The sequence below is a fragment of the Dasypus novemcinctus genome, chromosome 1 (assembly GCF_030445035.2).
Source record: "Dasypus novemcinctus isolate mDasNov1 chromosome 1, mDasNov1.1.hap2, whole genome shotgun sequence".
Lineage (NCBI taxonomy): Eukaryota > Metazoa > Chordata > Mammalia > Cingulata > Dasypodidae > Dasypus > Dasypus novemcinctus.
In genome coordinates, this window is record NC_080673.1 from 155,610,852 (window position 1) to 155,755,030 (window position 144,179).

The following is a 144,179-nucleotide window of genomic DNA, read 5'->3' on the forward strand; positions in this document are numbered from 1 at the left end:
CCAAACTGCTTTTCCTGGCAACGTGAGGTAAGTGCAACGAAATCAAACCCAGCTCCATTCTCTCCTTTGGTACTGCCTGATGTCAGCTTTGACTGTGCTAAGAGAGAGGCTTGTTTCAGCTCAGCTCTGTCACATTGGCAGGAGAAATAGGATCCTTTACAAACACAGACTAGGCCTTTCTGCTCCCAGTTGATGATTTTAAAAGTGTATATTTTCTATCCACAGAATTTATTCAAGGTCAAAGCTACAGGTTTTTCATAAAACACAAACAAGGACTCACTTCTTAATAAGAAGAGAAGCCCTTCGCCTTCTCTCTGAAGTCACTCACCTTTATACCCTGGTCCTCAGTAAAAATTAAACCCACAGCTCCCTGAGGACTTCATTCTTCCTGTAAATATAAATTGAAATTGGTTCATTGTAAAAGGGTCTGGCTCTTCTATGAGATTATGTTAGTCTCTAGAAAGATAATTAAGATGTGTTTCTGGCCTCAAGGAGCTCACAAACGAAAGTTTCTCCAAAAAAAGTCACCAGAACTATAAGATGGTCTGAGAACTAAGCTTCCTGTTGTCCAGGTTTTGGCTCCCACCCCAGCCTGAACAGATGGCACCAGCATCTTATTCTACCTCTCAGGACCAACATGAATTGTGTCCCTGAAGGTCCTGAAGGTTCAATGTAAGGAACATTCAATATTCAACAAATAAGTGCTGAGCCTCTACCAAGGACAAAGGCCAGGCAAGGACCTATACTCAATAAGATAAGCCTGACTTCCAGGCAATTGCATTCTAGAGATGTTTACCTGTTTTAATTATTACTGAAGGCTCTTTCTTTTTTTTTTTTTTTCAATTTCTCTCCCTTTCCCACCCCAACCCCTACCCCCATTGTCTGCTCTCTATGTCCATTTGCTTTGTGTTCTTCTGTGTCTGCTTAAATTCTTGTCAGCAGCACCCGGAATCTGTGTCTCTTTTTGTTGCATCCTCTTGCTGCATCAGCTCTCTGTATGTGGGGCACTATTCCTGGGCAGGCTGTACATTTTTCATGCTGGGCAGCTCTCTTTATGGGGTGCACTCCTTGCGCGTGGGGCCCCCTTACACAGGGGACACCCCTGCATGGCACAGCACTCCTTGTGTACATCAGCACTGTGTGGGGGCCAGCTCATCACATGGGTCAGGAGGCCCTGGGTTTGAACCTTGGACGTCCCATGTGGTAGGTGGACGCCTTATTTGTTGGGCCAAATCTGCTTCCCTGAAGGCTCTTTCTAATTCTTCTGTCATCTCTATTCCCATGACTCTTCCAATAGTTATTTTTTTAAACATGACATAGGACATTACCCTAAAAAATTGAATAGTTCCATACCACCTCTTGAATACTTTCAAAATCTCCCTCCTGGAATTCAAAGTAAGAACTTTGCTCTTAATTCTTTCTTATCTGCCCACATGCCCTACATTCCCAATTTGTACTTTAAACCACCTTGTGCTCTCCTACCATCTTGCATTTGTTACATTCCCTTCACCTAGAATGTCCAAATCCTACCCATTCCTCAAGATCCAACTCAAATCCTGACTTCTCTAAAAAGGTCTTCTTGGCTGCTCACTCCCTGTCAGAATAAATGTCTCTCCATCTTTATTTTTATCCCACAGTCTCCTGGCAGTGAAATCTATCCTAATTGCTTCTGATGCCATTTAACTTTGACTTATGCCAGTCAAGATACAATAATGCAAAAAGCAAGCAGCCTAGTTTGCAAATTAAACAGAAAAGGACCTATAGAAAGAAGGATCATTTTATCAAATTGAAACCAGGGTCTTGAACAGATATGTCAACGCCAATGTTTATGACAGCATAATTCACAATAGTCAAAAGGAGGAAGCAACCAAGTATAGATAAATACTCATCCATAAATACATACAATGGAACATTCAGCTACAAATAGGAATGAAGTTCTGAAGAATGCTGTAATGTTGATGAAACTTTAAGATACCATTTTGAGTAAAATAAGCCAGATACAAAAAGACAAATATTATATAATCTCTGTTATATGAAATATCTAGAAGAAGAAAACCTTATGGAGACAGATGGTAGTTTATAGGTTACCAGGGGCTGTGGGGCCAGAGTAGGAAGAGGAAGTACTAACTTAATGGGTGAGTCGTTTCTCTTTGAGGTGATGAAAAAGGTGGGGTAATGGATGTCAGTGATGGAAGCACAATATTGTTGGCCTCCGCTGCGGCACTGCAGGCGGGTCACTGCAGGCGAGTCGCTGCCGGGGATCGGGCCTACGCCACGGCCTGACCGGGGCGGCAGCGGGCGGCTCAAGGCTTGGTGGGGACGCGCGGTTCAATGGAGGAAAAACCACGGAGACGAGGTCTATGCGCAGGTCTGATTTTATTCGGGAAGTACATGGGGTTTTATAGTGTCATGGAGGCGGGGAGGTTGTGGGAGGGGCATGTCCGCGGGGCAGCTGAGGATTGGCTGCAGAGGCAAGGGCGGACCTGCGGTTTATGACGTAAGCCATTGATGGCAGAGGGGGTTGTTTCCGAGGTTGTGCCGGGGCGGATACGGGATGAGGGCGGTTGAAATGAGGCGGGGAGAACAGCGATCGGCTGGGAGGGGGAAGATAACAGTGGCTGGGAGGAGGGGCAGAGGGAGGCAGCAGCACAAACTGCTGCTGAGAAGGGCCATAATACAGGGAGGTTACGAGGAACAGGCGGGCAAAGTGTAAGGAAGCGAAAGGCAGGGTGGGAGCAGGGGACACAATATTGTAAATATTATACTGCTAAGTTGTACACTAGAATGTGGTTAAAGCAGGAAATTGTGTGCTGAATATTTGTTATTTCATAAAACATTTAAATTTAACAAAGAATGAAGATTAAAAAATCTCAAAAAAATGTAGTGTGGAATAAATTGCAGTAACAGCCCCTAATTTACCCTTCCTTGCCTTCAAACCCTTTGCCATGTGACTTTGCAGTTCCACCCACACAGTCCAGCTCACTAGTGCCAGGAGGAGGAGGAGGCACCCAGGGAGCAAAGCTGAACTGACCCAGCCAAGTCCAGCTGAGCTAAGCTGAAGTTCAAGTGTCTAGCAGATCTGTGAGAATGAATTGTTGTTTTAAGCCAGTTTTTGTGCTGTTTGTTATGCAGAGAAGCTGAGCAGATACTCTTTATAAAGTTCCATCCCACCCCCATTCACAGCTACTTCTTTTATCTTACAGGTAGACAAACCTGAATATTCAAAATTCATATCCTTTTCTTTTGTTCCTTCCATTATGACTTCAGTGGTTCTTAGCATTTAAAGGACCTAAGAATTATTGTGCGCCCTTTTATACACAAATCACTCATTGCCACACTTTTTGGGCAAATTAAAGGATTTTCCAAGGGCAGTTTTAATTAAATGAGATTTTCTGTTTGCTCACTGATTTTAGAACCTAACCTCAAAGAAGAAGAGCTTCATTATATTTACCAGTACTTAGATTGTAAATTTCTGGAGGGGAGGAAATGTTATATTTATGTCTTTGTTCACACACCTTCTGCTTTAGTGTTTGTTTAATTGAAATGTTTGGTAGTTATTAAGTATCTCAATGCATAGGGCAAACTTTCTAAATGGCTCTGGGGAGGAGGTTGTTGCTGCCAAAGGCTTTTACGTTAAGGTGTGCAGCACTCATTCAAACATTTGTTGATTTTTATTTAAGAATTTATGACAAAACCAGGAAACTTGGAGTGAAAGACTGGTGCACATTTCCCTTTGCAGCAGAATTTTCTTCATTTCTAACAGCCAATCAGGTGTAAGTTAGAAACAGGATATTTTAGAAAAAATTTTCCTTCCATCAGATTTCATCAAACAGCTGCTCTTGTTACACTCCCCCTGCTCATCACAAAATGCCCCATGTGCTGCTGCACTTGAAGGGGACATGCTCAACTGTTCTGGCCTAATAACGGGGAATCTTTCCCTAGAGACCACCCCAGAGTTTCCACTCCTGCTGCAGGAGGCCATGGCCCACTTCTCTTCCCCAACCCGCCTCCTGTGTGATCTAGGGCAATACGGTCAACCTCCTGTGTTTGTCCAGCTGGAGGTCAAGGATAACGATACCTACCTACCTCACCAGGTCATTGAGGAGTTCAACAATTAACCACTCCAAGGCCCTGAGTTGAAAGGTGATATGAAACATGTATAGGAGAGAGAGTCCGCTTTGACTGAAGAGGCAGAGCTGTGTGGCCAAAACCAGCCCTACAGCAAACCAGTGGTCTCCCTCCCACCCTTTAGATGTGTGGCATAAGTCAGAACCAGTCCACCTTGTCCCCCAAGTATGAGGAATACAACTGAACCTACCTTACAGATGCTCTCTCTTGACCTGCTGCTGAAAGCAGCACTCCCTCATCTACTTCCCCAGAAACAGGGGGGAGACTTACAGCACCCCAAAGTCTCTTCAGTGGCCCTCTAGTCACTTCCAACTCTTTCCTTGGTCTCTCTAACCACTTTTAAAAGCTGGAGATGGGTGGTCAGTTAAGGGTAAATCCAGTTTTCCTCCACTTCCCATTGCAACTCCTGCCTGGTGGTCTCGCATCTCACTTTGAAATGTGGTACAGTCAATTCTTGTTATTCACAGTTGTTATGTTCTATCAAAGTGGCCACAAACACTAAATTAGCTAATATTGAGCCATCGCTCCTAGGGGCAATACAGTGTTAGGATACTGAGAGCCTCTCGTCACAATATTTTCATCAGTCATTCAATATATAACCTGGTTTTATGTGTGTTTCTGTTTAAAGGTACCTTGATAAATATTATGGATTCATTAACATTGAACTCATGGCCAACAACACCAGAACTCATGCCTGGATGAAGCTTATTTAAGCTATTTTATCATAAGGCACATTACAGTCTTCTTTGTGCTTTGGAATACTAGACAACATGTCAGCATAATATTTAGGGACCAAATAGCAAAATCATCAACAAAAAAGCACAAAAATGCAAAAAAGATGTGAAACTAACTATACCTTAAAAAGGACACTCATACACAATATGGGAGCTGAAACAAGAAGGAAGAACATTGCCTTGTTAGACCTCACTGGGAATGTGCATCTCGGGGGACAAAAATCTTTTGTTGCCATATACATGCGTGGAAAACTGCAAACATGCCACAGTGATTGATTCTGGAGTTACAAATAAACTTTAGTGAGTAGGTAAATTTGTAAGTATGGAATCTGCAAATAATGAGAATCAACTACGTCAGCATCTTGAGAATACAGCCAACTGAGATGGGAAAAGCCCAATTTTAACATCTTATTTCTCTTCTGGTAAATTGCTAGGTTCATGGGCTCTGCCTACATTTTGTTGGATGAGTGAATATTGCTATCTCTTTTGTCAAGGTTTTTTGTTTTGTTTCGTTACTGTGTTTTCACTCTGCATCTAAATTTTAAGCTTCTCAAGGACAGAGATTATACCTTACACACAGCAGGAGCTCAGTGAGCCCAAGCTTCTCAAAGTGCGGTCCTTGGAACACCAGCATCAAAATTATATGAATCCTTGTTTAAAATGCAGCTTCTAGGGTTCCTACCCTGTTAACTTAATTGTAGCAAGGATCTGCATTTTGAATAAGTTTTTCCAGCAGTGTGTATTTACACTAAAGTCTGTCTGAAGCACAGGGAGACTAAAATGCCTAGAGATTAGGGAAGGGGTCAAAAAGCAGTGGGGGAAAGAGACTTGTTGGAAAATTGTAGTGATGGTTGTCTGCACAATGTACCTCAGTAGAAATTTCACTGTCAGTTGTCATAGCAAAATGCAACTAAGTTTTCCTTAATTTTTTTCCCTCTCTCAAGAGTGCTTTGGGGAAGAAAATGTGACCCAAGCAATTGGGCTCCCGTCTACCATATTGGAGTTCCAGGTTTTGATTTCCAGGGCGTCTTGATAAAGGCAAGCTGGCCCAAGTGGAGTGCTGGCCAGCACAGCAAGCTTGCTCAAGTGGAAAGCTGTCACAGCAAGATGAGGCAACAAAAAGAGACACAGAGGGGAGACAGTAAGAGACGCAGCAGACCAGGGGGTTGGCTCAAGAGATTGAGCACCTTTCTCCCACTCTGGAACGTCCCAGGATCAGTTCCTGGTGATGCTAAAGAGAAGACAAGCAGACACAGAAGAATGCATACCAAATGGACACAGAAATCAGACAACAAGGAGGAGGGGGCGATAAATAACTCTTTTTTAAAAAGAAAAGAGTGCTTTGTACTTTTTATACTGTCGAAGAAACAAACAAAACCAGTTCTTATTTATCACAGCATATGTAGAAGATTTAATGGATTTTTGCAGTTCTATCATGTTTCAGTGTTACACACTTTTTCATTTCTGTAGTTGGAGTAAGGCACTTGTCTAACCCATACTCCAGTGACATCACTTTCCCTAAAAACTAAATTTATTGTTGAAATATTTGATTTGAGATATCCTTCTGTTGTGCCTAATTCAAAGTTCTCCATTTATACAGTAAACACATAATAAATGTTCCAGTCTCCTCACAAGACTATATTTCCAGTTTTGATGTGCAATTCAGGGATTAGAGTAGGGGAGAAATCAACTCAAAATCAAAGATTCAAGTGTGGGTATTATAACAATTTGTCTTAAAAATCTTTGTTGGGAAAACGACAGAGAACTCAGTGGAGAGACAGAATCTGACTATGTGAGGTAATTAGAAACACCTGGCATGCAAAGAGGTGTGACCACGCTAGCATTTTTCTCAAGGTTAATCACAATTTCACTTATTTTCCTAACACCACAGAGTATTATACTGGCTCCTACTGTTAAAATAAACACCTGGCAATCTGAAGTAAGACTTTCATCTTTTGTTGAACTCATCTTCAAGGTTGGATGGGACTCCATTTTTATTAGTACAGGTTTTCTAGCCTTTGTGTGGAGAGATGATTACATGCCCTGAAGTGAAGGAGGATCCCCAGTGGAAATGTTTGACTGCTACACCCTGGGAGAATTCAAGATTCAGGAAATGAAGTCAACACAAAAATTTGGGATCCATTTCTCTTCCTTGAGCTTTTTGACCTCTGCAGCAGGTCACGTAAAATTCTTTGGATTTGACCTCATATACCAGCTGGGAGGAAGAATATATAAAAGACTGAATGCTAACTGGATAGTGCTATACACAAACTCATATCGTATATTTGGATCCCTCATGAAGGGCTAAGTTTGTAGTCTCTTAGTCTCTCCCAGTAGATGAGATCAGGGCAGCTTTAAATCCCAAAACTTCAAACTGTCTTGGGCCCCTGGAATCTAACTAAATGACTCAGCAAAGCCAGAGAGCCCAGTAGACAAAAGCTGGCATATTAATTTACCAAACACAGTCAAATCAAATATTCTTTAAAAATTATTTTTATTAGAACTGTCACAGATTTATAGAAAAAATCATGCAGAAAGTACATTTCCATATATATACCCACAGTTTTCCCTATTGTTAACATTTTGCATTAGTGTGTTATCTTTGTAAATATTCTTTTTTTTTTCTATCTGATTGCACCATCATCTATTTTTGGTGCATTGCTTTGCTGTGCAGGTGTAAGAAAAAGGGTTAAGTTTAGCTTTTACATGAAGGTGACATGGAATTGGGGAAATAGACTCTAGAGACAGCCTCGTGGTTTATTTCATTTACCACCCACATCCTAATAGGGGAACTAGCTAAAATCAGCTCTGTGATTAAAGGAAGGAGGTAAAAAGGCTCTAATGGCTCCCACACCAAGTTTGAAAGTGGTGCCAACTCCTTATATGGATAAAAATAAGTAGAGGCCAGGGTCACCAAAATGAAGGGAATGGGAGTTGTAATGGCGGGGGGTTAGATTTCTCGAATAGGCTGTAACCTCCAGAGTACCCAGCCAATGGAGAAACAGGGGAGGGATCTACATGCCTGGTTTAGGGAATAAATTCTGCTGCATCCTACCACTTGGTACACTAACCTCCATATTCCGGCTGCGCAACGATCTTGCAAGATCGTTAATAAATTTTTTTTTTCCTCCACAATCGGGTAAGCATTTATTCTCTTATAGGTACACCTTTCTTTCTGACACAGGGACCTGCACCTCACCATGCCACTGCACAGGTCTGGGGCACCTTTTTTTCTTTTTCTTACCAGGAGATCCTGGGGATCAAACCAAAGTCCTCCAAATGGTAAATGGGAGCTCAGTTGCTTGAGACACAGCTGCTTCCCTGTAAATATTCTTTTAATCTTAAAAATGTCCCAATTTACAAAATGATATATGCCTTCCCCTTCCCAGTTCTCTGTTCTTTCTACCAATTGACCACAAATTAATTCATTCAAAAATTATTTATTAAATGCCTACTGAGAGCAAGGCAGCATTTAGGGATCAACATGTGATATGCCTGCTAATATGACTAACCCATGCATAGGCTGTATTAATAGAATGCCAGCATCCAAATCACAGGAGGTAACAGTCTCATTATTGTGCTTCACTCAGGCCAAAGCACATTTGAAGACACAATTGAAATAGCTTCATGTGGGTCTCTGATTCAGAGACTCAAACTAAGAGGGAGACTGTGGATCAACAAAGAAAGAACGTATTTCATTTAGAATTAATAAAAGAGGCTGTTTTCTGAGGTAATGAGTGAACAACCTAGCATTGGAAACTTTACAACACTGGTTGATTGATTATCTTTCTGGGCCACAAAAAAAATTAGGAATATTCATTTTAGGAGAGATCAGAACAACAGATCTCTAAATTCTCTATCTCTAAATTCTAAGATTTAGGGATCCTAGAAGTACTTCCAGATTGGTGGCATAAAGACATCCCCAAATCCACTACTCCATAAAATGAGAACAAAAACTGTGAATATCAACTTTTTTTAGAACTCTAGAAATTACATAACTCTTGCAAAATCTGAGAAGCAAAAACTGATATAATTGAAGGGAGAAATAGAAAATTGAACAAAAATAGAAACTTCAAAAACATATTTTCCAAAATGGATTTAACAACTAGGCAGAAGATGAACAAGGAAATAAATACTTGAACAACACTATAAACTAATTAGACTTAACAGACATCTGTAGAACAGTCTACCCAACAATAGGAGAATACACATTATTCTCAAATGCACATGGAACATTTTCCAGAATAGACCATGTTTAGCCAATAAACAAGGTTTAATAAATTTAAAGCTGACCTATTTTTTTCTGGGCTTTCTAGATCAGACTCAGCTCCTCTGGTCTCTTCACAAGGTCAGCTGCAAACTATCAAGTTAATGCCTTATCTCTCCCTGGGACCCCAGGATCAACTATGACAGAGCTCTCTCTTCCAACATATCTTCTTGAGTGAGTGTCCATTGATATTGGCCCATCAACGGGTGGGGATTCAACCTGAGTTACACCGTACTGACATGGTTGAATCAAAGTCCTAATCTTAACAGGTAATTTAATCAAGGGCCCCTCAACTGAATCCAGAATAATCAAAGGTATCGTAACCAGAAGAATAGATTAGTTTACAAACATAATCTTTCTCTTTTTGGGATTCACTAATAAGCACAAACTGTCTCAGGGGGAAGCCAGCTAACATGTCATGAGAATACTCAAGCAGTCCCATGGAAAGATTTGTTTGACAAAAAGCTGAAGCTTCCTTCCAGCAGCCAACATTGATTTGCCAGCCATTTGAACAAGCCTTCTTGAAAGTAGATCCTCCAGCTCCATTCAAGCCTTCAGATGATGGCAGTCTTTGCCAACTCCTGGAGAGATTCTTTGGCAACCTTTTGAGGGACTCTGAGCTAGAAACATCCAACTAAGCTGTTTCCAGATTTGTGAACCTCAGAAACTATTTGAGATAACAGATATCTCATATACATATATATCATATGCATACATATATCGTATAAATGTATTTTATATATGTATCTTGTGTCAAGCACTAAGATTGGGGGAAATTAGTTACACACTGGTTTTTTTTGTCTTTATTTTTTAATAATACATTAAAAAAATATACTCCCCACTCCCCTCACCCCACTCCTCCCCTGATAACAACAATCTCCTCCATCATCATGGGACATTCATTGCACTTGGTGAATACATCTCAGAACACTGCTGCACCTCATGGTCAATGGTCCACATCTTAGTCCATACTCTACCACGTTCCACCCAGTGGGCCAAGGGAGGACATACAATGTCCGGTAACTGTCCCTACAGCATCACCCAGGACAACTCCAAGTCCCGAAAACACCTCCACATCTCATCTCTTCCTCCCATTCCCTACCCCCAGCAGCCACCATGACCACTTTCTCCACACCAATGTCACATTTTCTTCGATTACTAATCACAATAGTTCATGAGTAGAATATCAGTAAGTCCACTCTAATCCATACTCTATTCCTCCATCCTGTGGACCTTGGAATAGTTGTGTCCACTCCACATTCTGTCACAAGAGGGGGCTTAGATTCCACATGGATGCTGGATGCAATCCTCCTGCTTTCAGTTGTAGGCACTCTTGGCTCCCTGGTGTGGTGGTTGACCCTCTTCACCTCCATGTTAGCTGAGTGGGGTAAGTCCAATAAACCAGAGTGTAGGAGCTGAAGTCTGTTGGGGCTCAGGGCCTGGCTATCACATGGTCAGTCCAGAGATTCAGGTCCCCTGTGTATATATTAAACCCCAGCACCAACTACAGTTCTGATAACTAGTACAGATATTGGTCCCTGGACATGCTAAAAGTAGAGATGGTGTAGCAGTTTGATATGGTTATGAATTCCAAAAATAGATATTGGATTATGTTTGTGATCAGATCTGTAACCTGGACATGATTGAGTTATGATTAGGGCATTGAGTCTCCACCCCTTGGTGGGTGGGGACTCACAAATAAAAGGCATGGCCAAGAACAGAGTTGAGGGTTTCTTAATGTTGGAGTTTTAATGTTGGAGTTTGATGCTGAAGCCTTAAGCTGGAGCCCCAGGAATTAAGCTCACAGAAGAAACAGAAGCATGCCTTAGGAAGACAGAAACCCTGAGCTCAGGAAAAAGAAGCCTGAGGAAGGAAGGAACCCAGGAAGCCTGAACCCTCACAGACGTTGGCAGCCATCTTACCCCACCCCCCCCCCCCCCCGGTTGTTTGTTCTCTGTGTCTATTTGCTGTGTCTTCTTTGTCCGCTTCTGTTGTTGTCAGTGGCATGGGAATCTGTGTTTCTTCTTGTTACGTCATCTTGCTGTGTCAGCTCTCTGTGTGTGTGGTGCCATTCCTGGGCAAGCTGCCTTTTCTTTCGTGCTGGGCAGCTCTCCTTACGGGATGCATTCCTTGTGCATGGGGCTCCTCTACGCGGGGGATACCCCTGTGTAGCATGGCACTCCTTGCGCGCGCATCAGCACTGCGAATGGGCCAGCTCCACACGGGTCAAGGAGGCCCGGGGTTTGAACCGTGAACCTCCCATGTGGTAGACGGATGCCCTAACCACTGGCCCAAATCTGCTTCTCTATCTTTCTTGTTTACCATTGTATCTTTAGTACGCAGAACGTTCTGAGCCATTGTAACAATCCAACAAATTCTTGTTGAATAAATAAATGAATGAAATGAATAAGTGAATCAATGGATGCATAACTTAGGTGCCTGAGACTAAAAGAGGTTAGGCAATTTCCCCAAGACGACATAATCTAATTATTTTTTCATATTTTAATGAATATATCTACCTCAGACTTGATCTTATATCTCTGGAGAGAAGTTGCTATATAAATCTGGAAAAAAAGTAATAAGCATAGCTTCCTTAATTTTTACAACATGATAAGGAAGTTGAAATGCAGTTTATAAACTTTTATAGCAACTAAAACACACATCTTGTCCCCTGAAATGACATAATCATAACTTTGGATAAGTGCCTTTCTGTTTCAACCACCTTTTTGTTAGAAGTTTCTGAGTTGTTTGGTAACTGTATGAGGCAAGTCAAGATTTGAATTGCATTTAGTGCCATGCCATGCAGGGGTGTCCCTCACATAGGGGAGCCCCACGCGCAAGGAGTGCGCCCGTGAGGAGAGCCGCCCAGCGCGAAAGAACGTGCAGCCTGCCCAGGAATGGTGCTGCCCACATGGAGAGCTGACACAACAAGATGACGCAACAAAAAGAAATAGAGATTCCCATAGAAGACGCAGCAAATAGACACAGAGAACAAACAACGGGGGGGGGGGGGGGGGCGGCGGATAAATAAATCTTAAAATAAATAAATAAAGACATTTCAGATGTAAACATGTTTTATTGACTCTGGATATGTCTAGCTTCACTGAAGTTATTAGTTGGGTAATGGGTTGCCTTTTACCAAACATTTCAGACTTCACATACAGGAAGAACAATATTTGAAAGAAAGGCTATTAGACAACTTAAAAGAAGTTGCCATATAATCATAGAAACATGAACCACTAGAGAATCTGGGAAGATATTTTACAGCCCTCAGTGTACAGGCAGTGCCGCCCCTAGACCACTGGCCAGACGAGATGAATCGATCTTTAACTGAAATGAATTTTGAAAAAGAATCTTCAGCCTCGTCGTTATCCTAGTCCCTTGCGGACTCTGGGGGTCCGTGAGCTTGAACTGAAAATTTTTAAAAAAGCTATTATTTTTGTGAGGACGTGTTGGTGTGGGTGTGATAGATTTATTAAATAATACACAGCATAGTGTGGACTTGTAAGGGGTCTGTGGTTTTCACTACAGCAGAGGGATCCATGGAACAAAAAGGTTAAGAACCCCTGTTCTAAGGCCTTCAGGGTACCAGGTGCAGCTCTGTCCCCTCACTGAGCTGGGGTCACATGCAGGGTTCCTCAAAGAAATGGCAGGTGCCCGTTCCCTCATTCCTCATCAATTATGACATGAAGACCGCCCCCCCCCAAAGTGCTTCTAATGCTACCAATCTCAGAACTTGCTTTAGAAAAATACCTTTTAGAGCTTTGTGCCATGTCTCCTCTCTTCCCGGGGAACACACTCCCTGCTGCCTTCTCACCCCAGGCGTCCGCCAGGAGCCCTCCTCAGGCTCACAGAGGAGAGGTGGGGTTCAGTAACTGGCACCCTGGCCCCCCTTAAACTCAGCCAGGACTGCTGGCTGCACTTAAATTTAATTTTTCTGCTTTCTTTTTTACTGAAAAGGAATCACTCGATTGTTTTCACATTATTTTGAATTTAAAATGATACAGATGGGAAATAGATCAGCAGTTATATATGGCAGGGGAAAGAAAGAGAGCTTGAGAGGGGACTACAAAAGGATAAGGATTTTTTGGTTTGCATTTTGTTTGTCTTTGGAGTAATGAAAATGCTCTAACATTAATTGAAGTGATGGATGCACAATTCTGTGCAGTGATTATACCAAATGCCACTGATTATACGATTTAGATGGATTGTATGGTGTATGAGTAGGTTTCAATTGAATTGATTATATAATAAATAAAAATGAGTAAAATAAATTAAAAAATAAAAAAGCAATAGTTGTCCCACAACACCTATCCCCTTCCCACTCCCCAGAATCATTTCCACCAAACTCACATTAATACACACTACCTCTATTTTTAAAATATATCACTTGTAAGCAATATCTGTTAATTCTTCAATAAAAAGATAAGGATATAGTTTCCACACATTACTCTTCTTTCCCCTTTCTCCTGAGACTTGATATTTATATTATTAACTTTAGTTTAGTTGCTAACTCCTCTACTTTTTCTACCAACTTTTGATACATGGCTTAGCTTTCCCTTTACATATTGAATTTTCATAAAACTCAATGTGACTGTCATTTTTATGACTTAAAATAAAGATGAGGAAAATGAGACTGAGCTGTGAGGTAATTTCCTCAAGTTCCCACAGCTAGAAAGCAGTGGAATTGACTCCAACGCCCTTGCTCTTAATCTCTCGCCTCAATTATTTGAACATTTCAGATGAAACTGATATTGCTAATTACATCGACCTCTACACTTATCGACACAACCCTTTAAAAATGGATTCACAGAAACACAATAGGCCCAACACAAAGTAGAGTTAGAACATTTTAGTTCACAAAGCTTTTATTTCATAGAAGCTCCGTGAAAGACTGAAAAAGGGCAACAATTTCGTTTGTTCTTTTCTTTCCATAGAAGTCCCTTTCCTCAGCCAGACTCAGGTAAGTACGGGTTTAATGTTTCATCAAGACTCTGTTTCTGCCTCTTCATAAATTCCACAGAAAGAAATACGACCACAGAAAAGCCCACTGCAGGGAATGTGAACACGGAGGGGCCATATGGAGCTCGGTGGAGGCCATCAGAGTCACTTCATCTTGTTTGGTTGATAAAACCACTCCAGCAAATGTAGCCACGAGCCAAATGCGGTGCCCCATGGCACAGTGTTCTGGCGAGTGATGGCTTTTGTAACTCTGTCTGCCTGTATCACCAGCACACCCAAGGGCATGCTGGAACGCTGAGGCAATCACCTCGGGGGGGGAAAACCCCGGCTGTTTTGTTATGAGCTTACTCTCCTGCTTGCGGGGGCCATCTCCAGCTGAGAGCTCTGTTTTGATCTTACTAGAGGTAAAGCCTGTTACTCTCTCTGCGATGGCCCTGCTGGTTCACTCAGAGACCCTCAACCGTTTCATTTTGAAAGCTTTTCTTGAGCCAAAGAGGCAAGAGACGTAAATAGCAACTGGCTTTGAAAACAGTGGACAAATTATGTCTTCTTCATCAGTCTTTTCACCAAAAAGTCTCACCCCACTCCCAATATTCCCCAACTCATACTCACACAAAAAAACCCTTTAATAGTGAAACTTTCAAATTAGTATAAAAACATAAAGGTACTGGTTAGATCTCCATACTTACATCTTAATAAACTAAGTTCTGAATTTTCTGGATTTGTTCTTGTTTGAAGTTTTTTTGCATGTTATATGCTCATACTCAAGTTTATGTTGCTTTCTTTCCAGAATAGTAAGCAAGAAAGTTAGAAAGGCTAAATTGAAGTCATAGTGAAAATACTTCCTCTAGATACATGTAGACTCCATGGCTTGAACTTTGCCTAAATACTCACTGCAACACGCTAGAGCTGCAAACGCTATTGCAAGTTGATAATTACAGTGGGTGGCAGCAATATACTGTCAATGTAAGGAGTATCAACCTATAATGTATAGATTTAACTAGCCCCACTTGGGTTTTTTCAAAGCTCACAGTCTGAACTAACACATATTTTTAGGTCTTTCCAGGACTCTGGACCACCAAAAATTATGAAAATGCCATTATCTGATGCTGCTTATAGCGTTTGTAGACTGATTGAAGGATGCCTCAAGTGATGGAAAATTCACTGGCCTACCTAAGGATTAGAGGGTGTGTAATCTGTTCTCTGCTGAGATTTATTACCTGTGTAAACTTGGGCAAATTCTGAACCTTTCTGAGGCTTGTTCTCCCCATCTTTAAAATGGGTAAGATGGTACTCTCTGCTTTACCAGCCATACAGTTCAAGGATCAAAGGAACTTGAGTATGTGAAACTGTCCTAAGAACATGTGCTTCAAAGGAAAGGCATCCTTAGGATTCGTGTCACCAGAGAAATCTTGAAACACTGCACTCCATGCTGTTGGAAGCATGCTATAGTATTACAAGCAGTTCTCAGCTAGGGGCAATTTTGTCCCTTCCCCTGATGACATTTAGCAATATCTGGAAATGGTTTTGTAAAATAAAATTTTATTGAAGTATATCATTCATACATGAACATACATAAACAATAGGTGTGTGAGGGAAACGGACTTTGGCCCAGTGGTTAGGGCGTCCGTCTACCATATGGGAGGTCCGCGGTTCAAACCCCGGGCCTCCTTGACCCGTGTGGAGCTGGCCATGCGCAGCGCTGATGCGCGCAAGGAGTGCCGTGCCACGCAAGGGTGTCCCCCGCGTGGGGGAGCCCCACGCGCAAGGAGTGCGCCCGTGAGGAGAGCCGCCCAGCGTGAAAGAAAGAGCAGCCTGCCCAGGAATGGCGCCGCCCACACTTCCCGTGCCGCTGATGACAACAGAAGCGGACAAAGAAACAAGACACACTTCGGGACATGGAGCTGCCCTGGATGGTGCTTCAGAGGTAATCACCGGACATTGTAAATCCTCACAGGGCCTACATGATGGAATAGAGGAGAGTATGGGCCATGATGTGAACCAATGTATATGAGGTGCAGAGGTGCCCAAAGATGTACTTACCAAATCCAATGGATGTGTCATGATGATGGGAACGAGTGTTGTTGGGGGGGGGGGGGGAGAGGGGGGGTGGGGGGGTGGGGTTGAATGGGAACTCACATATATATTTTTAATGTAATATTATTACAAAGTCAATAAAAAATAAAAAAATTAAAAAAAAAAAAAAAAAAAAAAAAAAAAAAAAAAGAAACAAGACACAGCAAATAGACACCAAGAACAGACAACCAGGGAGGGGGGGAAATTAAATAAATAAATCTTTAAAAAAAAAACAAAAACAAAAACAATAGGTGTGTGGTAAACGTTGTGAACTTACAAAACAAACGTGCATAACATCATGCATGCAGGGCTCCCATACTTCAACCCACCAGGAACACCTTGCATTGTTGTGAAACATTTGTAACAAAATATGAAAGAACGTCATCTAAATATTACTACCCACTATAGCGCATGTTTTACAATTGATGTATTTTTCTCCCAACCCACCCTATTAACACCCTGTATTGGTATTATATAATATTTGATATAGTTCATGAGAGAATGAATTTGTTCTGTTAACCACAGTCCATCTTCCACCACTGGATTTCCTGTATTATACAGTCCCATGCTTTGTACAATCCCTTCAGAGTGTATACACAGTGACTATCATTTTCATCACAGCATTGTACTGTCATCACCTCATTGAATTTCAGAATGTCTTCCTTACTCCAAAAGGAAAACTCCGTACCCTCCTACCCCCATGACCGTTGTCTCTTAAAATTGATATAATATCTTTATTTCCATTACTGCAAAAATACTACGATATTACTGTTAACTATTGTCCATAAGTTACATTAGTTGCAATTTTCCCATGTATCACCATATTCTTAACACTTCATAAAAAAAAATTCTTATATTTATACTATTAACCACAATCTTCATCCACCACCAAAAATCACTATTATACATTCCCTGGATTATTCTCTAGCTTCCTTTCAATCAACATTTACGTCCACAGACTACCCCTTTCAGCCACAATCACATTTATAAATCAGCAGGGTTAGTTATACCCATTATAATGTGTTACCATCAACTTTATTCATTTCCACACTTTTACAATAAACCTTACTAAAAATTCTAAACAGTTTTGATTGTCACAACTGGGGGGAAGGAGAGGTATTGCTGGCATCTAGTGGGTAGAGGCCAGGAGTACTGCTAAACACCCTACAATGCACAGGGCAGCTTCTCCCACCACCACGGTAAACGGCTTATCTTGTCCAAAACAGCAGGAGTGCCGAGACTGAGAAATCCTTGGTAGATGCGTTTACGCTCCATGCCTTAAAGGTAGAAGAGTCACCTAATGACTTGATATGCTGCCAGTCTCTGATGCAGGCCTGGAAATCATCGCCTCCACAGCCCAGCCAGGTAAAGGGTGTGGAGGGGCGTGTGCATGTGTGACTGGCCACGGAGCAGGCCCCAGGGAGAGATTCAGACCTACTGATCTGTCATGCCGGCAGAAGCGGCTCTTCTTTCCTTTCCATGAGTGGAGACGAAAGGGCCCCAGAAATAGCTAAACCAGTGACTTTCAGTGCTTAGGCCAGCACAAGCAAGCCTCCCCTGAGATCCTGCTAGAAATGCAAAGTCTAGGGCCCTGTATCGTACCCGGCTTTGCCTTTCCCCCACAACCCTTACAGTTCTTTCCCCTTCAGTCACCATTTCATTTCTTAGTAGTTACACTGCAAGTCCTGAGAAAGAACTGCTTGTGTGCCGTGATGGATAAGTGAAACTTGTATGCTTAGACTTTTCTCCTAGAAACTCAAAGAACAATCTGATCTGTGAACTGTTCGACCACCTTCATATCAGTAGAAAGACGGAACTGCAGCCCTGGTGACAATCGTAAACGCTCGTTTTCTGTAGTTACTGTGAAAGTGTAACTTCTGCCCTGCTGGGAAACACTGTGAAGGTCCGGCCTTGATTATCTACCCTGAGCACTGTACTTTGTAATCATGCTCCCCTCTCACATGCCCTCCCCGTGACCACGTGGTCATGTGGTCTAAAAGACACCTCCTTGCAATGGATGTGTCATGATGATGGGAGAGAGTGTTGCTGTGGGGGGAGTGGGGGGCGGGGGCGGTGGGGTTGAATGGGACCTCATATTTTTCATAATGTAATTAAAAAATAAATAAATAAATAATTAAAAAAATAAAAAATAAAAGACACCTCTTGCTTTGTGGCAAGTGCACTCAAAGCTTGGAAGTGCCAGACCCACAGCCCGCCACCACGGAGACAATTTAGGCCATGCCCAGGCTTGGACCTACCACCATGAGAAGAGCTTCCCTACGTAAGCCCCCCCTATTAAATGCTCTCTTGCTCGCTAGGCTGGACTTGTCCGAGTCTTTCTTTGGTCTGACGTAGCCCCTCTCAGTTTGGTGGGAAGCCACCGTGTTACAGGGCTCCCTGCCATGCTCGAAACAGGCCCCACTGCATACCTGCTGCATTGGTGGGGACCAGCAATTAGTGCTTTAACGAGCCCTCGGAGCAATTTGAATGCTTGCTCAAGTTTGAGAACCACTGACTAAACAGTTGTTATGACCCAGGATTTTGCCACTCTCCACTTGGCAAAGCAATAGAATGGACCCCCTCTGTGAGAACTCCTGGCAACATTTTCAGCCTACTAATCCCCCTGCTAGCTCCTCCTTGCTTCAAGGAGTTTAAGCAACGTCTAGCCGCAGAAAGCAAATGTCCTTATGACTTAGGCCTCCTACTACAAGTCACCGTGCCGAGAGAGCCCCTGGGGGAGCAAGGCTGCAGGCTGGCACACATTCAGTTTTGATTAGGCATGTTGGCTGACATGCTTCTTAGAGCAGAAGAGGGGGCTTAAGGAGGCACAGTACGGTGTGGAGCACTGCTTCCAGTACGAAGCTCCTCAAGGTATGCAATTGAGGCAGAAACGGGTAGATAAGGTAGGGAAGTTATCCAGAGTTTGTGATTTCCTCTTCATAAGAGACTCCTCAATTTCTAGTACTCACCAGTGTATCCAGGTTCAAACTTCAGGGAGGAGGGAATACAATAAACTCTCTCCATATGTCTTGCAAGGATAAATGGTATGAAGGAAAGAGTCCTGAATCACTAGCAGCCGGATCTGTTATCCTCTAGACAACTATTATCTCAGAATATTGGAGTAATAATACCTTTCCACTACCTCATCACAGCATCTATTCTTTTAATAAACATGTATTACATACATACTATGTACCATGTGGTAGAGAAGTTTATAAATGAGAATCAAAGATGCCTGGCACAAAATCAATTGGAATTCGCACACTCACAAAGTTATCTATAACATAATGCGGTAAATACTACCTGCCAGCACCAACGGTCATTATATCCCTTGAATCACACTTTTGAGCTAACCAAGCAATGGTGGAAAAACATTTGACTTTCTTTTTTTTCAGCAGGGAAGACATAAAAAGATAGTCAATCTTTTCCTGCCTCTTGGATCCTGGAACTACCTTCTGAGAAATCATTCTTCAGCTTTTCCTTCAGGTCTGGGAGGACCCAATATGCTGCCAATAAACACGTCCTTCTTGACCAAGAATTGTTTCTGTTCCTTGCAACCAGGAAACTCTAATGCAGGGATCGTGAGCTCACATGAGCAGAGGTGGATTTACTGTGAAGCTCACTAATGCTTTCGAGGCCCTGGGAGGGTCCCTAGCAGTGTTCACATGCTCATGTTTGAGGTAAGTTTGCAAAACTGGGGTTTAAGAGCAATTGGTTAAGATCACTGCTTCTTTCCATTCTGTTTTCTTCTTTATCACAGTTCCCTTACGTCAGATGGGAATGGAGTAGTAAAAGGCATTTTGGGAATCCAGCTAAAGGGGAGCTGAGTTGGGGGTAGAATTAGGCTGGGTTTAGTGATGTATGATTGCTAGATTTGCTCCCAATTTCATATGTAGTAAAGTTATAGCTAGTCACCACAGTTTAGAAAAGGCTTCAGGGGATAACCCCACTACCCACTGCCCTGACTCATCTGGTGTCATGACAGAGATATGGAACAGAGGGCATCTGTGACATGAAGGCCTCCTACAGCACCTGGCACTGGAAATATGTAGGTGGAAGAGGAGAAAACACGGGTGAAATGTGTAGAGTCGGAAGCTGGTCTTCTAACTGTCAGATATGTAAAACTGTCTGATGGAGAATTCAGTTCGTCAACCCCTAGTTAAAACAGAAATTCTCCTCTATTCGGAATGTATTAACAATTAAGAATAGATAAATATATACAATCTATACATTTTTAAGTGGAAATCACAAGAAATGGAAATTTTCAGATTTCTCTGTTCATAGAACACACACCAGTGGTAATACTACAAATAGCAAGTATGTGAAAACCACAGTATTTCCACATACTAAATTATCTATTGTGAAAAATAAAATTTGATAAACCAGATAAACCATGATAGAGGAATGACTAAATTATATTGCTCTTCCTCTATTGAAAATCACATTATAAAAAGACTATTACATGCAGAAACGATTTTTTAAAGTATGCAAAAAAAAAAGGTAGAGTAAAAGTACTTAAGAGACACTTCAGTTAATTAATAAAAGTGTTACTTGATTTTTTCAATGAGATGAAATTCATTTAACATAAAATCACCATTTTAAAGTGAAATGTCATTGAGTACATTCACATTCACCATGTTGTGCAAACACCACATCTATCTATTTCCAAAACCTATTCATCACCTCACAATAAAACCCGGTGCCCATTAAGCAGTTATTCCCCGTTTCTCCCTCCTCCCAGCCCTGGCCATCACTAATCAGCTTCCTGTACCTACTCTAGATATTTCATAGTAGTGGAATTACACAATTTGTGACCTTGTGTTAGGTCCGGCTCCCTTCATTTAGCCTAATGTTTTTGAAGGTTCATCTACATTTTAGTATGTATCAGTACTTCATTCCTTTTCATGTTAAGTAATATTCCATTGTTTGCATATGTCATACTTTGTTCACCCATTCTTCCATTGACAGACATTTGCGTTGTTTCTATCTTTTGGCTATTGTGAATATTACTGCTATGAACATTCAAGTACAAGTATTTGTTTGAGTACCTATTTCCAGTTCTTTTGGGGAATACACCAAGGAATGGAATTGTTGAATCATATAGTAATTCTATGTTCAACTTTTTGAGGAACTAGCGAACTATTATCAACAGTGGCTGAGCCATTTTATGTTCCCATCGCAATATTCAAGGGTCCAATTTTTCCACATCCTTTTTATTTTTCATTTTTAAAATTATAGCCATCCTATTGGGTGTGAGGTGTATCTCATTGTGGGTTTTTTTCCCCACATGGATATAGATTTAATGATCATTTATGCCCCTCCCCCAAATAAAACATTAGATAACAGAAGAGTTTCACAGTCAAAAGATATAATTCTACAACACTGGATTAGATATTAGAAATGGCAAATTACATTCTCTGCATGTCTCTATTACCAACAAACATAAAATGTGCCTTAAAATGAACAACAACAACAAAAAGTTGTTAACTTTAGAAACAAGTTTGCGGCCATAACCAACACTCAGTTTATGTCACTTTCTCTACCAATATTTGTGTTTAAAATTCCGTAGTTTTCCTGAGTGTACACCAACCCCAATATGACAATTTCTTTGTACCATCCTTCACAATTACTTTTAAACAGACATCATAAGAACACACAATTAATGACAGGGCATGGGCTATTGTCAGGGCAGCTTTACGATTCAAAATAGGGGGATAGCAGATGCTGAGATGAGCACCCACTCTTCTGAAGGAGTGGTAAAGCCAGTTGTCAGCCTGTCCAGGAAGACATTCCCGGAGCAGGGTGCAGGGGAGTACATGGGCAGTCAAAATGGTCAGGGTGATGGGGCTGAATGTTGACACAAGGCAAGGCAACAGGGCATCCTTGACACGTTTTTGGCTGGAGCTTTGAGGGGTCTGGTTTGGCTAGTTTCTGATCTATAGTTCTTCAGGCAATGAATTCTTCCTGGCTGAACTATGCCTGGGGGAGCACAAGCTCTGGGTCTACTGGAGGCATAGGGTAAGGTCCTGGCTACAGGCTTGCTGGACACTTTCAGTCTTCATTATGTCCCAGTTCAAAGTCAGTGCTTTGGGTCTTCCAACTGCAGCCAGAATAAGAATTGATGATGACAACTTCTGCTATCCATATCTGCTACTCAGTTATGCTATGTCTTTATGCTGAAATGATGTCCCCTGGTTTGTTTCATGTTACATTGTCCTGCATTTTTCTTACTATATAACAGTACTAGGAAAGGATCTTTGGGAAAAAGCTTACCATTAACCACTAGAAAGCTTCACCTACAGGAAATTTAACCAGGTTCAAGTCAACATCGTTTCCTTCTCTTTTGTCTACAATAGGAAGTTTTAGCTTTTACATTTAGGTCTTTGATCCATTTTGAGTTTAGCATTTGCATATGGTATTAGATATGGGTTCATCTTCATTATTTTACATGTGGCTGTCCAGTTGTCCCAGGACCATGTATTGAAGAGATCATTGTTTTTCCATTGAATGGTGTTGACACTCCTATCAAAATTCAGTTGAGGGGATGGCCATCGGGATGGCGGCAGAGTAAAGAGCTCCTGGAGTCAGCTTGTGCTGCAGGGCAGTTAGTAATCACCCAGAGCTAATTAAACCACCTGTTTGGAGGTTCAAGACCAGAGGAGCATCCTGAAACATCCTTGAAAGAAGGAGACTGCTCATCTGCAGAGAAGATCCATGAGTGGAGCACTCCATGTCCCGGAGGTTGGTGCCCATCCTCCACTGAAGACACAGGCCACCTTGGAGGTTGTTCCCCAGATAGAGTCAGAAGGTCTGTTTCCCAGGGGCAGGGGAGAAAGAGACGTTGGCCACTGATTTCAGCCACTGATTGGTGAAATCAGCTGGTTGAGGTGTAACCTTAGGAACAGCTGAGGTTTGGGCCTATCTGGGTTGGAGGGGAGCTAGTAGCCACCATTTTGATTCTGCCCCCAGTAAGAGGGGAAGCCAGGCTGACTGAAAATCACAGTGATAAGGACCTGCTTCTTTCACCTGCAGCCTGCAGGATTAGCCTAGGCTTCAGCCCCACCTCTAGCAGAGAGGAAGCTTGTGGACCCTGTAGCAGCCTCTCTGGGTAACTGCAGGTACATTTGACTGGCACAGACAGAATAGTCAGAAGTCTACCAGGGCAACTGTGGTCATTTTGGACCCACATAACATAGGTTGCTGCCCACACCTGCAGCTCTATCCCTGCCCCAGGCAAGGGAGAAAGGGGCATGAAGCTCCATCAGTCTCTCTGGGCAACTACAGTCTAGGCCTGCATGACTTGGATTATTACATATAGCTGTGGCTCTGTCCTGACCCCTGCCTGACAAAGGAGAAATTTGGGAGAAGCTTCATAGGTCCCTGGGGCAATGAGGGCAGCTTGAGCTTCCACAGTTTACAGCACCAACTACTTCCTTGCAAAGGAGAAAAGGCAAAAAGCCCTAAATTGAAGAGAGAAACTGAACCCAGAATAAATACATTTAGTAATCCAGATGCCAAGATCCCAACAAAAAAATCATAATTCACACCAAGAAACAGGAAGATATGGCCCAGTTAGGGGAACAAGATAAACCTCCAGATGACATAAAAGAATTGAGACAACTAATTGTAGATGTTCAAACAAATCTCCTTAATAAATTCAATGAGATAACTAAAGAGATTAAGGATATTAAAAAGACATTGGATGAGCACAAAGAAGAATTTGAAAGCATACATAGAAAAATGGCAGATCTTATGGGCATAAATGGTGCAATAAATGAACTAAAAAATATACTTGAATCATATAATAGCAGATTTGAGGAGGGAGAAGAAAGGATTGGTGAACTTGAAGAAATGGCCTCTGAAAGCAAACATACAAAAGAACAGATGAAGAAAAGAATGGGGAAAAAAATTGAACAAGTTCTCAGGGAACTAAATGACAGCAAGAGATGTACAAACATATGTGTCATGGGTATCCCAGAAGGAAAAGAGAAGGGAAAAGGGGCAGAAGGAATATTTGAAGAAATAATGTTAGAAAATTTCCCAACCCTATTGAAGGACATAGACATCCATGTCCAAGAAGCACAGCATACTCCCATCCAAATAATTTCATAGACCACCTCTAAGACACATACTAATCAGAATGTAAAAGGCCAAAGACAAAGAGAGAATTCCAAGAGCAGCAAGAGAAAGGGGGGAGGGGGAAATATACCAAATGTAAGATAAGGATTATAGTTAGTAGTAAGATTTTGACAATATTCTTTCATAATTTGTAAAAAATGTTTCACAACAACGCAAGGTGTTGGTCATGGGTTGATGTATGGGACCCTTGTATCATGTTATGCGTATTTGCTTTGTAAGTTTACAACTTTTACTAAACACTTACTGTTTATGTATATTCATGTATAAATTATACAAAAGTAGTAATAATAATAGGGTGAGGTGGAGGAAAAATACTTTGGTTAGTAGTAATATTTTGAGGATGCTCTTTAATCATTAGTTAAAAATGTTTCACAACAATGCAAGGTATTGGTGGTATTATGAGGTTTGAGAGCCCTGTATGATGTTATATATGTTTGTTTTATAAGTTCACAACTGTTACTATACACTCATTGTTTATGTATGTTTATGTATGACTGATATACTTCAATAAATTTTTAAAAGTTCAATTGATGATTAATGTAAGGCTTATTTCTGGACTTTTAATTTTATTCCATTGATCCATAAGTCTATCTTCATGGCAGCACTAAACTATCTTGATTACTGTGACTTTGGGGTAAGTTTTAAAATTACTAAGTATGAGCTCTCCAACTTTGTTGTTCTTTTTCAATATTGTTTTGGTTATTTGATGTCCCTTGCAATTCCATATGAATTTGAGGATCACATTTCCATTCCTGCAGAAAAGGCTGTTAGAAATTTTATAGGATTGCATTGAATCTGTTGACCATTTTGGATAGTATTGCCCTGTTAACAATATTAAGTTTTCCAATCCATTAACATGGAGTGTCTCTCCATTTATTTAGTCTTGTTCAATAATTTCTTGCAGCAGTGTTTTGTAATTTTCAACATACAAGTCTTTCACCTTCTTGGTTAAACTTATTCCTAGCCTTTTTTTTAGGTACTGGGGCTAGGGATTGAAATCAGGACCTTGAATGTGGGAAGCTGGCACTCACCCACTGAGCCACATCAGCTTCCCTGAATTGGTTCTTTTGTTAGTTTGCTTGTTGTCTGTTTTTTGGTTTGTTTGATTTTAGGAGACAGTGGGGACCAAAGCCGGGACCTCCCATGTGGGAAGCAGGCACTCAACTGCTTGAGCCACATCCACTCCTATTCCTATTCTTCCTAGCTACTTTATTCTTTTGGATACTAATGCAAATTGAATTTATTTTCATAATCTTCTTTTTGAACTTTTTATTGCTTATATAGAGAAACATACTGATCTTGTATGTTGTTCTTGTATCCTGCAACTTTGCTGTATTTTTTCATTACTTGTAGTTTTTACAGATTCTTTGAGATTTTCTATATTTAGGATAATTTCATCTGTGAATAGAGATAATTTTCTTCTTCCTTTCCTATTTGGATAACTTTTTATTTATTTGTTTTTTTTCCCTAAATCCTCTGGCTAGACCTTGCAGTACAAAATTAAATACCAGTGGCAAAATTGGGTATATTTGTCTTGCTCCTGATTTTACCTTTATCATATTGTTAGTGATGGGTTTTTAAAATATGCTTTTTAAGCATATGTGAGTTCCCTTCTATTCCTAGTTTGCTGAGTGTTTTTTCTCATGAACAGGTGTTGGAATTTGTCAAGTGCTCTTTCTGCATCAATTAAGACGATCATGTTGGGTTTTTTCTTCTTTCTATTAATGCAGTGTATTACATTGACTGATTTTAATATCTTGAACCACTTTTCATTCCTGGAATAGGTCATACTTGGTCATGGTGTATGATCCTTTGCTTATATGTTACTGGATTTGCTTTGTTGGCATTTTGTTGAGGATGTTTGCATTTATTACATATTCATAAAAGATCTTGGTTTATAATTTTATTTTCTTGTGGTTTCATTGTCTTGCTTTGGTATCAGGGTAATGCTGACCTCATAAAATATACATGAGATTTATTACTGCAGTTGGCCCAAGTAACTGTAGGGATTAGCAAGCCCACATTCCATAAAGCAGGTCACAAATTGGGAATTTTGATGAAGTTTTTCATGAATTTCCCTGGAGAAGCTGGCTGCAGTAGAGATAGAAATTCTTCTTTCTGACTGCTGAAATTATCAGTTCTCCCTTTAAGGACTTCAAATGATTGGATAAGTCTTCTCTCTTTGCTGAAGGCAATCTTCTTTGTTGATTGTAGACATTACCAGCCATCGATGCAATCAACTGATTGATTTAAATCCATAGAATACCCTCATAGGTGTTTTCTTTAAGGTGTGTTGTTTGCTTGACCAAACAACTGTACACTATAACCTAGCCAAGGTGAAAAATAAACTTAACATCACACTACTTTTCTAATTTTTGGAAGACTTTGAGCAGGATTGGTTTTGATTCTTCATTAAATGTGTGGTAGAATTCACCATTGAAGCCACTTGGTTCTGGACTTTTTTTGTTGGCAGATTTTTATTACTGATTCAATCTCTCTACCTAGTTCTGTTTGTATTTTCTGTTTCTTTTTGAGTTAATTTTGGTAATATGTGTGTTTACAGGAATTTGTCCATTTCTTCTTGGTTAACTAATTTATAGGCATATAATTGTTCTTAGTATTCTCTTATCATCCTTTTATTTCTGTAGGGATGGTAGTAATGATCTACTTTCACTTCTAAGATTGGTTTTTTGCATCTTCTCTCTTTTGTTCTGTGTCAGTTTAGCTAAAGGCCTGTCAATTTTGTGGATCTTGTCAAAGAATTAACTTCAGGTTTGTTGTTTATTAATATTACTTAATAATTATTAATGTTATTATTTCCTTCCTTCTGCTAGATTTGGGTTTAATTTGCTCCTCTTTTTCTACTACTTTAAGGTGTATTGCTAGTTTGTTGACTTGAAATCTTTGTAGTTTTTTATTGTGCACATTTAAGTTATAAATCTTCTAATCTCTGTTTTTTGCTATATCCCATGAATTTAGGTATATGTGTTTTTCTTTTCATTTGTCTTAACTAAACACTAAAGAGTGTTCCTATTTCTACACGTCCTCTCTAACACTTATTTTCCTTTTTTTGTTTAAAAAAAAGTGGACATTCTAGTAAGAGTGAAATGGTATATTTAATAATTGCTAAAGAAGTTGTACATCTCTTCGTGTGCTTATTGGCTATTTGTATATCATCTTTAGAAAAGTGTCTCTTCAAGTCTATTGCCCATTCTTTAATTGGGTTGTTTGTCTTTTTGTTGTTGAGTTGAAGGATTTATTTAAATATTCTGGAGATTAAATCCTTGTTGGATAGGTGGTTTACAAGTATTTTTTCCTATTCTGTAGAAAGTCCTTTGTCACTCAAAAGTTTTAAATTTTGATGAAGTCCCTTTTTTGTTGTTGCTCATGCTTTTGTGTAAAGTCTAAGAAACCATTCCCTAACATAAGGTATTGAAGATGCTTTCCTATGTTTTCTCCTAGGAGTTTTATAAATGTGATTTTTAAATTTAGGTCTTTGGTTCATTTTGAGTTAATTTTTGTATATGGATTGAGGTAGCAGTCCACCTTTATCCTTTTGCATATGGATATACACTTTTCTCCAAACTATTTGTTGAAGAGACTATTCTTTCCCAATTAAATGAACTTGGCAGCCTTGATGAAACTTAATTGGCCATAGATATGAAGGTTTATTTCTGAACTCTTGATTCAATTCCATTGGTTTATATGTCTGTCCTTGGGCCAGTGCTATGCTAGTTTGATTACTGTAGCTCTATAATAGTTTAAAATCAAGAAGTGTAAGTCCACCAACTTCATTCTTCTTTGTGAAGATATTATTGGCTATTCAGGATTCCTTACCCTTTCACATAATTTAATGATTGACTTTTCCATTTCTGCAAAGAAGGCTGTTGGAATTTTGATTGGGATTGCTTTGAATCTGTAAGTTGCTTTAGGAAGAAATTTCATCTTAGCAATCTTTACTCTTCCAATTCATGAGCAAGAAATATCTTTCCATTTTTTTTAAGTGTTTGATTTCTTTTAGTAAGTTTTGCAGTTTCTGTGTATGTCCCTTACATCCTTGGTTAAAGTTTTCCTGGACGTTTGATTCATTTAGTTGTTATTGTGACTAGAAGATTTCTCTTGATTTTACCTTCAGATTGTTTTTAACTAGTGTCTAGAAACACTACTGATTTTTACATGATCTTGTACCCCATGACTTGCTGAATTTATTTATTAAATCTAGTAGCTTTGTTGTGGAATTTTCAGGATTTTCTAGGTAAAGGATCATTTCATCTGCAAATAGTGAAAGATTTCCTTCTTTCTTTCCAATTTCAATGCCTTTTATTTTTCTTGCCAAATTTCTCTGGCTAGAACTTTCAGGTCTCTGATGAGTAACAGCAGTAATAGTAGGCAATTTTGTCTTTTTCCTGATCTTAGAGGGAAAGCTTTCAGTCTTTTACCATTAAGGATTATATTAGCTGGGGATTTTCTATATACTCTTTATCATGCTCAGGAAGTCTCTATTTCTAGTTTTCTGAGTGTATTTTTATCAAGAAACAGCACTGGATTTTGTCAAATGCCTTTTTTCATCAATTGAGATGACCCTGCATCCCCCCCACCCCTTGGTCTGTTAATGTAGTATATTACACGTATTTATTTTCTTATATGAATCATCCTGTCATAAACGGGATGAATCCCACTTGATCATGGTGTATAACTATTTTAATGTGCTGTTGGGTATGATTTGCTAGTATTTTATTGAGTATTTTTGCATCTGTATCCATAAAGGATATTGCTCTGTAATTTTATTTTCTTCTGGTATCTTTATCTGGCTTTAGTATGGGTGATGTTGGCCTCATGGAATCATTAGGGAATGTTCCTTCCTTTTCAATTTTGGAAGAGTTTTAGAAGGATTGGTGTTAATTCCTCTCGGAATATTTGATAAAACTCACCAGCAAAGGCATCTCTTCCTAGGCTTTTCTTTGTTGAGATGGTTCATTCTCTTTATTTGTTATTAATGTGTTGAGAGCTTCAGTTTTTTTCTTGAGTCAGTGTAGGCAGTTTGTGGGTTTCTAGGAATTTGTCTATTTCATTTAGGTTATCTAACTTGTTGGTGTAAAGTTGCTCACAGTATCCTGTTATAAACCTTTTCATTTCTGTGGGGTTCGTAGTAATGTCCCCCCTTTCATGTCTGATTTTAGTTATTTACATCCACTATCTTTTTTTCTTTGTCAGCCTAGCTAAAGATTTGTTGATTTTATTAATATTTTCACAAAAGCAATTTCTGTTTTCATTGATACTTCTATTTGTTGTTATTCTCTATTTCATTGATTTCGGTGCTAATTTTTGTTGTTCCCTTTCCTTTGCTTGCTTTTGGATTAATTTGTTTTGAGGTTAGGGCTCTGTTTTGAGAATTTTCTTCTTTTTAAATGACAGCACTAGGGATATAACTTTCCCACTCAGCACTGCCTTTGTTGCATCCCTTATGTTTCGGTATGTTGTCTTTTCATTTTCATTTGCCTCAAAATATTTCCTGATATGCCTCTTAACTTCTTCTTTGACCTATTGGTTGTTTATGAGTGTGTTTAATTTCCACATATTTGTGAATTTTTCAATTCTTCCTCTCTTATTGATTTCTAGTTTCATTCTATTGTGGTTGGAGAAAATGCACTGTATCTTACCAATATTTTTTAATTTATTGAGACCTGTTTTGTGACCTAACATATTTTCCTTCCTGAGGAATGACCTGTGTACGCTCAGGAAAAATGTGTATTTTGCTAAAGTGTGCTATATATGTCCATTAGGTTTTGTTGGTTTATAGTATTGTTCAAGCCTTCTATTTCCTTTTTGACTTTGTGTATAGATGTTCTATCCATTATTGAAAATGGTTTATTGAAGTCTCCTACTATTAAAGTAGAACCAGTAACTTCTTCCTTCAAATCTGTCAATGTTTGCCTCATATATTTTGGGGTTCTACTGTTAGGTGCATATATATTTATAATTGCTAGGTCCTTTTGTTGAATTGCCTTTTTTTTTTTTCATTAATAGTGACCTTCTTTGTGCCTTATAACAATTTGTGACTTAAAGTCTTTTTTACCTGATATTAGTAGAGCTACACCAGAAATAAAACTTTATTTTCTTTATTATTTGCATGGTATATATTTTATTTTCTATCCTTTCACCTTAAAACTACTTGTGTGTTTGAATTTAAGTTGAGTCTCTTGTAAATAGCATATAATTGGGTCATACTTTTCTATCCATTTTGCCAATTCCTGCCTTTTGACTGGAGAGTTTAAGCCATTAATACTTTGTATTTCATCTTTGTAACTTTTATATACATTATGTTCTTCACTTCTTCTGCTAATGCCTACTTTCATATTTATTTGATTTTGAGTAGTGTACTATTTTGAGTCCTTTCTCATTTCTTTCTTTATATATTTTATTTTTCATATTTTTTTGCGGTTTTTGTGAAGCTTAAATTTAACTCCCTAAATCTATCACATTTGATTTTAAGTTCAATAGCTTAAGTTCAATAGCATACACATACACTGTTCCTAAACCCCTATGCCCCCCCACCTATTGTTGTACTTGTTACAAATTATATTGTTATACATTGTATTCCAAAACAATAGATTTATCATTACTTTTTATGCATTTGTATTTTAGAATCTGTAAGAAGTAAAAAGTAGAGTTACATACCAAAAAATACACACTAATAGTACTTGCATTTAAAATTACCTATATTGTTACCTTTACTACATGTCTTTAATCTTTTATGCTGTTCTCATCTACTTTCTACTGTTCTTTCCTTTCAGCCTTAAGAACTTCCTTTCGCATTACTTGTAAGCCAAGTCTATTGGTGTTAAATTCCCTTAGCATCTGTTTCTCCGGTAATGTCTGGGTCTCTCCATTTTTGAAAAACAGTCTCATTGAATATAAAATTCTTGGTAATGTTTTTGTTTCCTCAGTTTAAGTATTTCATACCACTGCTTTCTGGACTCCATGGTTTCTGATGAGAAATCAGCTTTTAATCTTACTGAGGCTTCCTTGTGCATAGCATTGCTTTTCTCCTGCAACTTTCAGAACCCTCTCCTTCTCCTTGGCATTTGACAATTTGACTACTATGTATTTGGGCATGGTTATCTTCAAGTTTATTGTGTGTGAGTTCTTTGGGCTTCTTGAAAATGCATATACATGTCTTTGACTAAAATGTGAGGGTTTTTCTGTCATTATTTCTTTGAATATTCCATTTGTCCCTTTCTTTCTTTCTTCCCCTTCTGGGGCTTCCAATAATGTGTATATTTTTTATGATTTAGGGTATTCCACAGGTCCTTCAGACTCTGTTCATTTTTCTTCAGTCTTTTTTTTCTTTCTGTTTCTTGGATTGAGCAATTCCAATTGTCTTATCAAGTTTGATAATTCTTTTTTCCACCTTTTCAAATCAGCTCTTGAACCCCTCTCATGAATTTCTATTTGGTTCATTTTTATAATTTCAATCTCTTTCTTTTTTCTCTCTATTTGTTTGTACAGGCATACCTCTGAAGTATTGCAGGTTTGGTTACAGACCATCACAATAATGTGAATATCATAATAAAGTGAGTTAGGAATTTTTTTTTGTTTACCAGTGCATGTAAAGCTTATTTTTATACTAAATTCTATGAAATGTGCAATAGCATTATGTCTAAAAAAATAATGTGACACCTTGTTTAATTAGTTAAAATGTGAAACAGAATACATGTTCTTAGAAAAAATGCATCAATAGACTTGCCTGATGCAGGGTTGCCACAACCTTCAATTTGTGAAGAATGCAATATCTGTGAAGCAAAGAGCAATAAAATGAGTTACGTCATCACATCATTCTCCTAATTTCTTTTAGTTCTTTTTCCTTGTTCTCCTTTAGCTCTTTGAACATATTTCAGACAGTTTATCTAAATTTTGTCCAGTAAGTCCAATGTCTGGGCTTCCTCTGGGTGGTTTCCTTCAATTTTGATTTTCTTTTGTTTTTCTATGAATGGGCCATATTTTCCTGTTTTGTTTTGTTTTTTTTTGCCTTGAAAATTTTGGTTGAAACTTGATATTTTGAATAGTATAATGTGGTAACTCTGGAAATCAGACCTCCCTCTCCAGGGTTTGCTGTTATTGATTATTGAGGGCTATTAATTGTCAGTTGTTTAATGACTTTTCCAAACTATATTTCCAAAGACCATAGTCCTTGTCATTCGTGGTCATTGAAGTCTCTGTTACATTACATCTGTGATCACCCACTTAGCCGGCAGAGATTTCCTTAAATGACAGAAGCCAAAAAGAAAAAGAAAAAACAACACAGTATTCTCAGTCTTTGCAAATTGGCTCTGAGCTCAGGCTCTCATTCAATGCTAAGCCAGACCACCTGCAACTGTGCCTTAGATTTGTCCTCCTCCTTGCATGGAGCCTAGAAATCAGCCAGAGGTACAGGCCTAAGGTTATGGCAGATCTTTTCTGAGCAAGCATCTGACACTGAACATGCACATCCAATTGGGATTCTCAGCATGCACACAAGCCTTCAAACCCCTATTCCCTCAGGAATCTTGGTACTTAGCCTCCTCCTTCCTAGGTGTTTGGGTCTGTCTTTTGCTTGGCCCATCGTTGCCCCACACCCCAGATATCTACAGCTGTTGTATGTCTTTAAATGTTTTTAACAGAGGCAACCAGGAAATCTTCTCCTGCTCAAGTGGGGAAAAGGTCAGCCTTTATGCCAGTTCTTCAGGGAACAACTAGACAGGTCAAAATGTGCAACCACAATTTTTTGAGAGTTCTTTATTGCCTCAAGCTGCACCAGTAGTGTGGGCTGCCCTCCCATGGCTGGGGAAGATGAGATGATAAGCAGGTACACAAACACGCTGCAATGCCTTCTTTCCAAAATTTAGTAGTCTCTTTCTTTATGAAGCACTTTCTGATTTGCTGTCAGTTTTTTATTAGGTCCCAGAGTTTTGGAAAAGTTGATTCTGTCAGTTTTTGCCAGCTTAATGGGTACTTCAGTGGATAGATCAATTGTTGGAACTCACTAGCCTGCCATTTCTGTGACATCACTCCTATTAATTGAATTTTGTAATTTTGGGGTATTTGTAGCTTTTAAAAACTTATGATTTGTTGTGATTTTTCTCATTTGAAATAAATATTTTTGGTTACATGTATTGGTATTTCTTGTCTTAAACCCCAAATTGAATATGTTCAGGCTCTTCAAAAGCTGGTTCCACCCTGAAAATAAGCTTATATATATTATGGCCTTTTGGAAACTGGATGATCTTTTCACTTTAAGAAAATCCTTAGGGTATTCAGGGGCATTTTGGAGTGTGAGAAGCACTGCTCTGAAGAAAAGGCACTTTCTCAGCAGGGGGTACACGGGTAGGGGTGGGAATGCAGGTGAAGAAAAAAGCTTCCTTGGTTCAGGTATAGGCTAGGCTCATTCCCGGGGGTTAGGGGTTAGGTTTACATTAGGAACACTGAGAATACTGCACACCAGCAGGTATGCCCGTCATTCATCAGAGAGGAGGGATTTCCCAAAGACATAAAAGAGGATGCTATCCACTGAAATTTCTCATTCAGAGAGGGCCTGGGCTCCAGAGGTCCACTTTTTTCCACTCACTTTGTATGTATGTACATACGTATGTATGTATTTATATTAGAGAAGTTGTGGGTTTATAGAACATACATTGCATATGTTCATAAAAACCTTGAGATAAGAATGAAGAGACACACCAAACTATTATCATTGGATACCTGATATGGGTAGAACAAAAGTAAAAACCAACTTTCTTTTCCACCCACCCCATGAACCTATCTTTTCATTTGTTACAGTGAGAACACACAACAGCAAATGCATTTTTTAAAAAGGCTTATGTAATATATTTATGAAAGAAAGGAAAATATATTGAGCACTGGTCTAGTGGCTCCCTGTTGCATTTCTTTGGTTAACAGGAGAGAAAAAACAACCTAGAATATTTCTCAGGGCTGAAAAGGATCCCTTTTCCCATGGGAGACATGAATGTTAGAAAGGTGAAGGTTGGGATGCCTCAACATAAAGCAAGGCAACTTAGGACCCAAACAGCAACCAGGTCAAACAATGTAAAATAGAGACATCTTTCGATTGAAAAGGCAGTTCACAAAGTCAAAGTCAATACTTTTTTGAAAGGGCAATGTTAAAAAGTAACTTAGGAACAAAAGGAAAATGAATTAAAAAGCACTTGTATGGAATAATGGCAAATTTCAAATTCTATTGAGCTATGGTGACCCACAGTTGGTTGCTGTAGAGCAGGGCAGCCTGGACCACTCTTCAGTAACCACGCTCACTTTGTTTTGCGTCTCTAAACCTACAATGTCCAATATGATAGTTACTGGTCACATGTTGCTACTGAGTCCTCAAAATGTGGCTAATCCAAACTGAGGTGTGCTGTAAATGTAAAGTGCACATCAGATTTTGAAGACAGTACAAAACAGAATGTAAAATATCTCATCAATAATTTTTATATGTTGAATTGATAATACTTGGGACATACATAAAATGTGTTATATATAATACATGAAATATAAATGTAATAAATTTCATCCATTTCCTCTTCTTTTTTGATGTCGTTTCTAGACCATTTTAAATTACACTTGTCCCAGGACAGATATCATTTGTGGCTTCCATTACATTTCTGTCCAATAGTAACTCTTGTGCCTCAGCAGTGAAGATGGATGGAGATTTCTCTACACTTTCACCTTTAACAGAAGGTGAGAGCAGCATTCTGACCCTAAGCCTGGGGTTCTTAACCAGGGGACCATGGGCCCCCAAGAGGTGGAAAGATTTCAGGGGCTCCATGAGCCTGAATTGGAAAAAATTAACTTATTATCTTTATTTGTTCTCCCCTCCAATGCTGAGTATCATAAAATTATCTGCTGCTACATTCTGAGAAGGAGTCTGTGGTTTTCACCTGACTGGCAAAGGGGTCCATGGAACAAAAAAAGGCTAAGAACTCCTGCCCTAAGGAAATTCTTGGTATCAGCATTTGTCCCAAGATTAGATCAGGCTCTTAGCAGAATGCTTTCCACGTGGGCAGAGCCAGGAGAGAGCTGGACTTCTCTCCACGGGTTAGATGAGGTGACAGAGCTGGTTTCTATTAGCATAAGAGCCTTGGAATTGGGGTTGGAGAAGGAGTCGTCTGTGTGCCCATTTCTGGGGGAGTAGGTGGGAGTAACTGGGGCATGGAAGAAGAAGAACTCCCGGCACAGGGGCAGGTGGACCTAAAATTCTCTCTGTTGCCTGAGATTCCCCACCGCCTTGGCTGCTTGAGGGTAACAATTCCATTTACCTCTTCGAGTCCTCTTGGTTCAGGGTAGGCTTCATTGTCTCACGACCCAAATGGACAGAGAATACATTGATGGAATAAATATTAAATGGCACCTCAGTGGGTTATTCACATAAAGATTAATAGGGAAAAAAATCAAAGCCAGGCATCTTTTCCCTTCAATTGCCTTCAAACACACATGCTGGGAGGATAAACAATGCAAACCAAGTGGGGAGCGAGAGCTGGGTGCTTCCTGGAGAACGGAGCTGCAGTCCAGATGGAGCATTCGAGGCCTGCCAAGGTCGGCTTCATGGTGGAATAACTTTCAGCTGCTCCTCCGAACCGCTACTTTCAGCGGGGTTCTGCAGCTTAGTTTCTGAACTAGAGCAGAGGGGAGGTCCCTGAAGACTGCATTTTAAAGATCCAAAACAAAACCTCACTAAATGTGTTCCAGCTTTTCCTGCCCTTTACAGACAGCTGCTAACACGGAGGTCAGTGTTACAGAATGGCTCAAGTAGGAAGGGGGTTTCCGATGATTTCCCAGGGAATGAGACGGCTGCGTGCCTTTTTGTGGGGTGGATCAATTACAAAACATCGATTATAGAGAAGAGAATATATGTTTATCATTAAGTGACGGTGGTTGGGCGTAGAGGGATGAGGGGATGGTCTCAAAGGATACATCCCAGGCATTGTCTTTGTTTTATGGATTGGACATTAATTATACCCAAGCAACAGGAGAAGCTCTGTCTTATAATAATTAGGGAGTGAGGGAGATCCTGAGCTCTCCTGAAAGAAACAAATAAAGCAGGATGAGGCTCATTCGATGACATAATTTTGCAACATGATTTCCATGAGCAGGAAGGAGAATGCTTTAGGAGGAACTGGAGGAGGCTTTTTAGGGTTTGCATTGTTTGTTGGAATATGCTACTATCTTGTAGCGAGTAGAAGGGTAGTAATGGCTATGTTTGTGGGGAAACTACTCTAAGCCTTGGACACTTCTCACACACTCTTTCTGAGCTTCAGCAAGCCTGCCAGGTAGGTGTGACCCAGGTCTGCTTCACGTCGGTTAGCAGCTGGGATAAAGGGAAGGAGTGGGGCCAAAAACAGAGAGGAAAGAAATGTTAAAACATATCATGTTTGTAATTTGTTTGTGTGATCATTAGGGCCAGGCAGGAAATTACATTGATGCCACCTACCTCTCAGCACATTAAGAGGCAAGCTATCCCAGAGGTCATAGAACAGAGGTCTCAACAGTGAAATTCAGATGCATGAATCAATTTCAAACACACAGCAGGAAACAAGGAGAAAGGAATGGAGTAGGATAATACACATAGTACAGGGTGCAATTAGGGTGGGATGAGCAAGCCATCAGCATTCTGAATTAGGCAGTGTCCACATGGCTCGTTTCTCCCGGCAGCATCGGCCTTTCTCACTGATAGTGTGGTTACAAAGACCAGAATTGAGGTTGAGTAAGGGCAAGGTATCAGTGGAAGATACCTGGAGCCCAAATCCACACTGCTTTATGGAAGAGAAACAGGAACAAGGACCCTTGGTCACAATATCAGCTTGCCAACCGGTAAGATGAGCAGCTTTGATTTTACTTGCTTTTCTTGGGCAGAGGACATATGGGGCCAGATTGGATATCACCAACCAACAGGTGTCAAATGAAGACAAATGAAAATGTATATGCCTCATATATATATAGTGCATCATGAACATTTAGTACCTCATGCATATTTGGCACCCCATGAATGATAGATTTCTCTTGGTTCTCCCATTCCTTTCTATATTCAACTCAGACATTCTCTATTTACTAACTTATATGAATTTAACTTATCTTATGAATTCTGCTCATGTCTCATAAGCTACTTGCATTATCTCTACTTAACATACCTCATGAGTTCAGCATCTTTTATAATAGAAGCAAATATTCTCAAATAATACTGGAAATGTGCATCACAACTGGATTAATGTCAATCATTCCCATTGGGATAGATGCTCACTTAAGTTAGGCCTTGTTCATTGATGTCTTTTTAGTGACTAGCATATTATGGGTGCTCTTTACTTTGCTGAATGAATAAATGAACATTGTATAAGTAGGGAAATAAGGAGGGAATAATTAGGCTAAAGAGAGGAAGGAAGCTCATAAACCCACAGCTTGGGCTACAAGTGCCCTCCTTGTCCTTGTTTTAACCTGGCTACTAGAGCAGTGGCTCTCAAAGTGGGACACAGACAAGTAGCATCAGCATCACCTTGCAGAAAAATGCAAATTTTCATCTCTCTAGTTTCCTCTCCCCCATCTACTGAACCAGAAACTCTGGGGATAGGGACAACAATTCAAGCCCTTCAGGTCATCCTGATCCATGCTTCAGTTTGGGAACCATTGTGGTAGAACATTGTGTTGTTACAGTGTTTTATTTAAGACATTTTGCTTCCGGGATACTGTTTCTCCCTTTGGAAACAGGAGTCCAGTTTTATTTGTTTGTAAGTGAAATCACATGTGTATTTGTAAGCCTCCCAAGGTGATGGTGTATACTTGTTGACAAAGACTAAATGAGCAAACTCTATCAAGATCGTCACAGGCTGAGCACAACCTGGGAGATGGCTCTTTCTAGAGTGAAGATACAACAAGGGGAGTAAGGAAGAAAGAAAGGTGGAAAGGAGAAGCATTAAGACAAAAAACCAGCTACATGAGGGGGTTTCTCTACAAGGTCTACCCTGGAAACTCAGGCAGCCACTATCATAGTGGACAGCATCTGCGGTATCAACTCTTTAGTCTTTTACCAGCAGACTCAAGAATTTGGGTGAACACAGGCATACCTGGGTCCCAATTTGTGGTAAGCCTTTCACAGAGCAGGGGTTCTGAACCAGGGATCCATGTACCTCCAAGGAGTCCATAGAAAGAGTTCAGGGGGTCTGTGAACTTGAATTGAAAATTCAAAAAACATTCATGTGGGGACATGTTGGTGTATGCATGTTGGTAATGTATTTATTAAATAATAATAGCATAGTGTGGCCTTAGTAAGGGGTCCATGGTTTTCACCTGGCTGGCAAAGGGGTCTGTGAAACAAAAAAGGTTAAGAACCCTTGATATAGAGAAAGAAGGGCTTAGAATGGAATTCAGCATTACATGGCTAAAATAGGCAAGCACCATGTTTATCTTTCCATGAATTTCATTTATCCTTTTAAAAATTAAATTATTTTTAAAAATAGCACTCTGCTTAATTCTAATTATAATAGTAATATGTTGGGAGTAGATGTAGCTCAAGAGGTTGAGCACCTGCTTCTCACGTATAAGGTCCTGGGTTCAATCCCTGGTATCTCCTAAAAAAAAAATTAAAAAAAGAGTAATGTGTTCTTGAAGAAAATTTGAAAGAATAGAGAAGTATGAAGAAGAAAATTAAAATCATCCATTATAACACTAAAGATGATCACTATTAATATTTGGAGTATTGCATTTGAAATAGATACAGCAATAAATAAGATAGATAGATATTATACTTAATAATTTTACGGTAGGAAATCCTGATTTTTTCTTATTCAATGTGATATAATTCCTCACTAGCATAATTTTAGTGGCTATAAAATATTCCACCACATGGATTTTATTTAACCATTTTCCCATTTAATATTTATGTTGTTTCCAGCTGAATGTAATAACATCTTTGGGTCTTTCTTTGCATCTCTGATTATTTCTTTATGACTTCTATTTCTTAGAAGGGAAGTGACAGGACCCTATGGCATTTTGTGGGTCTAGCATGAGGTGGGAGGACTGCACTGAGTCAAGAAAGAGCCAGGACCTGGCAGTCAACAGCACTGGGTACCACCCCAGATTTGCCAGAGATTTGCTCTGTGGTCTTGAACAAGTCACTTTCTCTTGATGTGAGTTTTCTCATCAGTTAAATGGGAGAGTTGGAATAGTCTTTACATCTCAAACTGATGGTACTGTACCGCTCAGCTAAGGACTATAAAATATTGCTTACATATTAAAATAAACTCAGGTATATTATGGATGGAGCCATTGTGGAATAGACATTTTTCTTTTAAGATAGAACACAAATCTCCAAAGAAACTTCCTACTTGCACTTGGCCAATTAGACTTCTCCTGCAGACTTTCCCCAACGTATGTTTTCACTCAGCCAATTAGAACCTATCAGTGAAAAACTTAGAGATGAACTGGACTAGGTGATTGTCAATGTCCCTTCCAGTCTGTTAAGGCCTAACAATATCCTTAGCAAAACTTCCAGGCCTATAATTTAACCTTCATCTTGGGACTGGGATATTTTCATACATTTTTTCTGTTGACCAGCTTCATGCGGATTCAGATTCAAAGAACAATCCTGCATGCATTTTAAAAAACTAAATCAGTCTTCTCTTAACAGCCATTTAACTACACATCACACTGTGTTTCACCATGCTTACCTTCAGGCACTCCTCCACTCACATCAAAACCTTTATTTTGCCTAATACTTGTTATACAGCACTATGATATGCCAAGTACAAAAATAAATAAGATATAATCTTATTCCCTGTATTCTAGGAGTTAATCACTGAATTCCCACAAAGTGTTCCAGAAAACATCTATTGTCAAGAGAGATGACTAGAAAAAAAAGAGTATTGCATGTTAAATACGTTTGAGAAATGCTGAGTTAAACAGGTTATTTACTGCAGGACTTTTCAGAGCCTTTAATATGCTAATATACATATCAAAGTGTTCCTAAAATCATTTGTTTAGTAAGCTCTTTATTTGTGAAGCATCTCCAGGAACTAGAGACCCATGGTACATATCTAGTCAGAGCATTTAATCAAGGAGTATAGTTTAGAATTTTGTAGAGGTAGACAGATTCTTCTTGAAGAGCTTTCAATCTCATATGGTGGACAACCCTGAAACACACACAGGGACTAGAGGTGTAGAATCAGCAGTGAGCTGTAATGGGACATGGATGAAGTTAATCCAGGAATTTCATGGAAAAAAAGTAGGGTTTGGAGATAGGATTTTAAAAATGAGCTAATATTCTAAATACTTTTATGAAAATAATGCATGCTAGTTAAGGAAGCTTTTTTTAAAAATGCAGAAAAGTAGAATAAACTCAGAACCTTTACTTCTGTATCTATTCATCCATCATCTACTGACAAACACATATGCATATGTATGTGCATATATATGTATATATTTTTTCCTATTAATGAGAGGGAGTTAGATTTTCTTCCAGTTTTTTAATATGCATAGTTTAGGAGGATTTATTTGTTTATAACAAGTATAAATATTTTTTATATTGCCAATGTAGGGAAAAAGTTGCACTTTAATGAGAAACTGTGTATTGTTTAGATCACATCCTCCCAAGTTATCCTATTCCAGCCTTTCATTGTCTTTGGGCTATTTTATAATTTAGTAAAGTGTAGATAACTGGTAGCAATGCAAAATGACTCTTGTCTATAGACATGAAAATTCCATCCAGTAGACAGTCAGTTGACTTCCCTTCTCTACTGTGGCAGAAACAGTTTTGTCTCCATTTGATTATTCATTTCAATATCCTTGATCTTTAAATCTGTACATTTGATTCTCCTTTGAACTAACATTTACATATTTCCACATAATTGGGTCAAATAAAATTTGTAAAGTGTTCAATTTATATCTGCATGACAGTCATAGTTTTAAAAATTATCTTTTAACACATATATCACACATTCTTCATAACCATCTGTAGCAATTTGATATGGCTATGAATTCCAAATATAGATATCAGATTATGTTTGTAATCTGATCTGTACCTGGGCATGATTGAGTTATGATTAGGATGTCCTTTCGTGGGTGGGGACTCACAGATAAAAGGCATGGTAAAGAACAGAGTTGAGGGTTTCTGATGTTGGAGTTTTGATGTTGGAGTTTGATGCTGAAGACTTAGGCTGGAGCCCCAGGAAGTAAGCTCACAGAGGAAAGAGAAGCCAGCCCCAGGAAGAAAGGAAACTTGAACCAAGAGAGAAGCAAGACCCTGGAAGGGAGGAACCCAGGAACCCTGAACCCTCACAGCCATCAGTAGCCATCTTGCTCCAACATGTGAAAATAGACTTTGGTGAGGGAAGTAATTTATGCTTTATGGCCTAGTATCTGTAGGTTCCTACCCCAAATAAATGCCCTTTATGAAAACCAACCAATTTCTGGTAGTTTGCATCAGTACCCCTTGGCTGACTAATACACCATCATACCCAGTGATTTCATGATATTCCTTTGAGAGAACACTTAAGAATTTGTTCATTCTTCTATTGATGAATATTTTGGGTATTTCCTGATTTTGAAAATGCATGCTTTGATCCATAAAATACTTCTTCATACTAGGCATTATTTTCTTGGGGTAGATTCTCCAAAGTAGGACTACTGAGTCAAAGACTGTGCATAGTTTCAAGGTTCTTGATAAACTCAGATTGCTTTCCAAAACTGTAAATGGCTTCTTGGCAAGAAGCTTTGCAGGTGAGAGTGGTAGTTCTGTTCATCCTAGCCAGTTCTAGAGTTGATGCCAGCTTTTATGACATTTAAAAAATATTTACCATTACGTAAGATAAGAGGTGGTATCGTTACAGTTTCGGGTTGGCTTTTAATTGAAAACATTAAAATATAAAAGAATATATGGTACATTAATAAATATAACTAGGTATAGACAACTTCACTTACAAGATTTCTCTTGAGAGAACACTATATGTATTTGGAAGAAATGTTTTGATGAGTTGATTGGGCTAGGGGTGAGACACCAAAAAGCATGCTCACATAGAAAGAGGTGCTCTGACTCTGCTGGAGCCTCGCCTCCCAGAACAACCATTGACACACAGCAGGCACTCAGTAAATATTTATTGAATGAGTGAGTTATAGAATCTCCTTTCTAAGGATTGTGGGTTCTGATAACTGGAGACTCCTTTAGGGAGTTTCCACATGAAAGTTGGGAAGGAGAGCAGAGCAGTTAAGGTGGTCTGCATAATAGAGGGTAGAAGAACGTGAAGTTCCAGGGAAAATCAGAGTAAGAAGTAAAGAGAATGTTCTTTATGGAGGAGAAGCAGGTGGTGGGCATCACTGGGAGAGGGGAAGGGTAACGCTGAGATGGGACTGCGGAGAACATACAAGACTTATGAGATTTTTAGAAATTATTTGCTGTGGGATGGTAATATAGACCCCTTCCTCCGTCTCCCTTTTAAAGTGTTTAGCAAAGTCTGCCTGACTTACTAAATGCTTTTGTGTGAGTGGATTCTTTGGGGGGAGCCCAAAGCAACCCTCCTCTGTATCTGCACAGGGAAGAGGCAGCAAAAGCACACAGGGGTGGGAGATTGAAGTGGCATGTATGGAAGTGAAAGGATGAGATGCCACACCTAAAAGACAGTCCCTCCAGTGGGTGAGCAGTTTTCCCAGGGCTGCTTTAAAGCGCAGGTGGCTCTAAGCACAAGTGTAGGGTAGGTGGCTGGGGTGTCGGGCGCCTCTAGGCAAGCAGTTGTGCACTTCTGAAAGTTTTACGGCACGTTTCCTGGTGTGCCTTATTGAAAGAAGATGTCTGTGACTTTTCACACACTACATTGCTAATGTGTAAAAATTGCAGAGCTTGCAAACTTTGAGTGCAAGCTTCATTTCTTTTAAACTTCATATCGAAAAATGAACCCAGTCAGTTTTATAGCTTTTCTACCAATTTTGAATTCTTTTAGGCAGCCAATCCAGTGTGGTTCTAGGCTCTCGTGGGGCTTTTAGAATTTCATTACCCTTTCATACGTGCACCTGCATTATACATTAAAGCTAAGTAAGAGGAACCAGCCCTGTTTCCATTGCTTGATTGTCCACATTTATGGCATAAGAAAACTGTGAGGCTGTTTGAATTGCGTTCAGAGTCAAAGCTGACCCCATCCCCCTGTCTTCTATCTCCTTGGTAATAGCAGAGGGCCCAGTACTTTTTACAGTACTACATCATTTCCTTAAAAAAAAAAAAAAACTTCAATGAAGCTAAAAGCGGTTAATGGGCAAACTATTGTCAAATGCGGAAGCCAAGGCAGAGAAAATTAGAAAGCAGAGCAAATTCCCTGAAGGTCGACCTTACTGCCAGCTGGTTCTCCATCCCTTCTTCCCTCTCTGCCCCAGGGGGCTTTAATGCTCTTATCTTTTGTCTCAGTTTCCTAGGGCTGCTGTAGTAAAGTACCACACACTGGGCGACTTCAAACAACAGAAGATATTGCCTCACAGTTCTGGAGACCAGCAGTCCAAAATCAAGGTGTTGCAAGGGCCTGGCTGCCCCCCGAGATCTTCGGGGCAAATCCCGGGAGCCTCCTCCTGGCTTCTGGTGGTGGTTGGAATCCTCGGCATTCTCTGTCTCAGCCGTCACAGTGTTTGTTCTCCCCCATCGACACCAGTCATATTGGGTTAGGTACCTGCCCTATTCCAGAATGACCTCATTTTAACTTAACTATTCTATCTGAAATGACCCTATTTCCAAATAAGGTCACATGCTGAGATACCAGGGGTGAGCACTTTACCATATCATTTGGGGGCACACCGTTCAACCCATAGCATCTTTATTATTTTTAAGATTTATTTTTATTTATCCCCATCCCCCCCATTGTTTGTACTCGCTGTCTGCTCTCTGTGTCTGTTCATTGTGTGCTGTGTCTGTTTGTCTTCTTTTTAGGAGGCACTGGGAACCGAACCCAGATCCTCCCGTGTGTGTGTGGGGGCGCCAATCACTTGAGCCACCTTTGCTCCCCATAACATCTGTAATGTTGGTTCTTAAAGCCCCAAGAAAGAAATTGGACAACATTAAGAGCCTGGGGCAGGGTGGTGGTGGGGAGCATGGAAACATTCAGAGGGCATCAATGTGGCTCAAAACTCATTCTTTTATTCATGTAAAGTTTTCCTCTTATTACTTATTTTGATTTTCTTTTAACAAATAAAATTCATGGTCATACTAGAATAAAATAAAATTCAAACAAGGGCTTCTTGATTTTCAAATATTAAAGGACTGATCTTTTGATGAAACATGGTGATGGTTGCAGTCTTCTAATGAACAGAGCTGTTCTTTACTGTAGCTCAGACAAATGATCTATTCCAGTGCTTTCAAATTTTTCTTTTCAAAAGTGACCCATGATTCAAAATATTTTTTACATCTTGACCCATTTCTCTCATGTTCACATACATGCTCGTGCTATTTTAATGCTCTCTCTCTTTCTCTGTCACACACCCACATAGAGAGAAATAAAATAGGAGCTTCATGAAATAACACCTACCCTTCCCACATGAGATACACTCATACTTCCTATTTTACTCTTTTACTTAAAAAAATGCTCTTGTGGTCCCTTTCCCATCTTTCCTGCCCATGTCTCCTTCCCTCCACATCTTGTTCACCCTTTCCCCACCATGGGGAGATGATGGTGTCCAGAAAGTGGGGCACCCATCGGAGGCTCCAGCATCACTCCACCCAAGTCTGAGGTGACATACTGTTGCAGTTGGGGGTTGGGGAGTGGTGGTGCCAAACAGAATTCTATGCAGAGGCATGTTCCAGAGTCCAGAGGTGGGAGGCAGTGCCAAGGTGAGGCTTCAAAGGTGGTGGTTGGAGGAAGTAGTATTGGGACACTGGTTACCTTAAGGCAAAGTTAATTAATTGAGAAAATAGCCAAACACATTTGTATTGTTATGTATGCTGCAGAACAAATTGCCACAAATTTAGTGAGTTGAAACAACACACATTTACTATCTCACAGTTTCTGTGGGTCACAAGTTGGATCACCACTTAGCTAGGTCCTCTGCTTTGGGTCTTACAAGGCTGCAAATCAAGGTACTGGTTGATTTCATTCTCATCTGGAAGTTGGAATGAAGAATCTGCTTTCAAGCTTGCACAAGTTGTTGGCAGCATTTATTTCTCTGCAATCACAGGGTTGAGGGTCCTGGCTTCTTGCTGGCTGTTGGCTAGAAGTCATCCTCAGCCGGGGAACCTCCACCCCTAGAGGCTACCCACAATTATTTGCCCTGGGGCTTCTTCTCCAACATGGCAGTTAACTGTATCAAGCCACAGGAGAGTCTCTAGAGCAGGAGTTCTTAAACTTTTTTGTTCCACATGCCTCTTCACCAGTCAGGTGAAAACCACAGACCCCTTACTAAGTCCACACTATACTGTGTATTATTTAATAAATATATCACACCTGTACCAACACGTCCCCACAAGAATAATGTTTTTTTGAATTTCAATTCAAGCTCACAGACCCCTTGTTAAGAATCTCTGCTCTAGAGCCAATATGCCTGCAAGTAGGAATTTTATAAGACTGAAAAGAATATAAAAATCTTAATACTGTTTTCAGTAATCAGATTGTGAGTAATAACATTAGTATTATTCTGTCACCATAAAAAAATTATACATATAATTATACTTTTTATATTATTATTAGGAAACAAGACTTTCAGTATAAAAAAGCTACAAATGTAAAATTAAATATGTTAAATGAAAGCCCTCTAATTCTAAATTTTAATTAGAAATTTAAAGGTCGTTATTGGAGAAAAACAGCGTTCACTGGGACATGGAGACTGATATGACCACAGGCAAAAAAAAGAATTTATTGAGAAGCTCTCCCAATGGAGGGGGTCTGAAGAACAGATTTCAGCCCCCCCACCAGCATGGTCAGGGTCTGAAGAGAGACTTCAGCCCACTCCTGGAAAGGGAGGACTTGAATGTATACAGAACTTTCCTAGGTGGGGAAATGATAGTTAGTGGGAGGGGGTTGAGGGTCTGAATGAGGTGCAGGGACCAATAGGGAGCCCTAGAGGAGAAAATTTTCCCTGATAATGACTAGAGAATAGTAGGTTAGGGAGTTACGGTTTCTTGGAATGCTGCAGGAGCAGATGTTTCTTTTGATCTGTAGGGATTAAATGATTTCTTTATCTCCCTTCAATATGTAAATAGTGAAGGTTTCCCTGTCTCCCTCTGATTTGCAGGTAGAGGTAGTAAAGATCTCCATCTCCCTCTGATATGTAGATGATGAAGATCTCTATCTCCCTTTACTCCTGTCTCTAGGGGGTTTCTTTGTTTAACCTGTGGGAAAGTGCCCTCAGACAGGAGGGGGTTTGCCTTTTTCCGAAAACTTATCAGGGAAAACTGAGCTACAGCTTGTTAATTATTGCAAACCTCTAACAGTGTTTTTTTTTTTTTTTTCTTAAATAAGTATTTTCTTATATACATATTTCCTGGCCTTGACTCAAAAAAATTCTAGAAGCAAGACCAATCCAGTAACAATAAGGACCCCTATTTCCCAGATGAGGTCTCTAAATATTATTACCCAGTAAATGGAAACAGGACTCTAGAAAAGTAGCTAGTTCAGGTCTGATGCAGAAAGTATTTTAAAAATGAGGCTGGAATTATTGTCCTATCAGCAAGACAGGAAGGTATCAAAAACCAACAGGGTCATGTTACAATAACCAAGGAGCCAACTTGAGGAGTTTCTCATAGACCAAAGATGGGACAACTTAAGCAGCAAGAAAATACTAAACTCCTTTGGATTGAAACTCATCAAATATATTAAAATCCATGAGTTTATAATGATACTTAAAAAAATGGAAACCTAATTGGCCATCATTGGAGGATGCTAGGGAACCAACTCCTTTTTCCAGAAACTAATAAAAGGAAACTGAAACACTGACTGTTATTTGATGGCATTAAGAAATTATTGTTGGGTAGTTATATGTTTTTTATAGGGTCCTTTATTTTAGAGATACTGAAGAATTTCAGAAGAAAAGGTAGAATTGCTTCAAATTAATCTAATATTTGTAGAGGACATGGTCAAGGGAGAGTAGATCTGATGAAACAAGATTGACTGTGTGTTGATAATCATTAAGCTGGATGATTGGTTCATGGGGTTTATTATAATGATCTCTGTTCTTTGGGAATGTCCAAGTTTTTCCATAGTAAAAGGTAAAAAATAAAGACAGTTAAAGCCAGTATCTTTTGGATATAGATTTATCCAAAAGACAAATTTTTAAATCCCTAATAGATGGCATCAAGGAGGGCACTGGGAGACCCTGGGGTCAGAATGGACCCATGCTGGGTAGTACCACTTTTGAGGAGAAGTTGACTGAGGCAGCATGGAAGAGGACAATGTGCAAACTACTGTCAAGATAAAAGATGGCTTTCTCTTGGGCCAAATCTGGGCCATATGGGGGGAGGGGCATGTGGACAAGCCAAAAACAGGGTAACCACAGCAAAAGGAGATTGGAGAATCCAATGCAAAGCTGAAGGAAGGGGAAATTTAAGCAGCCAGCTGGAGGATAGGGTGCCCCAGGCAGTAGAGTTGCAATTGGAGGAATCCAGCAAGAGACTCTCCAAAGAGTCCACAAATGCACCTTGAGAAAAAGAAAAAGCTTTGAACACCCACCAACGTCAGAATAACTCTGCTTTAAATTTCTCTCAGGATCAGAGTGAAACAATGAGATTACTTGGGTGCCAGGCAAATATACCTTTCCTGCCCCTGCCTCTCCTGCCTGGTCTGCTTCAATCCCACAGGATTTAGGACAGCCCAGCAAGAGTCAGGTAATGGCAGAAGCACTGGCAGGTGGACCTCCTCAAGCAGTCCTAAGGGCAGGGGACTTCCTTTTTAAAGGAAACCTAGAGTTTTCACTCTTGGATGTGACTAGACAGATCAATCATGGAAGTGCAACTACCCTTACAAAAAATGACGTAAGGCCTGAGAAAAACAACTCCACAGGACAAGTTTGAATAGTAGAGGGGAGATGATGTGGAGGAGTAGGGAAAATAATTGAATTGTTTCTCTCCTGTACTTATGAGTTCTCCTTGGACAACTAATGATTCCTTCAGCTATTTGGTACATGCAGTGTATTCCAGCTTAGCAAAGATAAACTGCTTTCTTTTTCGTCATCACTAACACATTGAGGTAGAAAAAATGTTATTCTCCAGAATCATTTTAGGTAAAGCTTTGTTTTCATTTGAAAGAAATACTTTGATCATCCACCGCATGTAGAAGGTAGGACACCTGAGGGGATATTAGGCAGCTGGGATAATTATAAGCTCCTGGAAAAAGAAAAGAGGCAGAGACAAAAGAGGAGAATGAAAGAGAGAGAGAGAGAGACTGTGCATTGTGCAAAATGACTCTTCATCCCTCGCCCCTCAGATCTGTAGCGAAATCTGCTAGAAGTTCATTATGTCTGCTATGGGTGATTTGCCCCAGGAATTAGTGGAGGACTGAGATCTGTGCAGGACCTTGGCTAGTCTATGTGACACCTTTGTGCAAATTAGAAAAGGTCAACTCTTCAGATGAAACAAATCACAAAATGTTGTGCCCTCTGGGTGGGGAAATGGCTTAAAATGCCCCTTCCTCTGTGCTTTCCTTGGGAATCTGAGTTGGGGCTGGATTTTGGCCCCCTGCGCCCATGGATGGTGCACGTGTGTACAGGGGTCAGCCTAGGTCTATCTCCAGGTAAACAGCTGCCCTTGTTTTCAGTCCAGACTGATGGGGAGAAGAATTAGCACAAATTAACATTGAGCCAAAAAGCAAAGAAACCCATCAAAGTATAAACTCTCCAGAGTTAGCAGGAAAAAAAATGCACAGGGTTTTAGATTGTGCAGGCTTTGGAATTGGGTATTCAGGCAATTTTATCTAAATCGTAGCAGGCAACCTGATTATACATATGTCAACTTCTGCCTACTGTCTCCAGGGCTTACTTAATCTTACCAAATTGTTATGTCATTCAGGGAATAAAATCTCAGGAAGACCCTCATCTATCACTGTTCACCACTTCTAACAATTGGATTAAAGAAATTAGTCAAAATTAACTAACTAGGGCATGCCTTTGATTTTTTCTGGAGTCACCCCCTCCTCTCCACAGCTGGGTCTCCACCCCTCCCTGCCAGGCAGCAGCTCTAGCTCTGATGGGTCTGCATATAGCAGGGACCCCACAGCTGCCTCTGCACACTCCACACTTTGTTTAAAGGAGAACCATATGGCAGGTCTGGGTGAAGGTCCCCTGAAAGCAAAACAAGGTGTGCAGGGAGAGAAAATAAATATGGAGGAGAAAGAGACAAGAGGAGCAAGTCTGGGAAGGAATGGGGATTCATTTGCAGCTACTGGTGGGAAATGTGGCCTGAAATGCAAATGGGAAAAAGAGTCCCTCACCCAGTCTGGGTCCAAGGTCAGACCACGGGTGTTTCCTTGGGCTGTGGTGCCTGAGCCACCTCTCGTGCCCTGGCATCGAGCAACAACGGCTTTCCAGCCTTTTTACACTCCAGCACCTGCGTGCCAGGGAGAAACGAGGGAGGGTGGCGCTGAGCTGAGGGACTGGGTAGGAGGCCAGCTTGCACCATGGGAAAAGAAGTTTAACTCCAGAGGTGAATTAATCATGAGTGTGTGGCAGGAATCTGGAAGGGCAGAGGGAAAGATGGTCAAAGCCTCAGGTCACAAGAGGAAATGCCCTGGGCTGTACTTGGGAGAGTCTGAGGAGGGGCCTGAGGTCATGCTGAACCCTTCCTTGGGTTCTTCAGATGTGCATTTGGAACAATCAATGTTGATGGGGCTGGACAATAAGAAGAATCCAAAAGGGATGGGGTTGAGGGAGAGAGTAAAGAACAATCAGTTCATTTGTCTATTGAGGTGGTAGGGTATCAAGGTGTATTGGTATCTGAAAGCTCCCAAGAAGAATTATCACAAACTGGGTGGCTTAAAACAACAGGAATTTATTCACTCACAGTTGTGGAGGCTGGAAGTCCGAAATCATGTTCTCTTCCATGGTGCTGGGAAAGAATCCTTCCTTGCCTCTTCCTAGCTTCCGAGGTCCCCGACAATCCTTGGTGTTCTTGGCTTGTATTGCATCACCCCAGCCTTTGCCTCCGTCTTCACATGGCCCTTTCACCGGACTGTCTCTGTGTGTCTGTCTCTTCTCCTTTTCTTTAAAAGTCACGTTATAGGATTATGGATACACTTTACTCCATTATGAACTATGCGTTTTTTTTAAACTTTTTTATTTTGAAATACTTGCAAACTTACAGGACAGTTACAAAAATAATACAAGCCCTGTACAGAGAACTCCAAATACCTCTATCCCCCAGATGCCCAGATCCATTTTAACATTTTGCCACATTTGCCATATCATTCTATCCCTTCAACTATCAGTCCATCTATTTATCTAACCATCTGTCTATCAATCCATTTTCTGAATATTTAGGTGTGGGTTGTATATATCATGCTCCTTGAGTACTTACTACTGCCATGTTTATTTCCTAAGAACAAGGATATTCACTTATGTAACCATCTTATGTGCATTTAACAAGTTTAAGAAGTTTAACATTGACATGAAGCTTACAGAATATATTCCATTTTTTCCTTATGTCCCAATAATATGCTTTTGAGTCTTTTCTCCTCCCTTGTTAGAGCCTATCCAGGATCATGTATTCTATTTAACTGTCATTGTCTCTTTAGTTGCTTGCTCTTTTTTTTTAAATGGTGGGAATATGTATGCATCATAAACTTTCCCATCGCAACCACTCCAAAGCATGTCATTCCGTGGGGTTCCTCACTTTCACAATTTTGTGGTACCCTCATCACCTTCCATTACTAAAATTTCCCCATCTCCCCAAACAGAAACCCTATACTCATTATGCATTAATTCCCCATTCACACTGCCCCCATCCTGGGCAACCTGTACTCTACTTTCTGTCTCTATGAGCTTCATATTCTCCAGTATTTTCTTTGTAGATACCATGGTTTTATCATCTAAATCAATAACAATCTCGTTTGTTTTAATACCAATTTAACTTCAATAGTATACAGAAACTATGTTCCTATATCCCTCTGTCCCTCCACTCTTACATAGTTCTTGTCATAAATTACATGTTTTTGCATTTTGAGTCCCCAAACTCCCAATTTATCATTACATTTTGTGTTTGCTTCTTAAGTCCTGTAGGAATTAAAAAGTGGACTTACAAACCAAAAATGTAATGGTCCTGGCATTTATATTTACCCATGTTGTCTCATCAGAGAACTTTAATTCTTCATGCCGCTGCAATCTGTTGTCTAGTGTTCTTTCCTTTCAACCTGCAGAACTGTCTTTTGCTTATCTTGTAGGGCCAGTCTAATGATGACCGAAGTAATCCTAACTAATTATGTCTGCAATGACCTTATTTCCAAATAATGTTACATTCTGAGGTACGGGGGGTTAGAACTTCAGCATATATTTTGGGGTGTCACAATTCAACCCATAATGCCAGGTAAAAAGAAATATAAAAGGAGACCCTAGCTTATTCTTTGCGGGTTCTTCTCCCCCATTCACTGCAATCATGCGGTACTATGAGACGTTCCAATCATGGCATCCTGGGGTATTCAGGATGGATGAGGCTTTCAGTTTGCAAATTAACAGGAAGTTACAACTCAACTGTTGCAACTACAATGATATTCATAACCTCACATAATCAGATACTGTAGAGAGGGCACTCAGGATGGTTAATTCAGTGACTTAAGGACTTCATCAAGGACCCAGGTCCCTTCTACTTTTCAGCTTTGAAAGCATCAGCCTAAGGTCCTCAGCGCAGCTCCCCTGTTGAGTTCAAGAGGGCTGTAGCATTTCCAGCTTCTGTATCCAGATTTGACACGATCCAGAAACAGAAAAGATCTCATCTCTTCCATACTTCTTTTTTTTTTTTTTAATTTCTCTCCCCTTCTCCCCTCCCCACCCCGGTTGTCTGCTCTCTGTGTCTATTTGCTGTGTCTTCTTTGTCTGCTTCCGTTGTTGTGAGCGGCACGGGAATCTGTGTTTCTTTTTGCTGCGTCATCTTGTTGTGTCAGCTCTCCGTGGGTGTGGCACCATTCCTGGGCAGGCTGCACTTTCTTTCGCGCTGGGCGGCTCTCCTTATGGGGCGCACTCCTTGCGTGTGGGGCTCCCCTATGCTGGGGACACGCCTGCATGGCAGGGCACTCCTTGCGCACATCAGCACTGTGCATGGGCCAGCTGCACATGGGTCAAGGAGGCCTGGGGTTTGAACCTCGGACCTCCCATGTGGTAGACAGACGCCCTAACCACTGGGGCAAGTCCGCTGCCTTCCATGCTTCTTTTAAGGCATGAAGACATCTTTCTCAGTGTGTTCCCAACAGACTTCTTCTCACATACTCTTTACCCAAGTTGTATCACAAACTCAGGTCCAAACCAGTCAGGAATGATTAGTTGAGACCAGGGTTGAGCAAACCACCACCCATGGACCAAATCCAGCTCACTGGTTGTTTTCATAAAGACCACAAGCTAAGAATGGCTTTTACATTTTTTTAACGGTTGAAAAAAAAAATCAAAAGAATAATATTTTATGACATGTGAAAATTATACAAAATTCAAATTTCAGGATCTGTAAGTAAAGTTTTATTGGAACATAGTCATGCTCATTCATTTACCTCTTGTCTATGGCTACTTTCATGCTCCAATAGCAGAGTCAATTAGTTGCACTAGAAAAAGGCCCTGCAAAATCTCTCTGGCCCTTATGTTTTACTACATGCATGCTAGAAACACAGGCCTATCCTCCTAGAAAAGTACTATTAGTAGAGTGTAGATATTTTTTAATGTCTTTTGAAAATGACACATCAGAAACTAAGTCAGAATGACTAGATTCAAAGATTACTCAATTAAACAAACCAGGAAACTTCCTGAGCGCTGTAATTTCCTAAGTCTGTCTTTTTGACACTTTGAAAGATGAGGCAGGGAAAAGGCTGGTCTCCTAGTAATTATCACCACCTGTTCTCTAGGCAACACTCCCCCTAATAGCATCTCCCTGCAGGAAAAAGAGAGAGGGAGAAAGAGAAGGAAGGAGGCAGAGACCAGGTCTGCCTGGGAAGTGTCACTCTTGTAGGCCCCTCTCCTAGGTCACAGTCTCTTGCTTGGGGAACCAGACTGGCCCTTGGCAAAATCGGAAAATGGGCAACATTTTGTATTTGGGGCCTTCCTATTTCCCTGTAGTGGTTTTCCCCTAAACCATCTCTCTCAATTTTATATTTTCTTCAGGCTCCTGGAGGCTGTTTAGTATAATTTTGCCACCAGGATCTCATCCTATAAATTTTAAGAAATACCTCATGGTGAAAATTGTCTGGACTATGCCAACAGCTTCTGTTTAGCCTTCCTGCTCTCAGTTGCTGTCCTTTCAAGTCCATCCTCCATACTGTGGTAGACTGAGCTTTCTGTAGTGTAAACCTGTTCCTGAAGCCCACCTTGTATTAATTCCTTTAAGGATCTTAGCCTAATGAATAAATTTCAATTTCCTTGGTATGAGGTAGACCAGTTGCTCTCAATCTGTGCTCCTGAGACCAGCAGCAGCAGCATTACCTGAGAAGGTGATAGAAATACAAATTCTTAGGTTCCATCCCAAACCTACTATATCAGAAACTCTGGGAAGGGGGCTCAGCAATCTGTCTTTGGACACATGCTTCAGGTGATTCTGGCATTAAGTTCAAGTTTGAGAACCACTGCTGTAGCTGAACCTTGCTCACTGGCCCAGACTGAACACTCAGCTTTATTGGCTACTGGGCATGTTGTGTTGAGGAAAATGAAGGCTCAGCCTTAGCTTATTGGGATAAATTCCATGATTGATTGGCGATGTCTAAGGGGTATAGTAATGGCACACAATGCCAGGCACCTTCCCTTCTAATTCAGGCCCCTGACTTCACCAAAGCTTTGGGTTCAATGGATTTGATGGAGACCAAGCTGCCCTGGGAAAAGTTAATTCAGCCCTAAGGAACCAATCCTTAATCAAGAATTTGGGGGATTAGGGTACCTGGTTGGGATTTTTGAGGGGAGGGGTGGGCTTTGCCTACTTTTCTTTGTATTCATAGCTGCAACTGATTAGGGGCAGGGAGGGTTGAGAGAGGAGGGGAAGAGCTTAGCCACAGGGCAGAAAGAGGATACCCTATAGTGAGGCAAGCCAGTCCTGTCTGTTTATTGGAGATGGATACTGTGGTGCTTGGGATCCCCAAGTCCAAAGGGGGCATTTAAGTGTGATACTTAATTTTTCCTATATGAGAGGCAGAGGGCAGGGAGGCCAGACAGGGAGGGGCTAGAACGACTGTGGGAGCCAACACAGCTGGAAGTGATTAAGGGCCAGCCTAAAAGGCAACAGACAGGTAATAGTCTGGGATTGATAGAGCTACAGAAAGAAACCTTTGCCCTAGAAGTGCTTGGCAAGCCCCCTCTGCAGTGTTTTGACTTGGTGTCTGACTAGGCTGCGGAGGTTTCCACAATGAAAAATGAAAACTGCTTAGCAAGCTCCTTTGCACTGTAGAAATGGAGGCTATTTCTGTTAGCTTCACACGTGCGAGGGGCAAAACGCTCCCTTCAGACCCACCTGCAACAAAAATAGGGAGTTTAGAATTTCCAACTAACCCTTTTCTTTTCCTGAAGGCTGAGGTTTAAGTTTCATGCTTGGGACATTCAGCTACATGTTCCTTCTAATGACTCTCCAAGGCATGCTGTGGTTCCTTCCTTTTTCTTATCTCAGTTCCTCCCTCCCCAGGTTTGTCCCAGGCCAGGCGGAGTGGGGCCATGTGATGGCAGCTCCCTTCCCTTTTAGTTTAGTATTTATTTCATCCCTTCTTGGAAACCCTGAAGCTCATCTTTTTCTTCCTGGACATTACAAATATAACCCTTGTGTTTTATTTTTTCAAGGAAATTCACTTACCAGAAAAGAGAGATCTGTGTCCGGTTTTGTTTGGAGGGAAAGTGCCCTAGGATTTATTTACAATGATCCATATATAAAATATTTCAACAAAACTTGAAACAATGCCCTTATCTTTACCTGTGAAGGAGGAATGCCAACAGAAATGGGTTTTGTGTTTCATTATATATATTTCATCCATTCATCTCTTTAGGAAAAAGAATAAATGAATATAGAGAGGCATTTTTAGGAACACTGCTTGCTGCACTGTTTAATTTGAATTGAGCATGCTTTGCAGAAATACAATCTGCACACTATTATACCTAATTTTCTAAGTCCTTGCTAAGTTATGTCAGGCCTGCCACCCTTGCTGTTAAATGTCAGTTAGGACCTAATTAATTAAACTGCTCTTGACAAGTTTAAATTAGCTCCCAGAGAGAGTGTAATTTGCCTTGGGTTCTTGCCTACCATAGATCAGTAATTCCCAACTGATAGTGCTTTAGGGATATTTTTAAATAACTTTTATTAATTTTTAAAAATTGTAACAATAGTCTATGTCCATTTTAGGAAAGTAAAAAAGAAAACTAAAAGGTCCTAAAAACTATTTAAATTTTATCATACAGCTATAACTACTATAAACACTTTGATGTAAATCCTTTGCTTTTTCTGTCTATGTGATGAAGGGAAATATTTCAGAAAGCAGTAATGAGCTTCTCTTTTTTGCATTTCCATGTTTATGAGCCAAAATATGATTTTATCCAGACAGTAAGCTTGAAGGTCCAGTTTTGTCAAGGGAGGGAAGATTTTCTGCATTTTTATAGCCATCAAGATCCAAACTGGAAAACTTGGATTACAGAATCCCTTCCATAAAAGTTGAGAAGCTATTCCTTTCACCTGTGCTAACAAGACTCTCAGGTTTGCCACTCAAGAGGGGGAAGGAGATACAGGGAGGAGGAAGAAAAAAGTCTAAGGTCCACCTTCATGTGCATGTAGATTAGGGAAAGGTGAAGAGAGAAAGAATCAGGATAAAATGGACACTTGGGGCTCAGCCTCCCTGCCCAGACAGAGGTGTGTCCAAGGGAGAGGACTTTGCCCAAGTGATTCATTTTGGTTACTTGGTGCAATTAGTTCCTTGTAGCTGCTTACTAAAAAACTGCTGCTGTAACCAAGGAGCCTAACTATTCGGTGATTTTAAGTTCTCTCTAAGAATAATCTGAGGCCAGTTTCCAGGCTGGTGGTTGGACCTTCATTCCCAGAGTCAGTCCTTTCCAAGCGGTTGCTCTGCCTCAGGGCCTAAGGCACTGCCATCAAATTATGTGACTGCCATCAGGCAACTGCTGTGCCTGGGTTCCATTTGGTAGGCAGGAAAAAGAGAGTTTGGAGAGGAACACCCAGTGTCATAACGCTCCAGCCTGACAGTGGTACACAAGACCTCCACTCCCATTCCATTGGCAAGTACATGATCCCAAGGCCAAACCTAACCACAAGGAATGCTGGGAAACAGTGTAAGTGGGCAGCCATGTTTACCTACAATTCTATTATTATAGAACAGGAGGAGAACAGATTTCAGATGTCCAGTTACAGTCTCTTCCACACTTTGTGTCATAGTTAGGGCCTTACAATTCCTTACACCTGAAGGAAGTCTTTGAAGGCATCAATTTAGAGCCATGGGCTTGCCATCAGGCACCAAGAGGAAGGTAAGGTGACTTTTACACGAGAGGCTAAGGATGAAACACCTACACCCAGAGAGATCTAGAGCCTGAGATGAGAACACCCAGCCAAGGATCACCATTGTCCCTGACCAAGCTGAGAGAGACCTAGTACAGGTTATACCAGCTGCCAAATTCAACATCAAAGGCTCAGAGGATGGGCAGTGAAAAGGCTGACAAGGGGCACTCCAGAAAGCAGGGGTGCATGTCATGACTCCACTGCCATAAGCACACAGTGAGCATCGACCATACCCTGATTTCCATCTTGGGGACTGGAAGTAGGTGGGCTGGAGATACAAAAAAATGGATACATGGATGCACAAGAAACTGTATTACCCGGTAAGCTGTCCAGAAAATGAGAAGAGATAATCAAATTGGACTAAATTTATTCAACTCCTATTTCTACCCAGCAGGGTAGGGGGCACATGAGAAAACTCAAATCAAGTTAACAAAGAAATACTTCTTTCTGCATATCTGAGTGTAGTAGGGATACATTTTATGACACCCAAAATTACACATAAAAATATCTTGGAAAGTCTGGAACTGGGCTTAGAAAATGCAGGCTGACAATTTAGGCTATACCCCACACTTATCTGTGTGGACAAAAAAATCACTTAGCTATTATCATAAAGTCAGGGTCTAGAATATAGGTTATCAGGGGTTAGGGAATAGAGAATTGAGGCTTAAAATGTACAGAGTTTCTATTTGAGACAATGAAAGCGTTTTGGAAATGGATGGTGGTGATGGTAGCGCAACATTTTTTAACATAACATCACTGAATTACATTTTGAATGTGGTTAAAAGGGAAATTTTAGATTGTAATATGGTACTGGAATAAATTTTTTAAAAATCCATGGAACTGTACTGTACAATGAACCCTAAATTAAGCCATGGACTATAGTTATTAGTACAATTATAAAAAGGTGCTCTTATCATTTGTACCAAATGTACTACACATCAATACAAGATATTAATAATAGGGTGTTATATGGGAATCTTGTCTTTTACACATGATTGTTTATAACTTCTCTAATTAAAAAAATCAATAACTGAGTTGTTACAGAACTTACCTGGAGGTTAGGAGTCCCAGGGAAAGACACTTGAGATACATGTAACTGATGTTCAGACATCTGTGGTAGACGGGGTAGGGGTGTGGCCCAGCGTAGGTTTGATTTCTGGAGCACCCACAGAGAACCTGGAGTAGGAGGGCTCCAGTGTCTGGGCTGAGTCCACAGCAGGGCTTGCAGGTCAGAGGAAGGAGTGGCTCTGGGTAGAGTAAGAGGCTGGGACTGAACCCACCACAACCCATTGCCTCTGCAGCACCCACACACCCTGCAGAGAGGTGAAAGGACCAAGGAGTGCAGAAAACACAGGGAGCGTAGCCAACACTGGTCCCCGATTCCTTAAAAACAATGGAAAAATCCCCAACGTTTGAACAAGAGTTTTTCCCAGGTTGAGCACAAACTCATTTGGCAGAAAAACCTCACCTAAAGTGAGCTGAAGCTCTTTGTGGGTTCTTATTTATCCCACTTAGTGTGAATATCCTTACATTTCACTGCAGGTATGTTTAATTTTCAAGTGTTGCCCCAGGCCTCCCTGGGATGTTCTATAATGTAAGGCATAGTCACCATATTACCTTTCTAAAATCTGAAAAATTCTGAATTTTGAAATACATCTGGCCCAAGGGTTTTGGATAAGAGATTGATAACCTGTATTTCAAAATCATCCCTGTCACCCATGCAATGCACATTCTTCTTTTTTTAAAAAAATATTACATTAAAAAAATATGAGGTCCCCATATACACCCACGTCCCCACATTCTTAACTGGGTAAAATTTTCCTTAAAGTTTTAACACTAGAGCATCTCTAATACTTTCAAAGAGCTTATACAGTTTCATCTAACAGAGTTATAACAACTGACATTTATTCTCCCTAACAGATTTTTAATGTTGATTTTATAGCTAGATAAAAATTTAATGATCTTCTAATTCCAGATTTTATTTCCAGTTTATGAGGAATCAGGAAATACTGTCAATTTTTCCAATATTTACTTTACTTTGTATACTTCATTCAGATTGTGGGGAGTTTAGAAACATAATCGTATGTTTATGATCAGTTATTTTGCAACACCAAATATTTTGGGGATGTACTTTAGAACTGCGTACTCAGGATGGAGAACATAAAGGAAAGAAAAGAAAGGAGATAAATATTATCTGCCATGAGCCAGACTTTCTCCTATACCATCTAATGTAGCCATCATGAGAAATGTGCAAAGTATTCCCATTTGTATAATTGAGTAAACTGAACTTCAGAGGGGTTAAATAGTTTGCCCAAAGTCACACAGCCAGTAAATAATAGAGCCAGTTACCTTGTCTTAGTCCTCCTTAAGAGCAGTAGCCTCCTTGCTAGATCCTGTATCACTGGTCTGGTCTACCTTCAGGGTTCCTTCCAAATTATTTCCAGGACATTCTCCAAGGCATATTTCTAAAACACAACTCTATCCACAGAACTTCTATGCTAAAAACCCTTCAAAGGCTTCCCATGTCCTCAGTATAATGACTAGCCGCCTTAATCTAGTATACAATATCATTTATGATTTGACCTTTTCCCACTTTCTGTGTTCAACTATAAGCCATAAAGAACTACTCATACTATCTGCTTACTCTATCTGTTTGTGCAAATTATTACCTCTAGCTGGAAGATGTCCCTCTACCTTTCTGCCAATGCTCCTTGCTAATTCTTTTTCATCTCCATGCCATCATAGTGTAGCCAGAGCTAATGCAAAATCACCCCACAGATCTCTCTGCTTCTGCTCTTACCCTGCCTCCTCCGCTATCCATTCTCCTAAGAGGAGCAAACAGATGGTTTTAAAGCATAAATCAGATGTGTCACTCTTCTGCCCCGTCAATGGCTTTCCTTACCATGGTTTACAAGGTCCAGCACAACCTGGTCCAGCTCACCTGTCCAGCCTTCCCATTGAGCACAAATGTTATAGCCACACTGGCCTCCTTCCTATCTCTTGTTATCACCCCAGGGCCATTGCACTTGCTGTTTCTTTGGCTTGGAGTACCCTTGCCTTAGTCCCTTCTTAATAAGGTCCTTCTCAACTTTTGGGCCTCAGCTTAAATAAAGCCTCCTTACAGAACCTTTCCCTGACCTAAATTTGGAAGTATTACTCCTCCAATTGCTCCTTCCTGCTGTTCTCCATCACAACATCCTATTTATAAATATCACAGTACCTATAATGAGCTAGAATCATTTGGAATATTTTATTGTCTAATATATTTTTAAATTTTTTCTCTCCCAGCGGACTGTAATTTCCATGAGGTCAAGGACCACATCAGTTTTGTTCATAATTTGATCATCATCACCCAGTACAAAGCCTGACCCAAACTTATAGTAGTTGAATAGATGATTGAATGAATGAGTGAATGAATGAATGAATCTCATAAGCCCAGCACAAGCATCCCTTCATCAAAGAAGCTTTTCCTGACCCCTTGTGGTAGCTTGGAGCTATGTATCCCAGAAAAAACTTGTTCTTAATCTTAATCCACTCTTGTGGGTGTGAACGCATCTAAGTAGGACCTTTTGATGAGGTTACTTCAGTTAATGCCTGGTCCAGCTCAATCAGGATGGGGCTTAATCCTGTTATTGGAATCTTTTATAAACAGAATGAAATTCAGACACATAGAGAGAAAGACACACAGGGAGAAGCCAGGAGCCAGAAGTCAACAGAACCTGAAAGAGAGAGGAGAACTCAGGAGAGGCCACTATGTCCATTGCCATGTGACAGAAAAGTCAGGGACCAAAGATCACCGGCAGCCAGCCCCAGAATACCACAGTCTTCTGGTAGATAGCATGGACTCAACTGCGTCTTGATTTTGAACTTCTCCTAGCCTCAAAACCATGGGAAAATAAATACCCATTGTTTAAGCCACTCATTGCATAGCATTTGATTTAGCATCAGGAAACTATAACAACTCTGCCAGCGAAATTTGATTCCTTCTATGGTGCTCACCACTGTTGATTGTGGATGTTGATTTTCTTGTCTTTTTCCCCATACCCCTAGGCTAGTCCATCATTAAGAGAAAGAAATATGTCTATATTCTTTTTCAGAATAATATAGTGTGGCCCACATAGCAAGGGGTCAATAAATGCTTATTGGACTAATTACGACTAAACGCATGACCGCTACTAGATTCCACTACAGCTCCGCCTCCAGTCACAAAATCTTCTCCATGTGGGTGGGGCCACACCAGCCTCATTCCCCTTTGCACTCCCCTGCCTTGCACAGAGAAGTTACTTAAGAATATTTGTTCGATGAATGAATACATGAAAAAAATGTGTGATAGAGCCCAAAGAGCTTATCTTTTTCTAAACAACTGCCCTTTCACAAAACTTTGTTTTACCTTTGACTTTAAGGCATATTTGCCATTTGCAGAAAGGAATATGATTTTCTGAATCTAAAAATACTTTAAGCACTTCTTCCTTTTTTAGCAGTGACTGACCTTGACATTCTTTAGATAACACCATATTAATTCATTTGCTACTCTCTCCTCTTTTTACTCATGCATCTATTCCCAGATATTCACAAGCCCAAGCTAAATTGTATACCCTTCATCGCACCCTGTGTTGCTTCCTTTCACCACTCTTCTCTGAAAGATACCACAGCATTTTAGAGAGAGGAACTCTTCAGATTGTTGAGTAAGAGAGACTATTATTCTCTTTTTACAGGTGAGGAAACTGGGGCACAAGAAATGGCAGAGGAAGCCAGATACAGAATTGGAAACGTGAAAGCACATAGGATTTTAAGTTCCCACTTCTAAGCTCGGTCTGAGGTAATCCATCCACCTTAGCCCATTACCTCCTCAGAGGCCACCAGGAGACAACCACTCAGCAGTGGCTTTCTGCCGCTCCCCTCTTCCTCCCACGTTCCACCCCCTAATGTATAACCAACTCTGCGGAGCTCCCCCAGCAAAGGAAAACGTATATGGAAAGGCTGGGAGCCAAAAGAAGGGGGTGGACTCCCTGTACCCCTGAGCCCAGAAACTTCAGTGAGTGTTGAATTTTTCCTTTTTTAACCACAATGACCCTTTTCCCGTAAGTTAATGCTTTTTCATATATGGAATTCTTGAAAGTTTGATGTAAAATAACATATAGCACGTTTTCTGATTATAAAAGAATGTCTTCATTTTTTGGAAATTTTAGAAAATATGTAAAGGACAATGGAGAAAACTGAAGACACCCACAGTATGACTCCACAGAAATAACCACAGAAATAATAAAGGTTTTTTAGTATTTCCTTCTATTTAGTGTAGTCACATTAGACTTCTTAGTCACTCCCTGTTGAGGTGCTAAATAATGAATGAAAATATATTTTCATTTTTTCCAAAAATGGGTTTATATTGTAGATACTTTCCGTAGTCTGTCTTTAAAAACCAACACATATATCAAGAACATTATTTCATCGTGAACATATTTTTCTATTAAATGATTTGTAATAATTTTTAAATAATTTATTGGAATCTTTTAATAATTTCCTTTAAAATATGGCTGCCCTATACTCCAGTGTGTAGATGTACCATAATTTTTGAAGCAAGCTTTCATTATTGGAACATTTAGATATACTTTGTCCTTTTCTGTTACTACTACAAATAACTGCAAGGAACATCATTGCCTTTTTTACAAATTACTGCAAGGAAAATCTTATTATTTCTATAGAATCTATTCCTACTAGTGGAATTACTGGGACAAGGGTTATAGTTATGTTTAAGATTTGTGATGGGTTTTGCCAACTTGTCTTCCAGATGAGTTCTATCAATTTGTACTCCCCAGTAATGAGGCATGAAGGTGCCTTTGTCTTTGCCTGGAATTAAATGCATTTAACGTTATCAGTTATATTAGTTCAGGGTAAAATGGAATTGAAGCAACATGTCTTCACGGCTTTACTTCATAATGCTTGACAGCCTGAGCATACATAAATTGTTCCAAGTGGTTGCACTTTTCTTGGAAAAATTGTTTTCTGAAAACACATCTTCCTGTCAAATAGAGAACAAACTCTCACCCCCAAGCCCTAATCTTAATGATACGTGTGCCTTTGCACATCTCCAGGGATTCTCACGGTCTGCCTTTGGTCAAGCCTTTGGTGGTTCTTGCTTTCAGTTCAGTTGAAAACCAACAATATCATCTTCTGCCAATTCCCCTCTTATCAGAGGCTGAGCTTCTAAAAGATTCCAAGGTGCCTTTGGAAAAACACAGGCAGAATATGAAACACACCTTAAGGACATGGTAACATTTGGGATGACCAGCTGAGCTCATGAGGCCAATGCCAGAGAACTTTTCAAGAAACAGTTCCACCCCAGGGACGTCCCCAACCAAACCACCTTCCTGCCTACACACCACAGATATTAATTTTTCTGTTCAACAATAAATCCATGATCCTTGTTTGTACTTTCTTAAAAAACATCCTTCAAAATGAACATCCCTTCATATCCAACTAACCATTTAGAGAGCAAGAAGGAATGGTCATACAAGTTCTCAAATAAATCACAGCTGGCTCTTTCCTCCATTGTCTCCACACCTCAGACTAAACAGAAGTGGGTGGTAAAGGGGAGTTAGCTTTCTCTTTGGGTTCACAGTATCACTCATAGTAATATAGTGAATACTAGACCTTCTTGCATTTTCCTAGGGTTTCTGTAAAGAAATTTGCCCCATGTATTAGACACTGGAGAACAGGGAGGGAGCACACTGACTTAGGAAAAACATCCAAGGATTATTGTAAACATCCCATCCTATTAATATACAGAGCAACATAAAAAGTACATAACTAAACTTTTAAAAATCAATACTGTTAATATAGTTCAAAATTCTATTTCTATGTTTTAATTCAAATTATATTAGTATATTATAATAAATTAAATTTTAATAGCTTCTATATTTATGAACATAGATATATTTATTCATATAGCTACATTCATAAATGGCCAGTCCTGATGGTGGCTAAAGCAAATAGCGTCTACCAAACATTTTGTAACAGTTTACATCGTATTATGAAGATGACTTTTGTCATCCTCTTCCATTGACTTCATGAGCCCCACTTCTCTCATCCCATTCTTTTGCTAAGTGAATTCCTCTGGAGGACCATTTTGTCCAGTGCTTTATGTAAATAAATTGACTAATTCCAAAGACACAGGAAAATAGACTTCTTCTTTTTTTGCCTTCTAACCAAGGACACAGAATGGACAAAGGGAAATCGAAAGCTCAAATCCTTCTGAACTCTCACCTGAATATTTTATACAATGGAACCTGGTCCCACGAGGCTCCAACTTTAGAAGAAATAAAGGCAGAAGGAAGGAGCTCTAACCTTGCCCCAAGAACTGCGTAGTGAGTGACCTTAAGAAAAGACCACCCTGCTTGCCTGGAGGCCTTGAGACTAACCTTCCAGAAAAATCAAAGACCCCTTTGGAATAGAAGCCAGCTCCCTAGTACCTTAAGAACTGGCTAGTGCTGTTCACAGCTCAGCGGGTGCATTTTCTCACTACATAAGGGAGTTTAATCTCTCAGGACATTGTGCAGCTGCAATAGCTCATAAAGCCAGTACCATTACTTCATCTCTGGCCTGTGAGCCGAATATTACACAGAGCAGGAGCCACCAGCTAGTGCTAAATCAGGGTGAACAGGAAAGACTGGGAAAGACCCAGTAGTCTGCTTGCATGCATTAATAATCACATCCTAATAAGAATGCAAGGTTTTTACTCTAAGTTAACAATATCTTGAGTAGCATTGATGAGACTGGTAGGTATGCAGGCAAAACTGGCCCAGATTTCATGTAACAGCTCGCCAGTATCCTTCAACTGGCCCCTGAACAGTTGGCTAGGCCTCGGTATAACAGAGTTTAGTTTAGTTTTAAGTTGTTTTTGGTCATTCCCTAATGTTAAGGCAACTCTGTGCGTGTGCTCAGTGGCACACACACATATCCTCATGAGTCGGGAGCTAGAGAGACATTCCTCTTTAAAACTGTAGAATTGCTCTTTCTTTGGCAAGAGACATTTCAGATTCATGTAGGGCATGTAATAATAAGTGGAGAAGGTTGTTTCTGAAAATACAGCTGGTGGTGTTTTTTGAAATTGGATAAGCACTATATAAGGTCAAGTTCTCTCAATGGTTACATAGTTTTCCATAGATCATGCAAATAAATAGTTTTCCCATTTATTTAGGTAAGCACTTACTCATTTGGGGATATGGTAATAGGTACATATGTATTTGAATTTTAATTTATGTATATCCAATCATATTTTATAAACTCTATGGCAATATGTTATTTAAAAGATACTTTGTGAATCCCTTTGTTTAGTGTGCCTGGGAGGAAAAAACATTTAAACTCTTCAGGTAAAAGTCATATTCTGATATAAGAGTGGACAATTTGATTCATCATAGAAGTCAGAATTCAACAACACTTCTACGATTTTTAAAAAATAATACATGTTTCTTATCACTTGTTACTAGGAGCTTACTTCATATTGTAATATTTTTCAAGGGACTTTTTTATTAGAAAAGTTGCAGGTCTACAGAACAATCATGCATAAAATACAGGATTCCCATACACCCCTCTCTTATTAATACCTTGCGTGGGGGTGAAAAGGGACATTTTTAAGGAACAAAGATATCAAAGGTTAGCTTTCAAAGCATTGAGGTAATAATAATGACAATATTTTTTCACTTGTTCCTCAAAGTTTCCTCATGAAACTGCAGAGCCCTTATATGATCTGAGCGTTACGAGCTGGCTCTACCACCTCTACTCTACATAGCTCATGGCCAGTCAGAAAGTCGTTTCAGGAAGGCTCACGAACTTAGCTCACCTTCTCAGACCAATTCTAAATGACTTCTATGTTTGGGCTTAATTTGCTTCTCCAGGACTGCCCTTCAATACTGGTGGGATGTCACTAGGTTATCTCCTACCCAACTATTAGAATAAGGAAAATCCTGAGGATCCTTCTGAGTTTAAGACAGAATTCTCTAACAAATCAGACTGCAAAATCCTGAGAGAGTAGCCGTGAGGTTAGGAGTATTCATCTTAGAAACATCTGTAACTAAGAGAGAACTTACAGTGGATAGTGGGTGACAATTAGCAATCTCTATTGCACGTACCCTACTTACCCAGATGAGAAAATCGAGGCCCAGAGAAGTTACACAAGTTTCAATATTCACAACTATTCAAACACTGGTTGGAGCTAAAGGTCACATTTTTCTTTCTACTGTCCATGTATTTGTTCCACAAACACTTACTGAGAACTTTTCTATGAACCAAGCACTTTCCAGACTCCATGGATTGAAACCTGAAGAGATGCCTAGGTCTTAAGCTGATTTTCAGTCCAGAGGGATAAGTGCTGTTTCTCTTACAATTACAATTGTTAGGCTTGGAACAGCTCCATTTTCCCGTCCCATTTTGATTGCCCAGGGAATGCATATCACCACAAAATGTCTCACCCTTTGCATTCAAAGAAGAGAGTAGTGACCCATCTGAGGGTCAAAGGCTTTCAGTTATCTTTCTAGTCGTAGTAATGGGTTTTCATGAAGACATAGATACTGATTATGCCCACTTTATAACTAAGGCTCCCTTTCAAATAGCGGAAAATAAATGTTGACAAATTGACCTAACTTGGAGCAAAATCTGTACTTTGAAATGGAAATGGCCCAAGATAACAATGGAATAGAGAATGTAAGCGCTAGATGCGGAAAGGGATGAATAGTAGTTTGCAGCTGTTTAACTCACTTGTTTGATCTAATTCCCTAATTTGGGTGGGACCAAAGCTGTCCACATATTTAGCCTCATTCCTGGCTTCATTTTATAGCTCCACCCTTGTTTTTCTTTCTCCTTTCATCCCTCTTTTAATTTATGTTCTCCTGTGATATTTTGAATCCTCTATAAGCCTCCTGAAATCCTTTTTAGAACAAGGCACATTGTAAATTAATCCACTGATTAGAAATTTATCAGTTGTGGTCATTTCTCCATCTTCTCTTCTTTGGGGGCTCACTGCACTGGCTTCTGCTTTCTCTGTTCTCTTGTCATACGTCTCCAGATTCTTCTTGACAGCCTTTCTCATTCCTGATCCTCATTGCTAATTCACCTATGGCCCTGGTGACCAGCCTCTCCTTTTCAAATTCTTTCCTTCCCAGTTTTGGTAGAGATACCTGGCTCACCTCTTAGCTCTTCAACGGCTTGTTTGTTCAATGCCTTTTCTGGTTTCCCCATCTGTGGATTATTGGCAAGGTACAGAGCGTCAGTTTCTGGGTTTCTTGTTTTTCTGTCTCAAGGAGAGGTCATTTACTCCCACGTGCCCCTTGAGAACAAGAACCACATACTTTTTAGCATCACAGAGGGACTTGCACATCACTGGAGCTCAAGACACATCCTTGATTTAACTCGATAACCAGGAAATTCTAGTAGTGGTGGTTTATAGTGTCCTCCTAGAGAGGTTAGAAGAAATTGTCCTGGGAAAAGTTCACATAGTTACAAAGTATCTATAATTACATTGCTCAAAGCAGTTTATAGTTTTAAAAACTCATGAAGTCCAAATGGGCAAGAAACTGAAATCTTTTCTCTTTCCAGTGCTAACTTCAGAGCATCGTACAGGTAGTGACAACCAGCTCTTCTTTTTTGACATGTATCTGCTCAAATAGCTCTTGAATCCTACGCCTCTCTCATAGATATCCACTACACCTCACGCTACTTGAAGTGCCATCCCTTCTCACCTGGATGATCGCAACAGCCTCCTATATTGTTGTCCTGCTACCCTTTCAGTCCCTCTCAGGTATTCTTCACACAGTAGCCAGAGAGGTCTTTGAAGGCTGCAAATCTGGGCCTGTTATTCTTCTGCTCTATAGCCTTCCATGGCTTCCTATTGCTCTTCAGACAAAGTACCACCCTTTTATGGGGCCGGCCTGGTAGGGCCTCTGTGATCTCACCAGACTTTCTCAGTTCTTTTGATATTCCAAAATCCTTCTGGTCCTTCTAGTGCCTTCTAGAGCATCGCATGTGCTATCTTTTCCACCTGGGATACCTTCACCTCATCATAAAGGAGCTGGCTGCCTCAAGCACCTGCCCCGACTCCAAAGGCTGGTTTGGGAATGCTGACTAATCACAGCCATTCTCCGTGGACTGACTTCACTGTACTTTTCCTTCAAAAGATTTACGGTATCTGTAAATAAATAACTATTGGGGTATTTATTTGCATAACAGCTGTCTTTCCTTGCTGGACTGGAAGCTCTCTAAGGTAGGGATGATGCTTCGCTCATTCACCACTCTATGCACACAACGAGCCTGGGACATACTTGGTGCTCTGTACCTGTTTGTTGAGTGTATAGATAAATAAATATCATGAGAGAATCATACCTTGCTCTCTGATATCCCAATTAAATGTTTGAGTTTAGAAAGATGTTTGAGGCATTGTTGGAGCTGGGAGTAACAGGCGTGGGCTGGCATGGAACAATGTGGTGAAAGAACACTTGAGAACATGCTGTGCAGGCCCCAAGGAGCTGATTGGAATGTGAGTTTAATGAGGACACATGTAAATGTTAAGTAGAGACCCGTAATCCATGCCAGGGGTCTTTCCCTCAGTTGGGGAAAACAAAGACCTTGTCCTATCTTCCCCACCTGCTAAGCATGCACAAAAGTCCCTTTTCTTATTTCTGTGTCCCAGTATGCACATGGTAGATAAATCTGCAATTATTTTCTGGGGATTCTACGAGGTTGGAGCCAACACTCTAAGTAAGTCACAAATCATGATTGCTCTTAAAAAGTAATTGCTTGTTGAATTTCACTTCACCTTTATCAGCTTATCTTTGGAATTTTGACATGTTTCTTTGCATTTCAGGATAAATTAAGATCATTGGGAAATGAAAAGCAGCATCTAAGATTTGAGAAGTCAAGTAATAAATCTTAAGAAACTAAGCTTCCCTATAATTTTCAAATTGGCTGTTTTCCTGGTGTCCCAGAGCTAACTTCAACACACCTTATATTTGGTGACATTGATTTTGTTATTTTTACATATATTAGTGATGGCAGAATACTAATGCGATATTTTGAAACCTCAAATTCATTTATTTCATTAAAAAGATGTAGTATTTAAATTTTGAGAAAGTAGATTTTTTTTTTTTTTTGAGATACCAGGGGCCAGGGGATTGAACCCAGGACCTTGTATGTGGGAATCTGTGCTCAATCACTGCACCATATCAGCTTCCCTGAGTTGTTTTTTTCATTTGTTTTGCTCATTGTTTGTTTTTGTTTTTGTTTTCCAGGAGGCACTGGGAACCAAACCCAGGACCTCCCATGTGGGAGGCAGGAACTCAACTGCTTGAGCCACATCTGCTCTGAGAAAGCAGATTTTGATGGGACCTTTTAGAAAGAAATGCAGAATGTACTATGAGACATTTTAAAAAACACACACACACACACAATTGCCCTCAAAGTACTTAAAATCTGTTATGGGAGACAAGATAAGTCAACACTTTTAAAAACTATAGTTCCAGGGAGAAAGCAGTAAGTTTTGTTATAAAGGTATGGATGCAATTCTGTGTATCTACCGATGATTTACATGTATATGTTTAGACAAGGGAAAGATTCTTTCCAGCTACAGATATCTTGAAAGATTCTGGAAGGAGGCAAGATTTGAAACTCGTCTTAAAAGATGGTAAGTTTCCTTGTCTTTTGCTTATTAACCTGTTTCACTTATTACAAAGAAATACATATATGTAGAAACATGGATGAGTAAAAATTTAAAACCCTAAGTACAACACTACACAGAGCTGATCACTATCAATGGCCTTTTCCTCTGGGTACATTTATATTGCTCTTTTACAAAAATGGAATCACATGCTGCATAATGTTTGTAACCTACTGTTCTCATTTAAAAATTCATCATGAACATCTCTCCATCTCCCTTTGTCCGACAATGCATGGGTAAGTTTTTCCTGGATAGCAGGTGAGAGGGAAATGCCTAAATCTATGCTATAGGCTCTGTGATAACAGAGGTCCAGGGCAAGTACAGGCAATGCTTGGGGAACCACGCTCAGTGAGGGGCAGGTGTCTGTGACTGTGTAATGGCAATCGGTCATTTCTCCTCTGAGCATCAGACACTGCTGGCTTCATTGAAAGCATGAATTCTTTCCATCCTGATTAATAACCTGATCTCTAAAGTCAGCCCAATTGCTACTACGATGCCTGGGGAAACCAAAGGTCATCAAGAAAAAAATCTCTTTTCTCTCAGCATACTGGGGAGGGGCCATGGATGCTGCTGAGAGTGCCCCTGCCTTTTAATTCGCTGCCAACTGGAGCAAACGTGGCATGTGGGCACATGTATTTTTACTCTGAAAAGTGCTGCCAATTAGATGGTGAAAGCTTGCAATTTTCTCAATGTTTATTATAAGCTAAGTGGATAGGCTTGGGGTGCGGCCCAGAGAGAAGCTTAACATTCCCCTTGAAATCCAGCCAAGCAAGAGCAAAGGTGCACTGGCTGGTTGTTTTTCTGTGAAATAGAATAAGATTTCAAAGGCTCAACGTTTAGCCTGCATCATGCATATGAAGGACAATTCAGGGCATCTGATTTTGAGTGCAAAACGTTAGAATTTGTCCCTGGAGCAGCATTCCAGGGAAGAGACGGTGGTGCACTGAAGTTCATGATGCTCTCACTGTGATTTTTTGGGGACTGTGTCATGCCCCACAAATGGAGGCTATTAAGTTCTTGAAAATAAATATTCCGTGGTCATCTTTGAGGCATACAGCACAGTGAGCTACCCATGGTTCTATTATTTACCTACTTACACACACACAAGGATTCATTAGCAAGGAATTACTGTGTGACAGAGACAAAGCAAAATCCCACTAAAGGCAACTGTAAGGGCCTGTCAAATCTGCCTTATTCGTGGGGGCAAGCAGTCCCAGCCTGGTCCAGCTATAGCAGGAATGTTTCACAAGGAGTGAGGAGAGCTGCACTGGGCCAGACGGAGCCGCAGTGTGTCCGAAGAAGAGAACAGGTACCCTCTGTCCGGAGAGCTTATAAACCAGATGGGATGTCCACAATGAGAGAGAGAGCAACCCATGAGATCTCGCTCATGTAAAAAATACAAACTTCCTGGGCAGGTTTAACCTAAGCACCAGCCTCCTGCCCTACCATTTACTATTGGGAGAGAGGAGGGTCTGTCTGGGGTCCCTCATAATGGGTCCACCCAGCGGTGCTCCTGTATATTGTGTCCCCTGCTCAGCTGCTTCCTGAGCCACCCGTCAGGGTGGGGACCTCTGGCAGGCCCTGGCGAGAGTGCTGCTCCCTCCACAGAGGCACTGTGACAGGGACCAGGGCGGGCCACATTTCCCTTCAGTGCTTTCCTTTCTACACCCCACTGGCATGGCCTTGGGGTTGTGGCACTAGAAAGCTGGAGAAACTAAAGAAAACTACAGCACATAAGAAAAATGTTGGAACTTTACGTACACATGAAATTCCTCCAGGTTGAAGAAAGTAACTTCTACACAAGATGACCTTGTCCATGACCTTGCTCCATTATCCTCAGGCCTCGTTCACTTCATGAAAGAATACTCCAGAACTCCAACTTCTAACCCCTGCTGGACCTTGACTGGCTTGCTCCAAGAAGCTCCAGCCCTTCCCCGCAGGGCTTGGCTCACCAAGATCAACCCTCTCTCCTCAGTCCTACAGGCCCGAATTATTTCGTCCATAATTGCACACGCTGGGATTCTAGCAAGACAGCAAGTAGGGGTAGGGCTGCTCGATTTAGCAAATAAAAGTACCCGAGGCACTGTTAAAACCGAATTTCAGATGTACAACAAATCATTTTTTAGTATTAGTATGTCATACGTAATATGTGTGACATGCTTATACTAGAAAATGATTCATTGCTCCTCCAAAATTCAAATTTCAATAGGCATCCTATATTTTATCTATCAATGATAAATGGTGGCCTTTGGCACACCAAACCCCACACAATACTTCAGGGTGGGTAGGGGTTCTTCAATTCCAGACCTCTTCAGGATTTCTCTTAACAGAGGGTATTAGAGAAGCAAATAGATCGTTATAGTTGTCCATGGTGCACGCTCTCGCTCTCACACTCTCTCTCCCTCTCCCTCGGATATGTTATGGGATGTTCTTCCATCCCATAAGGAAGAAGGGAAATATTTTAAAAACCACCCCAAAACTTGCCCATTCTGTTTCTCTGCAGCGGAGTCAGCACCGTTCATTATTTTTTTCCAGAGAAATGTTAGTTCCTTTTCTTTATTCCCTCCACCCAATCTCCCAATCTCTCTTATGTTAAATTGTGTTCTTCAGGCCCATTGGCAAGTCATGTCCCTGGACTAAAACCCCCACTAAGAACAGCCCTCCTCTGCAGTGTCTGTGAAAGGATGGTGAATTCTGTCCACATTTTCTGCAGTGATTCCTTCTGGTGGTCACAAGGACACGTTCTCAGGTCCGAACACAGGGCTGTGGATTGTGGCTTGGTCATTAATTAGCTGTGTGAATTTGAACAAATCACTTAATCTCTGTGCCTTAGTTTCCTCATATAAGAAAGGGGAGAGGAGAGTTATAATATTTCCAATTCTTAGGGTTGTTGTGAAGCTTAAAAGATACAATACAAAATATTCAGAGCTGTTCCTGGCATTTAGTAAGCAATCAACATTAACCTTTTTATCATTTTAAAGTTTTTATTATTATTACTAAATTGAGATGGATCTTGAACAAATTTGAGTATGAATTTCATAATCTTTGTACCATAGATAATTTTGGTGGCTCTCAAAGTTTAGCCCACTCTACAGAAATTCGTTTATCCACTTTTTCTAGCTACATTTTCTACCACTCACCAGATGATGAGTGACCAGAAATTAGAAATGGGTGAGATCTTCGCGCCAGATCTAAACTAAAATTATTTCCCACTTTAGTTTCCTTGCCAAATGCTGAGGTTGGAGGCACAAGCCATTGCAGGACTTGAGAGCTGTAATTAAGGGGAGGGGTCAGGGTGGGAAACCCTTACCCGGGAGAGAGAAGAGCAGGATAACTGGTATTCTTGCGTCTTCCAAGATGCATTCCTTTCTCCTTTGTGCCCAGATGGGGGATTCAGGTGAACCCTGGGAGCAGTGATACGATATGAGTTGTAGTTGCCATTTTGGGTTTTTAGGATTTGAGGTGGTGTTTTAACATTGGCTGCAATGTCTACCCCCAAAGTTTTGTCAGATCACTTGAGCCACCAAATCTTCCACCTTCCTTTTTTTTTTTATGGCAAATTTTGCTAAATATTTTCCTTGTGCCCTCATGTCTGGACATGCCTCTGTTTTGAGTCAAGAAAATGATCTCTCTGATTAAGAGGTCCCCAAACAATATATTAAAATTCAATCAAGGTATCACCTATTATTCCACAAGTCAAGATCCAGGAGCCATAGTGGCCTTTTCTGGGCTGTTTCATCCTAGACAACTCAAGGGGCATTTCAGCTCGGTACAAGATGGCAAGTTTAAACAGGTTTTTAATGCTCACCAAAATCTACAAGTCACTAAATGGTTCATAAAAGTCTCACTAAAGGATTTCAAGTTAATCCAAAATGCAAAACATTAAAGAAGGCCCATGGTGAATGTTTTTTAAGTCTGGCCCACTAGATTACGATCATTGACTGGGAAGGAGACTTGCTGAGTTCATTGTGGCCCCACTTCTTATTATCTGTGGGCAGAACACCTCATGTTACAGTGCTGGTTACTTCATCTGTAAAAGGGGGAGAGTCATTGCTACCTGATTAATAATGGACAGAGCAAAAGAGGAAATTCGTTGAAAAGCCCTTAGAACAGCACCTGGTTCATAGTATTAAATAATTCCTCAGTTAATGCAAGTTAAAGATACAATTTTAACTTAACAGTATCTGGTCAACTGAATATTTAAAATCATAAGCAAATGTATATTTAAAAGCTCAAGAAATAATATATGTTTTTAAAACACCTTTTTAGTTGCAAAATTAATATGCGGTCAGTGAAAAAATTTATAGGCGTGATTCACTTTTTGAATATTCATAGATACACTATAAAGAAATAATATTTTAAAATACAGGCTTGGTAAGAGAACATTTCAAACACAAAAATACGGTGAGATTTTTTTCTTATGTCCTGCAATAAAGAGGAAGGGGAAGTTGATTCTCAGCTGTACTTTATAACTAGAAAGGTCTAGAAGGTTGTTCTGTGTGCCCCATTGAATGCTCTACTGAGTGAGTCCCAAATCTCCTCATTTAAGACTCTTTATCTCTGGGCATGGATAGCCCAGGCCTACCAGCCTGTTTTACTGAAAACCAGGATCTTCACATGAAATTATAAACCTCCCCTCTTCTCACTCTAGCCCCGGGGTTCTTAACAAGGAGTCCATGTACATGAATTGAAATTAAAAAAAAACATTATTCTTGTGGGGATGTGTTGGTGCAGGTGTGATATATTTATTAAATAACACACAGTATAGTGTGGACTTAGTAAGGGGTCCGTAGTTTTTACCTGATTGGCAAAGGGGTCCTTGGAACAAAAACAGTTAAGAACCTCTGCTCTAGCCTCTAGCCCAGGACTTCAATTACCATCCCTGGAACTCTCATAAATTTACATTTCCAGTCTAGACTTTTCCAAGTTCCAGACTATCTCCAACTCAGTATGTCCTCTTGAATGCTCCAGGGAAATCTCTAAATCCTCATAAACAAAACTGAGCTCATTGTCTTTCCTTGCAAAGATGATCCCCTCCCAGGAGTCCCAGTTTCACTAAATGACACCCCCCATCCCATCATCCAAGCCATAACCACAGCTCAAACTTAACACCTCCTTCTCCCTCACATCCTTTATCTAACTCTTCTCCCGGCCTTACTGTTACTACCTCTTATGTCTCCATTGCATCCACCTACTTCTACAATTATCTACTGCTATCTTCACTACCCCCAAACTCAAAATACCCGTATCGCTCATCTGAACCATTGCCTTTTAGTCACATTACCCGCATTCTCTTATAGTGAAGCCAGAGTCACCTTTTTGGAACACAAAACACAAGCCTGAATTGGTTAAACCCCTGTTCAAAATACTCAAATAGCTTCATTACTCTTTATTCTAGGGTAAAGATAACTTCGTGACCTCTTAATTCAGCTTACAAGATCTCGAATGGTCTGGCCCCTCCCTTCCCTTCCAGTTTCATCTTTCATTCCTGCTTTTCCTTGGTCTCTCCTCTCGTGCTCCCCTGGCCTTCTTCCTGCCCCGAAACTTTTCTATGCTCATTCTCTCCACAGGGTCTTCACACTTGCTGTCTAGAGTGGTGCGCCTTCCCTTCTCAGCCAAGTCAACACATACTTCTCTTCTCAACTCAAGCATCACTTCTGCAAAGAAGCCTTTCTTAACTTCTCTGACATGGTCAAATTCTCCTGGTATAGGATCACATCATACTCTTTTTTTTTTAAGATTTATTTATTTTTATTTATTTCTCTCCCCTTACCCAACCCCCCCACTCTAGTTGTCTGTTCTCTGTGTCTATTCGCTGCGTCTTCTTTGTCCGCTTCTGTTGTTGTCAGCGGCACAGGAATCTGTGTCTCTTTTGGTTGAATCATCTAGTTGTGTCAGCTCTCTATGTGGGTGGCATCATTCCTGGGCAGGCTGCACTTTCTTTCGCGCTGGGCGGCTCTCTTTACGGGGCGCACTCCTTGCACGTGGAGCTCCCCTACGCGGGGGACACCCCTGCATGGCAGGGCACTCTTTGCGGGCATCAGCACTGCGCATGGGCCAGCTCCACATGGGTCAAGGAGGCCCGGGATTTGAACCATGGACCTCCCATGTGGTAGACGGACGCCCTAATCACTGGGCCAAGTCCTAACCACTGGGCCAAGTCCGCTGCCCCTGTGTACTCTCTTATGGTAGTTTATTAATGAATCCATTCAATAAATATTTATTAAACATCAATCATGTGTTGAGTTCTGTTCTAAGTACTGAGGATATGGCAGAACAGAAAAAATTCTCTGTTGTTAAGATGGGAAACAGGCAATAGACAAATAAATATAAATATCAGAGGATGACAGGTGTTCTAAAATAGAGAGGAGGGGAATAGAGAGTAAGGGGACAGACTTTCAGCTTTACCTTTGTTTGTGTCATTATTTGATTAATATTTGTATTCTCCACAAGACCAAAAGCTCTAAGAGGGCTGATTTTGCTCAATATTCATCTTTAGCATCTAGCCCAGAACCTGTCTCATAATAGATGCTTAGTAAAAACTATTCAATTCTCCTTATCCCACATTACAGCAATTTTTACAGAATAGAATGCAACCCTATTAAATATCCTTATGTGAGGGGATTTCAACAATTTTTTAAGTTGCAAATTAAGAGCATGTGCAATCTCACTTCAGAGTAATTTCATTTTAAAATTCCCTACATTTGAAAGCGAATCCGAGATCTTCTCAGGAGATTCCAAACACTGAATACTTTCCATTCCCTTCATTATTAGATGGAAAATGGATCCTGCACTTTCTTCATTTTTATATTGGTAAATAACTTTCAAGTTTAAAGATAAAGAAGCAATTAAATATGTAAGTTAAAATATGGACCTGCTTTGCTATTGGGTCTGTGCCTTTTGGAAAGAACATAACTCTCCCTAAAGGATGGACATGGACACAGGTCTGAAACTTACATGCTTGGACTTTTGAGCTATTTCCAGGATGCAAGAACAGCTATAGTTCAAAGAGATTTATTTTTCTTCTCTGTAGAGAGACTCAGCATTTTTGAAGAACAGAGGGTTTGCCCACTAAGCAATTCTGGGGAAGGCAAAGCACTGCTCTGGTATTTCTGCTTTGTTTTTAAATTAGAACACAGTCTTAAAAACAAAAATATGGCAAGGACAAAAGGATGGGGAGGGGAAAATGAATGCAAGCAGGATTTTTCTTAACATGACATTTAATTTTTAAAGTGTTAAGTCCAGTCCGCAATAACTGTTTTAAATCATTTTTTGAGCCCACCATATAATATTCAGGCTTCAGATTTTCTTTTGGTTTTCACATTTTAAAAATGAACTCTTAAATAAAAAAGAACAATTTCATAGAAAATGAAGAGAGGGAAACTCCAACATGGCAGAAAACAACGCTGAAAGGGGAATTCTAGAGGGATGGATATGAGGGTGGGTGCAGGGTGAGGATATATGAATTCATGGTCATTTGGTAAGAAATGCCAAATAAGCAAAAGCACAATGAGTTTGCTTTGGAAAATTTTCCAAGAACAGATCATCCCAAGCCAGATGGTGGTACCAGTAAATGATAGAGCTCTACTGACATCTAGTGCACAAAAACATAATGATCTTCTGTGGAACGAAATGCCCTCAATTGTTATACATACCAAAAAAATAAAATATTTGTCTATCAATATAGGTCAAGGGAAACCATGGCAATTAAAATTCTGTAATGACTTTATACCACCCAACTTGATTCCCTCTACAATAACCCTGTGAGCAAAGCAGGCAAATTAATATCAATCCCATTTCACAGATAGGGAAACTGAGGCTTGGAAAGAAGTTGAATGACTTTCCCAAGATGGCATTCCCAGTGAGGGACAGAATCAGGACAAAAACCAAAGACTTTTTTCCTCTTAGACCTTGCTGTCCTGCAAATCTCTCCACTGCAACAACAGTTCTGCCATCCCAGCTTCAGGAGACACTGAAGATGTCCCCCAAATGTAGATAGGGAAGAGACTCCTCTTTGGAGACCTGGGAAAGAAAAGGGGATCGGGCCTTATTTCAACCCTGTATAACTTCAGATTGGATGTCCTTTCTGGATTTATGCTGTGTTGGCCTCTAAAACCACAAACCAGAAAAATCCAGCTCCTTAACTAAAGTGGTAGTAGGAGGTAAATGTGAAAGAGGAAAGCCCAAACAAGGGGGCAAATAAAAGAAGACAAACACATCTTCACACAAACACACACACATACACACACACACCATAGTACACATACCCACATACCACGGTACATATAAATATAAATACACACACACACATATATCAGAAACACAACATTTAAAAAGATGTCTTAGGGTTTTTCCTCAGTTTTCTTTACAAGGGTGGCAGATACCAAGCCTCAGATTTTAGTTGGCTTAAGGTTTGTCCATTTAACAGTTTTTTAAAAAGGACTAAATAGTAAAGGAAACAAGAAGAATAACTGCAGAGATAGCCGTCTTGACTTCAAGTAAGGGAGATAGCTTTATGGGAGAGAACATTTGCTTTCATTTGAGTTGCAAAAGGGATTTATTTGGGGATAACCGCAGCCTCAATTCAGATTTCTGGTCTGACTTTAACTTTTCCAAATGGCTTGTTAAATTTTAAGATCTAATAGTTAAAGTACTATAAAGCCAACTCATAAAGAAAATGTGACACTAACTTCAGAATAAAAAGTGAATTTATACGAACGGGCTAAAATCTTTGGAAGAAAATAAAACTTTATGCATGTGGGAGAGTATCAGTTTGTTTAATGAATTTTATACGATCTTTCTTCCTGTGGAGTCATTACCTATGCACTCCTATGTTTTTAAAAACATAAGCTCAACTCCTTTGACTATAATTGAAGAAAGAGCATGAAAAAGGATAGACATTGCTCTTCATCGGACCTATAATCAACATTAAACTTTCTGAAGAAAATGAAAGATCTGTTTTAATAGACCATCATGAACACTAATCATTTTTGTTGGACTGGTTTAAAAAATGCCTGAAAACATACTCCAGAAATTTTTAAATGAATGTAGGGTAGATTGTTTAGAACATCAGGATTTCCCAGGCATTTGTTTTAAGATTTGACTTATTAAAGCATGCTTTCATTGGAATCCTAAAACCAAGAAAAAGCTTTAATACACGAAAAATGATGGTTATTTGCTGAAACAATGTAATTATTTGCTCAACCAGAAAACCACCATAATTTGCTTCAACTCCTATCCAGAATTTAATTTTCAAATTGGTTCCCTTTGACATAGAAAATGAGCATATTGGAAGCTGCTGATAGATGGATCTTGTTTTTCTGAACAAGAAATGATTAGAAATTGGTGATTTCCCCATTTGGATGTTTCTTAGAATTGATCTTTTGTGCCCTTGGCAATTCTAGCACACCAAGCAGAGAAATGGTTTGGTAATTGCTGTGTTCATTTCTTCCATGTAGAACCCAACTCAGGTAATTCTAGCTTAGCGGCCACCTGGTTTGGCTGTTGTCTACATTGACTGGATTAACCTAATACTATACTTCTCCTCAAATGGTGTATAAGAGTCAGAAACCTAGAAATAGAAACAAGAAATGGGTTGTGACAGTCTGGCATTTCACTGGCAAGGAACAAACGGAAGTCCATGTGGTCAAGAGAGTGCATAAAACAAGAGTTGCAAATTTAAATGTCTTAGGATCCAGACAGATGGTATGTTAGAGTGGCGATGGCTGGTGTGATAGCCCGGGTGCTGAAGAATGTGGTGAACTGTAGAGCACACGCCTTGTCGCAAGGGGCATCATCTACTGCCCAGTTCCACCTATACTTGGCAGGAATTTGGAGAGACGTCAGGAATCTGGATTCTTAAGTGAAACCTCCCAACTTTTTAAAAGAGTGACTATTATTTTGAACTTTTAAAAACTCAGAAAGGACAAACCAAATATATGTATAGGCTGGATTCAGCTCATGAATCACCAGTTTATGATATCTGACGTCTAACATCTGGGTTACATCAATTTCACATTTTCTCAGTGTGCATTTATGTGTTTCCTTATGTGTATGTGTACAGACATAAATTTACAAATCTTAGACCTGTCTACATAAGCAAGGATAGTCAAATCAACAAATTAAAACAACCACCAAAAAAACCCTGTCTGCCTGATTGATCCCCTACAGCTATGTTTTATATGCTGCCGGCGCTCTGAACCAGCCTCAGTCTCCACCAGATCCCCTTCCCTCTTTGTCCTTCTTGAGTACCCCCCAATCTCCCAAGTTATGTTTTTTATCCAATAGCAGCATCTATAGCTCTTCTTTGGAGGATTGCCTTTGGTCAACTGGAGGCACTTTGCCAGCACGTGCAGAGAGCCAGAGGTACACCCCCTTGGGGCAGGCAGCACTTAACTAATGACTGTCCCATGTGGGAATATGAAAGTCCAGTCCCCTTGCCTTAGATTGGGGCAACTCTGAGATATAACATACACAACAGAGCTCCCCTGCAGGATCAGGCTGATGTTACCCTCTGTAGAACTTTGTCTGAATTGCACCCTTGCTTGACTTCCTCCTTTATCCCCTACAGTTCTCTCACTCCCTTACTGGTTTGTCCTGGGAACACTTTCTTAATAAGTCACTTGCACAGTAGTTTTGCGTCTCAGAATTCTGCTGAATCCATCCTATGACCACTAGCCTCCTCTGTGCCTCAACTTCCTTTCTTTTAGTATGACAAATACCCCTCCTTAATATTCTTCATATGAAATATATTCCATCCTTAATAATATTACCTACCTCATAGGGTTGTTGTGATGATCAAATGAGTTAACATGTGTAAAGAGCCTAAAACAATCCCTGGCAAGCACAATGTAAGTGTTGGCTAAAATTATTCTCTTGTGATGTTAAGATGCTACAATGAAGAATGAAAACGTCTTTCAGCCAAGTTCTACTCTCTGCTGAAAATATGTATTGATTTAAACTTTTGATTAATATATATATAGAGAGAGCTTGATGCATCTTTTCTTCACCTAAGATTCACACCATTGAGATGAAGCAGGAGCCCAATAACAAACTTAACATAAACACAAGAATAGTGGATGTGTTTATAGGTGGCAAAACCACTAGACGATGGCATGGGACATCTTAGACACTTCAGACATCCTAATGAAGCATCACAATTGATTCAGCTGCAGCCCATCTGTCAAATGAATGGGCAATGGTGAGCTTAACACTCATGCCCATTTGTTTCTTCCATACTGACACAGCCTAAACTTCTTGTCTTTCCTGCAGAAACAGGCATCTCTTTCCAAATTTCTCTGTTATTGTCAACAGCACCATCATCTTTCTAATCCCCAAAGATCATAAGCTTAGAATAGTTTATTTCCAACTTCATCCCTCCAAACCAATCTATCACCACGCCTTGCCCATTGTTTTTTCACAAGCCCAGCAGGCTTTTCCTTTCTGAAGCTGCCACTGTAATGTAAGTAAGCCCTAGCACTCCAGGTTTGGAGATTCCCACGGCAGACTTGTTCTCATGCCTTCTTACCTCTCCTATCCTCAAATCATTGTCTATGTAGCTGATAGAATAGTCTTCACAAATCCTTTTCATGATTTCTCTCTATAGCTGAAAAGCATGTGCCACTGCTCAAATTATTTCATTTAGCAAGAACGTACATAGGGGTGGTTATGCACCAGGCACTATTCTTGGTGCTTTACAATTATTAACAACTGTCGGAAGCTGAAACTATTACTGTCTCAGTTTTATAGATGAGGAAACTGAGGCTGAAAATCAAATAACTTGCCCAAGGTTATACAACTAGTAAATGCCACGGCCAGGACTCAAACCCACAGGCAGTCTGACCCCATGGTCTGTGAGCTTAGGGACAACATTTCCACACTAACTCCACCTCTCCATAAATGTTCGTTGTCACCATCATCAACATTTACCATTACTTTTTTCCCAAACCCTTGATTCCAAGTATTTCCATCTCTGAGTTTCCATGTGTCATTCTATAGACAGCATAGGGAAAGATTTATATTCTTGAAAGTGAGGAGATAGCTTGCCTGGAAGATTGAAACAGGGGAGTCATGGGAGATAACATTGGGGCGGGGACTAAGAAAAAGATCTCTTGGCCTTATGTGGGAATGGCCTACAATTATAGGTTGATCTGTTCATAAATTCCCAAATTCATGCAAATAACTAACACTCAAAATGTCAATAATCTGCTTTTATCATCTTCTACCTTGAGATATGTTCTTAGGAAACTTGGCCAGGATCTACATTTTGGCCCCATTAAATCCTTTTCCCTGTGGACCAGGGACCAGCCTCAAAAAGGAGTCTATTTATAAATCTATTACTCTTGTAAGTTCCTTAAACCCCAAGACTCTTCTTCACTAGGTGGAGCAGGGATTATCTATCTTTGAGAGTATTAATTCCAAATTTCCAATTCTACCTTTTCAATATTTTCCCAGGAGGCCTAAAGGGACTTCATGCAAATAGGACCCTGGTAGCCTGCCGGATGTCTCAAAGATCCCAGGTTTGATATGTCTGTTAGGACACCTTTATGATCCCACTACAGTTAAATATGCTTTTTTTTAAGATTTTGAGAATTACAAATAATTTTTCCATTATCATCACATTGATGTGTATTTCTTATTCAAAAGGCCTCTATATATTCTTATTTACCTGTAAACAAACTGTAAATTAGGTTGTGGTAGGGGATCTTTGGTAATTGTCAATTTTTGTCATGACTCTCCCCAGTTTTCAAAATAATATTAATGTAAATTAATATTAATAACGTAAATTATTATTAATAACTTCCTTAGGAATACATTAATATTTACTGAACCTTTTAACCAAAATTGAATAACTAGGAGTAGTTTCAGTAAACAATTACTGGATGAAGGGCCAAAAATAGACAATATCAGATGTTCCACAAGCTTTGCAATATAACTACTAAATTGAAAATAATAATGAAAAACCCTTCAAAAATATGTTGTTCAGTCACCATCTGGAATGGCTTAATATAGTAAAATATGAAAACAATACCATAAAATAGATTTTACTGTATTTCTTCAAACTAGCTCAATTCCAGAACCATATAGTGGGAGCAGATTGTGGTTATGTGGTTGGATTGAATATAAACTATGAAATTATTGTTTTCATTTTAAATCCAAAGGGAGGTGATAGAGAAGAGTTGGGCATTAATTCCTTTATGATTTTCCCTGAGGGAAAACAGCAACAATTCTGGATCCATTATAACTAAAATTTAATATCAATACGACTCTCCCAATTGGATTAAACATTATATGTGACAGAATCATAGGCAACAGATGAGTTGGTGGGCACGAGACCAAAGTACAAAGGAGAAAGAAGATACTTAAAGTCAAATTCTCTTGCCCTCAATTTTTGCAAGTCTTAGATATTCCTTATGATCATGTCTCAAGATTCAGAGCAAGGTGGTAGGGAGTTTTGTCATTTTTGTAATATTCTATTCCTGGCTGGATCGTAACTCTAACAGTCAGATATGGTCTGCCCACCCCAGGTATCCATATAAAATAATTCCTGGAGGGCCTCTTCGATAAGCTGGGGCTGCCGAAGCCCCTATTACAGCATCAGCACTATATAAAGTTTGTCATACATTAATTTGGGCATTAATAGTTGTTATTTATTTAAGTATTGATTTTTTTTTACACCAAATCTCATTTTTAAAGGGTGTGTCATAAGCAGTATTAAAACATAAATAAATGTAGAAAATGGGGTAAGAAATTAAGAGTAGGAAAATAGTTGATGTCAGGAGCAAGGTTAGTACATTAAATTATAATGCAACTGCCAGAAATAGGTAACAAAATTGGTTCTAAACTTCCTAGCAGCCAACAAAGAGGAAAATATCTCCGTGTCTAAGATTCAGCAAATCTTATTTAAAAGCATTGAAAACAGACCAGTTCTTCAGTGGAAACCCAGTTTTTCTTGACAGTAAAACCGGAAAGAAATATCCTCTGTAATTCCTCATAAAGGAAGTCTGGTTAAGGTTCAGCTTCATCCATAGAGCCTTCCTCAGTGGCCCTGAACACAATGCTCTTTCCTTTCTCTATACTCTTAACATGTTCATTTAGTCCCTGATTCCCAAGTATTTATTGAGTACCTACCATTTACCTGGCATTTGCATGAGATACTGGGGAATACAGCATTAGACCCACTGATTGCTCTCACAGCGTTTACAGTCTGGTGGCTGAGAAAAAGATAAATTATTTTAGGATCATAAAAACAGCTAATTACAAACCGATCAGTGCTATGAAGAAAAATTACCAGGGACTATAAAATCGGGGATCTATGAAATCGGAGAAGGCATCCCTGGGGAAATTACGTATGCACTAGGAACTAAAGGAGGAGTAATTAACTCATTTAATACTGCACTGTCCTGAATTCTTTTCTATTGTTTAAGCAGGGGGGAAGACAGGAGCTTGGGGGGCTGGTGTCTCCCACATTTTACTTGTGGCTGCCAAGCTCCCGTAGACATAGACCCTATCTCCCCGTTCCTAGGCGTCATCCTGCCCCAACCAAGTCGGGGACATTATAGCACTCAGTTCAGGCAACGCAGTGGAATGAGAACAGAATATAGACTATTATTTCACACTACAGCCACCAGAAACCCTCCGCAAGAAAATATGGCTCCCTTTAGCCCCGACTCTTCATACTTTGAACTAACAAATGTTTTAATTGACAGGAAATTCAACACATCTTCCAAGCACTTTCTTATTATTACATATTGGGGGGTGGGGTGGGGGTGGACTGGAGATCCCCTAGAGAGAAATGTAAACGGGGAGAGCTGGAAAACCCTATGCTTTGTTACAAACTGGGAATTTCTCTCCACATGCTGTTTTTCTTCTGCTCACGGTTAAGTACAATTTTGATATTCCCTCTGCAGCCAAGAACCAGAGCAGCACCTGCAGACCTGTTCTCTTGTTCCTACCATAACAAATTGTTAATTATTTGCAAATACCACTAAATTGCTTTAACATGCCACTGAGCTCACTGACCCAGTCTCAGTTTCTCTCTTCCCATCTTTATCTTCCTCCTTCCGCTCTTTCTCCCCTCCTTTCTCTTTCTTTTCTCAAACCCTTCCATTCATCTCCCTCCCTTTCTACCTCTTCTGGTTCCCCTTCTCAGGATGTGAAAATAATAAAATCTGATGACCAGATGCAGATGCCGTAATGGCTCCAAGCCTCCTGAGGGCAGTGATGAGGTGCTCCTCGACTTCACCCACACTCCGTCTCCCCCCTAGACGGGGTACTTTCCTGCTTGGAGTTTAAGGAGATGAGGCTGGGCCTTAGAGGGCACCTGGCTGTTTGGGGAGGGAGATCAAGGTATGGGGAGAGGAACGGAGGGCTGGCAGAGCAGAAGGGACCGGAGCCCATGGCAAGGGAAGATAGAAGAAACGAAATCCCAAGGAGTGGGTGGAGAGCAAGGCTGGGGACACAAAGACAAAGCCCTCAATGGTAAATGAGCGAGGCAGAGTTTGCGAGTTTGGGTGCAGAAGACAAAATTTAGAGAACTTTCTAGAGCCAAGGCTACGTAAGGGAAAGAGCTTAGCAAGAAACACCTGGGGCTGAGCCTGCTTGGGAGGATTGTTTCTGAGCACACAGGGCCTGCCAGATACTTTGTGATACTTACCTCCCTTCTCTTTCCTTTTCTCTAATCCTTACACTCCTCTCCCTCCCTTTCTACAAAGCAAAGTGTTCAGAGAGTGTGTCCATAAAGTGTGGGGGGTTACCTGCTGTGCTCTAGATTCAGATGCCTTGAGTTTAAACCCTGGCTCTGCTTCTTCTTAAGATATATGACCGTGGGCAAGTAAGTTACCTTCCCTAAACCTCATTGCCTAATCAGTAAAATGGGAAAATTATACTTTCAGACAGTGTTGGTTGCTCAGCAAATGGTAGCGCTTATTATTTCTTTTTCTACTAATATTATTGTAACAGTATCTAACACATGGCAAGTATTAAAACCTTTTTTTGTTGACTATTGACAGGATATATGTGCCATATGTGGATTAATCAGGAAAGTTTTTCCTCACAGAACAAAGTACACCCAATCAGCACAGGCCTTTAACAAGTGCTGTTACACACTACAAACATTGGCAGGATTTTAAAGAACTCGCCTTGGCCCTGACAGTCCCCATGTGGCCCCAGAGCACTGTCCTGTGCTTATTTTCCTGGATGTCACCCTATCACACAATCAGAGTTGCTTCATTCTTTGGGAGTTACAACCTGCCAATGGAAACATCCATTTCCTCTTCCCTCAGGCCAGCATGCTATGCTATGGAAAGGAAAATAGGCCTCTTGGCCTGCACTCGATGCAACCTTGATTTCAGGCAGCCAGGAGCCAAGAGTCTCTGGGCAAAGATCGCCTTGCCTATGACCTGGATTTCTATCCACAGCATGACAAGAGAAATGGCTGCGTGTAATCTGTACTCTTCATGGTTCTGACAAAGTGACCCATTAGGACCACCCATGCCAATTTGGATGACTAATGCAGATGAGAAAAAGCCTCAGATAAACCAAGCAGACATGTCAAAATATTAGGACAGTCAGATCCCATCTGGAATACTGTGTTGAATTCTGGGCTTCATATTTTTAAGAGAGCACTCTCACGTTGTACCCCAAGAGTAGCAACAAGAGAAAAAAAGATAATGGTAATCTATGGAGCGCAGCACATAGAAGTCTCAGGTACTGAATAAAGTGCAAAAAACATTTGATAAGCATGATCCCGTGGACTCCATTACAATCTCGTCAAGTAGAAAATGTGGTCACCACATGACAGATGAAAACACAAATACTAGGGAACTACAAGCCATTTTTCTAATGTCACAGCTAGAAAGCTCTGGAGATGGGTTACAGCTTCAGGTCATCTTTATAATTGCAAAGACCTGGACCATGAATTTTCAGGGAGAGCTGAGACTGTTTGACATGGAGAAAAGTTGCCAAAGAGAAGACATGGTGTTTGTCTTCATTATAAGGGGGGAAATGTTTTTATTTTATTTTGCTACAGATCTTGCTTCTAGGATAGAAGTTTCTCGGAAGCAGATTTGACTTAATTTTCACAAGAATTCTTTAACAGCCAGCGCTGACCCATAGAGGGATGAGCAGGCAAGTACTAAACAGCCCCACCCACTCTAGCAGTGACCCAATGCCCTTCTAAAGAGGATGTGCTGGAAGGACCTCTACATCAGGTCATGGCCAGACATTTTACTCCTAAGATTCCCTCAATGCCAAGATTATACCATCTTAAATCCACATTTGCACTGTGTCTTATGAGGTTGCTGGTAAACATACAGTGGGCCAGGACTTTCATGAGATTATGAGCAATGGCTAAATAATTTAGCATCTTCTGATTCTAAATGATAGAAAATCCAACTCAAACTGGCTTAAGCAAATGAAAAATAAAAATGAAAGTACATAAACCAGTAAAAACATATTGGCTTAAGGAAGTGAAGAGTCCCAGCGTAGAAATACCACTGGATCTAGGAGCACAAATTAGAGCCTCAGGATCTGATTTCCTTCTTAAAACCTCTTTGCTCTGCTTCATTCTGAAGGCTGACTTTCAAACAGTTTCTCCTTTCCAAATATCAAGACGGCTGTTGGTGTACTGTATCCTAATAGATTCAGAATCAGCAGGGGAAAAAAATAAAAAGCTGAGCTGAGTGTGTCTGTCCCAAGATTCCCAATGAGTCCTGGGACTCACTTTGACAAACTGGAATGCTTAGAATCTATTACTATGGCCAGACAAATGGAGTGGTCTGACTGGCTTGGGCCAGGTCATATGTTAAATTCCCAGGACCCTCACCAGACCATGCAGACAGAAGTGGGAAAATGGTGCATCTTTTAATTCATTCTGCACCCATTTATTGGGCACCTACTATGTGAACAGCATTGTACTAAGCACATGGAGCATACCAACATGACTAAAAAAAATTAAAACTGTTGTATGCCAAATAAAGAGAAGATTCACTTGTCCTAAATAACATTTGGAAAGTGGCCCATATTCATCATTCTACCTTTGTGTAAGTAGATCTTATTTTTTTAATCTTATGAAATTTGAAGAATCTCTTAGTGGTTTTTGACCCAAGAAATTCTGCCCCCAAGGGGACATTTGACCTTGTCTGGAGACAGTGTTGGTTATACAAACAAAGGTGCTGCTCAGTATCCTATAGTACACAGCACAACAGAGAAATATCCAGCCCAAAATGTCGACAGCGCTGAGGCCAAGAAACCCTGTTCTTACTAAAAGCACATCAACATTCATTTGCAATGTCTAGAAGCCTCCCGGTTATAGCTGAAACTCTATGGTACTGTAAGAACCAGAGAACACCATTCTAAAAGGGCACTCCATGCCACATTCATGGTACGAACAAAGGACATGACTACCAGGACTGGCTTCTGCCTCATCTAAAGTCACTGTTAGCAATTGCTCCCAGGTGGTGGAACACCTACAATTTCATCATGAGTAAATGACCCCCAGCTGGAACTCATGTTGACCTTCCAGCATCCAGGCTGATCACCCAATAATCACTAACCCAGCCTCATGCAAAATTCATACCTGCTGGAAAGCCTCTGGATGGCTAATGAATTGCACAGGGTTTCTGTCAAACACACATCTTTAATTGGTCAAGAGACCTCAGTTCATTTCAAAACTATTTGCTTGCCTCTTGTATGGGTGTTCCAGATGTCAAGGACAGCATCCTGTTGATGATCTAGGAAACTTGCCAAAAATATTTGCTGGAAGCACTCCAAGGACTTGGCTTCACACCCTCCGCAGTGGGCTAGAATCAGCCAGTGGTCGTGTTAGGATTATTATTGAATGTGTGTGCACAGCAAGACCTCACAGTCCAGGAACTTTGTCAGCCTCCAACAGAATCCTGCCTGTCTAACTTTAGTAAGGTGGAAGCAGACTGGCAGAGTGAAGGACATGGAAGAGCGTGACAGAAGCAGAATTATTTCAAGCCAATAGGGTCATCTTAACGTTTCTGCCTTGCTTCAAATTTTTAAAAATCTTACTATAATGAACTAATTCACAAGTAGCCAAATACCGCTTTTAGGCAATGTCTATTCAAAATTCCCAACACAATTATTTTATTTATGCAGTCTAGTCAACCAGTTGTCTCAGGGGAAATAAAATCAAACCAGTTGTTTGACTAAATTAGAAATTTTTTCACTTAAATTAGTTGTTCTCAACCTTGACCTCTTACAAGAATCATTTATAGAACTGTCATAAATCCTGGTTTCCAGGCCATCTCCTAGACCAATTAAATCAGAATCTCTAGAGGTGGAATCCAGGAATGGGTATTATTTTTAAGCTCCCCAGGTGATTCTAAAGCACTCCTACCCGTACTGGTATTTCACACTTTATGGTCTAGCTGGAACAAATGACTATGTGGGGCTTAGACCATATGACCTGAGCCTTACCATCAACAAAAGAGAGAAGGAGAGAAGGAAGCAAAGAGAGAGGAAGGAAGGGAGGGAGGGAAGAAAGAAATGGGAGGGGGGGGAGGATATTCACTTCAGGCCATTTAACATAGGTTCATTATAGCTGGAACTGGGGTTTCATTTATGTGTAACTTCCCCTCCATTATCAATTTAAATTCAGCGCTCTTATGCAGCAATAACGCTGCAATGTCAAAGTGATTTCCCACAGAGTTTATGCAATCAGAAAAAAATTACAAACATTTTAGACTTGAGACAGTGTCCAATGCTAAGATAGATATTTTTCAGGTATAATCACCTGCTTGCCCATACTACTAAAAATACTCAGAAATAGCCAATTACACCATGGTAGGGGGCAGGGGAGAGACGTCTTAATTTGTGTTAGTTAATTTAGGAACACCTTGGTAACTTCTCAGTGGAGCCTTTCCTATACATAATCAGCCTTGAAATAGACTCCGGCTCTGTTTGGTGTCCTTGGCCTCCCTTAGGTCGTTAAAGCCAAGAGACGCCACCTCCTCCCAAAGCATTGATTTCTTAGGGCAACGGAATGTAATGAGATGAGCTCTCTTCCTCCCTGATACTAGGTATTTGCTCTCCAGCAATTAGCCGCTATGCAGGCACTAAAGATACACTGAAAATTTCATAAATTCTGTTGAAGAAGTATGTTTTCTCAAGCCTTAATTCCTAGTATGAAGGGCTTCCTGAAATTAATGACTAGCTGGAGAGAATGTATATTTGAAGTCTGCATAGATGCAGATTATATCCACCCCAGGCCTGTTTTTTTTTTCCCTGAGAGTGGTATACTTCTCACAGTCTTTGATATCTCGTGGTAAAAGGTCATCACTAGGGAAGCGGACTTGGCCCAGTGGTTAGGGCATCCATCTACCACACGGGAGGTCCACGGTTCAAACCCCGGGCCTCCAAACCCCGGGCCTCCTTGACCTGTGTGGAGCTGGCCCATGTGCAGCGCTGATGCGCACAAGGAATGCCCTGCCACGCAGGGGTGTCTCCTGCATAGGGGAGCCCCACGCACAAGGAGTGCGCACCGTAAGGAGAGCGAAAGAAAGTGCAGCCTGCCCAGGAGTGGCACCGCACGCACGGAGAGCTGACACAACAAGATGACACAACAAAAGAGACACAGATTCCCGTGCCGCTGACAACAACAAAAGCAGACAAAGAAGAACACACAACAAAATGGACACAGAGAACAGACAACTGGGGTGGGGTGGGGGATAATAAATAAATAAATAAATAAATAAATAAATAAATCTTTTTTTAAAAAAAGGTCATCACTAAATCACTCTGCCATTCCCAAGAGAGAGGAATTTTTTTTTTAAGATTTATTTATTTATCTCCCCTCCCCCCTGCTTGCGCTCACTGTCTGCTCTCTGTGTCCATTTGCTCTGCATTCTTCTGTGTCTGCTTTTCTTCTCTTCTGGTCTTCTCTTTAGGAGGCACCGAGAGAGGCAATCAATTGCCTGAGCCACCTCAGCTCCCTGGTTTGTTGGGTCTCTTGCTGTCTCTCCTCTGTGTCTCTTTTTGTTGCGTCTTCTTGCTGGCACCGCATCTCCACGCCATGCAGGCCAGCTTGCTTTCCACCAGGAGGGCCCTCCGCATGGAATATGGGAGCCTAATGGCTTCAGTCATATCCATTTCCCCGGTTTGGTATTTTACATGGTATTTGTCATCTAAGATACTTCCATTAGGTATAAATACTTCTTTTAAATACGTAAAGCATGTCACACCTCTTCTGACTATCTCTAACGATAAAAGTAAAAGGCAGGTAAGCATCCAGAATTGCCTCAACCACAAACTGAGTTTCTATTCTCCGCCTAAAACTAATTTTTTTTTTAAATGGATAAATGTCGTCACCTTGGCAAACCAATTTTGTGTCTTCATTTCATGTGAGTCACCACTGAGGGGGGATGTGCTGAAAGCCCAGTTTGCCGGCCCAGGAATTTTTGATTCCACCTCACAGAGTGAGGAGAGATGGAACGTAGAGTTGATATGGTGGGGAGGGGAGGTGGGACAGGAGGTCCATTTGGCTGAGGCCTCTCTTGCATATTGGGCTTCACATCTAAACTCCTGACTTTATCTCCAAACCATGTCATACATAGAGTCGCAAAGATGAATGGGCAGAATTCGAAGAAGTGGTTGGTTATGTCACTTTAACGTATGTGCATTAGCAGCCTAGGCTGCCACGAAGGCACTATGAATTCATATTTTTATAAAGCCTGACTTTCTTGTGAATAGCAGGGATTACACTTATTTTTCATGGGTTCAAGTGTTTTCGTGTATTAAATGTAAACATTTAAAATACACCACAGTTTTTACAAAAGCATTTTGGCACGTCTGCTTTTTTTAAAGAAACTCAAATCCCAGGAGTGGTCAGGGCTTCCCTCAAGTTTGAGAAGCCATGGTAAAGAGGCAGGGAGATGGCCCACTGAACCCGGTAGGGAAAGAGAGGTGTTCAGTGTGACCTCCCGTTCTCTGCAGCTGCCCAGCTGGGGGCAGGGCATGGCAGCTCTTTGATCTCCCACTTACTGACTGAGCCACATTTGGTTCTCCCTTGAGCTGGCATAAGGCAGAGCCTTTTAGTGGTTCCTGCCCAACAGAACGCAGACAGATGGGTCTGCTCTGAGAGGAGGAGGGCCCCAGTGTAGAGGACTGTGAGAACAGCCCTGCCTGTGGGCTGCTTCTCCATGCCTTTGCCGGTGAGTCCTCAGAGGCTGATTTCAAGGGACACCTGTGAACAGCCCTTGGTTCCACTGGCCAGCCCTCAGATGCCATATCCCGAGAAGCCTGAATATGCCCTAGACCTCGAGTTGAAGACCTTTAAATAGTGTCTATGGGTTCATTCACCGATGCTAATTATACAGGGGAAAAGGCTTTTCAGCATCTCAGCACCCTCAGTAGAGGGGCAATTGCTGGTAGTCAGGGGGAGAGTGCAGGCAGTTAAGCTAAGCAACGAAAGATAGCCAGTTCCAAACTAGCTGTGATAATGGAGGCAGGGACGTGTCTTTGTTTCCTGTTGCTGCTGTAACAAATGACCACAAACGTAGTGGCTTAAAACCACACAAAGTACTGTCTTACTGTTGTGGATGTTAGAAGTCAGAAATGGGCCTCACTGGGCTAAACTCAAGGTGTCAGCACCTTGAGTTCCCTCTGGAGGCTCTAGGGGAGAATCTGTTTGCTTGTCCTTTCCAGTTTCTCGAGGCTGCCCACATTCCTTGGCTCATGGCCCCTTCCTCCTTCCTCAACAGCATCAGGACAAGTCCTTCTTAAAATGCCACCTCCCTGGTTCTGCATTCTCACGCCCTCTTGTTATCACACTGCACTCACCCAGAAAAAAGGATAATCTCTCTATTTTAAGGTCAGCTGATCAGCAACTTTTTAAAATTCCATCTGCAACCTTTATTGCCCCTTGCCATACACCTAACAGATTCCCAAGTCCCGGGAATGAGGCCATGGACAGCTTTGGGAGGCCATTATTCTACCTACCACACATGGCCTCCACTAATGGAAAATCAAGTGGGCCTTTCTTTACAAATGTTTACTGAACACCTAATTTGCACCAGGGACATTAAGTAGAGAAGCCAAGTGTAGTAAGTGCTGTGATGGAGGTCTGTGCAGAGGAGAAGGAACAACTCATTCAGCAGCTTCACACTGAAAGTGCTTTAATGCAAACAAATGGTGAGTTTCCACTACTTTCCTAACAATCATGTCAATAGAGCTGCAAAAAGGGGACAAATGTTCTCCTAACGTAAGTATCATCCTCATCATAACCAGCGTTATTGAGCACTTATTGTGTGCCAGGCAGTATTCTAAGATGTTTTACTTATATTAACTCATTTAATCTCACAACAACCCACTTAGGTTGGTACTATGATTCCTCCAAAGAAAGGAACTGAGGCCCGGAGTTTGTATAACTTGTCCAAGTTCACAGACATAGAAAATGCTCTTTCCCCTTTTGGTGGCTGGACTTTAAAATGGGTACGGCAAAAACACAGGCAGGAAAAAGTAATGGTAATAATAATAACAACGGCAACAATTTATGGAGTGTTTCTTGTTGGGTGCAGTCCGAAGTGGTCTACACACTTTAGCTCATTTAACCCCAGACAATAGCATTATGTCTAATAAAACAATGTACATAAATAAAATGTGACACTGAGAAATGAAGTGAGCATGTGCTGTCGGAAAAATGGCACCAACAGGCTTGCTCCACGCAGGGTTGCCACAAACCTTCCCTTCGTAAAAAGTGCAATATCTGCCAAGTGCAATGAAGTAAGGCACAATAAAACAAGGCATGCCTCTATGGTATGGAATGCATACTTTAGCACACATCAGGATCACCTGAGGACTTGCAGCAGCACCATTTGGAAGGCTTGTTAAATACCCAGATTGCTGGAGTCTATGCCCGAGTTTCTCATTTCATAGGCCCGACACAGGGGCCAAGAATTTGCATTTCTAACTAGGTCCAGGTGATGTCCATCCTGCTTTGAGTACCACTGACATAGAACAAGGAGTATAAGTCAGATCTAGGTTTGGATCTGGCTCTGAGGCCTTGAGCAAATTCTTAGCCTCTCTGAAACTTAATTTCTCTCCGATGAAATGGCCAAACCAATTTCCATTTTATAAGCTGTTGTGAAGCTTTTAGGTGAGACACTATATGTTAAGCACTTAGAAAAATGTAGACCCCTATTAAACTTAGGTTTTCCTTCTTCTCTACCAATCTTCATACTGCACAAAGGATGAAGGTCAGAATAAATGTTTGCTCGAGGGCTGCCGTGAGCACTGAGTTCCCAGCCTTGAGAGAGGAACATCTCAGTTAATGGAACCCTGGACTGAGGTTATGGGAGAAGAAAGTGGCAGCCTCCTTGTCCTTTCAGCATGTTAGCAAGGTTCAGTGTTGACCTTTGCTTTTAACAGTCATGTGGTTAAAAAGAAAAAAACCACATCACCACTTTGTGATATAAGCGTGGATTCAGGCCTCAGAGGCCTAGAAAACCACCTTATCCAAGGACAGCAATGCGGGGCTGTCCTTGTTCTCCTGGCACTTCAGAGTTAATGGTGATGGTAAGAGAGCTTTGAGAGCACCTGTGGGTACAAACCCCAAGTGGTGTGAGAACTGAGAAAAGAGCTTGAAACAATAAACCCTTAAATGATTTCATCATTTTTTTCTTCTTTAAAGGGTAAAGACTGAGTCATTTCAAATAGTCCTCCTTCAGTCATGTGCTTGAAACAAAACCAGTGCCAGCGCCTTTGGCTTTCGTAGACAGTGAACTTCATTTTCCCAGGAGGAGTCCCACCGCTTTTCCAACGCCCTAGTTCCCAAGGTGGCATCCACAGCCCTTCACAGTTCTCTTCCCACGCCTGGGAGGTTTCTCTTTTAAGATGCGAAGATAGCCAAGAAGATGGATAAACTCTTTGGGAAATGCCCTAGTTGTTAAGACATAACAATAAAATTGGCTTCTTGAATATTTTTAAGATCATCCACTTTGGACAAAGAAAAAGATACGTTCCCAGGGGAGTTAGCTGGATAAAATAAGGATGAGAGACCGATGGCATGATTCAATAGAAAGATAACCCTTGAAGAAAGAACAGCCAGGGCCCCGAGTGAGGGCCGATAAGCACTTGGCAAGCAGAGCCATGTGCATTCGAAAGCCTGGTATCTGCTGGGCAAGTCTGTGAGAAAAGTGGAGCTTAAGGGAAGTCCAAGCCTGCCTTTCCTAAATATTGCAGATATGGATGATCTCACACACACACACACACACACACACACACACACACACACATAGCACTGGTGTCAGAGAGTTGGGAAATTTTGCAGCATAATACCACACGGAAGGCAGCTGTTTAGTTTCTGGATTCGTTGTGTGTTTCTTCTCCAGACCCTCTGTTGGCAGTTCAGACATTGATGCATTTTCTCCTGAAAGTGCCGGACTCAGAACCAAATGTTGCTGCTGTGCACACATATTTTTTCTATCATCAGTGGAGCAGCAGTGGGAGTGGGTGGAAAAAGGGGAGACTTTAGCTTTGCAGGGTCTTCCAGGAGCTCCCACTGAAAGAAAAGGAGCACTGAAAGAAAAGCAAGACCTAAATTTGGTGGAAGTCTGGTAGGAAAGAAAAAAGACCCCCGCCCCCCAACCCGATGAGCATGCCGATAGCAATTCCTTCTATCCTTGGCACGAAAAGTTTCAAAGAGCTTAACAGGCATTTATTTTCTCAACATCCTTCAAGAGGCAAATAAGAGCCATGTGGGAGTGTTGGTCTTTGCATAGCACTCCTCTCCTTTCTGGTATCATACCCACCGCCACCACCATCCTTGAGGTGGGTGTGATGTCCAGGCGAGGCCAAACCTCGTGTCCCATCCTCCTGGCCACAGAGATAGGTCGAGGCATGGACCTTCGCCCGGGCTGGAACCACCCCAATCCATCCGTGGGATTTCTCTGTTGGTACCTTCTGGGTTCACAAAGCTGGAATGAAAAATAATAATAATAACTGATACTTGCTGAATGATTACCAGGTGTCAGGCATATTCAAAGCACTTCACATAGTTTATCACTTTAACTTGATCTTCACAACCATCACCCAATGTGATTGCTTGGATTATCTCTTATAAAGAAGAGGAAACGGAGGCATGGATGGTTAAGGGATTTGCTCAAGGTCACAAGCTAGTGAGTAGTGAAGTCTTAGTAGCCTCTGGCACTCTGACTCTGCATTCCAGCTCTTAGCAATTATATATTGACCATGGAGTTGCTGGCAGTTGTTTGGGGAAAGCTGCTAGATGGTTGAAGAGAATAAAGTGTTTTCATTAGTTGTTGTTTTCAGCTGCATATAATAGTAAACCCAAATAACAGAGGCTTAAATAAGGTTTAAGGTTTTACTTTTCTCCTACATAACATGAATTGCAAAAGTAGACAGCCCATCGCTGAAATGCAGGATTCAATCCCAACAGGGATGCAGGCTCTTTCTATCTTTTTTTTTTCCTTTTCTTTTCTTTTTTTATTTCTCTCCCCTCCCCCCTCCACCCCGGTTGTCTGCTCTCTGTGTCTATTTTGCTGCATCTTCTTTCTTTGTCCCCTTCTGTTGTTGTCAGCGGCATGGGAATCTGTGTTTCTTTTTTGTTGTGTCATCTTGTTGTGTCAGCTCTCCGTGTGTATGGTACCATTCTTGGGCAGGCTGCACTTTCTTTCGCACTGGGCGGCTCTCCTTATGGGGTGCACTCCTTGCGCGTGGGGCTCCCCTATGCAGGGGACACCCCTGCGTGGCAGGGCACTCCTTGCGCGCATCAGCAGTGCGCATGGGCCAGCTCCACACGGGTCAAGGACGGGTCAAGGAGACCCGGGGTTTGAACCGCGGACCTCCCATATGGTAGACGGACGCCCTAACCAGTGGGCCAAGTCCACCACCTCTATATTTCTTCTCTGCCATCCTTAGTGCATGGTTTCTGTCATCAAGGGAGCTCCATCATCTACGTGGCTGCTGGAGCACCAGCCTTCAGATTATGATTCCAGGTAGAAGAGGGAAAAAGAATGGTTCTCCCAACTGAGCCAAACTCTGAAGCCCACCCAACAACTTTTGCTTCTATCTCCATAGCCATTCTAGGCGAAAGGGAACTGGGAAATGCAGTCTTCAGGGTGGTGTTCCTAAGGAATGAGGGGTTGCAGCTTTCAGTTTCTGTGAAAAAACACAGATACGTTCTAGCAGGGCCATTAATGAGCAAGCTTCCCCTGGTCCAAGTCACAAGCTCATAGCTGCAAAATTGAGAAAGACTCCAATCTTCTGAACACCAGCCCAGGTAATTTATCATCACACAAGGAGTTCACCTCCTAAAGGCAGCAGCTAATGTAGAATTTGGCATCCTTTTAACATCAGGAAAAGCTGGAAAGTTTAGCAGAATCCACCAGCGTCGCTATGTTATCTTGAGGCCCTCGGAAAGCCTTATGCAGGAGAACTACCTCCTTAGAAATGAAATATGCAGCACACCAATGCCAACTTTCTCCAGAGGCTTCCAGAGACAGCACTGACTGACAACCCTGGCAAATCACACGAGCTGGCTTTGAAGTTCCGTTGCATACCCCAAACCACCAAGGACTTAGAGCACATATCCCCTCCGTAAGAAAACGAACAATGCAGTTTTCAAAAGGCCCCTGGAGAAATGAGAATGCTTTGTTCACAAAGTCAAGTAACTCTTGTAAACAGGTCCTGAAGTTGGTCTTCTCTCTAAATTTACGAGAGCAATTGAATTTATGTTATCGCATATATCAAATAAAAAATGGACAGTGCTGCGACTTTTATAAGACCCTTTCCCTCCTGTGTTATTCTTTCCTCAATATATATTCATACATACACAGCATAGTTAGACATGACTCATTCTCTAGGAAATATATCAAGAATGCAAGAGGGAAAGCATTGCTGGTAATTAACTCTAAACCTCCCTTACAGTTATGAGATGGGAATAGACGTTGATCCTTCACAGATGTGAACACACTCTATATGCACATTCAGATGGTCTGTAAGCAGCCCTCGCCAGACCCTACACACCTAGTGGACTTTGTTCATTTTTGCTTCCAACACTTTGAACATGTTTTGCCCTCTGCCTAGACTGCTTTTCTCTACATTTCAGTCTGATGAACTCCTATTTGTCCTTTAAAACCCTACGTAAATATCACTTCCTCTGAGAAGCCTTCCCTAAAACTCCCAAAACAAAATCATTACTCTCTCCCCATCTATTCAGCTGCTTCTACCAGCATAAGTATCATAATAAATTGTTACTTGTCTTCGTGTTTTTCTCCTGACTAGACAGTGAGCTCTCCAGAAGGAACTTATTTCTGTATCCCGTTCTGGGGACATAGTAATTGTTCATGAAAGTGGTGGAATTTTTTAATGAATTGAGTTGGACATTAGCTCCTGTCTTTATACTGGATTTCCCTGAGCTTATGACCTCACAAGTGAGTTTTTTTCTAACTCAGACACTTGAGGTTTTCAAGGAACTGTGTTAAATCTTTCTATGCTCAAGTCACCCCCCTTGCCTGAGCAACGGGATCCAAATTTCTGAAAGCTTCAAACTCTGATGCCAGGAAATCCACTGTATTCTTTACATCCTGGTTGTTTTTACTTGGCTTTTCTCATTCTTCTGAAGTATCACTGTATAAGTGGGAAATGTGTTTTCTAAATAAGTAGGACGTTGCAGATAAAAATTTTTAACTAAAACCCTCTGGTCTGGGGTTTAAAAAAAGTGGATATTATTGGATCAGAAAAGTTCTGCAACAGACTCCTTATCTCTAAGACAGATTAGTCAACTCTGAGCTCAGCTGTGCGGTGGACTGTGGCTGGGGAACTGGGGGTGGGTGGAAGGGAAGAATGAATGAGTATGTTGTTGAAGGCTGTTAATGGAAGGTAGAGAGGGTGGGTCAGACGTGATTCATATGCAAAGTTGGACCAGAGCCCCTGTCTCAAAGAACTCACAGTCTAGAGGGGGAAACAGATCAGTAAGGAGTTAAGTTTTCATCCTGAGGGTAATATAGAGAATCACCAAAGAAAAGATCTATATTTTAGAATGATTATTCTGGCTGCAGCATAGAGAATGTACTGGAAGCACAGAGGTGAGTCAGAGAGATGGAGTGGCAATGCTGGGAGAGATGGAGGACTTGCAGTGGAGAAGGAGGAGGAGTTGTAGAAGGAGTCCATATGTGTGCTAATGTAAGATTTTAAAGCAGTAGAACTGACAAAACTTGATAGATTGGATGTAAAGGAAGATGAGGAAAGAAAGGAAATTTACCAAGATAAGAAATACAACGGAAGGAGCCTGTTGTGGGAACTTGGAAGAAGCAGGGATGATTGGTTCAATGTTACACACTGAGTTTGAGCTACCTGGGGACCTCTAAGTGGACATGTTCAGCAGGCAATTAAATGTACAGTTTTTAAACAAAGTAAAGAGGTAAAGGCTAGAGGTTAAGACTTGGGAGTCAGAATATGCAATAGTAACTGATCTGATAAGCTTATACTAAAAGAATATGCAGACTGACTAGGCCTTTGATCAGGAAATCAATTTTTTTTTTTAATTTTTAAAACTTATTTATATTTTTCATTTTTTTATTTTTTGAACTATTTATTATTTTTATTTTTTATTTTGGCTTTGTTTGGGGGAGGTTTTGGATTGCAGAAGGGCCACAGCTATGGCAGGGGAGGATCACTGGTGTGGGGTGTTGGTGATGAGGTGATGTGTGGGGAGTGGTGCACCTGAGGCATGACTTTATGGAATATGAATATTCCGTGGGGGTCATGAGGTGTCATCTCAAGGGTAGAGACCCACACAATAACTGAAAGAATATTGAATTCCCATCCCGGGAAGTCCTGCTACATTCTCTAATAGAGTGGCAAGAATCCCCCAAGTACACAGATAGCATATAGCAAAGGAGATAGACCAATATGCCAGGTCCTTGACAATGATGATTGTATTTATGAATCTTGTTCTTATGAAATCAAAATTTAGCCTAGTATTATATATTGCCTAAGAGTTACCTTCTGAAAGTCTCCTTGCTGCTCAAATGTGACCTCTCTCTAAGTAAAACTCAGCATATAAACTCACTACTTTTCCCCTGATATGGGACATGACTCCTAAGGATCAGCCTCCCCGGCACCAAGGAATTATTACCAAGCACAGGTAGCAATGCATTTGGAAAAAGACCTTGACCAAAATGGGAATATTAAATACAAATGAATTTTTATGGCTAATAGATTTCAGAGTGAATCAGTAGGTCATTCTGAAGGTTAAGCTTATGTGTGTCTCAGCAGGATCTCCTTGACTGCCTCAAATAGTGGGCTCCTTAGGGCTCTAGAGACATCCAGACACTATAAGCAAGGCGGACAAACTCAGGAATTTGATACCCTGTCAGTGGGCTTTACTTTGAAATTCATGCTCTCCAGTGTAACAGACTCATCTGTAGTTTCCCTATGCATGGATCTTCTGCCCCTTTTATTTGAACCTATAATTAGCATTATACTCATCAAATATACATCCCAGAGACTTAAATCTTCTGGCTATTCATATGCTGGTTGAGCCCTGAATCTCAGCAGCGTTGGAACACCTACTCTCCAGTTCATCAACTCACCCAGGACAACTAACAAAAGGATGATGAAGGACAATGCCCCATCCCAAAATACAGAGTATCTACAAATGCAGGACAGTTCCATCCATTTGCCCAATGGGATCTAAACCCCCTCTCAATCAGAAACAGAGTGGGCATCACCATACTAAAATCCTCAATTTTGAGGAATGAACAAACATAAGGGGGGAATGCAACTATGGACTAAAGTAGATCTATCATTATTCTAGCAATGGAAGATCTTGTAACATTGATATAAAGGCAGTGGTCACCAGAGGTTCTGAGAAGAGGGAGCCGGAAGAATAGGTGTAATATGGGGCATTTTGGGGACATTGGAATTGTTCTGAATGGCATTGCAATGATGGATACAAGACATTATACATTTTGTCAAAACCTATAAAAATGTACAGTGCAAAGTTTAAACTCTAGTGTAAACTAATGACCATAGTTAGTAGCAATACTTCAATATATATTCATCAATTTTAACAAATGTACCACACTAATGAAAGATGTTGTTAATGCGGGAAAGTGGAGGAGGCAGTGGGGATGGGGTACATGGGAACCCCCCTCAATTTTCAATGTATCATTTATGGAATCTAAAGCTTCTTTAAAAATAAAATTTTTAAAAGATTTCTTTATGGCTTTTTAAAAAATTTGACTGCACTCTATGTAATAGCTAAGAATGGAAAAAACACATGCATCTCCTAACAGTGATTTGTTAAATAAATTATGGCTCTTTATGGCTTTTTAAGATATGATTTTGAAGATGTCTTTAAGACCTAAGATTGAGTAGCTAAAATGTAAGTGGGGGGTAGCCACAGACTCAGGAAGAGGTCCTGCCATAGCTTCAAGGATCCATAACTTGTTCTATATGGCTCAAAGATGGTGGCTGACCCCAGTTCTCTAGGCACTCCTTATCCAAACGTGTCGATTTGACTAATATTCAGAGAATGGTCAGAGATGTGGCTGAGCTGATGCATGACTAATAAAGCTGTCTCCATGACCTAGATTTTCAAGAAGAAATTGAAGGTGTAAATGAACATGGAGGGGGGTCATGAGGACAGGACTTTATTCTAGCTTGAAGTCAAACTGGCTCTTCTCCCAAACTTCCTATTAAGGTGCAATCTTATTTATCCTCATATCTTCCAGTTAAATCTGGTTTTCAACAAATTCAATTCAATATGTCCACAGCACATGCCTGAAGTACATGGCACTCATTCTGCCTGGGCCACTTGGCCGTATAAATAGCATAGTCAAGTCCCTTGAGAGGAGCAATGTTTCTCACCTTGAATTGCATATAGTTTCTTTCATTCCTTCCTCAGTGTCTACATCCTTTTTTAAAAAAAAATTTTTAATTTTGTCTTCAAAAAAGTTTTAGATCACACTAAAGTCACCAATACAATACAGGGGACTCCCATATATCCAACATCAAGCCCCTTACCCCCTTCCCCAGCAATGATCTTTTTACATGTTCATGTTATATTTGCTGCAACTGATGTACAGATACCGAAACATAACTACCAAACCTGGTTCCATTTTGGTTTACATTATGGTTTATATTTTAGACTATACAATTTTCTAAAATTTTAGTTACATTGTGGTTTACATTTTAGCCTATAGACTTTTATATATTTTTGGTGAAATTTAACATGTCCTATATCCACCATTGCACTATCTTGTGGAATAGTTCCATTGCCCTCCATTTACCCTGCTTCCATCTATTCTATTCCTCGCTCCCACTCCCCTCATGGCCCACAATAACAAGCAAGCTTGAAGGACCAGATTCCCAGGTACTTGCAACAATGCTAAGGGCTTGACACACTAGACTGTCCTCCCCCATTGGGAGCCACCAATTCTCTCAAGAGACACAATTCCCTATGTTTAAGAACATCAGGCCTCCCCGGGATGGGGGTGCAACTTCCCACTCATTGTATGGGTCTCCATACAATGGTATAACACATTATTACAAGATGAGCACTCACTCACACACTCCCTAGAAGCCTGCCCCTGTGCCAGATGCCCCCATTAAGCACCTTAAATAGGTAACCCTTCCTTATTATATTTTCTAAAGAGTTTTCTCAACATTATAGTTTCAACCACATACCTGACAATCTCCCATGTTCATCTGTTCCCCCTAGCCCTTCACCCAATTTCTTGGGCCATCTGACCCATCCTCCCAACCCTAGCCCCCCTCAAGTCTGCAAGTCCCCACCCGATAGTATCCCTATGCTGCCGTCTTATTCCTTCCCTGTACAACTACTTACCTCCATTTTATCATAGATTTCACCCATGTAGGCGTCAGCTCACAACCTTCCTCTCCTCACCAATTTCCTGCAAGCCTATTATCCAGTCTCTAGCTCTCTGAGACAGCTTGGTTTGCTTATTTCATATCAGAGAGGTCATGTAGTATTTTTCTTTCAATGCCTGGCTTATCTTCAACATAAGATCCTCAAGATTTGTCCGTGTTACCCCATGTGTTTGTACTGTATTCCTTCTTATAGCTGAATAGTATTCCATTGTATGTATATACCACATTTTGTTTATCCATTCATCTGTTGATGGGCATTTGGGTTGATTCCAACTTTTGGCAATAGTGAATACTGCTTGAACATTGGTGTGCATATATTGGTTTGTGTCTTTGTTTTCAGTTCTTCTGGGTATATACCCAGCAGTGGAATTGCTGGGTCATATGGCAAATCTATAGCTAGTTTTTTGAGATACCACCAAACTGTCCTCCAGAATGGCTAGATCCTTCTGCATTCCCACCAGCAGTGGATAAGTGTCCCCATTCCTCCACATCCTCTCCAACACTTGTAGTCTTCTGTTTTTTTTAATAGCCACCAGTCTAATGGGAGTAAGATGGCATCTCATTGTAGTTTTGATTTGCAGATGCTGGTGCTCCTGAGGGCTATGGAGACACACAGGTTCTATGGTCATGGCAGATGGCTCTGGAGTTCAGTGCCTTGTCAGTGGGCCCTACTTAGTAATTTGTGTTCCTTAGTGTGATGGAATTGGACTCAGATGTGACCTTTCTACACATGCCTCTTCTGTAACTTTTACTGAACCTGTGGTTGATGCTGGGGTTGGTGTATACCCAGGAGACTTGAATCATGTACCAGCTGGGCCCTGAGCCTCAGCAGAGTTGCAGCTCCTACTCTCCGGTTTGTTGGACTTATCCAGGTCAGCTAACAGGGAGATAAAGTTGGTCAACCACCACACCAAGGAACCAAGAGTGCCTACACCTGAAAGCAGAAGAATCACATCCATCAACTATGTGGGATCGAAGCCCCCTCTCAATTTAGAGGTGGAAAGGACATCACCATCCCAGAGTCCACAGGATGGAGGAATAAAATATGGATTAGAGTGGACTTACTGGTATTCAACTATAGAATTATTATGACTCTAGCAATTGAAGAAATTGTATCATTGATGTAGAGACAGTGGTCATGGTAGTTGCTGAGGGCAGGGAGAGGGAAGAAGAGAAGTGATGTGGGGGCATCTTTGGGACTTAGAGTTCCAATATCCTAAATGATATTGCAGGGACAGATGCAGGTCATTATATATCCTGCCATAATCCACTGAATATACTGGGGGAGAGTGTAAACTACAATGTAATCTATAATCGATATAGTGCAGCAGTGCTCCAAAATGTTTTCACCAAATGCAACGAATGTGCCACAATGATGAAAGAGGTTGTTGATGTGGGAGGAGCGGGGTGGGGTGGGGTGTATGAGAACCTCTTATATTTTTTAATGTAATATTTTTTGTGATCTACGTATCTTTTTTTTTTTAAGTAATTAAAAGAATTCAGAGAAAAAAGAAAGAATTGCGTAGAGTCTTGAGATATCCTCTGGAATCACATTACACAGCAAGATATCCACCCATTTTTTACCTGCTCTCTTCTCTGCAAAAGAATCTGTATGGGCAACTTTATAAAAGTCTGTTTTTAGTTTCCTGGCTGCTAAAGCAAATACCATGCAATGGATTCACTTAACAACAGAAATTTATTGGCTCACAGTCTCAGGCTAGAAAGTTTGCTTCCTCCTGGGGTCAGTATCTTCTTGCTGGCTGGCAATCTTTTGGGATCCTTGGCTTTTCTGCTACACAGCAATGCACACGGTGGCATCATCTCCTTTCTCTTCTGGACTCCTTTGATGTCCTGCTTTTGATGGTTCCCTGTGGCTTCTTTCTCTGTGTCCAATATTCTTTGCTTTTAAGACCTTCAGCCATCTTGGATCAAGGCCCACCCTCACTCAGTTTGGGCACACCTTAGCTAATAACATCTTCAAAGATCCTGTTAACAAATAGGTCCACACCTACAAGACCAGGGCTTAGGAACTGAACATGCCTTTTGTGGGGGACATAATCCAATCCCCAACACCTGCTATATCTAGTAATTACAAAATGACATATATAAGTTACTGAGGTAGCTAAGAAAACGAATGTTGGCAGACACAGTCACCAAAATATCTTAATTCCAGAATAAGGTAGTACAGTTTATCATGGACATAGAGTCATGACCTCATACAATGACTACTTGCTGGCTAAAAGCAGTGGCTCTTGGAGCTGGCTTGACTAAATTCAATCGGTAGTTTTCCTGATTATTAGCTGTTACCTTAAGCCTATTTTCCAATCTTTAAAATGGAAATAATAATCCTATGCACCTCATTGGGTTATTGTGGAAATTAAACATGTATAAAGTACTTAAAACAGTGCCTGGCATGTAATAAATGCTCAATAATTGTTAGATTCAATTACTTATTATGTATTATTATTTGTATCACTCTATTTACATCCTTTCTAGAAGAAAGAGAAGAGAATGTGCTCAAACCTGTGTCAGTCTCACACAGTCATACAAAGAAAACACCTACATAAATATAGAATTAATTACGAAAAGGTGCATGGGAGTATGTCAAAAAGACAATTTAAAATAGCTGGGGATGGAGCATTAGTTGCAGAGTCTGGTCAGTGATGTCTTACAGAAGCTAAGATCATCACTGTGCCATGAAAAGGCCCAGAGCACTACTTAGAGTCCAGTTAGCAATGACCAACCACACTCTAATGATCTGGATGCAAATGAGTCAAAAACACATGGACTAGATTTCCTGTTGAATACACATGGGCTTAAAAATTAAGAGGACGGGGTGTTTGCCAAAATGCATTTCATAATAATCACTGTAATAGTGAATGGTTCACTAAGCGGGAAACATCAGTGAATCATCTGTGATACTCATTAAACCCACAAAGCAACAGGTTGAAATATTCAGGAAATACCCAGAAACTGAGATCAAAGAGGCCTTTTCCCATCAGCACTTAAAAGTTGAAACTGAATGGATTTTGGAAGGTAAAAAGAGGATCCATGTTCTTAATTCTGGTGAAGAGCATGGCACTAAGAAAGAGGATTGTACCTTGGGTGATGGAGCCTACCAGTTAGCTGCAGGACCTTGGCAGCTAATTGACTGTCGATTCCTTTACCTCTCAAGACCTGTTTCCTCTTCATCAGAAAAACAGAACTCCGGAAACAATGTCTTTTAAGGTACCTTGCCATACTGAAAATCAATAGGCATTTTCAACAGAAAATAGTGACTTGAATTCTCCTGGGGTCTAGTAAGCAAACACCATGTCTTAATTAGAAACAATAATTAGGTATTTGAAGATTTGGAAGAGAAGAATGTGCAGGAAGAGAAATTTTCCTGATATTAGAAAAGCCCTGCTTTTGCCAATTAAATGCCTTATCAAGGAAAGCTGAAGAACTCACATCCAGACAGGAATGTTTTAATAAGGCAGTTTTGGCCTAATCTCCTACTGCTGCAGTCAACAACAGTTTTTGCTAATGAGCTTTGACAGGATCAGAAGTATTAAAGTAAATTAGAGGTGTACCCAATATACATTTTGACTGAATCCCCAATGTCTGGTAAAAAATATATATCAATATTCCCTCAAAGTCAAATATCCTACTCAGAGAACATACTTCCGAGATAACAAAAATAAATCTAAGTGTTTATTTATGAAAATATTTTAATTACTAATTTTGTTTTATTGTTAAAAATTTTGGAGGCTAAATTTTATAATATAGCATTAGAATACTGAAGCAATGATTTCTGCATTTTGTCAACTGCTCACACACTCATGCAGTCACTTGATTTCACTTTCACTACACTAATTAGCACTTGAAACTGATGGAAGAGGAAAAAGGAGCATCTTTTTCTCTAGCATAGTTTTCATCATAGTTTATTTTTCCTTATATCTGGATCAAAGATAATTTACAAGAAATGCTGTTACATACGAGTTTGGAGGCTTTCCTCCTTACAAAATTTTAAGGTGGAAAAGTTGTTGCTCTGCTTTTAATTCTTTTGCAGAAAAATCTAGAAAAGGTCTTTTTCAAGGAAGAATCTTAGTCTAAATGATATTGAATAACTCAAAATTAAATCAATTCTTAAAGGTCGTTTCATGTAATGCTAGGTCACCCAATGATTCCAAACAATTTCAATGGTGATTAAAAACTGATCTCTCTTATTCTGACTTGTACTGCTATTTTAATTTTTATAAGCATCTGTTGGCTTGAGAAGGACATAATATTTTTCCCAAAGTGGTCTGGCTAATGCATTCTCTTAATGTTCATGTTAACAGTGAATCAATTTACCTTTTTAACTGTTTGAAAGTTTTATTATTTTGTACATAAAGTTAACAGCTTTAACAATAATCAGTAATTATTGCAGTATTACACTCTTGTAATTAATAGATGTGCACACATGTTAGTTTCCTGGCTGCTAAAACAAATACCATGCAATGGGTTGGCTTAACGACAGGAATTTTTTGGCTCTCGGTTTCCCAGGGTTGGTATCTTCTAGCTGGCTGGCAGTCTTTGGGGTTCCTTGGCTTTTCCATCAGATGGCAGTGCACATGACAATGCCTTTTTCTCTCTCTCCTGGGCTCCACTGAATTGCAGATTCTGACTATTCCCAGTGGCTCCTCTCTCCGTGTCCAATTTCTATTGCTTGTAAGGACTATAGCCACAGTGGATGACGGCCCGCCCTCATTCAGCTTGGGTACACCTTAACTAATAACATCTTCCAAGGTCCTATTTACAAAAGGACCTACAGGACCAGAGGTTGGGACCTGAATATGCCTTCTTCTGTGGGGGACATGATTCAATTCCCAACAACATACTTAAAATAATAGAATTGCAACATCTAAAACACATAAAGATAGTAACTCTAAGTTACATCAAGAATGCTTGCCTCCATTTAAAAGTGAGTATTTAGATGTCAACTATAAATTTGACTGACATACTTTGTTCATACTGTTGACTTGTTGCAATGATTTGAGATGACTGGAATCTACCCCATCATGGAATCCTTGAGCCTACCTGAACTCAGGGAGGCCAGAAATGACCCTGAAGGAAGCAGTAGGCTATTCAGCCTTCCAGTGGTTGGGGCCAAAGCCAAAGCTGAAGGAAGGTTTTGGTCAGAAACAATCTGCAATGCGTTCCTTCAAAGTTCACAGAGCTTTTCCTTCCAATGCCTTCCTTTTTTTTTTTTTTTTTTTTTTAAAGAAACAGTTGTTTCATTATTGAATTTTTTAAATTAGAAAAGTTGTAGGTTTACAGACAAATCATGCATAAAATAGATTTCTATACAACTCTATTGTTATTAGTACCTTACATTAGTGTGGTACATTTGTTACAACTGATTAAAGAACATTTTTAGAGTTGTGCTATTAACTATAGTCCATGGGTTTACATAAAAGTTTTCTGTGTTGTACAGCCCTGTTTGTTTGTTTTTAAAATAATTTTTATGGGGTCACCTCAACCAGGATGCCCGCACCCCACTGCAGTCCCACAGCACATGCATGCGGCAATCATCGACATCAAGGACTGCTTTTTCTCCATCCCTCTCCATCCACGAGACTGCCCGCGGTTCGCCTTCACTGTGCCACGCACAAACCACCAGGGCGCAGCACAACGTTTCCAGTGGAGAGTCCTCCCTCAAGGGATGCGCAACAGCCCAGCTATTTGTCAGCTTTATGTAAACCAAGCCGTTAATCCACTTCGTGAAGAAACAAATGGACAAACCTACATTATTCATTACATGGATGACCTTCTTCTCGCTGCCAACGACCCGCGCAAGCTTGAGGCTCTCGTCAGCACGCTCTTACATAACCTTGCTCAAATTGGTCTTACTGTTCAGTCAGACAAAATTCGCCTTCAAACCCCCTTTCAGTTTTTGGGGTTCCACTTCCATCATTATGTCAAGCCAGTGGCACCAAAGCTTCGAGTCGCGCCAAAAATGTCGCTTACAGAACTGCAACAGCTCTGCGGCCAAATTAATTGGCTGCGCTCGGCTCTCCCAATCACAACGGCCCAAATGCAACCTCTTTTCGAGCTTCTTCAAACAAAAGATTTTCCTGCCAATGCGGTCACCCGCTCCATCACCATTACCCCTGCTGCGCGAGCAGCCGTACAAGATGTCAATGAGGCTCTTCAAGCCTGTCGCCTCGAGCGCTACGCTCCAGGACAGCCAATCCTTGCGTTAGTTCTTCCCACCCCAGTCACGCCTACCGGACTTCTTTGGCAAGATGGGCCGTTGCTTTACCTACATACCTCCAAAAGCAAGCTTCCAAAAATTTGCCCTTTCACGAGGGCATGGATCACCCTCGCTTCCGATCTTGTGGGACTTTGCGTGCATACCTATGGAGTTCCTCCTTCTACAATTATCTGGCCTTTTGATGCCAAGGCCACCACCAACTTACTCATGCACAATGAAGATATGCAAATACTTGTAGAAACATTCCGAGGCTCCTTTGACAATCATTATCCTCACCATCGACTACTTCAAGGCCTTTCACGGCTCGCACTCTCCTCCCCGTTCCATCCGCTGCCAGCCCGCAAGCCCATTCCATTTGCCGCGACGGCTTTCACCGATGCTTCCAAGACCTCATACGTGGCTGTCATTTACATCTCAGGATCACCTGACCCGCGAACTCTTGTGTTCGCAAACGCATTCTCTGTTCAGGTAGGAGAGCTCCTCGCAGTCGCCACTGCTTTGCACACCTACCCTAACCAACCACTCAACATATTCACAGATAGTCTCTACACTATGCAAGTGTGCCATGCTCTGCCGTTGGCCACCTTCTTTCCAACAGACACCGCTATTGACAGAGCGCTCCAATTTCTACAGCGTCAACTAGAGTCCAGACGGTCGCCCTGGTTCATCGCTCACATTCGAAGTCACTCTAGCTTACCTGGACCTCTCGCCCGTGGTAATGACATGGCAGACCAAGCTGTCTCCTCCGCATGTTGCGCCGCGCTCTCACGTGTAAATTATCACGAAGGACTAGTCAATGAATCACGGCTCGGAAACCTCATCAACCAAGCAAAATTACTTCATTCACAGTTCCATTTCTCTGCCCGTTCCATTCGCAAACTTTTCCCAGACTTACCTATAGAAACCTGCAAACACTTGGTGCGTTCCTGCCGTACATGTGCGCCTCTGCTCCCTCTTGGACCACTTCAACCCCAAGGAGCTAACCCTCGAGGCCTTCGCCCAAACTCCAGATGGCAACTAGATGTCACCCATGTTAACTCTTTCGGGCCCCTAAAATTCTTGCATGTAGCAGTGAACACCTTCTCACACATGTGCTTTGCCATACCGCAAACCAGAGAAACCGCCAAACACGCCATCAAAGCCCTTCGACAGGCCATCCTCTTCATGGGAGTCCCCTGGGACCTAAAAACAGACAATGGACCAGCATACCGTAGCTCCGCCTTTGCCGCCTTTTTGCAACTCTATAACATCAAACACCATTTTGGCCTCCTTTACAACCCCCAAGGACAGGGTGTTGTAGAAAGAACCAACCAGCACCTCAAGCTGCTCATCCAAAAAGAGCAAGCCACCTCTCCTCACAAGTCACCAGCTGACATCATCACTGCCTGCCTTATACACCATAATCTCCTCTCCTTTGACAAGGAAGGCCTTTCCCCCACTCATAAGCACTGGGGTCCCATGTGGCAGCCCTCCCAAGTTCCCCTCGTGCACTGGAAGGACCCCCTCACTAACCGCTGGCAAGAGCCAGCACCCCTCCTTGCCCAAGGGCAAGGATTTGCTTGTGTCTTTCCAGATTCTGAGCCTCAACCATTGTGGATTCCTGCGCGTTGCATCCGACCTGCCACTGACCCCTTCGGGCCGCCATCTGACAAACACCCTACGCCGCCCGCGCTGGACAACGTCGCACCTTTTGCAGTGATCAAGTTCCAGCCCTCATCGTCACAGCCAGAGAACGCTGCGCCCGCGCTATCAAGCAACAGTCCACCACCGAGCACCCCCTCTTCGTCTGCCCCCCGAGATGACAGCACCGATAGAGCAGAAGACTGAAGCTCGTCTATATCCAGTCCTTCTCCTTCTCATTTCTCTTCTCCAGCCTGCCTTCTCCAACCCACTCCATCAGCCTTTTAATTGGACTCCCTTTGGCAGCAGGAAAAGCTTCTCCTCGCGAACGTAACTGCCTCCGCCCCTTCCTTTACAACAAATCTCTGTAACCTCACTGGACTCATTAAGAGCCCGTCCTCTAGCCCTTCCTATAAACCATGTATGGGCTCACCCGCCGCTAGCGAGTGGGGAGGGCGCAGCCCCTCTGTCTCAGGCTTCTACATCTGCCCATCCTCCGCCAGAGGATGCCATAACCCTACAGACTATTACTGCCCCTCCTGGGGATGCAAAACCATAGCCTATGGGTGGTCTGGCGCCCCCAACAAAGACCCATACCTCATCTTGACTGAGACTAAGGGCTGGAACAGCATAACCCTCACAGTCAAAAATCCCTCAAACGATGTCTGGCTGTCTGGCCGCACGTGGGGAGTCCGCTTATTTGCCACCGGATACGACTATGGCGCCTTTATCATTATAAAAAAGAAGCCAATTCCTGCTCATTCCACCCCAGTAGGCCCAAATCAAGTTCTCAATCCTCCACAGGCTCAGCCTCCCTCTCCGCCCCGCTCTGCCTCGCCCTCTCCTTCGCCCGGCACCTCTCGCACAACTGCCCCCCTTAGCTCCCACTACCCCAAGCCTCGCTTACCCCCCACTCAGTACTCCAGGCCCTCATTAACCTAATCAGAGCCGCATACACCTCTCTAAACTCCTCCCACCCCAACCTCACTGCAAGCTGCTGGCTTTGTCTCTCCCCCTCCCTTCCTCTATATGAGCCTGTCGCCACAAACCTCACCTTCAGCGAATCCTCTGAAAATTCCCCCACCAGATGCAACTGGAACACCTCCTTTGTCCCCTTAACCTTCCAATCTGTTTCCTCCACAGGGCGCTGTGTTCATTCTCGCCAAGGTTCCCATCCCCTCCTAGATGTCTGCTCCAATTACTCCTCTCCCAACGCTTCCGCCAAATTCTTAATTCCTCATAACACCTCCCAATGGCTTTGTACCTCCACGGGATTAACCCCCTGCCTCAACGTTGCCACCCTCAATGCCACAAATGAAACCTGTCTACTCATTCTCCTAGCCCCTCGAGTCCTTTTTCACAGTGACGAAGAGTTCTTCTCCGCCCTTCAGAGTCAAAAACTCCCTGCTCACCTCCAGAAAAGAGAACCTATCACCGTCCTCACAGTTGCTATCCTTCTAGGTCTTGCCGGAGCAGGCACAGGAATCGCCGCCCTTGCCACACAATCCTCTTCCCTTTCCTCCCTCAGGCAAGCTGTCGACAGTGATATCTCCCACCTCCAAGTCGCTATCTCCCATCTTAAAAACTCTCTCAATTCCCTTTCTGAAGTAGTTCTCCAAAACCGCCGGGGCCTTGACCTTCTCCTCTTCAAAGAGGGAGGCCTTTGTGCTGCCCTTGGAGAAGAGTGCTGTATATATGCCAATTCTACTGGCCTTGCCGAGGACAACTTAAGAAAGGTCCAAGAAGGACTACAGCAGCACCAAAAAGAGCGTGAAGCCGCTAACTATTTTTCTGGAGTCTTCCATACCCTCCTCCCATACCTCCTCCCTCTCCTAGGCCCGCTAATAATAATTTTCCTAGCTCTTACCATAGGGCCCTGGGCTGTCAAGAAAATCATCCAGCTCGCCAAGGACCAAACCAACGCAGTCCTCACGTCCTTCGTGAGCATCCAGTACCATCAGCTCGCCACTGAAGACAGCCCCTCCAACAAGCCCTGTTTAGCCCGCCCCATGAAGAAATCAAAGACTACTCAACCAAGAACCCCGCAACGCATTCCATTGCTCCCCCAGTCCGTGCATTCCCCATCTTAGCTACCAACCTCGCTCTCCCTCCCCGGCCGGGCAGGGGGCGGGGCAGGCCCAGGTTTGAATGGCAAGCGTAGCCGCACCTAGTGGGGGAAGTGCGCAGCCCACCACTCACGTGTAGCACAGCTGGTCTGTTCTGCTTGCCTGCCACTCAATGGACCTGCCACCCGCCCCCTGTTAGCGGCCAATATAGCCTACACACGTCCATAAATACACACTCCAGCAAACCCCTCACTTACCACTTACCCCCCCCACTTCCTCAAAAAAGAAAAAGGGGCAAATGTCGTATCCTAACCTAAAATCTGCCCACTTCCCTAGTAACAGCTAACGGCACAAGACCACAAGTCCGCCCACGAGTCTCTGCCAACCCCCAGCCGCCCCGTAACCATCACTCCTCCTGCTCTACCCCCGCCCCCCTCATTCTCTATATAAACCCCTGCACTTCCGTAATAAATTAGACTTGCTCTGCAAAAATAATAATAATAATAATAATTTTTGTTCTAGCACACATATACAACCAAAAATTTCACCTTTAACCACATTCAAATGTATATTTCAGTGCCGTTAATTACATTCACAATGATGTGCACTATCACCACCATCTATTACCAAAACTTTATGATCAGCCCAAAGAGAAACTTAGTACAATTTATACGTTAACACTCCATTCTCTACTCTCTCTCATCCCTTTGTAAACTATATTCTAGATTCTGATTCTATGAGTTTGCTAATTATTTCATGTCAGTGAGATCATGCAATATTTGTCCTTTTGTGTCACCCTTATTTCACTCAACATGATGTCTTCAAAGTTCATCCATGTGTCACATGTATCAGAACTTCATTCTCTTTTATAGCTGAATAACATTCCATTGTGTATATATACCACATTTTATTTACCCATTCATCAGTTGATGGACATTTGAGTTGCTTCAATCCAAAGCCTTCTAAAGAAGATTCTTTGCTCAGTCAATTTCTGGGCCTTCCCTGTAGAAATTAAAGTGAAAAAGACTGAAGAGCCTAGGTTTGATTACATCCAAGGAGTGTGCGCCCGAACCTGGAAATCAGCAACACAGGTGAGAGACACAGCCAGAAGCTGGGAAGGAAGGCAGAGACCAGAGATGGGGGGGAGGGGGCGGGCCGCTACTATAAAGATGCAACTCTGGGGACAGATGTGTAGAGATGGTTTTTAGGAAACTTCACTGTGTATTGCGTGGCAGGGTTTTCCCTTTGTTGCATCTTCAAAGAGACTTTTGTAAATTTTCTTTCAAGACTTTATGGGTTTTTTTTGTTTTTTTAAATTTATTTCTCTCCCCTTTCCTCCCCGCCCCCGACCCCAGTTGTCTGCTCTCTGTGTCTATTTGCTGCGTGTTCTTCCGTGTCCACTTCCACTGTTGTATTGTTGTCAGCGGCACCAGGAATCTGTGTCTGTTCTTGTTGCATCATCTTGCTGTATCAGCTCCCCGTGTGTGCAGCACCACTCCTAGGCAGGCTACACTTTCTTTCACACTGGGCGGCTCTCCTTATAGGGTGCACTCCTTGCACGTGGGGCTCCCCTACTCAGGGGTCCCCCGCGTGGCAGGGCACTCCTTGTGCAACATCAACACTGCACAAGGGCCAGCTCCACACGGGTCAAGGAGGCCCGGGGTTTGAACCGTGACCTCCCAAATGGTAGGCGGATGCCCTATTCCTTGCGCCAAGTCTGCTTCCCTCAAAACTTTATGTAAATTTCTTTCCCTTCTAGATGATTTACATGCTTCTTTCTTTGAAGAACAGCAACAAAAAAGACTTATTCTCATTCAAATGGAAAGAAGATCAAAGTCACACTGTCCTCCAAGCAGGATTCGCACTTACATATATTATAAATACCTCCTAATTAGAATTGACAAATGGAAATATGTTTCAAACACATTAAAAATGTTTCTTTTGACTCAGCAATCCCACCTCTATTAATCTAGAATAATGATAAATGTGAGCACAAGTATCCATTACACCTTTACTTAAAAGAAATAAAATACTAGAAATGTCAAAAAGGGAAATAGTTCAGTAAATTATGAATAATCACATGATGGAATATTATATTTCTAATAAAATGATGTTTACAAAGAGCCTTTCACTGATTTGGAAAAATCTCATGTATGTTGCAAGAGTTTTTTTTTCACTAGGATAAAATATAATTTTATGATGTTTTGAGGGTATTTTCACTGGTTTAAAATAAATATTTTACACAAGTATTTTGTTTCCATCTCACTGGAAGTTTTCCAGGCTAATGGAATGGAACGTGGAGCTTCAGTTACCCCTTCCCCTGTGCTTTGTAGCCCTTGAAATGAATTTCCCCAGGGAAAAGCCTGGCCTTACTTGGGAATAAGCACTTCTTCAGCTTACTTCTACATGGAGGTGGGATGGCTTTGAAAGCTGGGTGAAGTCAGACTAACTAGTTTTTCAAAGAGAATTTCAACCTTACCTTTGACATTTCCTTCCATCTCCCACTCTCCCACCCTCCCCCGTAGTCACCACCCAAACTGTCTCGTAAGGCCCATGGGTCTATATCAGCAGTCTTCAAAGAGTGGTCCCTGAACTTGCAGCTCAGTTTCAACTAGGAACTTGTCGGGCCCCACTTCAGACCTACTCTCCTTTTCCTGAGATTCTAAAATCTATCTCTGATAGTGATTCAGGACTCTACTGGTCCCCCATGTAATTGTCTTTCCTGGATTCCACTTGGCTGAAATGTTGTTGGTCTTTATGAAGAGGTGCTATGAGGCACAGTCCACAAAATTCATTTGTCCCAGTTGGAATGATGGGAGGTAGGCCCTTCCATCTCCACACTGGCATTTTCCATCTTCTCCCTCTACTTGAAGTACATGTTTACTTGTTTACTGTCTGTCTCTCCTACTATAATGTAAGGCCCAGGTCCCTACCCCAAGATCTTAATCTTATTCACTACTGAATTGCTAGCACATAGAAGAGTTCCTGACTCATAGTATATGCTTAATAAATAGTGAAACTATAATCAAATGAGCAAATAGCATCATTAGATACATTACATAGTGGCCGAGTATGTATAGCATTCCTGTGCCTGGGCCTAATATCAAGAATAGCAGTATTTCTATGGACTAACTATTCTGTTTTCAATCTTATGAATACCAAGCATTTTGCAATTGACCAGTATGTCTCTTTGGACTTGGTGACTCACAAGCTTAGCACCAACTCTGTGACACACCAGTACCAAGGATAAAGGTCTTTGTAGTTTGGAATTTTTAGCCAGTTCCTGATTTCACTTTACGATCTCACCTGTGTTTTCCTCCCGCTACTCCTGTTTTACGTGATATCGTGTTACTGTGTTTTGTGAGCGCTTAGGTCACAATGCTCCGATTCAAATCTCAGCTCTACCATTTACTTGTCATGTGACCCTAGGCAAGTTATACAACCTTTGTCTGCCTCCACTTCCTCACCTGTAAAATAAAGATCATAAGATAAAGTAAAATGTTGAGAATAGAGCCAAGTCCTTTTGAAGTGCTCACTAATTATTAGCTGTTGTTGTAGCGATTGTTTGAAATTAACCCAATAAATAAACACAGGGACATAAAGAAAATATGCTCAAGTATTTATAGTGATAGTAGGAATTTTAGGGGTTCGCTGTTATTTTCATCCTATATTTCCTGTGTTTTCAAAATCTTAAAGAACATGTTAAAAAAAAAAAAAAAAAAGTGGCAGAGTCCCAGACTTTTGTAGCTGTTTTAAAACATGACAGGAGAATTTATTCCAGTCAAATCCTGCACAAGAAATATATGGCTCTGTCAGGAAAAGCTCAGCCCTCTAGTTTATCCTAAGATATATGGATAGAGCAGATATTCATAAAAGAGAGATAAAAGGAAGATGATTCAATCATAAAGATGACAATTTTGGTTTATTTCCCTCAAGAATTCTGAAAAATCTGAATACGGACATGAAGGAAGATGCTGACAGCCTTATATTGCCCTCACATGTCTTCAACTGCTACCAATGGTGTCATTTTAGGGTTTAATGCCATTTCTAAACTTTTGTCCATTTATTTTTTATTATCAGACTAATTTTTAATTGAAAATAATACGAGATAAGAAATGGCTAATAGTAAAAAACCCAGTTGTAACAAAGCCCACTCAAACCCCATGTGGAAGGCCTCGCCTGATAACGGAGGGTGTGCTGGAAAGCCTCCACTTGCCCCTCCAGATCCCACTTTACCCTTTGTCCTGCTCCGGGTCTCAGGAGACTGACCTCTATGGACTCATCAGTTGGGCTCCTTTGGCCTCTAGTTTCTGTCTGTTATTGGAGAGCCCTGGCAGGGGATTAACAGTCAGAAAGAGAGATGATGGGGTGTTTATTCCAGGCCTTTCCATGCAGGACTTCAGGTTGGCAATGGTTACAGGCCTCTACCAAGGACCACAGCTCCTGGCAGCTGTCTCCCACAGCTGCAAGCTCCCTGCCTGTTCTAGTAACTGCTTCTCTCTTCTCTCCTCCCCAGACTGGAAGAGCCTGTTTCCAGCTGCTGCTAGCCCCAAAATGATCCACCCCACCTTGTTGTTTCCCTCAACTCTTCCTCACCTTTGTTAAAGTCTCCACAATGACCCTGTGTAAGTGTGTCATATCTCTCCGGAGGACCTGACTGACACAGAAAGCAATGTGCTGGAATGGACACTCCTAAGGAGACTGACCAGACTTGTGCACAAAACTGAGTTCTGAGCCTCCTAGCAGCCAAGTCAAAAGGAAGAGTGTGACGGATTACCTGTCTTTCCTTCTCTAACAAAAGGAAGCATATACGTTAGAGGAATAAGGGTTTTTTTTCTTTATACTTCACATTCATCTTTACAAAATGGAAGCTGTCTTGGTGTTCTTGCACCCCACTGCTGTTGTGATGCTCTGAATCTTAATGTAAGAAGAAAGTGGTTAGCCTCAATGTACAAGTGGGTACAAGAGTGATGAAGGTTCAGCACCATAAGAGGAGATCACCATATCTAGTCAAGATGATCACCACGGCAATGAAGTACCTTCACTTTTTTTGTAGTGCCACATTTTAGCCTCTTATCTACTTTTCCCAAAAGTAGGAAACATGGTGTTGTAAAATATGGTGTCATTTTAGGGGAACTTTTAAAAAATATTGTGGCCTGGATCCTATTCCCAACTACTCTGCTCTGATTTAATTGGTCTCAGGTTCATCCAAGGCATAGAGATTTCTTAATATTACCCAGATGATTCTGATGTGCAGCCCAGATGGAGAACACTGTCATGGAAACCACTCTGGAATTGAAGTCAAGCAACCTGCATCCAAGTCTCAATCCACCAGCGACGGACTGGTTAATCACAAACAGGACACTCGATTCCTCTGAATCTTTGTTTTCCCACTTAGAAAATGAAGATAAAAATAAATACCTATCCTGAACACCTCATGGATTTGTTGTGTGAGTTAAATAAACTTGTCCATAAAAATTCTTTGTAAGTTCTAAAATGCTCCACACACAGATATCATCACCATCATTAACCACATATAACATGAAATGTGTTAACAAATTAGCATTAGTAGCATATAAACCTGCTCATAGTGTTGAATATAATTCCCGGGTCATACTTTAAAGCCCCTGCAAAAGTCGGTTTTTGATGTAGAAAATTGTTTGTGATACTACTAAAATCGAGTAAATCCTTATCCCCCAAGTGAAGCAAGATGTATCATATTCAGCAACAAGATGGAAAGCACAAAGTAGAGAAGAAAAAGGCTTCTCCAAATCTGATAAGTCTCTAAAAAAGCCATGCTCAGAAGAGGAGTTTCCATGGTAGTGTGGCTGCAGGGAAGTGGAATCCCAAGTCTTGTCCTGTCAGAAAGCCCAAGTGTGGCCCAGTGTGAATGGGCTTGACCACAGCCTTGTCCTACTCTCCAACAGGTGTGCATCCCAAGGTGCTGCTCATTATCTGGGGTTCTTAGTGTTTCAGGATTCTGGGGGCCACTGGCATCCTTTGGTTGTTTATTCATCGCCATAATGTGTAATCATAGGAGAATAAATTCCTTTCCTTTCTGAAAGGTCCAATAGATATTTGTAAGAACTTTGTCAAAAAAAGTTGGTATTCTGTGTTCTAAAAGTATAATTCTCTCTAAATTTAGTGGAACATTTTGAAACTTCCTTTGGACAATAACATTTAAAAATGTTATTCATAAAAGTATAAATTCATTTCTATTCAGCTTGAAAATCTGTTTTTTCTTTTAAAATGTTTAATGTTTACTAGGTTCCATTTAAGTTCTATAGAATTTGTCAGGATGTGGGGGTAAGGCGGTGGGGAGAGTAAAACCTATAGGTTTTTTCAACCTAAACTTTTCTTCTAATTCCCTTAATCATGCTAGTCTCGTGTTGGCTCATCATCACACAGCCACTTCTTAGAGGAAAAAAAAACTTCCTTACAAGTCTTGAAGCTTTGTCAATTAAGTCTGAAATCCTTGGAAAAGTCACTTCCTGTTAATGCCATGATCGTAATTGGAACAAGTGCCTTTGGCATCTCTTCAAGCTTTCTCTAGGCCCAAATGTCAGCTCATTGGTGCAGATATTGCTGGCGGACATTGAACTGGGAAGATGCAACTTTCTAAAGGGCCTGTAGGATTGTGAGGACATGGAAGAAAGGAATGTAGAAAGGTCACTTTGCCTGAAAAAAATCCATCTACAAAGACCTAACAAATGTTATATAGCTAGAAAACAGAACAAAGTCCCCATAAACATCAAAATTATAATCAAATGTGTTTTAAAAATAAGTGAGTTAATTAATACTAAAGTCCATGCTTTTTCAGATTTCTTTAATTTTTACCTAATGTCTCTTTTTTTTTCTGTTCCAGAATTTCATCCAAGATACCACATTACATTTAGTTGTCATGCCTCCATAGGCTCCTCTTGGTGGTGCCATATTTTCAAGCATTCCTTGTCTTTGATGACTTTGACAGTTTTGAGAACTATTAGTCAAGTATTTGTAAGGGGTTCCTCTATTGGTATTTGCCTGATGTTTCTCTCATGCCTAGACTGGAGTTATTAGTTTTGGGGAGGAATACCACAGAGGTGAAGTGCTACTTGCAGCACATCATATCAAAGGTAAATACTATCAACATAACTTATCACTGTTGATATTGACCTTGACCACCTGGCTGATGCAGTGTTTTTCAGATTTCTCCACTATAAAGTTACTCATCCCCCCTTTCCATACTGTACTCTTCAGAAGGAAGTCACTACGTACAGCCCATACTTAAGAAACGGGAGTTAACATTCCTCCTCCTTGAGGGAGCAGTATCTAAATAAATGATTTGGAATTCTTCTGCAAGGGAGATTTGACTCTTCTTCCTTATTTATTTATTTAACCATATATTTATATCACTATGGACTCACAGATATTTATATCATGCTTTGGGTTGCAATCTAATATTACTTTATTTAATTTTTTGTTCCAGCTTTGGCCATTGGAAACTCTTTCAGTAAGAGCCTGTGTCCCTTTGACATCACCAACTCCCACCAATGTAGGATTTTTTTTTTTTTTTTAGTGCTTCCTTACAAGATGATCCTCTTGTGTGTTTAAAATCCCAAAACAGACATCTCATTCCCAGATTTTCCTTTTAAGTTTTTGGCCACACTCTTATTTTACCCCCGTTTGGTATTATCTCCTCAGGCAGCTGCAATGCTAATCAATTGTTACTGGTTGTTTTCAACTAACACCCTGGGAAAAGGGCTTTCCCCACTGAGTAAGTTCTGAGTCAGGTTAAATAAAGACAAGCCATGTGAATGGGGCTTTTCAAGGAGCTGATAGATAGGTCAAATCATGGTAATTCTCTGGGCATGGGGTTTTTGGGGGAGCTCCAAATCCATCTCCTCTCGCCAGTGGCAGGTAGACTACTGATTTTCACAGCTGCAATGGTTATGAAGCTGCTGGTTTCAAATCTATTAGAGTTGGCAAGAGGGGTATGAGAATATGAGAATAGAGCAAGTTTAAAATGCTGCAAAGCTCAGAGTTCTTGTTATGATTCAGGCATTATTCTTGAATAAACTTCTCAGATTGCTGAAAGCTTTTAATTTCTAGAGTTCAGATAAAAGTTGATTTAGATGATTTTGTTGCTTTTATTGAAGAATATATATATATATATATATATATATTTAAATATTTATTTATTTATTTAATTCCCCCCCGGTTGTCTGTTCTCTGTGTCTTTTTGCTGCGTCTTGTTTCTTTGTCTGCTTCTGTTGTTGTCAGTGGCACGGGAAGTGTGTGCAGCACCATTCCTGAGCAGGCTGCACTTTCTTTCGCGCTGGGCAGCTCTCCTTACAGGGCGCACTCCTTGCACGTGGGGCTCTCCTACGCAGGGGACACCCCTGCGTGGCAGGGCACTCCTTACGTGCATCAGTACTGCGCATGGGCCAGCTCCAGACGGGTCAAAGAGGCCCGGGGTTTGAACCGCGGACCTCCCATGTGGTAGACGGACGCCCTAACCACTGGGCCAAGTCCGTTTCCCTGAAGAATATATTTTTGAAGGGTCTTACTAACGACCATTCTAGAAGTACTTATCACTTCTGTTTAATAATCTCTTAAATATCATTGATTGAGATAGTCCTGTTTGGGGTCATGGCTTCAACACTAACCAGCCGTTGGAACTTGTACAAGATATTTGACCTTCCTGAGCCTTGGTTTCTACCTCAGAAGATTTCTGTGAGGATTCCCTGGGAAAATGGGTGTGACAGTCTATAGTAGATGCTCAGTAAATATTTATGTTTGTTTTCATTTACCCTGAAATGAAACATTACTAGCCTTCCATTCAAGTAACAGAGTTGCTATACATTAGCATTCTGTTTCTCTGAAAACTGTGAACTTTCTCTTTTTCTGCTAAGCAAACTAGGCAGAATGTTTTAATTTACTCTAAACATTGTCTTTAAGCATTTTCAAGGTCAATACAGCAGGATCCACTTATATGCACACAATTTGTACACTCACTTATATAATATTTTTATCAGTGTATTAAAACAGACATTCTTATAAACAGAGCATTATTAATTTTTGTGGTAATAAATCTTAAAGTACTACCACAATGTGTCAACTATTAATTCTGATTTTCATGAATTTGAATTGACTGTGTTTATGTATTTTTTTCTAAATTAGTAAGATTATTCATAGCAGTTTGATATTGCTTATGAATTCTAAAAATAGATATGGGATTATGTTTATGAACTGGTCTGCTCCTCTGGGCATTTTAGAATGGGTTGGATTCAGAGGTTTCACTTTTACTTGATTAATAATGATTAAGACTTTGGGTCATGTCAGTAGGACCCCTTGATGGGTGGGGACTCACAGAAAATGACATGGAAGGGAAGAAAGTTGGAGTTTTAATGTTGGGTAATAAATATACAAAGAAGCAGATATGTAAGGAAGGAGAGAAGGCTCCATTAAACACGAGTTATTAGTCTGATAGTCTACAACTTGCCTTGCCGAGGGAGCAGAGCAGCTGAGCTTAGAGAGAAATGAACCCTGGGAGATAAGAATTATCCCAGCCTACAATGATATTGAAGGAAGCTGGGACCATGAAGCCTTAAGAGGAAGAGGAAGCGTGAACCCTTTGAGACTTTGGCAGCCATCTTGCTTCAACACATGGCAACAGACTTTGGTAAGGAAAGTAACTTATGCTTTATGACCTGGTAAACTGTACGCTTCTAACCCCAAATAAATACTCTTTATAGAAGCCAACAGATTTCTGATATTATGCATCAGCACCCCTTTGCTGACCAGTACACTACTCTAAACTTTAAAAAATTTCAAATGTGCAACAATAATCACACTTTTAATTTAGAATAAAATATAGGTAATTACCTTAAGAGATAAAGAAAATATATATACTCAATTTAATATATAATATAAAACTGTATTATGGCTTTTTTTACTTAAGAAACTAAAAGCGTGTTTAGGTTGAATTAAAATTGAAGTGATACAAAAATACTAAGCACTCTTCAGTTCACTTGGAACAGCAGTCTTTTTCTGCGGAAGTTTTTGAGCAATTGCATCTCTAACTCATAGGCCCTTTCAGATTTATTTATAGTAAATATTACAAATACATGCAACTCCAGTATGTCTTTCTTCACTCTGAAGTCCTCGCTAAAAGAAACAACATGGTGTCAGACTGTGATGAATAACAGGGCTTAATGCCTGTCTCCTGCCGTAGCTGCAGATGCAGTAACTCTTTGTCAAAGCCTCAACTTCTCACGTCTGCTTGAAAAGCCCTGCCTTGTAGTAATAAAGCCTCTTTCTCAAGCAACTGAAAATGTTGGAGACACTGAAGAAGAAAGGATGCAAAGTTAATATCTGAAAGTATAAGGTGGATTCATCCAAATTTTGAGAGTAACTTTTCACTTTCACTATTTTATGGTTAAAATATTATAATATTCAGAAAAATAAGAAAAAGCCACCAATAATCTGACCAGGTAGATAGAACCATCTTAATATGATGGTGTCTTTCTTTGCTGCATTACGTATTTTTATAGCATATCTATTTATTTACATAATTAAGTTTGAGGTTGATGTTGAATTGTTTTATAACTTGCATTTTCCATTGATGGACTTTTATCTGTTTTATATGGCAACTTCCCTGAGGGACATCTGATTCTAAAATTTAAGTTTGCATCAGGATTCTCTGGAAGGGAACAGCCTAAAGGAAGAAGAGGGTGCCTAACCAGGCGAGTGATCCAGAGGAAGACATCCTCAGCTGTGCAGCCCACAAGTATAGCAGCTGCTCCTGATGGCCAACCCCGTATTCCCCTGACCCACCTCTAAGCTCACCTTCAGCTACAATGGACTGCTCCCAGTAGGCTGACGGCTGTCTACATCAAGCACCGCCTCTCTTGCCTTCTCTTCTAAGGGTTTTCTCCAGCACCACAAAGTAGCCATGGTGCCAGGGATGGAGGCTATGCATGTGCCCAATAGCATGGATTCCTTCTCACCAAGGCTACTGATTCTGCTCATTATCTGACCTGTCAGTACCTGAGACTGATGCTGAGCTTTCAATATGGAACCATGTCTTGAGGAAACACGCCAATCATTTGATGTCAAGTTGATTCTACATCTCTCCCCTCCCACTCTGGAAGGGGCAGTGATTCAACATAATCAGAACTGATACTTATTCCGTATAGGTTTGTCCTCCTGTCTACAGTGCCTCTATCCACAGGTTTACAGGGTGTCTAAATTTCCAGCATGGATCTGGGGTAACATCTCTCAGACAAAGGAACCCATTAAATGGTAAAAGATTTGACAATGGAATATTAACCATGGAATTCACTGCTACTATAGTGGAGAAATCGTGTGTGCGCGGTATCGAAGGCCAGGACACGAGAATACCGAGAAGGAAGTTGGTTTATTTCGACCGGCCGGGCTCGGCGGACTCTTGTCCTAATAAAAACCGAGCCCCGAACAGCCTTTTCCAGACCCTTTTATACAGAGGATATAGGATTAGGAAGACTAACAGTGATGGTAAACAGACCTTTGGTTAGGTTCTTCAGTGTTTGATCTTAGTATCAGATAGGTTATTTCCTCCAGGTGAGTTACATATTCTCCACATCCAAGCCAGTTTGGATTAGCACATCGTCTGGAGGCAGCCCTGAATACACACTCAGTCTCACATCCCTTCTGAACATTCAAAGACTGTAGGGCCTATATTACTTATTTGGCCATCTTGGAGACTAGGTACTCTTGGAAATAATTTTGATTTAATGCACAGACTATATCAATACCACATAGCATATCATGCAGAGTCTCTTGATTTCTGTGATGGAGCTTTGAAATGGACTCTCAAAACCTCAACTATGGCCTGAGCTATGGCCTGAGCAATGTGAAGTTAGGGTACTGCTCTCCAGAACCCAGTCTATATGTTGAACCAATAGTCATTTATGATGCTCTGTCCCCAATGGCTAGAATACAAGGGACTGCAGGAGCCCCAGTACTCCCACCACCTACTTTGGGAATTTTGTACAGTCCCTGAAATTGTGGGCTCTGGAGGATCATAATCCCCAGGAGGAAGTAGGGGGTGCTTTCACCAAGAGGTACAGTAAAGGTTTCACTCAACCTAAATCTACAATTGTCATGTGGTCATTAAGAGACCCTCATGCCAGTAAGGCCATCAAGCAAAAAATAAATTTAAAAAAGGAGTTGCTTTGATGGAGGGATCCAGTGCATGAGAAGTTGAGATTGTTTCTATGCAATAGATGCAGGGAAGTATGTGGCATTAGGGAAATTCACTGCAGTAGAGACAGGGATGATGGTGGGGTTGGGGGATACTGTTGGCCCTTCTCTGTTCAGTGACAACTGTGAGCAGCTGGTTGTAGCAATCACTGCCTGACAAGGGTAAGGTAACCAGGTCTTGGACTCCTCAAGGATGAAGGTCTGGGTCATCCCACCAGGCAAGCAGCCTAAGCTTAAAATGCTGACCCAAAATGAGAAGAATCTAGAATGGATCAAAAGATGGTGGTGGTGGATTTCAATTATGGCCTCAGACCCAGCTACAGCAACAAGAACTGTAGGTTGGTCTGTAAACCCTCCCATCTTTAGTCTTTTTCTTTTTTAGATATTGTGGCTGGCCATCACCTTGAAGCATAACAGAATAGATTCATGGAGGCATGAGTGGATCAGAGTGATACAAATGGTAGAGCCCAACAGAGAGCATTGCTTTCCCACCCCTCAACTCTCTGCTGAGATCCCCTGTCACTGTGGTAGATCGCTCACAGCAGATTGTTAGCTGCCCTTCTCAATGACCTGCCTCTCTTTGCATCTCTGCCAGATGGATTTCTCCAATACTATAGGGGAATTTGCTCAGCCTGCCCACAGGACAGCAGGAAATGCCAGGGATGTCACACACTCAAGGGCAGCCTTCAATCAATGAGGGACAGCAGCAGTGGGTAAATACCACAGCTTCCTTGTCCCTGATGGGGTCAGTTCTGAGGTATATTCCATGGGGTGAATTCCACACGGTTTCTCAAAATCCCAGAGAGAGATCGAAACCCAGTCGCCCACAGTGGTAACTTGTGACTGCTCCCTCTATCAGCTTCTATCACTTTCCTGTCTCACTTTCCCTGCTTCCTTACTTGGGCTTCTTAGATTACCTTCCCAAATAAACTTACCTGCACTCACATCCTTGCTGTAGGTATGCTTTAGGGAAGACCCAAACTTAGTTACTTGGGAGTTATTTCAAAATTTAAAAACAAAAGAGCTAACAGGGAAGAAACTGAGAAAATACGCAGGAAATATGAGAGACTGGTGCAGAGACAATAGGCACAGCCTCATTCAAAGTCAAGGGCTGGAGAGAGGAATAGCAGGAAAACAAAGAAACACAGGATTCCCCGAGGACACCTTCTGTGGGTTGGTGTCAGGCAGGGCACACTCTCTGGCTCGAGTTAGAAGAGAATTGATGGAAAGAACCCCAGGGAAACTCCCCAAAGGGAAGCACATGAATAGGGCCAGCCTCAAGAGACCTGGACATGGAAAATCATCATTCATTCATTCATTCATTCATTCATTTGACAAATATTTATTGAGGGCCTCTTGTGTGCCAGGCATCATTTTAGGCACTAGGGATATGGCTGAGAACAAAACAGGAAAATCCCTACCCTCGTGAAACTTAAATTCTAGCAGGGGAAGGCAAATAATAAACACATAAATAAATGTTTAATGTGTCAGCTCAGCAGTAAGTATTATGAAGAACAATTAAATAGGGTAAAGAGAGAGATGGTGATTTGTTTTTACTTTGTTTCCCTTCTATTCTGAGGTTAAGGTCAGGGATTCTCTGAAAGGAGACATTTGGACAGAAATCTAAGTGGGTGAGGAAGCATACCACGTGGCTTTCTAGTGAAAGCATAGGGCTGGCAAAAGGAAGGGTGAGAATGAGACCCTGACGTGGGCGGCTGTTTGACAGTCTCTTTCTTTCTCCATCTCTCTTTCCAGGATCTTTTTCTTGCTTCCATTTTCCCCTATGCATCTGTGCCTTTCTGTTCTCCACTGGCTGACTTTCTCTCCTTGCACATGTCCAGCACTACTGCCCTGCTCCCAAGTCCACACTAACTAACACATCTGGTGTCTGCCACTGTCTGACTTGGGCTCTTGGAACTCTAATCCCAGACTCCATGGAGAGAGCATCTGATGGGCTCAGTTCAGCCTAGGGGTTAATTAGTTCCTGCAGGATCAGGACACCCCTCACCCAAACGGCTCTGGGCCAAAGTGAGGGGGAAAGACCCTGTGCCAAGTGGGGCCAGTGACCTTCAGAGGAAGGTGTGAGGAGGAAGAAAATGGCTTGCACAGTCCAATGGCAGTAAATGCAAAGTCAGCACATCTTCAAGCAGAAGCAACAGGGCTGATTCTGGGGCCCAACAGGAAAGTACTTTATCCTTACAAGGACCAAATGGAGGTTGAAAATTCAATTTAGGAATAAAGAGTACAAAGAAAGAGTGAAATTTTTCTTGGCCCATGGCTCTCTTCTTCTACCTTCAAAGCCAGCATTGCTGCATTTCTCTGACTTTTCTTCCATCCTCACATCTCTCTCTGACCACAGTGGGGAAAGAGTCTCCACCGTTAGGGACACATATGAGTAGATTGGGCCCACGTGGTTATTCCAAGATAGTTTCCTATCTCGAGGTCCTTAACCTTTATCACATTTGCAAATTCCCTCTGGACATGTAAGATAATGTTTACAGGTACTGGAGATTAAGATACAACATGAACATCTATGGGGACCATTATTCTGTCTTCCACAGAGTGTTTGCAAGTAGGCTCAGCTCACCACCTTCCTCTTTTTTTTTTCCTTCGGGAAACCTCCTTACTGTAAGAGGAACTCATTCTCTGCCCCTTCATGTTATAAATTTAGTAAGAAAGTCACCCCTCCCTTGCAGGCTCTGGTGGTCTTTCCACTCTGCCTGGGACTGGTCAGACACAAGATCATTGAAAAGACAGATCTAAGGACATGTCATCTCATGTCCACCAACTTAGCTTTCATCAGTAATTAAACTGATGCTTTAGCTCTTATCTGACTCTTGTGTCTTTCTTTTGATTAGTTCTGAACTTGGCTGGGAAATAAAAGCACCTTGTTTTTTCATCATCTAGAGCCCCAAGAGCAAACATGAGTGTCTGGATATCTCAGCAACATCTTTCATTCAATGTGTATAAAACTGAAGGCATTATCTCTCTTTCAGACACAGTTTTCCTCCTATGTTCTCCATTTTTTTCCCCAATAAATTCACCATTCAGCAGGGCTGAAATCTTGCTCCCCATATTCAATCAGTCACTAAGACTTTTAGATTGTTTCTCCTACTCTTCTTTCCATTGCACTGGTTCAGATCTTAATTATCTCTCTCATACTCTTCCAATAGCCATCTAACTTGCCTCCCTATTCTCAGCTCTTAGCACCTCCCCCCAGTACATCCATCACTCTACCCAAGAATCGATGCTCTAACATGACCATACAACTGCCCTGCTCAAAAGTCCCAAATAGTCTTCAAAGCCTTGAGCAATCAGTGACTGGCCATTGACTAAGGATAAAATCTATGCTGCGTGACACTGAAGGCCCTTCATGACATGGTCCTGGATGTCTGCTCCTCCTTTTTTTCACCATCGTTCTCTCTCCATTTATGCTCAGAATTCTGAACTACTGGCCTTCTCCTTAAAAGCTATTCCTCATGCCTCCCGCCACTTTCTAACTGTTCTTTCTTTCTTTAATGCCCTAACCCACTCTGCCTTCCACCTTTTAATGACTCCATATATCTCCCTTAGAAAACTCAATACAAGGACCTTAAAACTTTTCTGCAATAATACAAGGTATATTTAAAAAGAAAATAAGCAAGCTAAATGTTTATGTACATGATCTGTGTCAATCCTATAAAATTTGCAAGCAGTTATTTCTTCACATAGTTTAAAATCAGTTGTTAATTACGAAAGTGTGTTTTCTGTACCATGAAAGATAGGAAAGGAGCAAGAACTCCAAAAACGGCAGAGGGAGCAGGGTTAAGTCAAGAGAGCTGGGATGTTCCTCTGTGAAATGTCTCCTTTTTTAATTTTCAGAGTTTGGCAGAGAGGAATAAAGCTAAATCTATAGCTTATGTATCTCAGGTACACAGCCAGAGTATGGAGTTTCACATTTGGTTTCCAAATCCACCTGTGCCTAAAGAGTGCTTAAAATGGCAAAATCCTTTGCTACAGTCCAAACCTACTAAATCAATCTCCAGAGGCAAAATTAAGGACCACTATTTTTAAAGTTGCTCAAAGTGATTTTAATGCCCTGCCACCAGGATTTACAAATTCAAAATTCCCAGACAATGGAATGGTGAGTACAGTGGCAAACTGGACACCTGTGCCCAGGCCACTGTTCAGTTTTAGCAATACTCCTGTGAGAAGTTGTAGTGCATTATACGTGGCTCCCCAAAAGATCTGTCCATGCCTTCCTCCCCAGAATCTGTGAATGTGACCTTATTTGGACAAAAGGTCTTTGCAGATCTAATTAGGTTGAGGATCTTGAGATGAGATCATCCTGAATTATCTAGTGGCCCCTAAATCCAATGACGAGTATCTTTATAAGAGACAGGGGGACATTCAAAACACACAAAGAGGAGAAGGCAATGTGAAGGTGGCAGAGTTTGGAGTTCTACAGCTACAAGCTAGGGAAGGCCTAGAGCCACCAGAGGTGGGAGAGGAAAGGAAGGCATTGGGGATTAAACCATGTCCCCCACAAAAGACATGTTGAAGTCTTCATCTGCGTTCCTTTGGATGTGAATCCATTAGTTGAAAGGGTCTTTGAATGGGAACTATTAGCTAAAGTGTAGAGTCATTGGGGAGTAGGATCTTCAAAGGTCCTATTTAGATGAGGTCAAATTGAAACAGGGTGGACCTTAATCCATTTGACTGGAGATCTTATCAGCAAAGCAAATTCAGACACCGTCAGAAGTCAGAAGCCAGAAGAAAGAAGAAGCCAGAGACAGTAGATGCCAAAGTCAATGGAAACCAGAGGAGCACACCCAGGGGAAGAGAGGTGGCCACGTGATGGAGGATTGCTGGAATGCTACAGACTCCAGGAGAAAGCAAGCCCGCCGATACCTTGATGTCGGACTTCCTGGCCTCCAGAACTATAAGATAGTACAATTTTGTTGTTCAAGCCACCCCGGGTGTGGTATTTGTGATAGCAACCCTAGAAAGCTAAGAGGGATGCTCCCCTAAAAGCCCTCAGGGCGGGCAGCCCTGCGGATAAGCTGATCTCTCCAAAACTGCCATAGAATACATTCCTATTGTTTTTAAGCCACCCAGTTTGTGGTAATTTGTCACCACAGCCCTAGGACACTAAACAGAGTAGTACATCTAATGTTTCTGGATTTTCCAATTTTGTAAGAGAAGACAGAAATCCAGATTTTTTTAACACAGAAAATCTCCTGATTTTTAAAATGTTGGCAATTAATTTTGAAACGTTAGAACACTGAGCAGATCGAACAAACCATGGCTGCAGGGCAAATCTGGATCACTGCTACCAGTTTGCCATCTTTCCACTAAATATTCACAAAGCCTTCTCTATGCTTAACCACTTATCATGCAACTTTGAGTTCAACGCACAGTCAGACCTCAGATTTTTATTCTTGGTGGGTCTTGTTCTGGAAATAGGCTCAATTCTTTCTGAAATCATAAGGTGGAAAGTAAAACTAATTTTTCTATGTACATCCATCTTTATTTAGCATTAAAAGCAGGAAATATTTCCAATCCTTTGTTGGATACACTTAGAGAGAAGTACATTGATTAGTTTTTTGAACTTGACATTGCTTTTTTTTTTTTTTTCAAGTTACCAGGGTTGAGGATTGAACCTGGGACATCATATGTGGGAAGCTGGCACTCAACCACTGAGCCACATGGACTCCCAACATTTGCTGTTAATCCAATGCATATTCCAGATATGGTTGCCCAATTTGAGCTGTCCAGGCACCCACCTATGTTAGAATTTGACCAGCAAACACTAGCTAGGAGGCTGAAGGTCCCATCGGAAGATATCAGCCATGAGTCCATCTCCTCCTGGCATTCCCAGAGAGCTTTGAATACTTGCAATTAGATTCAGCTCTCTGACTAGTTTTAATTTGCTATCTCCTGCTTAACACTTTTAAATTGCTAAGTCTTTTTTGCCTGGATTCTAAAGTATCAGTCAGAGGAAATAGCAACTAAGCTTCCCCATATGTGGGCTAAGACTGGACAGCAGGAGAGCTGGGCTTCAGTCCCAGTTTGCCACTGAACAGCTGCCTGACCTTGGCCAACTCTCTTCACCTCTCTAGGCTTCAATTTCCTGTCGTGATCTCTGAATTTCCTTTCAGCTTTAAAAATTATTTTGACAGTGTAATTTAATTATACAAAAAAAAAAATCTCAAATCTGGTTCATCTTTCTTCAGCCTTACCCAAGAGTGGGGAAGGCAGGACCATGCTCTCAATCCTTCAAGAAGCATTTAGTAGGCTTCTACCATGTGCCAGCCAGTCTGGCAAGTGCCGTGGGCACAAACCCAGTATAACGCAGACCCTGCTTCAAAGATCTTGATTCTTTGGGGCGGGGGGAGGTGATGAAGTTACAAAGAAAGCAGCAGTTATGACATGATATAGGACTATGTTAGAAAGATGCACAGAGCTCAAAGGAAATGTGGGGAGAGCCATGAAAATCACGTGTGAATGGGTCAGGGGAGGAGCCCTTGAGGAGGTGATGCTTAAACTGAGTAAGGAGGGATTAGAAAGGCGCAGCAGCCCAAGCAAAAGCATAAAGGAGTAAAAGAGCCCGGAAAGTGCATGGGAGGCAGAGAGTGGCCACGAATTACTAGCTGAATTAATAAAATAGGACAATAACAACAACAACAAAAACTATATACTAATCCATTCCTTCAAGGATCCCTATTCTCTAGATGTTGCTAAAAAGATGGGAGCTAACAGTCTTAAATGAAATCTGGGACATTTTCACCTCCACCATGGCTAATGGAGAAATTTTCATATTTCCCACACCCATTTATAAAACTTTGAAGTTCTTGGATGCAGAATAGATTTCCTACCATAACCTATCTCTTAAACTTTTGTTGCTCCATGACCTACCACCTCACTGCTGAAAATACTCACGGGGCAGGAAGTTAGGATAAGATAAAGCGCTTCAGCTTTCAATAAAAGAATAAAGACCAAAGCACACTGCATTTCCATGTGAGGGAGATGTTCCTTCTAATTTGATAAGGAAGCAACATTTAGAGATTTCCTGTTCCTGAACATTCAAGCACGTAAAGTACAACATCCAAAGAAAAAGATGTCCCATCACTTAAAGTGTTTTTTCCAAGTTGTTCCAAAAGCTGATAGCTTCCAGGGTCAAATGAATCAAGCAATGGGGGAAAAAATGAAAAAAAAAAAAATTAGCAGAAAACATCTCTTTCTAAATCAGTTACACTGCCTCAGAAGTAATCTGCATTCTTTCTGGGGTTTTTTGTTTGTTTTGTTTCATTTTGTTTTGTTTTTCTTTCTGGGTTCCAAGTTCTTTGATGGACTAACTGATTTGTTATAAGGTGTGAGAACTTGATATCTGAGTTTCCTTTAGGTTCTGACATTGAAGTAGTTAATGTAGGGCTGAGGGAGGAAGGATAGCTTCTTGTGTACAGTCCCAAATATTTGGCTATTATTTGTGTTTTACTATTTTTATTCAAACTGAGTCATTTCTAGGAAAATGCTGATAAAATCATTTACTTCTTGCACAAAAACAGAGTAAGAACTCTGCCATAATTATTCATATTTTAACTTCTAAGTTCAGTCAGTAGTTATTTATTGAGTACTTACTTTGTATACAGCACTGTCACAGTACAAAAAGTATCACTCAGCCAACGAAGATTTGCACACCTACTGCCTTCCAGGCAGTACTTTGGTGCTAGTGAAACAAGAACGAACAATATTTGTCTCTCACCTCATGACATTTACGTTCTTGTGGAGGACAGAGGGAAAAAAACTAGGAGGGGAGGCATAAGATGAGGTCCAAGGTGTAGGCAGGGGCCAGTTTTTGTAAGCTGCGACAAGGTCATAGTCCATTCTTTTCCAAGCACAACGAGCTACTGGAGAGTTTAAATTATTTCATTCAGTAGAATGGTAGAATTTGACTCACCTTATTTTAAAATTATTTTTGCTGTGATATGGAGAATGGATTACACAAGGGAGCAAGAGAGAATACAGAGAGACCAGGTCTGAGGTGAGAGTCCTAACCCTGAGGGACTGACAAGCTTCAACACACAAAGCCATTAGAAGGAGAAAGTGCAAGGCAGGACACACAAAGAACAGTCTGACTGGAAGTTCGGATCAGAAAGTCCTTCCTGAAGGCACTCCTCAGGCCACCCCTCAGGGGATTTCCTTCTGGTTCTGACCCTTGCTCTTCCATCTCATCTGGAGAGTCAAAATACAAGTCTTCCTTGGAACCGAATGAGTGATGAGCAGCCAACATGCCTAGACCCGAGGGCTCAAACCAGAGCAGAAGAATCAACCTTATGAAATCTTGAACTTGATGGCAGCACTCCTGACTCCTTCTGCATGTATGATGTCATGCACTGATGTCTCTCGGCAAGTGTGTGACAATTTCAAATGGGAAGAGCGTGCTGGGGCAGCTTCTGCCTGTCCTTCTGCCTTTTCAAGGTGTTTGAGGACTCAGAGGTCCATGGTGGCATCGCCTTCCTGTCGTCCACTAGTCAGACCTTGTTATGGGTTGAATTATGCCCTCAAGTAGACATGTTGAAGTCCTAATCCCCAGTACCTTATTTGAAAATAGGGTCATTACAGATGGAATTGGGCAAGTTAAAATGAAGTCATGTTGGAGGAGGGGGGGTGGACTTATGTCAATATGACTAGTGTCCTTCTGAGAAAGGGAGAATTGGATACAGACAGACAAAGAGAGAAGATGGCCTTGTGAGGACAGAGGCAGATGCATCCACACATCAAGGAGCTCCTGGGGCCACCAGAAGTGAGGAGAGACACGTGGAACAGATTCATCCCTGGAGACTTCAGAGGGAGCATGGTCCTTCATTTCAGACTTGTAGCTTGCAGAAATGTGAGACAATAAATTTCTGTTGTTTAAGCCTCCTATTTTGTGGAACTTTGTTACAGCAGCTCTAGGAAGCTAAGACACATCTCATGAAGGATCAGTCTAAAACCACCAACCGGCAAGGAAAAATTGGCTTGGACCAAAGACAGGAAACAAATCCTAATACATGGTCCTCCAGACCCTTCACCCTCTCCACCCCATTCCTTGCATCCATACCAACATGTTTTGCTTTAATAAAACTGAAAATGGGACTCTGTTACACTAGCAGTCATAATGCAGCCCTGTATGTCTCAGCAGAAACTCAAATCCTTTTTTATTAAAATTGTCTGATCTCACTCAGTTTCCTTAGAGGGTCCCCTGAAAAAAATAGGGATCATTAAAAATGAGACAACTAGAAGTTTGAGCAAGTTTTGTTGCTGGTATAATGAGTGCTTAAAGCTCCTTTATATACAAACTATGAACACTTAACAAAAGGACAATGTTTTACAAAACTAAGCATTTTTCTTTTAAGCAGCTCCTTATTTGTGCCAGACTTACTTTGGTATGCCTTGGCTCACATTAGTTTTGCTTTTTATCTTTTTCTCCTAAATAGTCCTGATTTGATTTACCTTCCAAATCAATTGGTAAAATTTGGGAACTAGAAAAAAATAAACATGAATCATAAACTCTCATTCTTTGAGTCTTACCAGGAAGATCAGGCTGGAGTTAATTTTCTTTTTCTTCAAGGAAAACATTCAAAATATTACTCCTTCATTCCATCATCTTGAGTTTGAGGGAGCTCTTCATTCTTTTCCAATGGAAATGCAGAGTGTTCTGGATCTAGGAGTTTTTTAGCCCTTAGGAAAAGGTGATCAAGACAAAGAGCTGGTGAGGTCTTAGCTCAAAAGAACTAAGCTTTTCCTCAATGGAGGTCCAATGCCTTTCCTCAGCCTAGAAGTCATTAACAGTGGGTTCTGTTTACTTGGTTGTAAGCTGCTTCAGGCATAACAAAATCTCATTTCTCTCTAGATCTCCATCACCAAATGCATGCAGTAGCAGGTGTTTAATAACTATTTGTTGAATTAATTAATATACTGCAAAAGAGAACACAAAAGCTCCAAGTAAATTGAGAATAATTATAATAGTAATAGCTAATATGTATTGAGATTTACTAAGTGCCAAGCAGTATTTTAAGGACTATACATGGATTCATTTGATAATGTTACACAGCAGCCAGAAGAGGTAGATTCTGCTCCTAGCCTCTACTTTTCAGGTGTAAGTAATTTGCCCCAGGCCATACCAGTGACTAGTGATGGATTTGGAAATCACGCCTGCAGGCAGTCTGACGCTGGAGTCCATGTAATTAATGACTACAGCTAAAATTGCTATGTTTTCATGGATTCCATGGAGTCTGTCAATTTTGTACTCTGTTTACCAACCCTTCTGTCTCCTTCCTCATCACATTCCATCATGGCTTCCATGACCCACATTTCAAGAGAGAAGTTCTAGAGGACATATGAGATCTCAGGACAGTTTGGTGACTCAAATCCCCATTAAAGGAGCCAAGGATGTGTGACCAGGATGCTTAGCTAGGAAAAGAGAGGATTCAGGCAATGAGGGTTTCCATTCATTTGTGACTTCACCAGCTCCTGCTGCCTCCTTTGTGCAAGACGTTTTCCAACATTTGAAGGAATGATCTAAGAAAAGAAGATTAAATTAGTTCTGTGTCAGTCCATAGAAGACAATAAGGACTACTGGTGGAAATTACTGAGAGGCTAATTTTTTCTCAGCAGTCTTTACTATGAAAATTTTCAAATGGAGAGAAAAGTTGAGAGAATAAAATAAACACTCATGTACTCATCCCCTACGTCCAACAATTAACATTTTGTCATATTTTATACCTACAATTTATGAGTATATGTGAATATTTCTGAACCATTTTAAAGATGTAAGTATCATAATACTTTGTCCCCTAAATATTTTATAATGCATCTCCAGCAAGAGGCACATTCTCCTATATAACCACACTACCATTATCCACACCTAAGAAAATGAACAATAATTAGCAGGATGATTTTTATCTAATACATAAATAAATTTACTCAGAACTCTGCAAAATCAAATGTGAAGAAGTGAGTTCTCTATTACTTGTGTCTGACTTCTTAAACATTTCTCAAAGAAACTTTAGAAAAACTTTATACACCAAGATATGATTGGAATTCCTTCCTCAGCTTGAAATACAAAACCAATCTCTTTCTATTATCTTAGCCCAAGGAGAATAAAACCTAACCTATCTCTTGAAAAATAATGCCCTGATTTTTCTTCTTCTCACCATCATTCCAGTGCCTAGCTTGCCATCATCCCAGGGACTTGCCCACTCAAGCCATTCAAGGCACCTTGGCTCACTAAATAATTATGGGCTCTTGGGGCTGGTAGTTTCCAACAACACCTAAGTTAAAGCGTGATAGGTGTCTTTAAAGTTTTATATATTTGCCTTCTGAAAGCTTAGTCTGCAATAGCCCTTCAAATGCTCCAGGTCCCAGCCTTATGACTGAACTCTCTTCCCAGGGAGGAAAGGTTTGGCTGCTAGATCCGAACTAGGTAGTTCTATTAGGCTGAGCACAGTCTACTCTTAGGGTCTCTGCTCTTCCCATCCTCCACCTCAAGACCTGAAGCCCCTTCCCCAAACAGCATCCCAACCAGAGAAGAGAAATGAATGACAACTTTGGGCAGGGGGCTATATGTCAGTGAAGGAAGAAACAATGAGGTAAAAATTCAGAGAAGCTATAGTGGAGGGAGGGTAAAAAAAGGAAAGAGAGAGATTTGAAAAGGAATGTATGATGGTTAATTGCACTTATCAACTTGGCTGGATTATAGTGTTCAGTTCTTTGGTCAAGCACTGGCTTACTTGTTACTGTGAAAATATTCTGTAGATAGCATTTGCATCTATAATTAGTCAATTGCACCTGTGGTCAACAAAGGACATTGTCTTCAGCAATGTGGGAGTCACCTCATCTAGTCAACTGAAAGCCTTAATAGTCAGAAGTGAGGATTTCAGAGGACAGAAGAATTTCTGACTCAGCGTCGGCAATGACTCGTTCCAGAATTTTCAGCCATCCAGCTTCCCCTGTGGAATTTGGATAAGGACTGCTGCAGCATTTTTATTAGAGTTTCCAGCTTGAAGCCTACCCTAAAAGATTCAGATTTGCCAGACCCCATGGTCACATGAGTCAATTTCTTATAATAAATCTCATAGCTATAGCTATAGTAGGTGGAATTATATATCCCCCCCAAAACACCCATATTCCTCATCCCTGTGCGTGTGAACCCATTGCAAATAGGACCTTTTGAAGATGTAATTTTTAGTTAAAGTGTGGCCAGCTGAATTGGGATGGGTCTTAATTTTATTACTGAAGGCCTTATAAAGAGAAGAACCTGAAAGCCAGGACAAGAGAAAGCCATGAGGAGGAGCCAGAAGCCATAAGTCAGTGGGAAGCTGGAAGAGAAATAAAAGGGCATTGTCATGTTATGGGAAAGCCAAGGAATCCAAGGATTACCAGCCAGCCAGAATACTACCAACCCTGTGTGGAAGCCAGCCTTCTAAAGCTTCTGAAACTCTGAAACAATATATTCCCATTGTTTAAGCCAGGTCATTGTGTGGTATTTGTCACAGCAACCTGGAAACTAAGACAATATATATACCTTTCATATGAGTTCTGAATGACTAATACAGATTTTGGTACCAGGAGTAGGGTGGGTTCCACACAAGGGAGTGGCTGAACAACCATTTGCTAAAGAGATTAAACATCCAAGAGTATGTCAGGAATGGAAATACAATAATCTACAAAGGATCTGTGGAATATCCTTTTGTATAATGGCTTGGACCCTCTTGAATTGCATGGAAAATTAGCAAGGTTGTTGAAAATTTTGTATGAGCAGAAACATTGTCACCCTTACTTGAAAGAGACAGAGATAGGATGAAATGAAGGAATAATTATTCAAGGGCAGAACATGGAAGCAGAGATCTGGAAAGAAGAAATCTCCTTCAAGCACAGACACAAAGACAACAGCCTCATAGAGAGTGCTTAACTAGCTTCTACAATTGCATAGGGTAACAAATCATACCTCTACATAAATACACATATATATACATATGCACTTATAGATACATACATATACATAGGCCTACACATATAGACACAGAGATACTGATTAAACACTGGCTGATTCAGTACTGTATGAGAGAGTTCAAGAGCCTGCCCAGGACATACATGTCCCAGTGTTTTTAAGTCACATTAACTTTCCACCAGGATTGTTATCAGCGAACTATTTTTTTATGTTTGTCAACCAGAAGAATTAAGAACATTTGCAGCCTAGCCATTTCTAAGCAGTTTCTCAAACATCCCCAGGCTAACAATTTGTATTAAACATTCTGTTCCATTCCAGGTGGAGGAAAGTTAATTATCCTCATAGAGGTAGTTTTTTTCGCTCTCCATAGAGCAAAGAGCCACTTAGCCCTGTGATTTTGAGCAAGTAGCCTCACCTCTTGGTTCCTCCATTTTTTTCATCTATAAAACGTAGCTATAATAGGACTGTTGTGATGATTATAAAACAAGGCAGGCAAAGATGTTTATGCAGTATTTGGCACAGAATAATTATTTAGTGGAAAAAAGGAAAGAGAGAGAGAAAAAAGAAGGCCTGGATTTTTGCCTAGATAGAAACTCAACCATCGAGAAGAATTTCTGGAATCAAAAGATCAGACACAAGCAACCAATAAAGAGCTCAGTAATTTTTCCAGATTCATTCTAGGGTCTTATCTAAAAGAAGTAATGTCTCCATAACTTGTTGAGCTGCATTTTTCTGTTATTTTATTTTTTGAATTTTAAATAAAGTTAATAAAATAAATAAATAGAAACCATTGCTTGTGGTACAAAGTTCAAGATAAACAAAAGAACATATAACAAAAAGTTCTTTTACTTCCAACACTCAGAGCTACTCTATGCATCTACAAATGTATATATGTGTATACATATACATACACACACATATATACATACATATCTTCATTGATAGAGTACAGATCAGAGAAACATACATTAATATATGTAATATATTATACATATTGTATTATTTTTATTTTAATGGCAGTATATGCTGCATATTCTTCTCTACTTTGCTTTTCATATTTTACAATGTATCTTGGAGCTTCTCCATATCTATACTATTGCCTGCCTCATTCCTTTTAATGAATGCATAAGTCAATTATATAAATGTACAAGAATTACAATAATTTATTTGACCTGCCCATTTACATTGTTGCCAATAATTTGCTATTAAATTAATGCTGCAATTAACATACTGTATACACATCATTTCACATATGTGAATATATCTGTAAGATAAATTCCTAGAAAAGGAAATTGCAAGTCAAAGGGTTTGTATTGATTTCATAGATATTTTTAATTTAGTTTTGAGATTGTTTCCGTTTACACCTCCATTACCAAATTCCTGTTTCCCTATGCTGAAAGCATAGTGAGTTATCAAAAATATCTTTACCAATCTGATTAGTAAAAGATATATCTCATTTTAGTTGTAACTGGCCTTTCCCTTGTTATGAGTAAAGTATTCTTTTTGTATTTAAGAACCCTATAAAATTTTCTTTTCTGCTAAATTACCTGTTAATATGCTTTGTCCAAAATTCTATTAGGTTCTTGGTCTTCCCATACTTGATATGTAGGAACACTCCTTATATTAAGGAGCCCTCTGTGATATGATTTGCAAATATAGTGTATCTTTGGTCCCTGGACTTTGTTTATGGTGATTTTTACCATGCAGATTTTTTTCACACAAGATGTATTTTCATATGCTATTTTGTTCCTGAAATACATTGACTGATTAAAGCTTCCTCAGAACTCAAAAACTCATTCATAAAAATCTAGGTTAAAACTCCCAAATCAGGAAGTGAATGTGGCTCAAGTGATTGGACTTCCATCTACCAAATGGGAGGACCCAGGTTCGATCCCCAGGGCCTCTGGGTCAAATGTGTGGGCGAGCGGGCCCGCGATGCAGCAAGATGATGATGCAACAAAGACAGACAGGGGAAAGTCAAGGCGAGATGCCACAGAAAACCAGAAACTGAGGTGGCACAAGCAACAGGGAACCTTTCTCCCACATTGGAGTTCCCCAGGATAGAATCCAAGTGAAGCCTAGAGGAGAAAATGAGAAGAGAAGACAAAAAGAAACAGTGATGATCACACAGTGAATGGACACAGACAGCAAAACAGCAGGGTCGGGGGAAGGGGGAGAAAAAAAAGAAAAAAGAAAAAAATACCCAAATAATATAAATTTAATAAAATATTGCTTGAATTTTACCTAAACTTGAAACCATCTATGGAAAATTTTATCCAAAAAAAATATGTGTATATCTTAGGAAAAGTTTGGGGAATTCACAGAAAAATATTGGAGAAATAGTAAGAAATGTCTAGTTTGATACATAAAATATACTAGGTCTTAGTCTATTTAAATCTTCCTATTTCAAATTTCAATATTTTAAAGATGTCTTTGCTAAATACTGAATCAGAAGGAAGTATTAATTTAGCTATAATGGAATTCTTATGAGTGTAAAATTTTAACACTAGAAAAGCTATAAGCTACAAAGCCCACTAATATCTCACAGGCAGAAAATCCTTAAACCAAAACTTTCTGTATCTGCAAACACTGAGCTACCATCTCAAACATACTGTCATCTGAGAGACTCTGTTCTCAATTGCTGGACCAAAATGCATCTACTGAATGCAAAAGGAAACTGTCTCCAGGAACCAGAGCATTTGTCTTTGTGTAGTATTTCTGACTTCACTAAAAAGTCTCAGAGAGTTTTGTCCCCTGAGGTGGAAGGAAAAAGGAATAATTCTATTCCATCGGTTGTAGAAGTCAAGTGCTATTCCAGAGCCAAAACTGAGAGAAGAATACAGACAGAAAGATACAGGCTATCCAGGGCAAAACAGACAGGGCAAGAGGAGGTGACCTACTTGAATGGACAACAGACAAACCCAGCAGATATTCAGAAAAAAAAGAAAAAAAAAATTCTGTCCTCCTTTGACAGGATTGCATTGTCTCCCTGGGAAGGAAACCATCATTTAGCAAGAGCTCCATCTTCCTAGGCTTTCCCTCAATAAGGGTCAAAGTTTCATCTGTAGAGCCCCAGATCTTTAACATAAGAGACTTCTTTTCTTGCCTGGTGTTGCCATAGATGCTCTTACTGACTCTGGCCCATTACCATTCCTACACGTTGACTTCCTTTTGGACTCACTCCATGGTTTTTCTCAGTTCTGGTTCCTAAGATGGCCTTTTGGTTGGTGGACTTCCATTTCAGTAGCCGGAGGAGAAGGAGTATGGGAATAACACTGTAAAAACGACCTTCTTTATTTGCTCCATCTCAGGCTAACACTAAGGCAGAAAAAGGAGTTTGTTCTTTTTATTGCTTCACTCTGGGTCAAAGTGCCTAAAATGCAGACCAGAAAGAAGGCAGTTAAGTGGGCCCTTGTGTGACCAAGGACAGAGGAAACTTTCTAAAATCAACATACTGCCAGTTCTCACTTTCAATATTTTAACCAGACTTTCTGCCCCTTTCCCTCTCTGCCACCGCCCCCCCCCCCCATTCAGCTGGAAAGCACTTCAGGTTTCACAGAACCCCAAGCATCTGAGAAAGATCAGAACATGAGGAAGTGGTAAGTTGGGTAGATGCTGCTGATAAAGTGGGTCTCTAAAACCAGCTGGCTGTACCCATGCCGAAAGCTTGATTAAAACAAGAGGTCAAAGCTGTTAGAGCCAGGAAGGACCCTGGAGACAGTCGAGTATGGACCCTGTTTACAGATGAGGCAAAGAGGCCAGAGGAAGTTAAGTATCTGCCCAGGACCATTTAACAGCTCGTGGCAGCACCGTTACCTGGAACCTGGCCTCCTGGAGGCCAGTGCTATTTCCATGACCCATATATTAAAAAACTCTGCAATTCCAATGGCATTTGCAGCCATGAGCAACTGTCCATCCATAGGATGGGATTTTGTGGAAGAATTACAATGCACTCCCTTGAGCCAGAGTCAGAAAGGGAAATATTACTCACCCATTCACAGACACACATGTCTTAATAACTGCATTTTCAGTCCTCAAGTTAGAAAGCAAGCCTTTAATCCCTGGGCTTCTAACAAACTAGAATGTTTTCTATAACATAAGCCATACCCCATTCATTTGTCTGAGACAATGATAACTTTTAACCAGTCCAAAGTTACCCTCTCAAATGTCTCCATTATAATTGCTAGAAGCATTTTCAGGTTTTAAAAATTACAGATGGTTTAACAAACACATCTTGCTGTTTGTCCTTTGACGTTGATGACTCCCAGTTAAGGCTTGTCAAAAGGAAGATTTACACAACAGAAAAATTATAGCCTTTAGACTAAAAGGCTGGATTTGAATGTTTTATTTGGCTCACAAATTTGGCCTTGAGAAGCAAGAGTTTCCCTGTAATTCAGTCCTAAAATTGATAGTATTACCATCTTTGTACATTTCAGATATCTCACTTTTTAAAAAAGTTGTCACAAAAATTATAAACATATGGGGATAAGACATAGAACTGGCTGGGGGAGATCAAAATGCACAGAGTAGTCCATTTCTTGAGTCCCAATTCACCCTTCAGACATCAGTAACTGGCTTTCAGGACTGGCTGTTAACAGCCTTTCATCCCTCCATGAACCTAAAAATCCATCAGTTCCTTAACTCATAAGAAAAAGAGTGACCCTGCTGCCATTTTGAATAAGAGGTGCTCTGGTATCACCCATAGTCACTGTGGGCAAAAATAACAAAAATCAGATCTTACTAGTTCACTATGACCTTCCCTGATGGTGATCCTTTTTCAGATAGGAAAGACCACTTGCCACAAAGGAAATGAAATGTCATCCACCCCAGCGGAGGCTTTTTTTTTCACTCTTTCCTTCTACTACAAATATAGTTTGAAAGTAAAGATTGGTGGGAGAAGCAGTTGGGGGGCAATGGGGAGGGGTGTAGTTTGGTGGTCCAGGCAGTTGGCCCAACCACCCACACTCTCTGCCCAGCGCCCAGGAGCTGGTCCTGATGGGGCCCTGGATTACACTTGACTCTCAGGTGGAACGCCTTCCTTTCCAAAGCCAGCCCTCGAAGGTCAGAACCTCAAGTCTTCTCTAAAAAGGTCCCTGTCTCTCTGATGCTTCACCGCTTGTGTGATGAGGAACTGGAGAGTCGATATGTCCCATCTTCCTGTCTTCTTACTTCTGGAAAGGCAGATAACCTACTTAGCTCCTCAGTTCATCCCTGGTAGAGAAACAAATCCTCAATTAATCGACAATGAGGGAGGCAGACGGGTGCACCCTAATGGCCGTAATCATTTGTCTTTTTTTCTCAGTCTTAACCCCTTTCCTTAAACTTTGAATGTGAATTTATTGTTTAGAAATCTACAAAATCTTTCTGACATCAACAGTACCCATAATGCATTTTCTGCTATATTCCCAATTTTAGTACTTTAAAGATAAGCAGAAGTTTAAAGACACTTCCCCATCAATTGGAGTATAGAATTTTTGAACTTTGTTTTCCCAGCACATTTACACTTGCCCAGCACTGTTGTCATAGTCTATCCTTTTCTCTAATTTGTAGCAATATTTGGTGATGTTTTTATCAGTAGCCATAGAACAAATAGAACCATCACCATTTGTATAATTGATTTTATGTATGATCGTGTTTCATTTAATGGATGTAATTTTTTTTCCTCTAGCACACTGAGGAAGGCACAGTATAAAACTGGAAGGGGGGGGGTGAATAGGTCCCAAGGACCTTCAACCTTGCTCACATACAAATGCACACACTCACCACACACACTCATCTCGTGCATGTGCGCTCCTGAGTAACTCAGTTGATGGAGGTCTCCTTAGCAGCCAATTCTGCCTTCCCAGGGGTTACTACTGCTCAGTTACTCCGTTTATCTGAGTCAGTAGCCAGTTGATCTCTCATAACAACATTGTAATCATCTGGTCACTTTCCCTTCTTCCCCATCTAAACTCAATTTCACTCTCCTTTTATCTAAACCTACACCTTAGCAGACAAAGATACTTCCAGAATCCGGCCTTGATGGGACATATGGAGATCGGCTCTGAGAAGACACCAGAAATACCCAAATCTCATTAGAGCATGTACTCCATAGACGTAAACGGGGTGGAGGCTAAATTTACCCCTCCATTTGTGTTCACCGAGGAGCATTTTTTTTCCTTTCAGGAGCACAGATGGGCCACGTCTGCAAAACATGTTGAACACCCCAATTGCTTCTTTCAGAATGTAAACATTGTAAGCTAAGCCATGCTAGCTTTACACATGTTAGCCACACTGTCTTCTCTAAAATTCCTATCTCAGGATGAGACAGGCTCAAGGACCTCTGATTGAGGCTTCCAAATATTCCACAAAGAGGAGGAAGAGAAAGGACTCCCTGGGACAGCTAAGCTCTAAAGGGGAGCGTCTCCCACTCTTCCCACTGGAAGGCCTACCCAGAACAGCCATAGCCCTGGGAGCACACTGCAAGGTCTGGTAGGCCTAGGAGAGGGGAGCTGACGCTAACAGAAAGCAAATGT